The sequence below is a fragment of the Argopecten irradians genome, chromosome 8 (genome assembly GCF_041381155.1).
Source record: "Argopecten irradians isolate NY chromosome 8, Ai_NY, whole genome shotgun sequence".
Taxonomy (NCBI): Eukaryota; Metazoa; Mollusca; class Bivalvia; order Pectinida; family Pectinidae; genus Argopecten; species Argopecten irradians.
In genome coordinates, this window is record NC_091141.1 from 28,164,751 (window position 1) to 28,297,250 (window position 132,500).

General features: G+C 33.7%; 5 protein-coding genes across 8 annotated transcripts in view; all 5 read left to right on the top strand.

Moving 5' to 3' along the window:
• Positions 1-19,931: 19,931 nt before the first annotated feature.
• Positions 19,932-42,429, top strand: LOC138328878 (mucin-3A-like). The gene is made up of 6 exons (XM_069275595.1): positions 19,932-19,978; positions 25,975-26,143; positions 26,868-27,058; positions 39,665-39,892; positions 40,217-40,552; positions 41,050-42,429. The coding sequence occupies exons 1-6, from the start codon at positions 19,954-19,956 to the stop codon at positions 41,388-41,390; spliced, it is 1,290 nt and encodes a 429-aa protein (XP_069131696.1). The 5' UTR covers positions 19,932-19,953; the 3' UTR covers positions 41,391-42,429.
• Positions 42,430-45,455: 3,026 nt separating this feature from the next.
• Positions 45,456-53,810, top strand: LOC138330046 (uncharacterized). 3 transcript variants are annotated; one of them, XM_069277421.1, is made up of 8 exons: positions 45,456-45,606; positions 46,720-46,801; positions 49,764-49,964; positions 50,317-50,424; positions 51,433-51,536; positions 51,902-52,005; positions 52,690-52,738; positions 52,995-53,805. In XM_069277421.1, coding segments are annotated over exons 2-7 (549 nt in total). In that variant the 5' UTR covers positions 45,456-45,606; positions 46,720-46,799; the 3' UTR covers positions 52,720-52,738; positions 52,995-53,805. The 3 variants fall into 3 exon arrangements, with proteins under 3 accessions (XP_069133522.1, XP_069133521.1, XP_069133523.1); XM_069277420.1 differs by lacking the exons at positions 45,456-45,606; positions 46,720-46,801 and adding an exon at positions 48,033-48,360 and having other exon boundaries at positions 52,995-53,810; XM_069277422.1 differs by lacking the exons at positions 45,456-45,606; positions 46,720-46,801 and adding an exon at positions 48,808-49,005 and having other exon boundaries at positions 52,995-53,806.
• Positions 53,811-56,557: 2,747 nt separating this feature from the next.
• Positions 56,558-84,628, top strand: LOC138330050 (uncharacterized). Its single transcript, XM_069277425.1, has 12 exons — positions 56,558-56,660; positions 58,043-58,149; positions 59,177-59,293; positions 60,562-60,638; positions 63,543-63,755; positions 64,519-64,653; positions 64,792-64,908; positions 78,582-78,716; positions 79,312-79,440; positions 80,238-80,400; positions 80,716-80,762; positions 82,078-84,628. Exons 1-12 carry the CDS (start codon positions 56,634-56,636, stop codon positions 82,614-82,616), a joined length of 1,806 nt encoding a protein of 601 aa, XP_069133526.1. The 5' UTR covers positions 56,558-56,633; the 3' UTR covers positions 82,617-84,628.
• Positions 66,139-76,366, top strand: LOC138330049 (uncharacterized). 2 transcript variants are annotated; one of them, XM_069277424.1, is made up of 5 exons: positions 66,139-68,176; positions 68,736-68,800; positions 69,129-75,380; positions 75,940-76,004; positions 76,333-76,366. In XM_069277424.1, exon 3 carries the CDS (start codon positions 69,265-69,267, stop codon positions 75,136-75,138), a length of 5,874 nt encoding a protein of 1,957 aa, XP_069133525.1. In that variant the 5' UTR covers positions 66,139-68,176; positions 68,736-68,800; positions 69,129-69,264; the 3' UTR covers positions 75,139-75,380; positions 75,940-76,004; positions 76,333-76,366. The 2 variants fall into 2 exon arrangements, with proteins under 2 accessions (XP_069133525.1, XP_069133524.1); XM_069277423.1 differs by having other exon boundaries at positions 66,139-68,800.
• Positions 84,629-129,395: 44,767 nt separating the features above from the next.
• LOC138330051 (soluble guanylate cyclase gcy-31-like) overlaps positions 129,396-132,500 on the top strand; it is a 39,846-nt gene continuing 36,741 nt past the window's right edge. The window contains 1 exon segment of the mRNA XM_069277427.1: positions 129,396-129,454. The gene's annotated coding sequence lies outside the window, so the exon portion shown is untranslated.

A 132,500-nucleotide genomic window follows, 5' to 3' on the forward strand; every position in this document is an offset into this window, starting at 1 on the left:
AACCCAAATTTAATTAAATAGCTTTTTCTGAGTCAGTGTGTTTGTTTTATTTAAATCGATTATCGTCGATCATAACGTTTTAAAAAATTGATATCATTTAAACTATTTTCACATATAAGGTTGGAACTTTCTGGGGTCCTCAAAGGTCCAGGTGTAAATACAACTGTAGCAATATCATACCTCTGGGTACAGTAATAGATAGCATCAAATATGCACACACAATGACCAAGCGTGGAAGTTATCTGAACTCTTGTCTGCGCCAATAGGAATATGCAGTGTCTGGAAAAATATCTTTTTTTTTTTGTTGGCCAATATTTCCGCCTCGACGTCTGGCGACACCAATCATATTGGAAGGATTTCAATGATAGATTTTTCATGATAACGCAGCAAATGAATGTCAGTGCGATATACACCTGGGATCGAGGTTCGTCTCGCCGTCACACCGACTGTCGATGTTTCCCTGTACACCTGGGACCGCGGATGGATGGTGTAGGATACCAACAAACGTTTCAATTTACATGTGTATCAATGGACTTTAGGTATTGTTCCAAAAAATCCGTCGTTTCATATAAAAAACATGTAACCATGTCTTTATTTATTTACTGGTATTGTCTTCCTTCAAAATGGCAGGTATGAAGCGTGCCAATATGTAAAAATAACCCAATATGCACACCAAAATTGAAACTTTAAAAAAGCCTTTCAGTGCGTTTTTTGAAAGAATTCAAATCGATTATCATCGATCATAACTGTTTGAAAAAAGGACACACATTAAAACTATTTTCACATATAGGGTTGGAACGTGTGCGATACACATGATGCATATAGCCATCTTGTTCCGAAAAACTTGGTATTTAAACATATGTTATATTTCTGCATTGGTATGACATTGGTGGCGATGTTTCCTTTGTAAAATTCACGGTGACTTTTTTAGTGTCTTTCACTCTAAAATAATGGCCGGAACCGGAGTCCCGACTTAAAGTTTTTTTTTTCGTAAAAAAGTGAGAAAAAAATTGGGGTCTGGGGTAAAAAATTATTGTCGGTCGGGAAAACCTAAACAGACTTTTTTTGCCTTACATGATGTAGTTAATCAATGAAAACGACACCGTATATTGTTATACTTCCAATAGATAAACAATATATTGACGTTTGGTGTCTTTAACAGCATGTTTCAATGAGATTACCACTATAACATGACAATAATTCAACTATAGACACAAAACGAGTATACCGCAGACTCCAAAATATTCATTAAAGATACTCCTCCGTGATGAATGGTATGTTTTCTCTATCAAAAACAGAAGCAGACGAATTAGTATTTTTTTCCAGTTACTTACTTTACACCATTACTATCAGTAAAAAAGTTTGATGCTTCTTAATTTACTTCAAGATAAAAGTATTAAAATTAATCATTTCCGTCCCGACCAAAATCCATGGCACAAAGCGCTATATGGAATGAGATAATAATTGCGCATGTACCAAAAACAAAAGAAATTAGTTTATATGTATTTTTGTGTTAAAAAGAGACATAAATACACGATTAAACATCAGTTATCCCAATGATGATTATCATTTATGCTCTGTAGGCGGTGGAGCATCTTTTTAACAAACCTAGCTAATTATGTATATAAAGCAATGGACCAGGCTCTTAACAAGTCCTTAAGCCACAAAAAAACAACAAACAACTTAACTTCATTGTAGTTTAATTATTAATATTAAGTATTTTGTATACAACATGGTTGTTTTAAGTTGCGAATGATTTAACTTTGTTGAAACTGTAAAAGATATTTTCTAACCAAGAAAATTATTTCTACATAAAAAAAATTTCTTCTTGATATAACTCACCATATAAACTCGCTTTTAGGATAAAAAGGAGTTTCATTTACGAAATCCTAGTAGAGTCACACAAACTAAAACAATTGTCTCGTTAAAACCCGCGATAAATATATGGTTAATACTCGTTAGCAGACACGTATAACGAGATAAAAACGAATTATCTGGTTGTTAGATGTTAGTTGTCTGATTAAAGTATTTCATTTTAACGCATTAGCTATCTCGTTTTTAATTATCTCGTTTTAAAGCGAGGTAAATTCGCGTTTAAAACGAATGAGGATAGTTAAGGCGTTAAAACGAGATTACTAAACGCGTTAAAAACCAACGAGATAGTTAAGGCGTTAAAATGAGATAAACTAACCTGTTAAAACGAAGGAGATAGATCAGGCGTTAATATGAAATAACTAACGCGGTTTAAAAACAAACGAGATAGCTAAGGCGTTTAAAACGAGATAAACTGACGTTAAAACCAAAGAAATAGTTAAAGCGTTAAAACGAGATAACTAACGCGTTAAAACCAACGAAATAATTAAGGCGTTAAAATGATATAACTAACGCGTGGAAACGAGATAACTAACGCGTTTTAAAACGAACGAGATAGTTAAGGCGTTAAAACGAGATAACTAACGCGTTTAAACGAACGAGATCGTTAACGCATTAAAACACGATAACTAACTCGTTTTAAGCGTGAAAAAATATCGCATTAAAATGATACAACTAACTCGTTAAAACGAAGTAACTACGTGTTTAAACGACAAAGATACCTCGTTAAAACGAGATAATTAACGAGATAATTATCACGTTTTATTAAGAAAAATGTTTCATTTTTTTCAATATGACTACACGCAAATAAACCTTTATAGCTAAACATTGTCATTGAACCATGTTAAATGGACAAAGTGTTTGGTTAATTCGCACCATTATAATGTCGTGGAAAAATGTACACAAATCTACGCGCAGTTGCCGGGTACAGCGCACAGTTAAGTATCATGTGATACGAGTATTACACGTCTTCTGCAGTCATAAAAGCAGCCTTCCCAGCAGGTGTTGTAATCAGATGTTGAAATTCGTGATATCGTTTGCTGACTCTGATCTCTACATTGTATGATATCTACGTAAAACGCTGGGACACTTTAATTAGGAGTTAATTATATACCTCGGATTTGTTATTATTAGTTTTAATTTTTACATCTGAAACATTTTGACATCACTTTCAAATTTTTGAAGTTGTCATTGACCACCAGAGGGGATTTATTATTAAACTAACTAATTATTAATTGGATCACGTAAGGTAAGCTTGATACTATTATAATTATATATTTACATATGCCCCTATATAGTCAACGGGAGGGGAGTTGCGTTCAAATTAGCGTAAACGCAATGACGTATGAATACAAACGCAGTGCAGGTTCGGACTACTTCTAGTTCACGCTTCGATAAGATTTTGTGTCATAAGTTGACGGATTTTAAAATAACAATGAAGAGTTTTTATTAGATCAAATTAAATATGTATTTGACATCAAAACAAAAAACATGTGTTCAAGCATTGTAACGGTAATAAACTACAAAATTAATCGCTGGTCGGGGCTACAACCGGGGGGCTTTCCTCAGGAATGTTCGGGGAATCCCATAGTTACGTCAGATGTACATGTGTGTACGGTCACTCATCTCACCTAAATATACAGAACATCTGATTGTCGGTGAACAATTCTGGGAGCGTCTAAGCGAACAATAGCTTAACAGATCATATACAGGTTTCCAGAAAAAAAAACATTACAGGTAGCCTATCCGAAACAGTATCATCAGCTTAAATGGCCCCGTCTTTGCATTCAAAATAGGCCTACACACACGCAAAACACTTGTCTATCCTACGTACAATAAAATAAAAGTCATGACTATGAAGAATTTAGTGTATATCGCGTTCTTAGACCGATACATACATGACAAACATTCAGCAGCTCAACGGTCATACCATCAATAGGCTTTATCACAGTCACTTTCCTCGGTTGAAAATCAAATATGGCGGCTCGCTCCACTTCGGACCGCATCACTACCCTGACAACGATACATACCGGTAGTCGTTCCGCCTTGGTTATCTCAATTTTTATTCGAAATGGACATTATTAATATATATTATCAAATTGAAAAAAAAAAATATGTTGAAAATAATTGAAAAGTGTCATTGTTGTATTTCAAACCAAACTGCAGCTATAACATTCAACAATCGGAACTATATCTTCGGTCATCCTGACTACCGTAGTTACTCAACTTAGCAACCATCACCGTTTTAAATTTTTACGTAAAAGTAGATTTATTTATGTAAATATATAGATTGAACAGTGTTTTGATTGCGTTAAAGGTGGTATGAACGCAATGGGATACAGACATATTCTACATGTAGCGCTAACGCGCTACATTGAATATGTCTGTATCCCATTGCGTTCATACCACCTTTAACGCAATCAAAACACTGTTCAATCTCTATTTGAAATAAAATGCATTTGAATAGTTGACAATTCTAGAAATGAATGTCAATCATGTTTGACCATATCATGTATGCTACATTGTCTGAACTATATGTTGAAACAGATAACTGTAAGATAAGTAAGGGCATGTTCTTTAGAAATGTGTATATTATTTGTATTGTAGAACAAAAGGCCCGGTCGTTGTTGCGCTATTAGCGTACCCTAGCGTAGGTAATAGATAAGGGGTGGAGGTACGCTTTGGTACTCTGTTATACTTTATAAAACCTTATTTATGAGAATAGAACGCACATGTCTGCACAGATTCATATCAGCGTATTTGCAATACTTCTGGCATTTCCTTTGGGACGATAAGGAAACCAACTTTTAATAATGTGATGATCATTAATACTCCCCTGAAACTGAGGATGACATGGATGCTCTTTGAAGGCTCTGACTAAATATAGACATGCCTTCGGGTGACCAAACTCACTAACATATCCAAAGAGATTATTATTTAGTTGTTCAAGATTCTACTACCCCCAGTATATAATCGTGGTATTTTCAATTTTTACGTTATCTGAGATTAAGTCTCAAGTGACCTATTCTAATCGCCTTTTGTCCGTCGTCCGTCGTCCGTCGCATGTCTGTTTGGCCATGTGTACTAAATTCGTCAGGGACCTGTTTTCTGTTTACAATTTTGTTGATATCTCGTAAACTATCGCATGCTTTCATAAAGCCTGAGCAGATCAGTGAAGGGATATTTGTCTTGCTTAAAAGGGAGTGTGTGTTATAAACAAGATTTTTTTTATCAAAACGATTCAGCAATATACCCAAAAACGAAGGTGTTTTCTTAAGTCCATTTTAAATGAAACTTTAAAACTCTACTGTCAACGTTTGGCTCTCCGTATCGCGTTTTGTATATCATGAAGTATTTCATTTTATTTTTCATTATGACCCTAATAGACTTTTATGGCTAATGTTGTCACCGACCAGAAATAGTGTTAAATTCTCCACCATTATACCATGGAAATATATACAGTTTACCCAGTTGCCGACCCGGGTACAGCATCAGCAAGGTCATGTGATCAGTGTTACGTCATCAGCAGTCATAAAAGCAGCCTTTCAACAGGTGCTTTAATCATATGTTGAAATACGAGATATGGTTTGCTGATTCTGATCTCTACGTTGTATGATATCAGCGTGAAAGCTGATACTTTATTTACTGGTACATTCATTGTCTAATTCCTATATTCTTGGTTATTTTGCAAATTATTAGACTTAAATTTACACTTATGAACATTGTGATATGTACTCCATAACGAACTTAACTTTGTAATCGTCAAGTGATTGCCAGAGGGGATTATGATTAACACAACTACTTATTAATTGGATCACGTGATATTTGTAAGGTAAGCATGATATCATCATGATCATTTAACATACAATGCATTTGAATAGTTGACAATTCCAGAAATGAATGTCGTTCATTTTTGACATTTTCATATATGTCTACTTTTTCTGAAATATATGTTGAAGCAGATAATTATAAGCTATGTAAGGGCATGTTCTTTAACTGTATAAATGTATATATGTATGTATTTTAGTACATTAAGGCCCGGTCATTGTTGCGCTATTAGTGTACCCTAGCGTATTGAAAGATGAGGGATTGAGGTACGCATTGGTACACTGTGATACGTTATAATACGTTGCAATACGCTAAATTAGGTGTTATACATTACTAGGTAGATATACGCTAAACTAATGTAGGTTTCGATACGCTGTGCTAAGTTTTGATGCATTTATTCTAGGAGTTAGGTTAGTGGTAGAAGTACCCTGTTTAGACCTAGTAGCTAGCATGGCATAGCGTATCGATGATCTGGTTTGAAACAAGCGATCAGAAAATGAGTTTGTTAGCTTTGTTTGGGATAACTTGCGGTTGCTGTGTTGTATATTCCACTGGCGCTATCGATATCGTGTACATTGGTGGTAGCTAGATCAGTTGTTTATCTCCGGGTACTCCATTTGGTCTGAATATATAAACGTCCTATTAACAGCCAGGTTCATATAAGGAGATGATAGAAGAGAGTTAGCGTATCCCGCGAAAACAAACTGACCAGGCATTCAAACTCGTAATTTAAGGCAGCTCTAAACCCGTGTCATTGTTTTTCCAACAGGTCTTATTTTCTTGCATTTTTCGTAAAAGTAAATAGGTGTTCTCGAGCTACTTCTTGAGATATTTGAACTTGAATTATACCATCCTTGCAAATTTGCTGACCGAAAATAGAAAATTCATAGAATTATCTTTTCTGTAATATTAGGGTGAACGTAGGCTCAATCCTGTTTAATTTGTGTCCTAAATTCCTAACGATAGAACAATATACAAAACTATTGTGATATTACATATGCTAACTAACTTTCGTTATTTCCCTGGACTGTTTCTATGCGTAATTATCACGTTTTGCCATATTTTCGCACTTAAATAATCAATGAATAGGCAAAAAAGGAACGAAAACCATAACATGTCAATTTCACAATATTTTTATATGATATGCCCAAGGTAATATATTTCTCAAATATCATTTTGTAAGATGTTAAGTGTGAGGAATGTGTTTTTGGGAGAGTGCGGTATATTACTATTTTCCTAATGGTAAAATATATTAAACAGTGCCCTTTCTGACGTGTTAGTATTCTAGGTTTTTTTCAGCTGCTATAAGCATTTAATAATTATTAATATGATTGTTATTATTATGTATTGTATTCCTTGTCGGAACGTGTGGTATTGATTGGAAATGTATTAATCATCATAGTGACCCATTGTTGAGGGGTTTCAAATTCGTTGCATCATTTGAGTCATTAATATGTACAAAACAATTCTACCGTTAATGATATCTATCAGATATTTCTATTTCGTTTCCGAAATTTGACATAAGCAGCCTTCGGATTTAACAAGAGTTTAATAATTAACTTTTATTATTTCCGGTATTATATGACATTGACGGTGTTTCCTTTTGTTAAATTTACGCTATTCATATCAGATCCAATCACCAGCAATCCTGACGATTTCCAAAGTTTCTCTTATTCCTCTGACTTTTGTCATGCTGCACCTTCTACATATTTGTTTCATTATTGAATATTCTACGAATAGCATTTCGTGAATGAGTTAATCAATGAAACACAACATTGTTTACTGTAATAATTTCAATAGATGAAAATATATTGACGTTTGGTGTCTTTAACAGTAAGCTTCAATGAGATTAACACTATGAAATGACAATAATTTAACTCTAGACACCAACATGTATACAGCAAAAATATACAACATAGCTAATGTAACGGATACAGGGGATTCCATTGAAATGACCTTAGTTCTTAACAAGTTCTTAAGCCTATAGACACAAAACGTATATAAAGCAGACTCTAAAAATTCACAAATCTAGCTAAAAAACTGAAAGTAGAATGGAAATATATATTATATAAATATATATCCAATCTACTTTCAGCTCCCTGCTTAAATAATGTATTGGAAGAGGCTCCTAACCGAATTAAGCAACCAACAACTTAACATCCTTAATTAATAATATTATGTTTTTAGTTGCAAATGATTTAATTTTGGTTATCCTTAGAAGATATTTTAAATATCCAATAAATGACTTCAACACAGTCTTAATGTAAGATACAAAAATCACGTAAGCCTATACAGGCGTCACTCTGGAAAATCAAATGAATTTTTTTCTCTTTAAAATATACGTTGTTAATCTCGTTAAAACAAGGAAATTATCTCGTTTTAACGCGATAATTTATCTCGTTTTAAACCGTTAGTTACATATATGTTACATATATGTAACTAACGGTATATCGTTTCAATGTGTTAATGACATCTTTTAAATGAGTAAGTAATCTAGTTCAAACAAGATAACCATTGCGTAAAAACGAGATATCTAAATAGTTTAACTCGTTAATATAAGAAAAGCATTGCGTCAAAACGAGATATTCAACACTTTAAAAACCAGATAACTTACGCGTAAAAACAACATATCTAATTTAAATGAGATAACGAACTCGACAAACCGAGAAAGGTATCGTCTTAAAAATAGATCATTAACGCTTTAAAATGAGAATATTAACGCTTCAAAACGAGAAAGATACCACATTTTAACGAGATAATTAATGCATTTAAAGAGAAGTATCTATTTCATTTTTCAAAGAGACGGTTATAGGCTTCCATAGCTAACTGTGTCACCAATAAGTTATAAATTATCATAAAAAAAATTTATTATACCATGGATACATGGACACAATTTACACAGGTGCCGACCCGGGTACAGCATCAGCGAGGTCATGTGATCAGTGTTACGTCATCGGCAGTCATAAAAGCAGCCACCCAGCAGGTGTTGATCTGATCTCTACATTGTATGATATTGTCGATCATGTTTGACCTTATCATATATGCCTACATTGTATGAAATATATATTGCACAGATAATGGTAAGATATTTACAGACATATTCTTTAACTCTAGAAATGTATATATGTATGCAGTTTATAACATTAGGGCCCGGGCATTGTTTCGCTATTAGTGTACCAATGCGTATTTAAAAGATGAGGGAGTGGATGTACGCACTGTTATACGTTATAATACGTTGCAATACGCTAAATTATGTGCAATGATGAGGATATTATTAATTACCCCTAATTTAAGTCACAATTTAATGTAGCATGATTTTAAATTTTGAACACCCTTACAATTGTAGTACGCTGATCAAATTTGAATATATAAATTAGCGATTTCAGGTACTAGAGGATATGTCTATATTTATTTAGACACCACAGATTACCCATGGCATCCCCAGTATCAGGAGCGCTTTTATGTTCATTGTATTCTTGGATAGGATCAAATAGGCTAAAACCTTTAAACGACTCCTTGTCAATAGCTTAGAGTCCTAGATACCTAATATTGGGTGTGTAGTTTGCTTGGTTGAAAAGCCAAGTTTGTTCAAATGAATGGCATTGACTTTCATTCATAGGGGTCAAAAAGGGACAATCGAATTAGGCTAATTCTGGTTTATAACCACGAAACAAAATTTGACATAAATGTATTGTTCTATATTCATAATGAAACATATAACAAGAATTATTGACAAAGTCCACGGCATCGATTAGTATTTTGATTGATACCGTAGGCTCTCCAAATCGTTTATCTATACGATTAAGCAGGTATGACATGGATGTTGTACACAACCACTGAGCAGTTGGTGAAATTATATTTAGATAAGAACATGTACCTAATATCGTTAACACACTACGGTAAGAGCGATTTAAACAGTTCTAGACAGTCGCAAGGCCCAGGGTTCGGCATACTAGACGTCCGACCACAATGCGTAAAGACGGACAATAAGCGAGTTTGAACATTTCACCTACATTTCATTACAGTGGACTGTTCTGACATATCACAGTAAAACCGAATAATCTAATTTCCATTAGAACATGTTTGTTTCCAATATAAATGCAAATTGTAATGTACCCTTATAATGAGTTGTCCCTCTCAGGGTAACGAAAATACTTCATTAGGGTGATAGGGTGGTGAATTGGTTAAGCCACTCGCCTTTCACCTAGTCGGCCGAAGTTTATATAAAAATATAACATATATAATAAATATATAATATAATATAATAATAAAAAGTCTGCGATATCATTCTGTCATCAGCAGCCAATCAGAAGATCACAGTAAAGATTCCTGGTCCAAATTATTATGAAAATATATCATTGTTTACATCGTCATACTTTACAGATTTGTAACGTCCAAGTTAGACAAATTAGATCCGAGAAAAAAACCTAACATAATTATTCACGGTGTTAAGATTACTTTACGTGATCAATTTACCAGCATACCTCATGCTAGTTTTCGGTATCCTTTGTTCCTCTCTAGCTTTTGTCATTGTGTACTTTTGACATGTTTATTTCCATTATTGAATATGTTACGAATAGCATTGCATGGTGTAGTTGATTAATGAAAATTACACTGTTTACTGTTATATTTCCAATAGATAAATCCATATATTGACGTTTGGTGTCTTTAACAGCATGCTTCAATGAGATTATCACTATAACATGACAAATAATTCAACTATAGACACAAAACGAGTATACCGCAGACTACCAAAATATACATCTTTAAGATTATCCACTGCTGACAAATGCTATTTTTGCTCTATCAAAAACAGGAGCAGACGAATTAGTATTTTTCTCCAGTTACAAAAGTTACTTACTTTACACCATTACCATCAGTATCAAGTTTGAGCTTCCCTGTTTTTTTTTCAAGATAAAGGTATTGAAATAATTAATTGCGTCACGAACAAAAAATCCATGGCATTGTGTTTATGGAATGGGGTAATGATTGTGCATGCACCAAAAACAAAACAAATTAATTTGCTGAAACTGGAAAGGATATCTTTTCTAACCGACAAATGACTTCCACAGTAGTATTTTTCTTTTTTATATAACTCAACAAATAAACTCTTTTTAAGATACCAAGGAGTGTCCTTTACGAAAAAAAATTAGAGTCACTTTGAAAAATAAAAGAAGTTCTTTTCTCGTTAAACCGCTATAAATATAAGATATATACGCGTTAGTAGTCAAGTTAGAACGAGATAAAAAACGAATTATCTGGTTGTAACACGTTAGTTGTCTGTTTTTAACGAGAAAATTACGAGTTAACCATCTAGTTTAAAATGAGATAACTTACGTGTTAAAACGAACGAGATGTGTAAAATTCCACCATTATACCGTGGAAACATCCAGTTGCCGACCCGGGTACAGCATCAGTAATATCATGTGATTAGTGTTACGTCATCGGCAGTCATAAAAGCAGCCTCCCAGCGGACGCTTTAATCATATGTTGGAATACGAGATATGGTTTGCTAATTCTGATCTCTACGTTGTATAATATCAGCGTGAAAGCTGGGATACTTTAATTAGTAGTACAATCATTGTCTAATTCCAATACTCTCGGTTTTGTTTTATTAGTCTTAGTTTTTACATTGATGAACATTGTGATATTACGAACTTAACTTTTGAAATCGTCATGTGATTGCCAGAGGGGGATAACTACTAATTAATTGGATCACGTGATATTTGTAAGGTAAGCATGATATCATTATAACTATTTGACATATTTGAACATTCAATCATGTTTCGCCTTTTTGTGTATGCCTACATTGTCTAATATGTATATTGAAACAGACAATTGTAAGTTATGTAATCATAAGGACTAAACATATATATTTTTTGCGCTATTATCGTACTATGACGTATTTAAGAAATGAGGGCGCTTTGGTAACACTGTGATACGTTATAATTAGTTGCAATACGCTAAATTAGGTATAACGATGAGGGTATTACTGGGTAGAGATACGCTAATTCAGATTCTGATAGGCTGTGCTACGCTTTGATGCGCTTATTTGAGGAATTATGCTAGTGGTAGAAGTACACTGAGGTACGAATACGCTTTGGTACACATTTTAAGTGGTGGTGGTAGACGAACACTTAGGTAATATACGCTTTGGTACGCTGGAACACGCTAATATTGGTTCCTTTACGCTGTAACATGCTAGCGTACGCTTTTGTACCTTATGTTTTGAGTTTAGAATGCATATGTCTGCATAGATTATGTAACGCAAGTGTATTTCATATTCAGATAAAGATATACGTAATGCCTGTTGAGTTGAGTTTGTTTGAAACAAAGGTCAATTCAAAACAAAAAGAAAATAAAAAAGATATAATAATAAATTAATAACAAACAAGTTTGTTCTTTTTTGAAGGGTATAGTGGCTCATTAGGAACTTAAGATTGGGTTTTAAATCCTAGGAAGTTTGCTCTTTAAACCTTAAGAACAAGAAGCTTAGGACCATTTTCCAAATTAACTTTGTCGTAGAACAATCTAGCTCTACGCCGAACAATATTCATCAATTTTCTTAACCTATCATATAGCGTGACCTAGTGGAAATTAACGTACCGTAACCTATTTCAGAATAGCAGCAAGCGTGGCATAGCGGCGAGGAAATGGGGCTGGTAGCTTGGACACTATTGGGTTTTTAAAGAAACTTGTTACGGTTGTTATTATATTATGTAATCCATGTGTTTTTGGCTATATAACATTGAAAACATCTAAATAACTATATTTTGTATGAGGTCATCTGATGATCTATAGTCATCATATTTTGTCCGTCGTCGTTAGCCGTCTGTTCGTAAACTTTTCATTCAAACGACGACTCCTTTCCAGTATAAGAAAGGCCTAGTGAGGTTATTCATATTATGATTGCAGCATACAAGGATAAAGAGTAATAAAGTTTGCTTAAATGAATAACCTTGACTGTCATTCAAGGTCACGGGGTTCAAATAGGCTAAACAATTTTAACACGTTCTTGTTAATAACAAATGTCTAAATCTACTGATAATTGACTTTTTATCATTAACAATGAGACCTGATATTGGTTATGCACCTGAATCTTTTGCTTGGGGTCAAATAGGCTAAAATTTAATAACTAAAAGTATCAGAGAACTAATATTGTGTCTGTAGCTTTCTTGGATAAAAAGCCGAATTTGTTCAAATGAATGGCCTTGACTGTCATTCAAGGTCTTAGGGATCAAAAACTTTTGTACTAAACGTTTATCTAATATCACCATTATCTGGGTTTTCCATATATCCAAATTTAACTACACCATTGGCAATATTGATATGTTTAAACTATTGATTTGTGATTACAATTTTCATAAATTTGCTGATGATGGCAAAAAGTATCGCAATCAATGAAATGTGTGGACTTTTAATTAATCAATTTGATTTACATTGTTGTGGTGGTATGGACATATTGTTTGTCTACGTTGAGAGCTTGCGTCAATGATTGGAAAAAAAGGGTGGCTTTTTAAATTTATTGCTAATAATCCACCATGTAGATTAAAAAATAAAATAATGATTTTAATACAAAGTAGTTGCAACCTTACAATATTAGCAACTATAAATCACTATCAAATAAAATTAAGCCTAAGTGGGGTAGGCATGGAAATCGTCACTGCGAACAAAAACAATTAAGTGTCACTGTGTAAGGGTGTTTTGTAAAAGGGTGGACTTGAATAAACTTCTCAGATATTATACGTAAAAAGGAAATTTAAAGATGGCTGCTGATCGAGAATAGGGATGCATGCTCTCATTCCAACCAACGCCAAAAGCCTGCGATATCATTCCGTCATCAGCAGCCAATCAGAATAAGATATTGATTCTCATTAAAAGATTCCCTGGTCAGTATATCATTATGAAAATATATTATTGTTTTTTTTGTACATTTTCTATTTTTTTCAAATTTTGTAACACATTTGACATGACCATAACGAGGGCAGCTTTCGATTATCACATACAGCACACATACACCTCAGACTATCAAATATACACACAGGAAGAGACGAGACAAACAAAAAAACAACAGAACTCAGAAAAACAAGAGAATAAAGGAAAGAAAGAGAGAGAGATAGAGAAAAAAAAGATAGATAAATGGGAGGGGTAGACAGAGGAGATGGTATTTTTGATGTGGCACGTACATGTAAGTGAAGATCGAAGAAATAAGAATGTTATACTCGGCAAAAAACAAAAATGGGATAAGCAATGAAAAAATAAATAAATTAAAAAAAAAAAATATCTAAATAGTATAAAAAAAATTTTAAAAATTTTATAATCGCTATGTTATGTATGTCATATTTGCGGAAATATTTCAGGGTGAGGTGTACGAATAAAAGATTAAAAGTTGTAGCTATTTTTTCCCATTTTTTTCCAGTCTTTCTCATAATTTAATTTTTGCTCTTTTCTCCTTGGCGTGTAGAAGCTATATGTATTTCTGAGTTATTATAATAATGTTCTTAAATATTGAGCAAGTCCATTAGTACTTGAGAGACTTGTTGGAGACATCTCATTGTATAAATATAATGGTTATATAACTGAGTATGGAATTTCATTGTCTCAGCTTTGAAGAGGAAATCCGGAAGTTGTGAGGAATGTAGAACCAAAAATAAGAAGTTTTGTATAATTGAAACACAAACAGGAGATGAATAAAACTCATGCAAGAAGAGCAGTGAAGCAATCTAAATCAATATTTTTGTACCTTCTCTTACAACTCCCACCTAAACCAATAAAAATAAAAAACAAATATGAAGGTTTAATGTGTTTCATGTTCAGAGATTACATAAATTACAGATAGGAGAAACAGAAAGATGTGCCTTAAATAAGAATAAGTGTTTGTGTGTTAATGATGTGCTTGTTTATTCTTTAACTGAAGCCACTAGGTTACTTTGTCGTATCTTTAGGAATATGGAATTGGGAACTTTTGTAAATTTGAGGACCAGAAGTTGCATCATCAAGATTCAAAGTCTTTGTTCTTCTTAATTGTTACTAGTCAGGCAAACCTGCAGCTTCGTTTTGTATTTAAAAATATTATATAAGAATCTTTAGTTACCTTTTCTTTCCTTTAGAAAAATATTCATACGCTAAATTGGTTTAACAAATGGATACTGAAGTTTTGATTGAGGAATGGATTACAGTCCGGAATGATAAGGAACTTTTTAACAGCCGATATGATTACTATGATAATGAAGGAAAGTTGGTATTTTACATTGTACCTGTGATGAGAAAACTCATTGAAAGTGTAAAAACTCTCTATGTAGTATCCTAGAGTCTTTTAATAGAGTATATTGATTGCTAATAACATTTTTTTGTCAAGTTGAAAGATTTTTTTTTCATAAATGAACTTCTTATCAACAGTGTTATTATTTTCAAGTATAAAACCAAAATAGGGGTTTTCAGAATAGATTACCTCTGTAGTAGTGTTCTTAGTCATTCATCTACGAATCAGTGTATCTACCATGCGCTTTTAAAAAAACATCAATCAAAAATTTTTACTTGGAGCATTTTTTTTCTGGCAAATTATGTAAATATTTCTATTTCCGCCATTAACTAAAAATATCTACATTTACCAAACTCTTAAAAATCAATTTGCCATTTGAGCTGTAGTTTGAAAAAAATCTTCGAATCAACCAAGTTTTTAAAGAACATCAAGTATGCTTTCAAATTAATTATTCTTTCAGGCCACACATTTTAAAAAAATCTTTAATAATTACATCCCTTCTTACTTTATCAACCTTGCTGTTCCATAACAATTCCAAAGATACGTGGTATATTAAAGTTTTGAGATAAATGATTCATCAGGATTTGGCAATGCCATAAACAAATGATTAAATTGTGAATCAGTAAGCGATGCTGAATATCTGAATTCGTCCTATTGGAGTAAGTGATCTTCTTTTCCAACTTTGTATCAAAAAATATATTATGTGAAATTTCACAAATTTGTAACTTCCAAATTAGGTCAAATTTGATCATTGAAAAACCCATAATAAAATTACAATGCATAACGATTAAGCTTGATATAAGTTACAAGCACAAAATAATCTAGTATTTATGCCCGTTCACAAATATCACGACAAATATCACGAAAAACTAAACGGAATTAAAATGACCATCCAAGAAAGGGTGACCTGTTAATTTCAGCCCATAAAGGAAAAATGGTATCGCCGTTTGTAACGTCGCATCTGATTGGCTGAGATATTAGCGCAATGGTTTCATAGAAAACAAATCCTTAAGTTAATTAGGAAGATATTAACTTATTATAAGTAAATTGAATTATAAGGAATACATTAAATTTATTTATTTCATGTTAAAGATATCTCCATATCATCAACAAATCTATTGAAGTTATTCCTTAAATAAAGGTTAAGAATTGTACTTTACATCAATATTCAAATTATACCGAGACTAGATCTTAACAAACAGAACTCTCTAAGTACGAGGGTAATGATAGACTTAAGAGATAAGTAGCCACCGTCTTAAACTTCTCACTTTAACATCATATCTGTATAACTAGCTACATATGTAATCGTTAATACAAAGCATAAAATTAACTTGGTTATGTTTCACTTTTGCAAGTTAGTCAAATTTCTACGTTGATTTGGTTTATTCTATTGTACAAAGTTCAATATAAACCTACAAGGTGAGTATCAGATTTAATATTCGGCCATTATAACTTGACTTGATCATTATACTTCTCATTCATGGTGTGGTTTATACTAGAATGAAATCTCTTCATACATCGCCAGTTGTATTAAATGAATGTCTTTTTTTCTTTTTTTTTCTAGATTTTCAGGATGTTCCTCTTTCATGCCTTGATTAACCATTTCGTTGGCCGCCACGTTTTTCAATTTATGGATCGCAGCTTGTAAGTTTACATAATCAATTTGCTTGTATTCATTATATAGTTTTGAAAAGCGATTACCGGGTACAGTGGTCTTGTTGTCTGAATTTCTAATTTAGATCATTATTTTCAGAATCATCACATTGCGTTCGCCGTTGTATTTTACAATAAACATGGCCTTTTAGTCATTTTATTTTATGCAAGTCGTCTTATAAAAGATAAGTATCTATCATATATGGTAATAGAGTACAGTATATATTTTTAAGCTATCTCATTAATATGTAAGATACCTTATAATTTTATATATGTATAACGTAATGTTCAGAATATATTGTAAAATATATGACACATTTCATAAGATATTTTATATAACAAATGCTGTATTTTAAACTAATAAGTTAAAAGAATTATCCCATCTGTTGCTAACGTTTCTTTTGGTGAGAAAGAACGGACATGGTATCCTCTGTAGAACGCCCCCAAACATTATGAGAAGCATACAATACAACAAAATTAAACATTAGGGGACCTTTTTGTAAGTTCTGTGACCTTTTATGACCCCAACCATTTGTGACTGTTAATAAAACTGATCATTTGAAGTGACTATATCAAATTTGATATTATGTCCGTCATCGTTTATAGTGTAGATATCTAAACATGAAAATTATTCATATATCTATCCGAAAAAGCGATGATTACCAATATTTCGTTATATATAATTCCGCTTAGCTTTTGGAAAATTGAAGAACTAAACCTGAACACGCAATAGTCGAAACGAAGTAAGACGTATTTTTTCATTTTCTTTCTGCTTAATTTCTACATTTGGTGATCTGTATCAACCAAAAGATATATTATGTATATGGTGATCTACAAATGAGCATGTCAACTGAAATAAAATAAAACATGAACTGGATAATATGAAGGAGGTCACACTTACAAGTATTCACAAAACTATAATAGTTCCCCACCAACAAGTAAATATAACGTCTCATTAGGAGTCACGCTAAACTTCTAAGCTGGTTAATTTTTGAGGTTCAAAATGTTCGTGATTTTATCGAAAAATAAGATCTAATTTGCGGTTTTAAATTTTCGCCATCTGGCTTTAAGTGTATTATATGATTTAACTACTCTTGATATTTCATGAATAGAATTTTCGCAATCATAGCAATGTCAAGCTAAATCGCGAATATAACCAACAGTATTTCGACACTGCCTGATAGTAGAGCGGCATAGGGAAAAAACAAGCAATATTTATACAAGCATGAAACTTCATGAAATGTGGCATACGAGTAGCCTAGACTACCAAAACAATATTACATCAAGTAGTCTTTGCAAAATGTACCTACTTCCTGTTTTTTCAAGATGGCCGCCATTTTCGTGGATAAAACTTCACAAAGTAATGAAATAACATGCTGCACATCTCAATAAAAAATGAAAAACAATGAAACATGTTAGTACCCAAGATTACACAAATAATATTAAAAGCGGGAGCCAGTAAAAAAGTACTACTTCCAGTAATTCCAAGATGGCTTCCTATTGAATAGGTGGAACTATGAGAAGTAATGAAAACATAGGCTAAACGTTTTAATAAACGCATTAAACTTGGCATGTTAATAGACAAGACTACCAACATAAAATTAAAATCGGGAACCATTGCAAAATATCCCTACTGCCGGCCGCCATTTTTGTAGACGAAAGAGAAATAACGAAATAACAGACTGCACCTTTTGATAAAAACATAAAAAATGGCATGTGAGCAGCCAAGACATTCAAAACAAGATTTAAATCGTGAGGACACTGAAAAAAATACCCTACAAATATGGCGGCCATCTTAAAAAATACCGGAAGTAGATACCCTTTTCAATAGCTTCCTGTTTAATTCCTATTTTGGTTGTCTTAGCTACTCACATGCCAACGTTAATGCTTTTATCAAAAGTTGCAGTTTGTTATTTCATTAGTTTTCTTAGTTTTACCACGAAAATGGCAGCTATCTTGAAAAATACCGGAAGTAGGCACTTTTTTGCGATGTTTCCCGCCCTTATTCTCTTTTAAATAGTCATAAAGTTTTGTGCTTGTATCATAAAAATGCAAGATTTTCCCATTTGTTGACCATATGTAGCTCTACTATGAATTTTGTGTTCCTTAAACCCTAGCCCAATAACTGCCAGTGATTCTGTATTATAGACCATGTACAAAGTCTTACATGTATGAGGTATGTTTGCTAGTTGGTTGTTTAAAGTCAAGATTTAAGTTATAACGTCTACTCGAAACTTGTTAGTAACCATGCAAGTACTATCCCTTCCTCCTATCTCAACACACGCTTGCGTCAGGCAACATCGGAGATATGTCGCTACATCTGTCCCTTTTATACTCCGGGTGAAACCCTTATGGCACAATCGCCAGTATCCCACTCCGAGGCACCTTACAACTGCCACGATGCCAACCTCTGACGCGGCCGCTAGTTCCGAGTCTTACTGACAATATCCTGCTCCAAGGTCATCTGATGAATACAAACAATAGTACTGAAATGTTGCAGATCTCGATGTGCCAGACTAAAGCTTTTCAGGCAACCCCTTATGCGGAGCTGCTGACGTACCCAGTGCCATTCACACATCAGCACTTACACCGTACTGATAACAATAGTAGCCTTTGCAGACAGCCCCTTCTTCAAACACCAGTACTTTGTACAGTGATCGATCTCAATATTTAAGTTGGTGTCCACCAACGTCTACTGTGAGCTCCACACTTGATTGATTGATGGGGGTGTAACGTTCTTGTTATAACCGAGAAGCTAAACGCGTCTATGTGTGATTATTTAAATTTAAAGTGCCATGTTCCCTAACAATGGTATAGCTCATTTCCCTGTAACAACTTGCAATTTTCAATATTCTACACCAAATAACCTAGATGGGCATACTAAATTACTTTCTATGTCACCGCAATATTGTAAAACACATTTTAACAAATTCGTGTATGTAGTCATTTCGACCATATATCAGAACATATCTACGATGTAGGCAGGTGGAGAATATTCATCTGAACTGAAGTACAGGTAATATATGTCATGTGAATATGACCCCAACTTTAATTGTAATGTTGTCAGGTTCTATATTAAACAAAGTGATTGAAATATCAAAAGCTGAAATATACATAACAAGTATCAATATCCGGTTTTTTGAATGTAGTTCCTTTTCGCGTGAAAAGATTTCATTTTGTATTCAATATATTTGTTTAACTTGACATATACGTGATATATATAATACATATGAATATTTTGTCCCACTTACATTAAAAAAAATATCTTTCACCTCACTAATTATTATGTTTGAATGCATTGTAGCATATCCTGGACTGCGGTGAATATAGCCAACCTTATGTACAAGAATGGGCAATGTGTCGGTAAGAAGTCATTTTACTAAGAATAATCTTTCTCGTACTGTTTACATACAGAATGATCAGATGGATGTGTTAAGAAAACACTTTATAAACAAAGATTACTAATTGGATTTGTATGGAGCGAATGACATTATTATTTATTATTTTTCTGGATTTTTTATCACTTCTCATTGGTCAAAAAACACGCAACGTGATCACCGTTAAAAAAATATATTGCACGATTTTTCCGGAAGTAGTTTATAGAAAAAAGTATATTTGCACGGTTATTTTTAGATAACGTTATCAATCTACGTTACCCAAAAACGCTTCGTGTTCCTGGCGCTTTGAAACAAACGCTTTGATGACCCGAGTTTGAAGCGTAACCACAAAATGTGACAGACGACGTTGATTGATGACTTCCAGCTGATGACTACAGTTTAAACTTTTAAATTTTTCAACATAAACACGGTAGGAGGAGTAGGAATAATCGAATAACATTCATTAAGCATCTGCAGCCATTGAATAGTGAATACGTTTGATATTTATATGAAAATTTCCACCTAGACTAGTAACAACATTAGGCCTAAGCTAATCCTACAGTATGTATTACGATTTTTATTTTACGGAATGGAGTACTAAGCATAATAGAATGTATCTTCATGTCAATCTGAATCATTTTAATATATGTTTGGCATCGAAGTGGATTATTTCAACGAGAACAAACTACAAATTTTATTTGACTGTGTCCGACATGGAGCTACAGGTATAATCGAGTACATGTTACTGTATGCAATTTACAAGAACGCATGCACCGGGTGCATGTAATAAAAGCGTGAAGTGCATCAATTGATACTGTTTTCGTAAGTTGTTCTTAAATTAAACATGTTTACAAAATCATAAGATTGTAACTGTCATAGCAAAGCAGAATTTACAATGCGATACTATTATTTAGATTTGCACTCATTTCAAAATGTAAAAAATCCAGAAAAATAATAAAACAAAATATAGCATTTTGATTTCGGTCAATACATGGTTATATCGACCACAGAAAAAATATCGACCTCGGACTACGTCCTCGGTCATAATTTTTTCTTTGGTCGATATAACCATGTATCGACCTCATCAAAATGCTATATTTGTTATAATATATATACACATTCATGTCGCATTTAAAGTTTTTATATCTATGTTTTCTATTTTTTTCTATGATCTATGAACACCTTCATGCGTCCAATACATATGCTATTGAATGAGTGTTCATGTCAAATGAGAAAAAATCTGTTATGCTTGCTGCACATAAGACTCAAATACAATATGAATTGAAATGACCATCTAATAAAGATGACAATTTATTATAAAGAACCATATTATTATATTCTTCAAAATTTATCTTGTGGAAATACAACTTTTGCACAATATATTACAACAGTATACACCCTGTGGTGAGGACTCCACAGAATTACGCCACACTGTGAGCTAGATGAAAACAGGTTCGCTGCCCCACCAAAAGGAGAGCATATATCAAATGAAGGAAAAATAAGACATTTTTATTTCATAACTACTCAAAATATATTTCAAACAATTGCAACGCCAGAGTCTTCTCCAAAATTTCATCGAAGGCAGCCATTGTTTCCCGCATTTCGCGAATGCTAACGTCAGGTATCATTGATTCTGTCATGACGTCAACAATGGATTTCCTGTCTGGAACAGTCAATGAAAATAGCTCTAGGTTATATTATTACACTAGTGACATAAAGGTAAAATTACTAAACCAGACTTCTTAATTGATCGATTATCTTTATTCATTTCGTAATATTTCAATTTTCACTGAAGTTGGACTCAATGAAACTACTTAAAAAATCCGGTTTCATTTGCTCATGAACTTGGGTATGAACTTTGGTATCTTAACATCGGTTTTCGCGCAAGAAAATATTTTATCTAGACCTACGTTTGCCTAAGAACCTTCCTACTAGATTAGGCCTAGATCTAAACAGCGGTGGTTTAAAAAATGCAAATATTACGGACAGATTTCTACAATTTTAAAACCATTTTTATGAACTCTCGTTTTACTGACTCCGTAACTCTTGTGTATCGTTCGAGTCAGCAACATTGCCTACCGAAGCAAAATAAAATGTGCCATGTCCCTGTGTGTCGAAACTAGCCTAACGTTACATGTACGTTAAAACGTCACAGTTACAAACAAATTATGAAGCCTCAACGGCGATAAGAAATACTATATAAAAGTCAAAGAGTGTTGATTTACCTTTAATCAGTTGTTTAACTGTAGCAAGGTTAAATGCTACATAATCCACTAGAACCTTTCCGTTCCCATCACGTTACGGTGACTTTTGAATCGAAGCGGGAGACAACCGTATCACACAGTCTAGACATTATCCTTCCGCATTTTCGGCGGACGATTTTTGCAATCACTTCTAAATCTATTGTAAATGTTTTATGTTTCATCTGAATTACTTTGATAATAAAATTGAGTCTAAGTAAATGTATGACAAATTGTAATATTTGCGCTATTTATTCTTAATTGGTCGTATTCTAATGACGCACTATTTTCTTACGTCCCTCGTTGTAGACTTGCACAAGCCCAGAAACTCGCAATTGTTTAAAACAAAAAACAACAAAAATCTAATACGATTGAATTGAAATAGAAGGATTGAATCTTGCTTTGGTCGATTTCATGGGGTGCTTCGCAATTCATTCGATTTGTTTCAAGAACAACTCAATTCATCACCCCATGAAATCGCCCAAAGCAAGATTTAATCCTTAAATGAAACAGAAATCCAAGAATATGGCCGAAAATCCGGGCGTTCAGTTGACGTTACGTTTACGTTGCTGATTGATGTGTAAAAGTAATCCTTTGAATAATCCTACATTAAAAAACATATTCGATTTTGGCACCTAAAAAAATTGTTGATCATTGATCATTGATGTCACTATTTTTGTTTTATTTCAATGAGTTTGGGAAAACATTGTTTGCATAAATTTTATGAGAAAATCTATTACTCAGCGAGAGCATTATACTGAATATCCTTGGCTAGCGAAGTTGCCCATTACCCGCGATACCCGATAGTGTTTGTCCGGGGCTTAGTGTATTGGAAAGGCGTTTATGTCAGAAACGAGAGTTTACAAACAATCAGTAGGCCTTCCAACAGATGGTAAAATTAGCCATCCTTGGTGGTACATGTTATTATTATATGATGCTGACGAAAAGGCAACACTAAATTCAAATATGTTATATTTTTGTTTTAAATTGTACAAAATAAAAGACGTCAAATAACGGCTTCAGCACTGGAAATATATTAAAAGAGAACTGGAGTTACGTCCATCGAACAATGACATTACGTCCATCAATAAGGGAAGTAACACTATATCTACCGTATCCACCTTTCCTTTTATAATACTCATAGGAACATATTCGTGTTGAATGATCAATATTTCTCTGTTATGTTCTGAGTATCTAGAATTTCATAAACGAATCAGAAGTGTTTAAAAAATGATTTTATGACGAGTGAAATACATGGTCAACGATGGATAATGTATACCCATTAAATAATAGACACATGAAATAATTGCGAAGATTGATAACGAGCACTTTCAAAAATTGATTCGAAGATTGTATTCATTACAGTGCTTTACAATATTAAAATATGTTATCACAATGATATGCAAAATATTTACTAATAAAACATTTTTCATTTTTAGCATAATTTTATGCTTTTGTATCTTGCATTTCATTTTTATAGCACGCCCTCTAACTATTCTATATATGTAGCATTACAGGGTATATATTACAAACATGACAAGTTCTAAGTATAAAATATGAATGTCTAGATCGACTTACATTTCATGTGCATATTTAAATATGCAATGCCACGTTAATAATTTTAAATGTAAGTACAGCATGAAATACAGTAGAGATCGTCCAATACTGAAATAATCATTTTCTGAACTGTATGATTTTTATTTACACTTCATTGTCCGGTAGTGTAATTCATTTTTGTCACATATAGTTTTAAGAAAAAACTGTGAAGTTATAGTTGTCTTTCTTCCAACGCTTTGCTTGGTTTGTTTTTGTACAGGATTTTAAAACCGACCATCTTTTACATTAACATTTAATGAAAGTACGGAGTTTCTCAAATGGAAACATAGAAATTGAAAACTATGGTCGTTATAATGGTCCAAGTAATGTATATATCACGGGTATACATGTCTTTTGTTTTGAATGTGATTCTCTTTGATCTGGAAACATGATATGGTGTATATGATATACATTGAAATTCGAGAAACAAAATGCTAGATTTCTTACATCAGAAGATGCATAATTAAGGGTTTTGTCGAAATACGAATCCTATTATAGTTATATACGCTGTTAAATGTTTCAAATTAAAAATTTAGATAATTCTTAGAATGTCATGATACATTATGTATGATCTTAATTGGGTGCGGTTCCATTTAACAATAAATAGAATATGCAACATACATTTAATTACCACCATTCAAACAACCTACATTAAGAAGAATTTCCTCGACAAAGTGGGTTGCACAAAGAACTATCTGAGACCAATATTTTATCACGCTTTCGAATCTTGACGCTACTTCGTTGATCAGTGACATCAAACTATTTCTTCTGTAAATGATAACAATTTAACAAGAGTTTTACTGACTTAAACATCAGTCCGTAAAATCAGCCTTTTGATTGGTTTATACGGCAACTTAAAAATTGAAGAGAAAATAGTCCATCAATAAAAGTGAAATTACAGGGAAAAAGTTTAGATTATATGGATTAATTTGAATTTATTTTATGTAATGTGGATGTAACACAAAAATATGAGTGTTTTCTCACCATAAACTGATTTTGCGGTTTATTAAGAGTACACTCATGATTATCTTTGTGTGTTATATCTCCATATTTATATAAGATATATTTGCAATTTGCTAGGTTTTGAATATTTGACAGTATCTTTGTCAAGCCCAATTGTATTTAATATTACCAATTTAGTTTGTAAAAATTTGAGTTATGACGCATATCGGCCTGTTTCGACCTAAAGGTGACCGTTTTCAAAATCCAAAAATAGATATCAAAATATGAAGGTCTGAATGCATACAATTCACATTTGATATATATATTGCAGTAGATAATTCATTAAATGCTCATAATGTTGCATCATCGTGTGATTTTTGGTGGTGATTTTCCTGTATTATAATCCACTTTTTTACATTTACATAGAGCGCATCAGAGGACCAACTTTTGTTATCGCTCATTTTATTCAGCGTAGAAAAATACGACTTTAATCCAAATCCCAAAAAGTGGTCCTCCAATGCGCTCGTGCCTAAAAATGAGAAAACATGATAGATAAAATATTTTAATTCAACATCCAGATTGCGATAAATTGATGTCAGAACAGATCAAAGTATAAAGTTTGTGTAGCTCAGATTGTAGAGACATAGCTCCGTGTGCTGAAGGTTCAGTGTTCAAATCACCACCAGGTTTGATCGTTATTTTTGTTATTTTGACGGGCAAACAGAAATCCTTTGTTTTTTCGTATCCAACACATAATTTGAATTATATGTGATATCAAATAAATAAAACCACAAATAAAGATGATAAATATAATTTTAAAAAATGGCCTTGTAGTTAATGATACACTTTGTATATATCTCGCGTAATTTGTATACATTATGTTATGTCAACTTTGGTATATGTCGGGATGGAGTCAGTATAGATAAGTAATTATTGTAATTAATACAATTTGATTTTCGCTAAGATAGCATATACTATTAAGGAATATTTGCCGTTTAGTATGCGCTAAATGAAATAGACTACTTGTACAATACGTCACGTGACAATTGTTTTAGTGTATTTTTAGTTCAAGCAAGACCTGTGCGTGGCTTAGGCCATGGCAGGTGGAAAGTGACCATACCTCTTCATAACTAGTTAACGTCTTTATTTGTGTTCTAGGTTATCGATGTATATATAAACATGTGACTCATTGATTTTGTTTTAGATTACCGATGGTGTTTGTACAAATTTTATAATCAGGCAGAGTCCTGGTTTGACGCACAGGCAATTTGCGAGGCAGGAAACATGACCCTAGCTCACATAACAGAGTCTGCAGATAACAACTACATCAAGAGTATGATGGAGACCATGACGTCAATTGGCATTCCGCACAGGTAGAGACATATCTTTTGAACTTTAGAACATTTTTTTTCATAACTTTAGATTTAGGTACAGTATATGTAGACGTTTAGCTTTGTCATTGCATTTGTGCTTAAAATGCAATAACGATATAATTATTGACGATAATTGCGAGTTGTTTTTTATCTTTTACATGAGAAAATGTTTTCCCTTTTACTTACCGAAGTTTTAATTTAACATATATACATTAGTAACCTAGACACAAATAATTTTGTGAAAATTAGGCAGAAAATAATTAATATTCTTATATGTATTTCGATATTATTTGTATTTAATAAATGTCTTTCTACCACAGTAGGCGGTGTTATTCAAATCTCAGGACATTGAATAAACACTGCAGCTGTTTATTAACAATTTGTTTATACCACGCGTAAGTTATGTTTTAAAAGTTACAAAAGACACTCGCTAAAGCTCGTGTCATTTGTAACTTTTAAAGAATAACTCACTCGTGTGGAATAAATTCAATATTCAACAACCACTTATTGTTTAACCTCTATTTATGCTATTGTTTCCTATAATCTATTTATGTTTCCTTCGTCTTTGTAAGAAGTCATGAATCGACGAGACATTTCAATTGATCGCGTAATTGTTTCTATCATCTGTGGTTTTGTAAGAGGCTTAACCCTTACTAATTGTTCCCTTTATAATTGGTATGGTTCATCAATTTCAAAATATAATTAAGGTTTTTGTTTGTTTCAGTGAAGTGTGGATGGGTGGATATCGCCATAGTGGGAATACCAAATGGCTGGGTATCTGTGAGAGCGTCGATAACGCTTACTATAGCCATGATGACCACATGGAGGAGGACGCATGTTTGTTCCTAGACAGTACTCTTAAAGCAAACTCTTGCACATCATCCAAGGCGTTTTTATGTCAGGTATCGACATTAGGTAAGTAATATCCATTAATGTACTTTAAAATGGCGATGTTAACTTTCCCTGGACATTGTTATTATCGCTAAATGTATCCAGGAAATGAGATAAAACAAACCCATATCGAATCGATAATGATATATTCAAATATGGGTTCCTGTGTTTATACGTGTTTTTCACCCACGAAACCGAAAAATGTATTACCATGTGTATTTCTTGTATGAACGAAAATTAGTTTCATAATATAGTCCAAACACACACTAGCGTTAGGGGCGGGACCAAAAGTTGTAAACATTAAAAATTCAACATCTTCTTCTCAACTCATAGATATGTTAAAATCAAATACTCGTAAGTTAAAGTGAAAATTGTGATCAAATTTAATGGTCATTAAGGTCTCAGGATTTTCTTTGGGAAGGAGTAAAATACATGATAAGGACGCAACGAAGTGCGAAGCGCTTCAAATTTAAAATACCTGAATATATAAGAAAAAACACAAATCTCCAACATTAAATCATACACATTGACACTTCAGTTTGGGGCGGGCATTTTTGTTTATCCCTAGCTATGTTATCTGATTGAATGCGATGTTTGAATTAAGCTCATTATATAATCGAGCGGTTCAAAGGTTTTTATGATCCGACGAACGCAATCTTTATCCGGCAGAAGCTCAGTTCTATCGCACTTTATTTGCAAGCGTTCAAGTGATATAAACCAGCGTCCAATATAATCAGTTGACATAAAACGGAATATCTTATGAAAATAAAATTGCTCCCACCCCCCGTTCCCCAGGACGGGAGGGCAAACATGTCTTTTTGCTTTTTGCCCCCCCCCCATTTTCGCCGAGTGAAATGTTCTAAAAATGCACATTTGAAAGAAAAACGGGTCCTCATGCACATTTTTGTACTTAATTTTAGAAAAATTTCCGCTGCGCGGCGCGTTTCCTAAAACATTCAAGCTCATAATGTTCAAGCCTTTGATAATGAAAATTCAATACACTCGAACTAGACTGAAAATGTCCATCAATTATACTATTTAAAATAATGCTTCTTAAAGATTAAATATGTCTTCAATTCATTATAACTTTGAGTTACACAACAATGTGCCGATGGTGTGAATCCGGTATGTTCAAATCGAGCAGGGTTGCATAATGATATGACGAACTCACAATTATCATGTCTAAATGCAGGTTACTTTAAATCGGAAAATTACCGTGTTAAGAACGCTTTATAAATCAGCAAAATACATTGTAAAACTCATCTCAGCCATTCCAAATCGTAATATTTTTTTCTCCGGGGAGACCCCTGGACCCCCCAAACAACAAAATCTCGTGCCTTCGGAGCTCGCAGATTCATCAAAATACATCGTAAAACTCATTTCAGCTATTCTAAGTCTTAATTTTTCCCCCGGGGGAGAACCCAGGACCCCCAAAACACCAAAATCCCGCGCCTTCGGCCCTCGCAAATTCAACAAAATGCGTCGTAAAACTCATCTCTGCCTTTCTAAATTTATTGTAAAAAAATTTTCCCAGGGCAGACCCCCGGACCCCTCGAACACTAAAATCCCGCGCCTTCGGCGCTCGCAAATTCAACAAAATGCGCCGTAAAACTCATCTCTGCCATTCTAAATCGTAATTTTTTTCCAGGGCAGACCCCCGGACTCCCCGAACACCAATATCCCGCGCCTTCGGCGCTCGTAAATTCAACAAAGTGCGCCGTAAAACTCATCTCTGCCATTCTAAATCATAATTTTTTCCCCGGGGGAGACCCCCAAAACACCAAAATCTCGCGCCTTTGGCGCTCGCAAAATCCTCAAATTCCATCGTAAAACTCATCTCAGTCGTTCTTTATCATAATATTTGTAAATAGTACAAGGATGATATTTAATAATATATGAAAAAAGTATATCAATTACCTCCTGTGGGTGCGGGGCGCCCGGGGGGGGGGGGGGGGTTGTTACGAAATATTGAGGACCTTTGCCCCCCCCCCCCCCCCCCCCATTACGTTTCATCTTCCTACGCCACTGTGGGGTTTGGGACAAGTATAGAGTATGAATAAAATAAACAGAAAATGAGGCTCCGTTATTTACATAAATTGCTCTTTTTAACAGTGCATAATTAACGGTAACTGAGACATCTGCCTTACCTTCAGTGATATTAGCTTATAAGGGCGCAGCTCTTCGTGACCGAAGTGCGAAGCATTTCTAAGGTAACATACCTAAACATGTTACCTTCAACATTCAATCCTACAGACTGTCAACTTCAGTTTGCGGCGGCTATTTTTACCCTATGTATCCCCTTGGATGCGATGCTTTGAATAAGCTCGTTATATAATCGAGCGGTTCAAATGCTCTTATGATCCGACGAACATACTTTTATGTAGTTTTTTTGTGGTTTGTTGTTCGGTTGTAGTTGGTCTCTATAGCTGTAGTTTGTTCTGAAATAATAGTCAAGCCATCCGATTAGTTTCAGAGGTTTATTGGTATTGATGTTTCATAATTCAAAACATACAATCGATTTTTTTTTCACTCAGAGCAGGAGAGAATCACTTAACCACCAGCTAACAGCAAATTTTCTTTTTTTAAACTGAATTTTATCTATTCTACTTCAACACATATACCTACACAATATACATTATACATTTTTAACAAATGCATATAGTACACACTTATCAATTATACGTTTACATGCAAGCAAACATGCAATGAACACTGTTTATACATACATACATACAGACATACATAATTCATACATACATACATACATTCAAACATACATACGTACATACACCCTCACAAACACACACCTTCACCCTCATATACATACATACATACATACATACACACATACATACACACATGCCGCACACACACACACACACACACACACACACACAAACACACACATATATATATACATACATACATTCATACATGCATACATACATACATACATACATACATACATACATACATACATACATACATACATACATACATACATACATACATACATACATACATACATACATACATACATACATACATACATACATACATACATACATACATACATACATACATACATACATACATACATACATACATACATACATACATACATACATACATACATACATACATACATACATACATACATACATACATACATACATACATACATACATACATACATACACCCTCACATACACTCACCCTAACATACATACATACATACAAACGCATATTACATATTGATATAAATTGCATAGCTGATACTTTGTTTTATTCTCATTTTCTCATCACGGTGATTACTTTTCTTTTGATTTTTAATACTATATATCACATATCAATGACAATGTTGTATTACATATTTTATAAACTTACCCTGCCTGAAGCATGCCTGTTATATATAGTTACAGACCAAACATCTGACATAACATCATCTAATATGATATGATATTTAATTTAAGGTGTTTACGAGTTACGTCAAACTGAAATGTGTTAATTTATTTCACAATTTCCTTTAGCATGCATGCCTGCTAAAAACAAGAGTCCACTGCACATAGTGCATATAGCAGGCTACACATGACATAATTATACAAAGTTTATTACAAAATTTTCCTTAAGATGCAAGCCTGCTAACAAAAGTCCACTGCACATAGTGCATGTAGCAGGCTACACATGTGACATACTTATTCAAATATTCATTACTAGGGTATACTATCACATATTTGGGAAACAATATCAATAGTTACTACTGTTTTCTGTTTAGAATTGCAAAAAAGCCAGCGCTAATTTTTAAGTTGATTCCTCAATTGTATTTTTGTAATTTCTGTGTTTGGAAGTCTGTTGTTGTGTTAAATGTCATTTCTGCATTTCCATATTGTCCACTTTATGATACAAATAAAAGTGATTATTAATAAAGCAAGTATACTTTTACCAGGATAACCAAGAATAACAATTTCTTCTTTATCTAGTGTTCCTGAAATATATTCAGGTACAACGCTTTTATATATAATCCATGTATCCATATAATCCAAAATGAGTTTTGTATAAGCACAAATGAAGAATAAGTGTTGTATATATTCGTTTTCGACTTTGCAGAAATGACAAAATACAATAGAAATTTATAAATCATAATTTACATTGTTAGTAGTAGTTCGAATACAAGTTATTTTCGAAATAATAAACTGATTACAATATTGAATAAACAATTCTTTTGTTCTGGGGAAAAACTCATAAAATGAGGGAAAATAATTATTTTACGGTAGAGTACATAATATACGCTTTGCGTGAAAGGAGCCGACGGGAAGATTAACAAAAGTAAAATCTTAATTATAAGTAATTCAATAAATTGACCAACTACAGATTAAAGCAAAATAAGATAATTTCTTAATATGAAATAATCAAAGCAATAGCAATGAGCTTGTAATGACATTACTTCCGAAGATGACAACATCACCGATGCTCTTAATTATAATAAAATACAGAAAGATTTATGAGTAATTTATGCTAATTCTTAAGACAATAACCTAGTTATGGCTAACAATTCCATGACTACAACATGTAATAATTTCATATTTACTAGAAGTATTAAAGGCAAATAGTTAACGGCTGTTGTCTCAAAATAATCATGTCTGTTCAATAAGATTTATTATTTAAATCCTAATGATCTATATTCCTACAATAATCAACAGATGCCGATATTATTATAATTAAAATGATCATATTTACAAAGATAACCCATTATAATTAACCTGTAAAGTTAATGTTACACAGCGCAACGTAAGAGGCGCAATTCAATAGGTTTAAATACAATATGGCGGTCTCCGCTTTGCGGGACCTTATCAAAGATGGTTAATTACAATTATATTATCGACTTCCATAATTAAGATAGATTTCTAACATATAAGTAACTTAGGACGATAATAAAATTAATTAACATCAATTCCAATTATTTACTAATTGTATTTATAAACTACACATCGAGTTTGAAATACATTGTACAATCATATTACCTGATAAATCACATTGTGTTATTAAGTACAAAACAAAATTTAAATCACTGAACAATTAACAAGTTATACAGTTAATAAGTAATCATAAAAGTAAAAATAGGTTACAAACAAATATACACAATAACACAGAATTTCTTACCTGAAATAATAGTCAAGCCATCCGATTAGTTTCATAGGTTTATGGGTATTGACCATTTAAGCCTCTACTCTTATATAGACACTGGATGGCTACAGGTGATACTCATAGGCAAACCGGCTTTTTCAGCTTTATTTTTGACAGCCGACACGAATACAATGATTAGACACGTCGTGTCCGCCGTACGGTGCCAAAGGGTAAAAACTATATTCTAGGACAATAAGATAGCTTCCGCTATCACTTAAGTAATCTATCTATTACGTGTGATTTCCTTTGATTAACAATTTCAAGATGACCGAAACATCCGGAAGTTAATCTCCCTTTTGAATTCATACGCGTCGGTCAGAACGATTTATTGACTTCAAATATATTGATTGATAATTGATAAGCCGACATATTTTTCTCATATCAGATATCTAAATGAAAAGTGTTACAAACACAGGTAAAAATATATATACAATATACCTTAGCTATAAAATTATACTTTTGAAAGTTCAATGTGTTTACAAATAATCGTTAGTTTCATAAGGGTAAAATATTCCGTATGATAGTACAATAATCTTCATCAGGCAGAATGTGCAAGCGCTCAAGTAATTTGGACCAGCTACCAATGTAATCATCTGACAAAAAACGGAAATATCTGTTACGGAAATAAAATTTCTTTCTTCTCAAATGGGGTTTGGGACAAGGATATAGTGTGAATGTATGTACTGAAAGTACTGTAACGTAAAGCCTATATAGAACTTCGTGCATAAAATAAGAAAGATAAGTTCTAGCAATTCTTGCTTCAGGTTACTACTCTATATTTACATTCTGAGTGTTTCGTCACTGTATGAATCAACCAACTGACGAAAACAAACATTTGCCTATGAAAACACTATGGATACGATATGAATGCAACGATTGTCGTGCATCGATCAACTGATTTCTACCAATACGCCAGTTTCATATAACAATAACAAATAGCCCCCACAATATTTTAATGCATAATCTCTAAGTGTTGTTTCTTGGTATAGAATCAACTAATGTTTACTGAAATAAGTCAATCAAATCTTATTTTAACTATTTTTCTTGTTTATCGTTTGTCATTTACAAAAAAAAAGTCGACCGGAAAGGCGGAAGCTTGAAAACGCGACGTTGTGGAACGACTTTGTCATCCAGCTGTTCCATTAATCTCGTTTTTCGTCGTATATGGGTGTCATGATTTTAAATATAACAAAATAACCTTTCAATAATTTTCATAAATTAATCTAATGTAAATATATGGATTGAATATATTTTTCGAATTTTCATAGCGGCTATGAAAAGAAAAAGCTATCTACATATTTTCCGAGGAATGCTAACGCTAAGGATATAATGTACATATTCACTGTACTGCCGCTTTAAATTAATTTGTGTTTTAAAAAATTATGTTTGTATTTACAAAACACGGAAGGAACAAAAAGATAGCATCTTACTTCAGGGAGCTATATAATCAAGTGTTTAAAATTAAGCAGACATGTGTCTATTTTGTCACAATAATTGGGTATAATCTAAATTATGAAATAGAAAGCTATGTGAGAAAGAATAATCTCTCATACCAGGTTCACCATTTTGGGTTTGTTCATGGTATAACACTGAAGTTATCTGCACGTCAATATCAAAGTAGCATTGCCAAAATAAATATGAAAGTAACATATCCATCCACTTGTACAGATAACTAATATTAAGCAAAACACTTTTATGTTGACAAACAAGATATTTGAAGTACATTTCTCCGTTTGCTACAATGCCCAGTTGCCATCAATATCGATAATTTAGTGTTGTTAACAGATATTCTTCAGAAAATACTCCAGGTCACAGATCAGTATTTTCCTATATGGTTGCACACCAGTTTAAGATCTGAAGGTACATGTAATGATTTCCTAAAATGCATGAACTATAAGTTAACCAACATGTGCTGCCTTAATCTGAGAGCAAAGCACAACTACCCTGTAGCATTATCTTTAGTGATCTAAGGTAGAGTATCTATTCCCATTAGGACATCATCGTCTTAATTATAATACTTATACTGTAAAGAATGTCGTGTCAATTATATTTACAGTTCTTCAGGTGTCGATATTTATATCGAAGTTAAATGTGCCATGAACATTACTAGGTAATCAAGATGAATCCAGCTTCAAAACAAGTATACAGTCAACACGCCATTTATATAGATGCATGTATAAATGTAGTGGTGAGTTTTCATACACCAAACAGACAGCATTTTCTGCAATAAATTGTACATTATTTCATTCGTTATTATCAATACAGCTATTGTTTTTAAGTTGTTGTTTTACACGTTCATGCACACGGAAATACAATTATCATAGATTTAGCATTCAATTTGCAAATACATTGATAATGTAATATTTTGGTTTTTACTATAAAAGGCTTCCCAGATAAGTTCATAATCATTTTATACCCTTCTAATAATTACACATTTTCGTTGTGGAAATTATGGGTTACTACATTAGGTAGTAAGTCGTCAAACTAGGTTAACACGAGAAGGCTTTGTGACACTATAATGATAATGGCACAGACTAACATCTAGGGGTATCAGGGATACTATTGTACCAAAGGTTAACATCTTAGATCACACTCAGTCCATTGTTGATAATATTTAATGATATTTAATGATATTTAATGACATATTTCAGGTACAGGATAATACATCCTCTACACCAGACTCAAATTATGTACATACTTTATGAATAAAGTTAATGATTGTAATATCACCTCAGGTTGTCAATTAGCCTTGAAATCATAAAATAGATCGATATTTTTCCAATGTCTATCCAGTTCATTTTTAAAACCATTTAAGTTCTTAGCACAAACAACATTCTGGTAAGTTGTTCCACACCGCTGCAATACGTAGTGAATTTTTTTTTCTCTTTACAGTGTTACATAGTTGGGGGTATACTTTTAAAGAATTTCCTCTATTTCCGGACCGCGACGAAACATCTTTCCACATCTTAAAAAAATCCCGTAACTTCACGATCGTTCATTCCGTTGGTTATTTTGTAAATTTATATCATATCTCCTCGCTGTCTCCTGAACGCTAATGTTGGTAACTGTAGATATTAAAGTCTGTCTATGTATGAAAGGTTTTTAATTTCAGCGACCAGCTTTGTTGCCCTTATTTGTACTCCTTTTCGATGTATTTCGCTTTGTACGGAAACCAAATAGCACATGCGAAATCAAGATGAGTTCTCACTATTGATTTATATAATAATAGAAAGGTTTCTTTGTCCAGATTTATAAATGCTCTTCTTATTATTGCCATCATCATATCTTATTTTCGAATTCGAGACTGCTATCGATCATTACTCCTAAGTCTTTTTCCACTTGTGATTTCTTTAGAGTTGTATCAGCAAGGTGGTACGTGCAATAGTTAACACCTGTCCTTCCTAAGTGCACGTGTACACATTTCCCAGGATGCAATTTCAAGAGCCATGTATCACACCATGCTACCATATTATGGAGATCTTCGTGTAGAATGGTTTGATTATTTTCTTCAGTGATAACTCTGAATATTTCCGTGTCATCTGCGAACAGGTATGTCTCTGAGTGCAGAGTATCCGGGAGGTCATTTATATATACAACAAACAATATCGGACCTATTACAGACCCTTGTGGAACGCCAGATGTGACGGGTCTCCAAACCGAATTATTTCCATTAATTACAACTCTATCCATTAAACGACAGTGTGATGTATTCCATATGATTTTAGTTTTTTCCATCAATCTAGTGCTCTGGTCCATTGGTCAAGAACTGTAAGGAGTTGAAGAGTTGTTGATCTTCCCGATATAAAACCATATTGCTTGTTACTGAACAGTGAGTTGGCTTTCATATGATTTACCAAGTGTTGCCGAACACTATCATTTTGCACAAAACTGACGTAATACTGACTAGCCTGTATTTCCCGCGAGTTATTTGTTCTTTTTTTGTAGATTTCACATACATGCGCCTCTTTCCATCCTGTTGGTACCATTCCCGTTTCTATAGACTAATTATATAGTATCGTTAATGGCGATGCAATTGTATTTGCATTTTCCTTGAGAAGTCGTGGGTGGACTCCGTCTGGTCCCGGGGATTTATTATCATTGAGATTAAATAATGCTTTCTGTATTTCTTCATTTGTAAAAATCAAGTTTCCCATCTCTGTTCTGATAATTTTTTGTGGAATTTCCGGAATATCACCATTGGGCGCTCTGACACAAATACACTACAGAAAAACTGTGAAAGAATTTCAGCTTTTTCACAATCTTTGTCTGTTTTCGCCAATGTTTCGTTGCTTTAATCCGTGTGGAGACCACCTATAGCTGATTTAGATTTTGACTTTCTATTTATATATTGCCAGATTAATTTCTAGTTTTCTTTCGACCTCTTGGCTAATTCACACTCCAATTTCTTACGTAAAAATCGTGTTCGTTTTCTTACGGACTTTGAAGCTCGTCTGTAATCTCTTTAAGTATCGGGATCTTTAGTTTTAATCGCTTTTCGCGCCAAAGAGTTCTTGTGTTTTATTTTCTCTTTAGTTTCGGTATCCAACGGAATGTATTGTTGCTTCGTTTTTGTTGATTTAAACGTTTTAGTTGGTACATATTTTTATCTTCAATGTCCTTTAAAATATTTCGTATTAAAGACCATTTTGTATTTACATCTGTATTAGACAGATATGCGGTCTAATCAATATGTGACAGTTACTCATTGGCTCTTATAAAATTTACCTTATCGTAACATTTCCTCTTTTTAGTTTCTTGTGTAGGTTTAGTATGGCATATAAATTCAAACCGTAACACAAAGTTTTTCCAAGCGGGCTTCTGTATCTCAAATCAGTTACCATATTTTCTTCATTTGTTAATAACAGATCCAAAATGTGTGGATTATCACCACCTCTCTATCTTGTTGGTTCCGTAACGTGTTGATAAAGAAATAAATCCTGTACACAGTCTAAAAGCATATGTTCTTGCAATGACAAGTTTTCCTCTTTGGCGTTTTGCAATTTCAAGTCTATATCCGGAAAGTTGAAGTCCCATATTATCAATAGATGTGAATATTTTTGACCGGCAGCCTCCTTAATTAGGTTGCGCAAGTTGGCTTTTTATCCGTTGGGGATATGTATATGATACCAACTAATATTGTTTCACGCATGTTTATTGTAATTTCCACAAAGATAAATTCTTGAAAATTTGTTTTCATGTATACTTCCTTTACAGACAAACTGTTGTGTGTATATAGTAGCATACCTCTACCAGTTTCGTTTTCTATGTTCTTGGAAAATAATTCTGTGGTAGGTTTTTAGTAAGGTTTTGTTTTCTACCTTTTGACTTATCTTCTGTAATTCCTATAATATCCGCTGTAGATAATTGAAGCCTCCCCGTTAGTTCTGATAATTTGTTGTGGAGCTAGTCTGCATTAGTATAGAAACAAGACAGGTTTTGTTTGGATTGTGACTTCGGTATACGTACGAATTTTCTCGCCCACGGTTTGCACCGTACTTTGTATATGTATTCCCTCGACGACTGTTCTTGTTTGGATTTTGCCCCTTTGAATAGTTCTTTTTCTTTTTCTCTCTCGGCATTTGTGAGGTCGTTTCCTATTCTTAAGTGCCGGTAGGTATCATTCAGGTGTAAGCAAGCGATGTTCTTAAACAGATTCGTCTTGGTTTCCATAGTTTTGAAGGTAACTAGAAGTGGTCTTCAAGATAGTTCCTTTCCCGTTGTTTCCGTTTATTCCTTTTGGTTCTCCTTGCTAAATCGTTCAATCCTTGTGGCCGTTACGACAGTGTCTGAGTTCGCCAGAACTTTACACTTCTTAAGTATTTCTCTTACTAACTTCACTTCTTCTTCTTTCCTTTCTTTATCTGTATCGTATCTTTGTTCCTTTGCTCGGAAGATCAAAATATTATTTTCCCTAGCTTTCCTCAAATCGATTTCCGATATAACACTGGAAAATGTCTTTTCTCCTTGTTCCTTACTGCTCTTTTTCACTACTTCCGCCCAAGTGGTATTATAGCTTGTATCAGCACCTTTCCCATATGTTGTTCTATCATTTTCCTAACTTTTTGCCTCATCACATTTGCTTTCTACTTCCTTCTTAAGTTGCGTTATCCTTTCATTAAATTCTTTGATGATGTCTTTACATCTCTCCTCTATCTCCTGTGTTGTCGCTATATCCTTTTCCTTATTTACTACACAATGTGGACAGAACCACATAATGTCCGACTTCACTTTCCGTATAACATTATATTCCTCCTCGCTTTTCTTCCGACATGGCAAGCAATATATCTTCTTGCATTTACGAAAGTCTGCAATATATCTTCTTGCATTTACGAAAGTCTAAATACTTTTTCACTTGTTCCTCAACTGATTTAATACATGCCTGACAATGTTTCCGATTCCCGCCTTCATCGTCACTACTTTCCGGAGACACTAATGGAGGTGTTATCACCGACAGATCTGTCACGCTAGCTTTATTTGTTCTTGAACGTGTGGTGGCCATGACCGATCCCGTACTGGTCGAACTAGGGTGTTTGATATTTCTGAAATTATGTCCAATACTCCTGAAAAATACTTCTGGGAATGACAAACTACAACCTCTCCCAACACTGGGGTATTGAAGGGGGTGTTGTGAAACGGCCTAATACTCGAATATCTGTGATTGTCTGCAATGTTATACCGCAGCGTCGTGGTTGCCATCCATCTCCATATTGACAGCTGACAGTAGTGCTGCATAAAGCTAAAAAGTGGAATAGACATATTCGTGACATATACTGTATCAAAACTTAGATGATCGTTATGACCCCTGGTTCACTTGTTTTCATTTATTAAGAAATTGTGGTATTCCCAATATGTCGATTTAGATAAATTGCAAGTCAATGTTTTTAGTTAGGCTATTCATTCAACAAAAACATCCTATTCCTCGTAGAAGGCCACACATGTTCAGAGGAACGTCTAAACACTGATGGATGATCAAATACTTTATTCCGATACAGAATACGAAATTTTCAGAAATTAAAAAAAAGAAAAAAATGCAATCAATTACATTTAATGATTTGTTTTTACTGTAGCATCAACTGGTAAATGCGCCATTTTAAAATTGATATGGATTAGATCTCGAATAATTTACGCAGTTTGTGTCAAATATAATTGATGAACGGATAATGACCCTTAACAACACGTACTACCCAATCTTGAAGATATCCTCGATTAGTATTAAGAATATTTGTTCTTTAGAATAATACCATGTATACAGTCCAAATATTTCCTGTTTTTATACAGATAGGCACTTATTTGAGACCTTGGATTCCTAGAATTGCATGTATTGCATAAATGCATGTAGTATAATTTTGTATTTATAGTTATTAATAAACGTAGACTTGCTATGAAATAGGCTGTTATCTCAGTGTTGTGCTGTAAATTGCAAATTCATTAAAAAAATTTTTTTAGAATTTCAGACGTGCTTTAAGAGTACTTCAACACTACATTCAGCAGGCCGACATAGCATTCAGTTCCATGTTTCTGATACCTCCGAATGCTTTTATCAATGCACCGGAGACTGCTTAGGAATAAAGATTACAACTCAAACACAGACGTCAACATATGTTTGTGACCAATTCACCTACACTTCTACAAAGCCATATTCAAAGCGTACGGAGCTGCCCAAATACGTGAAAGGTAGGTAATGGGATCCTGGGATATGCAGGAAAAGTGCAGGTAGGGCGTTAGAACTGTATCTGTTGTACCATAGCATAACTGTAAAAGTTGCAATAACGACGATATCTTATAGTTTCTTCTTCTAAACTATCTTTTTAATGTACACACGTGCTTATAAAAACTCTTTCTTGTATTATAATAATGCACAGCGATACCCCGATAACATTTGTCAATATATTCGCTGTTTAAATCTATTCAAAAGATTTCAAACGTTTGTGATATTTTCCGGCAAATCTTTCTTTTAAATACCAACCCAGTAAATATTAAACTGACATGTGTTTTCAGATATTATTAGAACTACTAACTCTAATGACATAACAGCCAGTAGAAGCAACTTACAGAACATTTGCCCTACCTCTGTACGTTCAGTCAAGGTACAGACAACACAAGATATAACACCTTCGACGCCATCAAGTATTGCTCCCTCAACCACGGCAGGAGTTACACTGACCATGACAGCCAGTACAGTTACACCGTTTCATTCTAGCACCATAGAACCGAGTTTTACTGAACCTAGCAACACAGAATTCGTGACAGGTCCGGGCACGGCGTCCCAGTCAACACCCCCTCTGTCAATTGACGTCACTTCCGTCGATCTGACTAAAACGTCACTTCCGACAGGTCTGAATGTTATTATTGAAACAAATATGAAACCATTAAAATATTCGATGAACACATTGGCCTTGTCATTCAAATATGGAAGTATTAAACATGTAGCAACAACCTGGCTGTAATTGAATAAGCAATTAATTTTGAACAGATATTACTAACTGCAGTATATCTTTAAAATGTTTTAAAGAAAAATAGGTCTAAGTTATATGTACGATTGAATAGGTAAAGCACAATATATATGTATATATAACAAGATTTGATTATTTAAATATTTTATATAGGTATGACTTTAGTATACATGACAGGAATATTTGCATCACTTAGAACACATATATATTATGTATTTTAATATTTCAATATTTTATATAGGTATACTATAATTATACATGGAAGGAATATTTAGAGAAGAATTTATTTTCCTTTTGGAATACATATCCGTACTGTAACATAAATCAGACTGTTACTCACACACTACAAGGGAATAAAATTAATCACTGTATTTCTAGTTTCAGAAACATTGTCATTGTCTTGCTCCTCATGCCCCTGCATTAAAAGCACCTCGGTTAACGAAGCGGAGATGGAAAACAGCATCAGTAAGTTGAAAGAGCAGTTGAAGGTGGATCCAAAGAAGCTTTCTTCGTTCAAGCGGAAACTAACCAGTGCCCCTGACGACCGGCAGTCCGCAGCCAACATCGGTTATGGTGGGGTGCTGATCCTGTGTGTAATCCCTACGGTGATCATACTCATGGATGTCGGCAGACTCACAAGGGAGTTCAAACAGTTCATCTCCCGCATCAGAAATTCTCAGCGTGCCACAGCGACTGTAATTCCACTGAGGGAAACCTGATCACTTCGGACAACTGGAACTTCGATCCACATATCTTATAACTCCATGTAGATATTACTTCTGTCAAGCATATGACCTGAGATAATTATTAATTCATCCAGGTTTACCGGAACAATTCTTACAAACACATTAGTACCATATATTATTTCCCATTCAAAGATACTCAAACATACTTTCGTAAAAATGTTTCCCCACAAAAAAACTTGACAATCTTTGTTATAAGCAAACACAAATCAGAATTATTACCAAACAAACAAACATAAATCTGACAATTGTTACAAAACAAACAAACGTAAAGCAGACATTTGTCATATATTTAAACATAACCATACTTGCCTGAAAAAAAACCCAAAAACCTTTAAACATCTTTGACCGAACATTTTGAACATCAAACATTATCATTTTTCAAAATCACAATTGAAGGTTAACGATTTTCACTTTACCTTTTAAAAGTTTACAATCACTAAATACTGTCACATTACTTTAAAAGGTGGATGGAATTATTTGCGGCGTGGATATTTTCGCTTGCTGAAAACATATCTATTTTAGCGGTTATCGATTTTCGCGACAGAAATACTGCGGCACTAAATATGATGGCGTTAATTGATTTTTATCTGTATAATATTTTAGCCATTAAGGTGAATGCGTGGATTCAACATTGCACCAACATATTCCTAAAATAAGAACGAATTTACAGAATATGGTATTGTATTAAATCTCCACTAATATATGCAAACATATACAAACCTGAACGTGACAGGTAAATAACTACACTATAGATGTGTATCGCGGTATTACCATACCGCGGCTTTGTTTTAAAGCGAAAACGAACACATGTCTATCACTGCCTCTCCTCATTATATCTTTACTTTCCCACTCGCCGTGAGAACATATTTTTGGTTGATCATAAACAACAATGCCATTATAACATTTGTACTAAGCCATCACTTAGAGGACAAATCGTCATTATAATATTTGTACTAAGCCATCACTTAGAGGACCAATTGTCATTATAATATTTGTACTAAGCCATCACTAAGATGACAAATCGTCATTATAATATTTGTACTAAGCCATCACTTAGAGCACAAATCGTCATTATAACATTTGTACTAAGCCATCACTTAGAGCACAAATCGTCATTATAATATTTGTACTAAGCCATCACTTAGAGGACAAATCGTCATTATAATATTTGTACTAAGCCATCACTTAGAGGACAAATCGTCATTATAATATTTGTACTAAGCCATCACTTAGAGCACAAATCGTCATTATAATATTTGTACTAAGCCATCACTTAGAGGACAAATCGTCATTATAATATTTGTACTAAGCCATCACTTAGAGGACAAATCGTCATTATAATATTTGTACTAAGCCATCACTTAGAGGACAAATCGTCATTATAATATTTGTACTAAGCCATCACTTAGAGGACAAATCGTCATTATAATATTTGTACTAAGCCATCACTTAGAGGACAAATTGTCATTATAATATTTGTACTAAGCCCATCTCTTAGAGGACAAATCGTCATTATAATATTTGTACTAAGCCATCACTTAGAGGACAAGTCGTCATTATAATATTTGTACTAAGCCATCACTTAGAGAACAAATTGTTATTATAATATTTGTACTAAGCCATCACTTAGAGGACAAATCGTCTGTATGATCCTATAAGTCATGTATTTTATATCTAACATAACAATATGGTAAACTAGATAAACTCCAATGTTAATTTCAAAAGCTATGAGGAATACATCATAGTTTGTTGTTATTGTACCATTTTATTTGTATTTCATTTATATTTTTGTTGTTAGCTGATCAGGAGTGATGTCAAACTGAAAATTTTAGAAATAGGCAAAATTGTGTCATACAGGCATATAGATAGATTGATATGTACGATTAACCTCCCTTTGATAGCACATTATCACATTTCGCGTTCATTCTGTTCTGTAAAGGAACATTTAAAGGGTTGTTAGATTGCAATTATTGGAGATTTAAATGCAATCTGGTGGCAGATAAATAGAATATGGCCCGATAATTGCAATCTTACAATCCTTTAAATGTTATATTTACATTATGTTTTCTAGTTCACAGTAAAACATATTTTAGATGCTAGTGAACATTTGAAAATCCCGCTTCGACCATTTAACCTGTACAGTCAAGGTCAATGTGATAAAAAAGTCCCTATAAATACTTTCAAAAGACAACGAACTTTTCAGTTACCCATAAATAATCCGGACGTTTAATAGTTTTCTTTTATAATTCCATAACTAAACTGGTTACATTATTAATTAATTAATTATTAACTGGTTTAATTATTAAACGCGGACTAAATTCGTGTCAGTAAACAGAACCCCCATCAATGTATATATGTATTACTACACCAAGTCTAGACTGCATTTATTCACAAATAATGCTGATTATGATTACCATTAGAATAATGGGAGTCTCTGTGGCAAAATGTAGATATTTTGAAATATGTTTTGGTCTACATCCAATTCTCGCTACTTATGTAAAGTTACTTCAAAAACTGAAAAATCTTGAATAATCATAATTTATCATTCACTTCGAGTTAAAAAGGATATTTTCTATTCCTTAACTACATTTAGCAACATTGAATGTGTTTCTCACTAGTAATTTTGTTGTACATATAACATTTACATATTTAAATTGTTTTGAACCATATTTTTGCATTGGAAAGAAATGTGTTTGCGAACCACTTGATCATTTTTGTCTTTTTATATAACGTGAGATTTCAAATATTTTTGAAAGTTATATGTGCCATAACTGGATGGAATTAAAATTTTGACGTATTTTGTTCTTAAGTAAACTATTGAAAACCATAAGATTTGATAATTAAGCTCTTAAAATCATTTAAATGGACACATAAACCTTTATGATGCCATTAGTTACAACATAGTATTTATACACTGTAAGATTCTTACTATGTATGCCTTATGCATGTTTACAAGGACACATACCTGCATATTCCACTTTACATTATAAGTATTGTAATTCTCAAAATGTTGATAACGCTTGGTTGTAAATAACATATTTAAAGGCCTTCTTGAATCATGAGTATGACTAGAACGAATAATCATACCCTGCCTCCACTCCGTTCCCGGCAGGATATGAATTCCACCCCGTTGCCGCTAGTGTTGCAAGCCCAATGTGATCCACATGCGCACTTTGAGACTGATAAAAAATCTTCGATTAATATCCTTATGTAACTGTATTGTTATGACAACTATGATCAATATTCAATTCACAAACCTTTCGATTATAATGTTTCATCAACTATTAGTGGTAAAATCCGAGGCAAACACAACACATGTATAATTCTGTTCAAATACGCCGCCATGTTTGATTTACCGGGAAACCGTGACGAAATGAAACACTCAACAGGTAAAATATGTTTAAAAGTTTTAAAAAAACCAACAAACTAAGAATAAGCATGGGGAAACTGAACAAATGTAAGTATTACATAGAATTTAGCGAAAAAAGAATTTTTAAAGTTCACGTTCAAAACTTTGTGACATATTTCATTCGTAGTGAAAAATTGTAGGTCATTCCATATATCGTACTTGTTGCCATATTTGGAGCGCGAGACTTTCTAACGAGAAGCATCATGGCGGCCAAGTGAGCCGTGTCGGAGTTGTGAGCCATTCAAAAGTGCTTCAAAACATAATTTAGACATGGAGCTGGGTAAATAAATAATCATTTTATGTTAAAAATGTTCCATATTGTTGGATTTAAATAAACAAATTTACATGACACACATGAAATGTAACATTTTCACCGCTGAATGTTTTGCAACACTACGGTCAGTGGGACGGAATCGTAGTTCGTAGCTTATAATCTTTTGCGGAGTCACTGAAAGATAATATTTTATGTGGATTGTTATATGGAGGAAAGATCAAAGATCATTTGAACAAAAGATGCTCATGATGTCATTTTTTTCATTTAACTGATTATGTATTGAATAAATATTGTTATTAATGGAGTTTTGTACATAACCTTTAATATATTTTTAATGAATGTTGATTTTGTATTATGTATATGAATTTATACATAATTTGAATTGAGTATATTTATAAATGTATGCTGATGAATATAGAAGCTTTGTTTAGGTTGCTGAGCTATTTACAATAGGAAACAGGATTTTCTCTGGATGAAGCAATAAAACCCTTAGGCGGACATATATGGTAAGTTTTACAGATCATAGAGATAAGGTAGACGATAAATACCTGAGTAATTACCTTCTTTTTCCCGTGTTTTAACCATCACCAATTTTAATTGAATAATGATAACTACATCTTCCATGTGCAATTTAGTTTTGCAAATTTTGCAATCAACGTTAGTAATCGAAGGTTTATGTCCGTAACTAAATATTTACCGTATTTCAAATCAACAATGTTTTATTATTTACATCCGTGAACTTTGTTTTGAAACAAACAAAAACGCGAAATTTATTACATCTAGTTGCGAAAATATGTTTACAGTATATTTTTTACAAATACAGTCGAAACTCGTAATCTAAAAATTCAACGGACCAACGAAAATAATTCGACTTATCCGGAATTCGACTCAAACGTAATGTCATTAGGTTTGATTAGAACGTGATTTTTAACGGTCCTTATCTTATGACTATTACAGCCGGGTACATGCCTTTTTCAGTGATCAGCATATTATCGTGATTTTCCAACTTATAAGGTTTGTATTAAATAATTTTGGTTATAAATTTTCAGATCTTTTTGGATTTTTTTAAAAACATGAAAAAACTTCAATTACGATAATATGATCGTCACGATAAAAGGCATGCACTCTAATTTCCCGTAGGTGGTATACTGACTTAAGTGGTTCATACAACAAACTTATATGTCATAGGTCTGTACCGATATGTACAGGTAAACCAATCATGCGTTACGACAAACCACAGGTGAATTTCAATTGTTTGTATATGCACGTAATTGAAATTTTAAATTTTAAATTTTTGGCTGAAATTAAATTCGAGATAGCGACTACTTTTTTCGCTGAATATCCGTTCTAGGGACCAGGAATTGACTTTGACTCAACCGGAGTTTCGAGTCATCGAAATTCGAGTCATCCGATCTTAAAATACATACATAAAGAAGGGAATAAATTAGATCATGGGGAATCTGCTGTTATGAAATACATCATGATTTTGTTTCATTTAGGAGAACACACCTTACTTTCCTATTCTCCATACAACTCAGCAAAAATTGTATTATGTTGGCAGCCGCTTTTGATCTTGATTTGATAATTTGTCCTTATGAAGATGTTATTTGTTTTCAAAGGTTGATGTCTTGTGGATGATGATATATCAACATAAAACTACTCAGCATTGGCGGTTTCACTCTTCTCATTGGTACATCTGATGTAAGTAGATTAGCACAAGTAGCTTGTCAAACATTAAAATCGTTCGTAATATAAACAAATCTTTATGGATATACTGAAAGATAATTGTCAGAAAAATTAGCAAATTAGTCAAAGATTTACTGCACAATAAACAACGTATAATGCGTGTAATAACACTCGTCATTATAATACATCATACGGCACGTGATATATTTGATTATTATCCGCAATGTAATAGTTAACGAAAGCAAAGAGAAATGTTTAATTCTTGTTAAATAAATGTAATAGGTAAAGATAAGAGACAAGTAAAATAAAAAAAGTAAAACAAAAGTCAGCAAATTAGTGAAATACATACTGTAGTGAGTGGAGTATCAGTGACTATGTTAGCTAGTAACTAAGTTAAAAAATCACACAATATATATGTTGTTTTAGTGTAGAGTACACAAATTTTAAACGCAAACGAAACAAGTACTGTGACAAAAAATCTTACAAATGATTGGGGAAAATTGTCAAAATTTTGCTTAAATGATTAGAAGGGATTTGTATATAATGTATGGCTCTGAAACTCAATGGCTTTTCCGGTTGAGTCTGCATTTACCGGCTAGAGTGAACCCGAAGGTTATATGCTATGAGACAAACGGATAGCAACATAGAAACTCATGGTTTTTATAAAATCTAAAATTAGAAATGGTATCAGTAAATTGTCATGTTTCCGTTGTAGATATTATTTCAATACAATGATATCTCCCTTTATCTACCATATGTACATATGCTAAGTTTGAATTAAACAAGTTCGTCTGGTTTGAAACATTTTTTCACTGTGGTTTATCTATTTTTTTCACCATTTTGTTATTTCCGCGAAATAAGCTAATACTAGTGTACTACTGAACAAAGTCAGATAAACATCAGATGATTAAAAGGCCATCGAGATTTGTCGTATATCTTTAACGTGTCTAAATATCGCAACATTACCTAGTGTACTTTGAAACTGTTATGATGTCCTTAAATATTCTAAATTAAAAGCAAACACAATTATATTGTATTTTGGCATCCGTTTTATGGTAAAGTAAATCACAATGTTAATGAGAATGTACAGTATAGTCTATATTGTTGTATATATAATGATATGACGATGTTAATTACACTATGAAATATATTTTGATGAAAAGAATGATATGACACAGAAATCTGAATCATTAACATCATTAAATTCTGAATCAGTCTAATAATGCTGTTCAGTTAGCAAATATTACACACAGTCATAGCTTTAAACAGTGTCAAATGAGATGACAGATTCATTCAAAATCCTTATAAGAGCTGCCTATAATTGTTGGTGTCCTTTTATGGAATACATTATGGTGTACAATTTAAGTGTATGGTCCGATGTATGACGATATGCAGTGAAAAATCACATCTTGACTCTTGAGAGTGTGTCATTTGTGTAAAACGGAACTGGAAACTGTCACACTTATAGATGAAGAGGTTTCAAATACTTGACAGTATAAATAGGTGGATAGTATGGTATTTACTGATTTATGTAAGCATCAACATTTAATTATGGCGGGAGATATCGGCAACAGGTAAAAACGTCTTTATGATCTTTATTAATTTTAGGAATTTTCCCCCTCAAAACAAACGTCCAAGAAACACCGGAGTTGATTTTCTTATGTATTAACTTAATCGTTTATTTATTTATACATTTATTTATTTATCTATTTTTTAATAAATCTTTTAATGTCGTTTGTACATGTATATAAAACTATGATTTAAGTAATGAAAGATAACCGACATATTTGTGTATGTTTTGTATTTTAAAATAAACCATAATCTAATTGATTGGTTATTGAACTTAAACATCTTTATTAGTTATTGGTATTTGACAGAGATTATAGTCAGTTTGTTATCGCACAACAATTTATATCATAGTTCTAATTATTGATTTATTAAGTTAATAATAATTTAATAATTTAATGTATAAATTCTTAATATAGAATATCCATGAAAATAATCTTTTGTAAATACTTTAGACAATGTTCTTAAATATTATTTCTTCAATAGAAATATATTTTCTAAGCTTCTGATAATTATACACGTTATATTCATATGCTTAAAATGTAACCCACAAATCCATTTCTTTAAAATATAACTCGTTTGCGGAGGAATCGGTCATTAGGGATTTCGATAAGAAACTATGCTGATGATTTTTACTACTTCAACACTTAAAGGTTCAAGTATTATCAAATGGTTTTAACTTCATAGGACTTATCAGTGATAATATCTATTCTAAAAATACCAATACGTCTATTGATGTGGTAATTTCCAATTCATTACTTTCATAAAGAATTTATTCATTATCTACAAGAGTTAATTTCAAATCAATGTAAAATAATTACAAACACATTTTAATTTGCTCTTTCGTCGATGTCACAATACTACAGAAATCGATTGATATTCCCTGATGTAATTGTTATTGTCATTTCACCAGAAATATATGTACTCGTTATCACTACTGAGGACAATAGCAGTAGCTATAGCAGCCAGTTACAGGCACTTCATTTGAATTTGTTTTTCTTAAGTAATTGAGAAACTTAAGTTATAAATTCTTTATAGGGAAATTCCATTCAAAATGATCTTTATTTTTAATTTGTTATTTAGAAACTTAAAATTGCAGATTCTTAACATAGAATATCTATTGAAAATAATCTTTATTTTTGTTGATGATATAGAAACTTAAGTTATGGATTCTTAATATACAATATCCATTGGAACAGATCTTTATTTTTTTCATTAAAATCTTAAATCTTCCTACTCAAAACATTCTTCTTACTCACCTATGTTGGCAGATACTTAACATTAATTATTTTATCTTACGCGGTGTAAATGAACGACCCCGTTGAAATTGGCATATGAATTATAACATTTTATTATAGTCAGTCTTTATATATGTATATCGATTTGGCCACTGATTTTTCAAATTTTGCAGGAGTTTAGATGCTTTAGTAGTTTACCTGATATTGTGTCTCGAGGTCCTTGTCTGTGTTACGTCACGTGTAGACGAAACACCAAGTCGACGAATGGACCCAGATGGACCAACACGTACCCCAATTGTCCCCATTATTGGTAATGATCTGCAACCGTTAGCAGCAACGCTCCAAGGTCCAAATATTTGTAACATTACATTTGAGTAAGTTATACTAAACGTCAGAAAATAAGCTACTTATTAACTAAAAAAATATTTTAATTAAGAAGAGATACTCCAGAGAGATCATAAACAATTTATTAAATGGAACAATAAATCAGATTATTAAAATGATTTACATTTCATTTATTCATATATTTATGTATAGATATGTTGTTGCCATACACGATTAAATATTTTTAAATGGTTTTCATTTGTGTCTGTTAAATTAAGATTAATTATTTTATTGTGATCAAAGCATTTTCTAATATATGTTTCAGTTAATTGGTTGTTGTATAGTATCTTGTATTATGTATGCTATCAAAATAATGATCCTGGTAATTGATGTACATTTCAGATATGATGGTATTGTAGAGGAAACATTTACTTTTATTGGGACAGTGAAAAAACCTTGTGGTTTGGACATGGTTGATACCCCTGCTTGTGTTGACGGGTATAGCACTACGTAAGTACATGCCTAGCAATACAACATCTATTGCGTCTATAGTGCAACATAACACAGAAACACGGGGGTTTCGAGATCCCAAAAAGATGTAGGTAAAGTACAATTTACCGTTAATTAGTCCCACCTTCCAGTGATTAAGCCGTCACTAAACTCAAGTCAAATGATGACGTATAATCACCGGATGGTGGGACTTATCGACGGTAAATTGTACCTTACCTTCGTCGTTTTGGAATCTTGAAACCGACGTATTTAGATTTGAATATTTCCAAAAATAGTTCTTGCATACGAATTCGAGCCTTTGTCATTATTGTTTTTTCTTATTTTTGTTTTCTAGTAAACATACTTGATCTTTGTTCTATTATCATAAAGATGGCTTTATTTGTTAATTTTGTTGTCACAATCGACAAATGATGTGATAATTACTCGAAGAAAACTTCTAAATAAGTGTGATGTCACCAGTTTAATGTGCACATACATTATAACCTATAAAAATACGATAGGTCATTACATAGTTTATGTTTGATATCTAACTTCTCAGTGCGCTCATAATTCAACTTTTAATATCAAAATTGACACATTAGTGGTAGTTAATAGTCGAACCAGAAATAAAACATATCATCATTGTTACTCCAGGGATTACTATCACTGTCGTAATATCTACCTCTGGACTGTATCATAGTTAAACTGAGGACAGTTCAGTAAAAAGACCTTCAGAAATTTCCTTTGAAGATTACAGGGAGCGCGACACTCAACTGCATAGCAAAACAGTCAATCACTGTATATCGTTTTTCATTTTTTATGTTCATCAAAGGACAAAACTACCTGCTTATTTGGTGTCAAACACAGCGCCGTCAGGTTTGCTATGGCGAACATAGTCCAGGGTGAATATAACGATAGTGATAGCTATCCCTGGATAAACGAGAATGCAAATAGCTATGTTTCATTCTACCTGGAATGATTTGTAAGGGATTATCTAAACTATATCTTCACTTGATCTGAATATTCTAGGACAGAGACTGGCGTTGGAGTAAGAAATGTAACCAGGAAAATGGTTAAAACAATACCAGAGTGTTGTGTCCTACACAAGAAAGAAAACAACAGATGTGTAAAAGGTATGTTTACATATTGTTTTTTTGTTCTAATTTGTCTATGATTTATATCAACGTGCAAACTCACTCAATCGAGTAATAGCGACAGTATCAACATAAAATGACAGACTAATAAGTAGTATGTGTATTTACGTAGCACTTCCTTCATGTCAGCAACTGCATTGTCTTAGACTGGCAGCAAAAACATAAATCAAGGAAGACAGAAAAGAAAAACAAACATTAAAAACAATAAAAAAACAAACACAAAAAAAAAAAAAAAAAAACAAACACAAAAAAAACAAACAATCTGTGGTCTTAAAGTGGTCTTGTTTTATAAATAGGTTCTGATGGTTTATAATTATATATTTGATGTTTTCATATACTTTCAGATATAATCGCCATTACCAGCCTCGCTATCATTCTATCCGTTTTTGCGGGCGTTGGAGTGTGTATCTGTCTTTGTTGCTACTGCTGCTGCTGTCGTGGATATCAGGTGACAATCTTTACATAAATATACAAAACATAATATCTAAACATAAAGTTATTAGATATGTACTTAAGTATTATGTGCAATCCATATCCAACAGTATTCCACTTTATATCAATTAAATTAAATCAATACGGGGGTTTCGAGATCCCAAAACTACGTAGGTAAAGTACAATTTACCATCGGTTAGTCCCAACATCCTATGTTTATGACGTCAAATCACGCCAAATGATAACGTCATAATCACCGGATGGTGGGGAAAATCGACGGTAAATTGGACTGTACCCACGTCGTTTTGGGATCTCAAAACCGCCGTTATAAATGACTATTGGTAGCCTCAGCCGAGCAAACTTGAAACTTAGAAATGAGTTTGAAAAAACACACCTGTGTGCTATGAACTTTTGAAATTAATTTATAAAGAAATCAAATTTAGTCTTTCTATACTAATAAAGAAATCAAATTTAGTATTTCCATAGATGTGATAATAATGGAATTATGTCGGAAGAATTCTCTGAAGATTATTTTTACCGAAAATAGATTAACAATGTATTTGATTAAAAAATATGCAAAACTTGTAGTCCAAATGCGTTTGTCATATATATATAATATTTTAATTGGTGGATAAATTATGCATTTAAATGTGAATATGCATGATGTAACACGTGTTAATACAAAGTTACTGCTTTACAGAGACGACGAGAGAACTACGGCAAAGTTTGAACCTTGTCTGATCCTACATGTAAGTTATACTTAGCCATTTTGCCATTGCCATATATCACATGCAGACTAGCATTATAATAAAATATGTAAAGTTATACCGAAATATGTTCAAGTATGCTACCTGATGAAAACTTCATATTATTTACAAAAAAATATTACAACCTCATATTTGAACGTAAAGGAGAATTATTTTGGTATTAATGTCAAACGTACTGAACAGGAATTCTATAAACATTAATGCAGTTGTTTAAGTTTTCATTATTTTTTTATCCCAGGGGATCAGAGCTCTGAAGGACTGGACTTCTAAACTAGATGAAGGTCAAGGGTCAATCATGGGATGGAGTAGTACAGAATAGTATTGTAACCACATTGATGACGTCATGATTGTTCATAAACAGTGCATCAGCCTCCATTTGTGATGATGTTTCAACCAGTTCACATTAGACGGCATGGCATTTATAACATTTATATCGTAAATGTAATTAAAAGATGTCATGATATGCCGCATAGAGACGTCAATTAATTAGTTTTAATTGCGCGAAGAGCTGGACTCCTTGACTATGTTGACGTGTGAATATTGTAACAAATTGATTTTTATTTTGATTTATATTTTAATGATTACTGTGAAATATTTATAGCAAACAAAATACTGAATTATTACACTGTAGCTTGATATCAAGGTTAATATTTTCGTTTGGGAAAATAAAATCAAATTATGAAAAAAAATATTTTGCAAATATTTTCTTAAGGTTAAAGTCAGAAGATTATAGATATGATTACCGCAACATATTATGAAATAAATTATTTACATTTCTTTTGGAATTTGTGCTCTTTTATAAAGGATTTGATTTTATCAGAAAGTAGTATCACATTTTAAATAACAAGAGACGTACAACCAAAGGCCATTTAAGTATCTATTATGTTTTATTACTTAAAGTTATTATTTTCCTATATATCATCTGTTTATTCAAAAGCAAATGTATTCTGGCAACGCAAATCGTGCATCTTCTTACTTCTTGCGGATATGAGTACAAGTCAAAGAAAATGCTTGTAAAAAGAGTAAATATATATTAAGGTTTTACTTTTCATATTTAAATTATTTTAATTCAAATGAAGTTGATTATAATGACCGCATATACATTTTACGTTCATACCATAATGACTTAAAGAAATATGACAGTTAAGTAATTGTACATTTAATACAATACTTTAGCTTATATTGTCAAATAGAACAAAGACAATGCTTATATTAATAACAACGGTTTTTATTCTTTTCGCCATTTATTAATGGGTGCAAATAACGGCCACACAACAAGAACGGGGTGCCAATAACGCCAGTATAATAATATGAAACATATTACTGGATACAGGTATAATGTCAACAATTGTATAATAACAAGCAGGGGAGCCCACAGAATGTCCATACAACAACCAGGGGAACCCACAGAATGTCCATACAACAAGCAGGGGAGCCCACAGAATGGCCATACAACAAGCAGGGGAGCCCACAGAATGTCCATACAACAAGCAGGGGAGCCCACAGAATGTCCATACAACAAGCAGGGGAGCCCACAGAATGTCCATACAACAAGCAGGGGAGCCCACAGAATGTCCATACAACAACCAGGGGAGCCCACAGAATGTCCATACAACAAGCAGGGGAGCCCACAGAATGTCCATACAACAAGCAGGGGAGCCCACAGAATGTCAATACAACAAGCGGGGGAGCCCACAGAATTTCCATACAACAAGCGGGGAGCCCTCAGAATGTCCATACAACAAGCAGGGGAGCCCTCAGAATGTCCATACAACAAGCGGGGACCACAGAAGCCATACAACAAGCAACCCAGAATGTCCATACAACAAGCAGAATGTCCATACAACAAGCAAGGGAGCCCACAGAATGTCCATACAACAAGCAGGGGCAGAGCCCACAGAATGTCCATACAACAAGCAGGGGAGCCCACAGAATGGCCATACAAACAAGCAGGGGAGCCCACAGAATGTCCATAATAACAAGCAGGGGAGCCCACAGAATGTCCATACAACAACCAGGGGAGCCCACAGAATGTCCATACAACAAGCAGGGGAGCCCACAGAATGGCCATACAACAAGCAGGGGAGCCCACAGAATGTCCATACAACAAGCAGGAGCGTAAATGGCGGTCACACAGCAAGCCAAATAACGGACCACACATCAATTAAAGGGCGTTATTATCTGTCCAAATGGAATCGACACCAGCACAATAAAGCAAAATAGTAATTGTACTGAGTATTCAACGATTATACCAAATTGTATACAAACATTATTTTTAAAACAATATTTTGATTATTCACCAGACAGATGTTAGCCACATATGGAACAATAGGGAATTAATAGATATAGGATCTTACATTATTTAGTTCATGTTTTGTTCATGTCATGATCCACTGATTAGACATCAATTTTAATATGAGCTTAGAGATTTTATGAAACGAGTTTTAGAAGTTTTTATTTCTGCGAGCCTTGGCGAGCAAAAATTTAAATTTCGAGACGAGTTTCATAAAATCTCATATGAAATGAACACAAATTTAAAATATATTTCATCACATAACTTCAAATACCTCCATAACAAAGAATTTCACGTCAAAATGTATTCCAAAAGTCTAGCAGAGGCCTTCAATTGTCCCGCCGGCCTCGTAATCCTGACATCACGTCATTTTTCCGACGTCATTTTATTGCTTCTGTCTGACAACACAATGAATTTTCAGCCAATAAGAATCGCTCGAGGTCCTATAACACTAGTGACATACGCAAAAATATTACATAGGAGAAAATCACTGGATATCACGCGGATTATGTGATAAAGGTAAAACACACGCATGGAGGTATACGAACCAAACTAACAAAGTTCGAGCATTTACTATATAATAGCCATCCTCATGTTACTGCAATGGGTCTGAGTCTAAAGCAAAGTATCAAAGACCACAAGAACATTTCGAAAGATGCGGAAAGAGACATAAAACAATAAGAAAATAGTTTGCGACCTTATGGGATATGAAGGGAGGGTTATCGTTAACAACGCGACAAAAAGATTTTTTTTCTTAAATTAATTATTCTGTAGTAATATTTTGTATAATATCCTGGATTTATAGTGTTTAATACGTTTGTTCTACCGTGAGAACGATCAAATATACAAAGATGTTAGCAAGTTTCTTTGATATTTGATTTTTTATGCACGGCCAATATTTAACTCTGCTTCATTAAATTCAACAAATGTGTTATGATATATGAAGAAAAAAGTTCATATTTATATGTGAATGATGCCAATATCGATGATGAAGGAAATACTAGCAAACTCTTTACTTATTATAAAGATTTAATTGATATATATATATTCTAGTGAGTAAGGAAAATCTCTTAATTATAAACAGGAATCAACTTTTATATATGTGGTATACGTCTAAATAGATTGCATGAGGGATGGAAACCATTCATACTTGACAACAAATATAGTAGGTGTTGTGTACTCAAAGCATAACAAAACATACTAAACAAATCATTTAGAAAAAAAAACATCCGAGGTCAAAAGGGTTTCAAGTATTTGAAAGTGGATTAAATGGCAATCGCATCCATACTTGTCTAGACTGTTCAGAAGGGCTTATTGGAATACTTCTTTGACCTGACATTAAGACAGTTTCAACCTCTATATTAAGATTGATGTATAATCAGTGGATCATGACATGAACAAAACATGAACAACATATATTGATAACAGGATATATGGTGTCCCTAATGATAAACACAGCAACTGCACACCAAGTATCTATATAGTTACCTCCGTGACTCTAAGCCCTTCCCTGTAAGTGGATTAGGAAATCCCTTTCCGATACGACGGCCTTGTTATACTTATAGTCTAAGTTAAAGTCGAGATATGAAGGCAGGTACAAGTTTCACTGCTGTAAGTATAAATGTGTTGCTTTGAAAATGACATATCCCGATTTTTGTATTTATTATATGATAATACGTAATCAATTTGGTTATGAAAACTCTTCAGAATAGCATATAATGAATGTTCTTTCGTTCGGTCAATATGTTACTTCGCTGATTCAGTTTATTTGTGTACGTTCGATGAGGGCAATATATATTATTTCTAAATTCTACCAAACTGTTAATAAATTACTATAACGATCGAATAAGATATGTTATCATTATGTTAGCTAGTTATATGAAAGAAATAAACTTTCATGTATTGTGATGAATGTTTCTTTCGGACTAGAAATGTATACATGCAAGTAGCCGTGCTCAAACAATGACATTTGTAAAATCTTGCTCCGCTTGCTCCTTCTATTTCATTAATATTCCACACTTATCTTACCATTGTCATGAATCGTCTTCGTATCAATGAAATAGTGCCAAACACTACCTACAGGATCGAACGCTATATGATTATCATATACATGTATTATAACCTGGCTGAGAGGGCACTATTACCTCATAGTATTGTCGGGGATGGAATGGTGTCCAAGCTTAAGGCCAACGCACTATCTTCACACGAGAGGCAATAGTGCTCTCTCAACCAGGTCATATTGAACGTAGCACATCACCCTAACACCCACACAACGCCATTTCTTTCGTCAAAAAGACACTTCAATGGACACCTAGCAACACTATCTTTATGTTTTTCCCAATGGTGTTACATATTATTATAACCACAACATAAAAATTGTCGTTGGAATATATTTCTTGAAATGATATTCAGTTTCGTGAAGATAGTGAACCATCCTATGCAGAAAAGCAACATGTTTCCTTTCCCGTACAACACAGCCTGTTCGCCATCTTGACGTCTTGATCGAAGCGCAGCATTGCAATGACGCCATATAAAAGTATTGATGCAAAAAATTCATGTCAAATCTCGAGTCTCTTCATAAGTCTCCAGGGAACAATTGCAAATAGTACCCATGTATATTATATTCAAAATTTTCGATGACAGTTTAATCGGTATTCACTGAGGTTGTTCCATGTCATACATGTATCTACTTATAACTTCTTATACTATCTATTGTTGCATGAACCTCATAATGGACTATCATATTTTCAATATGTTTAACCAATAACCTGTAATAACATGATAACACCATAACCATACTTCAAATAACTAAAGACATTAAACATAAGAACTAAACAACACAGAACTAGATATGAAGACTGACGGGACCATTACATATGAGTCATATTATGATAAGTTAAATTCTGCATATGTTAGTATGACATGCTATATAGACTATTTGTGATTGAGTATCGTCTGGACCAGCTATATATGTAAATATTTTGATGCTATAGGTTGTCAGGACACTGTTGTACATATGGACAAACATCATCCTAATACTAGCAACCGGAACTTGTGGTGACGAACAACAGAGCAAGACCGGAAGTTCATTATCACACATGTAAGCTATTAAATGCAGACACACATGTATATAAGATGATGTTCAGTTACACACGTACTGTACGTTACCACTTATGTGATATCAATTGTGAATTGGAGTATTACTCACTGTCTATTGGTTGGTATTCTCCACTTAAAAGGACCATATCACTACGTCTTCCCTAGATTATTATGTGCTAATTTGTTTTTACAAGTTGATACGGAGTTATCTCATCTCCTCTTTTTCATTTTGTATTAACCACATAACATCTTTGTGTTTGCGCTGGTACTTATGAAGTTGATACATAACCCCTATGTGTTTTTCACAGTGGTTTAGTAGTGAATATACCATTCATCTCATTATGCATTATGCTTCACAACGGCTGTTATTACACGTTAGCAAATCAAAATCAGTCTAGGAAAAGAAAAAGATAATATTCCCAATTTAGTCGCCTTTTATGTAAATGGGACAGGTACAATTCTAACGTGTACCTACATGTACCTACAGGACAGACTTTAATTCTAATTCTGATAATGAATTCCTTAGACCTTATACTTATACTTTCCTAAACAATTTCAAATATATGAATAAAATATTAATTTCCTAAGGCGGATCGTTGTATGTTTCCCGCCGTCGTACTAATTGCAGTAGTGGACAATCATTTCATGAGGCGTCAAAATCATCGCTTACATAAATTTACACACCTAATCTTATATTTTTTTGCCTTGTAAATTCATCTTAGGTCGTGTATATATATGTTTTGATGTTATAAACATTATTTATATAATTTCTATATATCTTTAAAATTGTTTTGAAAAAACTACTGTCCATTTAAGTCACGGCAAAGGATTTACGTGATAAATACAAATATATGATTATGATTTGATCGTCTAACAATCGCCATGGATACTTACAAAATAAATTTAAAATACACACAAAAAATAAAAATAAATAAAAACACAAAGAAACAAAAAGCAACAACAAATAAGCCGCAACTTGCACCTTATATGAGCGAAGTTTTTAATTCATATGCATTGTGTATTTGTAGATTATGGAGAAATCAGAACGCAGTAGTGAGAGAGCTGGAAGACTGTTCTATTGATGAGAGGTTTTTCTACTCTGTAGTATCAACAAGTGGCGTGTGTAACGATGGCAAGAAATGGATGTGAGTATCAAATGGCTTAAAAATCATAATTGTTGGTCCGTCGTATCAATTATCAGGCGAGTATTTAAACATAACAATGCTTTATTGAAGTTGACATACAATCTCCATGGCTAATCCCAAGGATAAATGTATAGGGTAGAAAGACAAATAATATATCCATTGCTGAATACCGATAGTAAAACATGTATATCAAGACAAACCAAAGAAAAAAATAGAAAAATGATCTTTATACACAAATTATCTTAATACATGGGGTAAAATATGTTAAAATTTGTCATTTGGGATTCCGAGAGATTTGTCTGATGGGACAGGTGCTGGTCTTTATACAGAGGTGGCCGCTTAGGCAGGTTTTACTAATATTTCATTGTATTTAACATATAAGTAAGTTATGCATGTTAATAATGATTTTTTTCTTTACTGCAAATTTAAAAGTTTTGGTGGTTCATAGGAAAAACAAAGCAACAACAATCTATATGTTTTATTTGAGCTTGCATGCCATTATGAAATGCTATTTAAAGATTTTTTTTCTATCAAAACAGCAGCAAACGAATTTGTCTTTGTCTCCAGTTAGAAAATTAATTTACTTTACACCACTCCAGCCGTTGAAAGATTTGAGCTTCTTTTTTTACTTCAAGATAGAAATATTAAAAATAATCGATTACATGCCGAAAGAAACTATGTCACCATGTCCTATATGGAATGAAGTAGTGATATATCATTTTTGTGATAGTAAGAAATAAATATATATACACCATTAAACACCAATTATTGTTAATAATTATCGTTTATGTCTGCGATGGAGAATCTCAATTGAAAATCTGCTGCCCATTCTATATTAGCATATCAGTTATCTACCATAGCGGGTAGGCATTGATCATTACATTATGTGTTTGTGAGCGTAATGTTATGCTTTTCTGAATTAACAGAAAGAAAAATAACGTGAATTGCACTCATAAAACAATGACGTCCCAATGGATACCTATACGAAAATGAGATAACGTAATATCATACTTTTCTGAAATAACAGAAAGAAGAAAAAAAACCGTGAATTTCATTCATAAATCGATGGCGTCACAATTGATACCTATACGATAGTGAGATAACGTAATGTCATACTTTTCTGAAAAAATAGAAAGAAAAATAACGTGAATTTCACTCATAAAACAATGACGTCACAATGGATACCTACACGAAAGGGAAATAATTTTCTGGTATGTAAAGACAAAATATTCGAATATGATCTAAAATGACGTATTTACATGTTGCAGACACAAGGAACAGAACATCACGGCGATTGGGAACTGTACCCGGGAATACATTTTGATTGGTGGCGCGTGTCATAAGGGTATTCAGATTAATTACTTTTGTTACGAGCTATTTATAAAGAGGACAATTAATGTGATTATTTTTTTTTTTTTTTTTTTTTTTTTTTTTGTGCTCAGATATTGGCTCATTACACCTGTATCTAATCTCATTCATATAGTCTCGGGCGTATATAAAATAAGTATTATATTTTGCCGTTTTGACTCTTGGATTTTACACATTCATTTTCAATATAAGTCTTATACATACATCCCAGCAAGGCCTCTCTCGTCTCAGCCGCAATATAACTTCACCATCTCGTCTCAACCGCTATCTCACTTCTATCGCCATATCACTTCTACCACCATCTCTTCTCTACCGCTATCTCACTTCTACCGCCATCTTACTTCTACCACCACCTCATCTCAACAGCCACCTCACTTCTACCCTCATCTCGTCTCAACCGCTATCTTACTTTTACCACCATCTCGTCTCATCTACCGTTTCACCTCAACAACCTTCTCTCCGTTACAACTATCTCTTATCAACAACTACGATCTTACCTCGACCACCATCTTTTACATTTAAAATCTATACATTAAACTGTTATAACTACATTTTAAGCGCGAAGCGCTCAGAGCCCCGAGGTTTATCATCATTGCACAATATTTTTTATTCATTTATTCTTTTAATCATCTTTTTAATTATTTTGTTCTTCATTTAAGTACATTGACATATTCTTTGATAATTTCATATCTCTGTATCGTTGTAACAGTAAATTTCTATCGAGATATAGTTTGAATAGGGAAACAATAGAACAAATGTCAACCCTTCTGTTAGAAATATGATAATGTTTGTATATTGTATAGCCAATTGAGGACAAAAGAACGTTAAATTCGCTGTAATTCTGATCAGCAATCTTATAACCTATAACAATGAACATCATTTTCCTTAATTGTACATTGTAGTGATATTTTTTTCTAAAAATATATGGATTAAATTCCACAAAGATTCCACACATTGATATTCAATAAAATAGTGTTTATAATAATCCTTAATTTTACATATCAAGCATGTATCATCCTCAATAATATTCCACCTTTTAAGCAAAATTCCATTTGGAAGGATATGATGAAATATTTTCTATTTGTATTTTTTTTTTCATCATTCTCTATGATGTTATTATTGATAAATTCAAATAATCCATGATAAATCGAACCAGTATTTTCTAGTTGAAAAATACCTTCCCACATACCTCTACAGTACGAAAGAGATTTCTTTTTTCTAATAAAAGTAGAATAAAGAAATTTATTATTCACATTTTGCAATTTAACACCAACACCTTTATCAAACACCAGAAGATCAGAACATGTTTGCACAGTAGTACGTGCGTTATCTCCCTTCAGCTTGTCTTTCCTTTCTTTTGGAATAGCTCTCTTTACCTGAATTGCCTTACCTGATTATGTTGTTCTCTACTGATTATGTTGTTAAAATTGGCACTATTTATATCCATTTTGTTCTCTACTGAAAATTAGATATTCGGTAGCCTTGTTTATGAACACTTTTCATCGTTTCAACAATTATCATTATCCTTATTAATTTCTTTTTTTTTGTAAGATGTTAATGTAAAAAACACATCGAATATAAATACTAATTATGTCCTATATCACAAATAGAAAACATATATATACATATAACTAGTTACGAAATGCATTGAAACATATGATTTAAAGTGAACAGTCGGGCAAGGATAGCTAAAGTCGGTAAAAATGGTGTGAATGTATCCAGTATAATTTCTTATGTAATGGAAAAATAAAATCTCTCGTCAAAATCTGTCTGCGTACGAAGAAATTGGTTTAAAGTATGGACATTCTAAAACGTCCTCCCGGCTCACTATGTCCGTGGTTACATTTCCACGCAGCCTCGCTTTCAATGCTTTCAACTTTTCTTTACTTTAATGGTCAGAACTGGGAAACTAAGCAGAACTTGACCGTCGTATTAATATGTGAGAATTTTTGGAAGGCCAATGAACACATTTAGACTGGTTTTCTTTGCCCGACTATTCACTTTAAATGAGTTTGTTTTAATTTTTAATAGATATGATTGTTTTGTCAAGTTTTAAACTAAACATAAATTGCGATGACAAATGAGTATTTTTTTAGTTAATAAAACTAATCGCTTGCACCGGTTCATTTCAGCTGGTACAAACGTCTTCAATTACATATACAGCGGAATCTGTACAGTCTATAAAATCGTAGAGTCTAGAAAAGCAAACTTTTTTGCGATTAACTTTATTTTTTTCACTGATATGATATGCTTTTCCGTTCAGTTCCATGCATATTAGCCTAATGGTTTATCCTCTGTTCAGACTCTTTATTCAACGGACACACTTAAATCGGAGATACACTTTGTACATTTGCTGTTTTATCAGGCAACTTAAAAAAGAACATTATAAAGCAACGTCAATTCATTATTAGATTTGTAACATACATGCAAAAATAATGACTAAAATGATAAAGAAAACTATCAAAAGAAAATCAGGGAAATGAAACCGTACAAGTAATGTCAATCTTGACTCCCTGATTTTCAGGGATGAATCAATTACTTGGATCAAGGTTGGTTGATGTATTGACAGCTAAGATCAACTTCCCGTGTATGCAAAAATGTTACGTGTGTGAAATACGTGTCTACTTCGGGCTGCAGTATAGCCGTGTCATGTCCCTTTTTAATTGTTGGCCCTTTTATAGTGTTGTCTTATTGCATCGTGCCGTGAATGACAATGAACATCACATTACATTCGGTCACTTCATACTTGAAAACGAGTGAGATTTTGGAAGATAACTACATATAGATAAAAATGATATAAAATAATCATATTTTTGGTATCGAAATTAATTTTCAAATTCTTAAGTCATAATTAACAATGTATAAGGTACGTTATTTTCAGAGTGTTTTCTCGTAACCAAGAGAAACTCAAAACAGGGTGATAACAACGGGCTTACTACGGATCCATCTGATGAAAGTAGTACACATACATCCTTAACAGATGTCACAACATCCCAGGAAATCAGTACCGATGGAATGACCGACGTAGCTTCGACAACAAGAAGTAGTACTACTGTAACTGGAATCGAAAGAAATTACGGAAAGGAAAATAAAGGTAATATCATGAAAAAGTATCTTAATGAATCTGTCTTTCATCAAGGGCAATAAACAATCTTTTTTGTTTTTGAGATGTTATGTAAGGGTTTAATTGAAAGTGTAATGTAGCATCGGAGATCTGTGGAATACATAAGTCTCTCTAATATAGGTAAAATCTTCCTCAGGGCTCCTCCGAATAGTAAAGGACTACTACATTTCCGGAACAAAATTAAAAGTTTCTAAATGATAACATTAGAAATATATATGTCGATAATCTAAAATTACATTACCATATCAAGCAAATGCAAGATTTCCTGTATAATACCAAATGACCCAGTGATAGTCAACTAACGTAATTAAGCCGAAAATTGACATATGCTTTGTTTAAGACAAATCACCCCCAGACCAATTGTCTGAAAAAAAAGGAAAAAAACCCAAACCAATCGTGCTATTGTTAGTATCGTGAACATAAATACAAACTGTCATCTGATAGCTATCAAACCTATTGCAATGTCAAACTATACTTAAAATTGAAGGTGGTTGTTATGGAATTATAAACGAAAAATGAAATAAATATTTTACAGAAATGGGCATTCACGTTTTATCTACTTTTGATTATAATTTTTGCCGGCAAGGATGGAAAAGTGCTATGAGTCTTAATGACTGGACACCGGAGTATCCAGTGGAAAAAGTTGGTAATGTGGAAGTCAAAGTCATGGTAATTACAATATACTACAACTCGTAAATATACGTCTAACAAAAAATTCTTATTTTTTTTTTAGTTCTAGATTGCAATGCTGGCTGCTATGGGGATGCTTGTCAGTTGAACTGTTTGTGTGAAAATAACTCCACGTGTGACAAACAGTATGGAAACTGCACGTGTATGGACGGTTGGACAGTCACGTATTGTGAGAAGGGTATGTATAATATAAAAATAGGTCAATTTTAGACTTTAAAGGGTAGAGTATGTAAACATTTAATCATTGGTAAATCGCCCATAGAATATACGGTCCATGTAAGATTGGATTGCTTATATCGTTTGTTTTATTTGTTAGAATGTCCTAAAGGAACCTTCGGTGCAAACTGTAGTCAGACATGTTCCTGTGACGTCACTTCCTGTCATCCTGTCGACGGATGTATTTGCCGAACACAGAAACGACACTGCAATAGAGGTAACTTCAACGACCATTTCTTTGTATAACTGTGAACGTGAGCTATTTCTATTTGCTTATGACATCAATTTCATTAGAATTGGTCGAAATGAAGATGTTCGCAAAATGGTACATTGCGTATATGGAGTGCTTAACAAACTAAAATATATTTATTGTACAATGCCGTTCATTAAAGATGCTACACCGCTGACAAATAGTATTATTTCTCTTATTTAACAAAAACAGGAACAGGCGAATTAGTCTTTTTCTTCAATTACAAAAGTTATTTACTTTATATCATTGCTACCTACTTCAAGGTATACACATTAAAACAATTATTTGCACTCCGAAAAATATTCACGTCACCATGTCCTATATGGAATAAAATACTGATGAACCAAAAGCAAAATATCTTTTTACATGTTTTTTATATTTGCTATTGTTACGTCGCAATAATGTAACTCCATATTTAGTTCCTTCTGCAATATGTTAAGATGATCGATAATTACTTACATCGCTATAAATCGAAAAACTTCAGATGACTGCTGATTCCAACGCGCAATCAAATAAATTTACCTATGTAAGCTATAATTATCTACTTAATCAATAACTTCCGGATAAGTTAAAGTTGTCTCTGCCAGTCACTGGCAAATTAACCTCGGTCTTAATTATTAAATAGTCTATCCTCTCTGCACCGAATATATTACAAGACGAATTGTTGATTACGATTTAGAAACACTATTGGACGAAGTTGTAGATATATATCAGAACCTCAAAACGATCTAGCTTTATGAAAGGCTAAATTTATCTAATGTCTTATGGTCAACATTTTCTTGTGGTGATTATTTGCTTACGTCTGAAAAAGAACGTTACGTAGTTTATGTGCGAGGAAAAGACATTTAATTAAATATTGATCGGGAGGTCATAAGTCATAAGAATTAATTTGTGAACTGATATTCACAACACTAATGGTTTGCATTCAAATAACGATTTCTTATAAAATTGAATACATCCATTCTTTAACTTTTGACCTTTAAAATTACCATGAGACAAGAAAAAGATAATAATTTATTAATAGCACTGATGATACAATATGCAGCTGACCCGAAGGTATCTGTACTGCTTATTACTGAGTGGCCGTAAAAAAGCCCAAAGTTATACTTCTTCCCTTTTCAAATCATACATATTTATCGATTTCAACTGTAAGTGAATAATGTAAATCCTTTAACTGGCCACCCACCTATAAATGATGTAGTTTAGCTTCTATCACTACTAATCAAGGTTAATGATAGCAATGCGCTTTAATGGTTTTTCACGCCGCCGTAAATGATAATAATGACTTAATTACGGCAGCGTTCAACGTCATGAAATCTTAAATCAAGGAGACATTAACATGGTTACTTTTAGGTGAAGTAATCACTGTATTCGTCGATTTATATTAATCGAGAAATATTTCTATAAATTTTACATAGTTTGTGAACTCCCGAATGTATCATCATGATGGCAGATTTGGATTGTTAAGTGTGTGATTTATCTGTGAGTTCAGTTCATTAATCAGAAAACTAACATATTTCTAGATCAATTAATCCTATTCACTAATTCTCTAACGGCAACATCCTCTGCGAGAAGAAAATAAATAGTTGTTTGTAAAGATTATTGAATGTTTTTGTTTCGAGCTTATGAAAGCTATCCAACGTGAAAATTGGGAATGATATTATGCTATAAAGTTATCATAATAATATAATCATTTTATTCGCCATCAGGTAAATAACTTCTAGTGCAAAATAGGGAATGTTTCAGATTTCGGGTAGACCGATGCAGATTTTATGTCACTTTTTAAAAAAACCATAATATGATAAAGCAAAAATTTTGACACGCTTAAATAATCGCCTATACGATACCTTTGTAGATTTTATATTTATCAATGTAAGTTAACAAATAATTAGTAATTGCCTATGTATTTCTCTATGTCGGGGATTTTGGCGGTTTATGGCCAACGCCTACTTTTTATCCATTTGGACTTATAAATCACGACCTGGAGGATGTGAGCCGGTGGTGGAATGTTCGCCAACTAAACCAATTACGTAATGTGTCCTTTAAGGATTGAGGGCCAGTCGTTTGATGTCAAACACTTTAACAGCATGGTCATTGCTCAGTTGAATCATATAACCTAATTTAGTTTTCTAAAAGCGTATTACTACATAAGAGTTGAATGGTCGATAAACTGACTGATTGATTTCCTCATTTTTTTCAATAATTAATTCATTCATTTAATAATTGCTCATTCATTTACTCATTTATTATCTCGTCTATTCTTCCTCTAGTTGTCATTTCACCACCAATTGTTTTTTTTCATTCAACCTTCGGTTTCATTACATATTCGTTTTGTAGAGCAATTATGCATTACACTTAATTATTTCAAAACATTTCTCTTTCATGCCAGTCGGTTAGTACTTCAAATCAAACAGTTGGGTAAATTGGGTGTGCTTCAGACGATTTTTGTCCTATAATTTAAAGTCCACGTTATAGAAGTTTCCAAATTTGCATTTATCATTAATCATAAAGAGATCTGCTCTAATATCCTGATATAATGTAATTGATAGGCGAGGGATTATTATACACTATCGTTTCGAGATGTATGAAGACGTACTATTGAATGTAATAAAGATAAATGATAATCCATTTCTGCTCGAATAGTTGAAATGCATCATTTAATCATAAGTTAAGGCTAGGTACTTCTATTGAGCAAATATAAAAGTACATCGGCGTTTAATACCTTTTTTTCATATGTATCCATTATCTTGCATGACCGAAGACTTGGGAAGGGCATAATTGATTATGAAAGTGTTTTTTGCGGTATTTTCTATTACATAAATAAACTATTACATGAGACATACATCTTACAAATTTCTTAAAAAAGGTTAACATACAATCTGAATGTGTGCAAAGCCAAAAACAGATTTATAAATTTTTCGATAAAGGAACACTTCATTAGTAGTATTTGCTGATTCCATTCCTTTCGAAATCTGAAGTTAAACCGAAACGTCTCCTATCTTGATATACAATATGCGTGGCATTATTCTTACACATATTGAGCATTATCGAACTAGCACACGTCTCACGCAGGTCATGTGCTGGAACGCCGTTCGTCGCGAAGTTAATTTTGGTGTACTGACACCCTATATTTCAAGCACCCGAGTGACTAAGAGTATTCTCCCCTGACATGGTGAACAGCATGGGCGATGCATTGAAAAGCAACAACAGAAACGTGAGCGCATTGACGCACAGTGTAAGTTTTGTGATACAAACTACAAACAATACAAAGGCAAAAATACTCAAGCGCCCGCTGCATGAACCAGAAACCCTTGTCAATACCATACTCTGCTTATTTCGGTGTTAAACATGTAGCGAATTTGTATAAGACATTTCGTCCCCTATGTTTTCATTTACGGAAAACCTATTATTATTTGTTTGTATTCAATGACACTTAAAGTTACTTATTTCATGTACCAATTTGAAGTGTTCACTCTAATTCTAGTCACCTAGTTACATAAAATGCGGTTATATGAGCATTACAGATTGTATGTGTTGTACCGTATTTGTTCAGTTGGTGGCCCTAGTCTCCGTTACAGTATACACAATAAGTTTGGATATTTTGTATTGTGTATCTATTCCAAGCTAGTTTCGCTAAGTCTGTGTACATTGGCACTTCAGATATAAGGTGGTAAAACTTATATAATTCGAGTATTGATCATATCATTTTGATATGCACGGAGGGTTCACTGCTGAACAGATACGGTAATGATTTGTAAACATTTCCTTAGATGTCTCGTTTGTATTGATTATAGTCAATCTACGTACAAATGTATACCTGGTAACGGAGAAGCAGTTCCGTACTAAAGGCCTAACCAGTGTAAGTTGTATTGAACAGTGTTTATTTTCTTTTTTATTGTAAAGAAGAAACTCGTGTATTTGCTATACATGTACTCATAAAGTAGAAACCTGTAATTCATGTTATATTCATAATAATGAGTTAGTGAGATGGTAAACAGTCATATATAAGAAGTTCACCAATTGTCGTAAATCAGTTATACGTGTAACTTGAATGAAAAATAATTATCTGTACGCAAACAAGGAAACTTTGTATAACTTCCATAGCCTTTTATTCAGACATTTTAGAGTATAGACAAACTTTGAATGTAGTCACATTGTAACATTGTCTTGTATTTGTGTAATTGTAGTTTTACGGGATCCAATAAAAGATTGATGCAGTTATCTTGAGGAACTCTGTTATCTGTCTGTCTCAAACTTCACGGGGGCAGAACAGTAAAAACTGGGTTGACGAGCCAGGTATAGCAGATAGACACAACGGTCAGGATGTCTGAACAAGAGGTAGGTGATAATGTTAAACCTAAAACACAGGAACAACCACCACAGACAAGGGAGAGAGATACAGGCTCTGAGATACCTACGCCTGAACGCCAACCGAGAGTAAGGACACTGACAGAAAAGGCATTTGAATTATACCAGAAAACAGTCCAAAATCATCAAGCTTTACTTAGAGACAGTTGGCAAGAGGTGTGTGAGGTAATCAATGAGGTAACAATTGTGAAGGATAATCGCAAGGATATCGGCGATGCCAAGACGAAACTCTGTCTAGTATATAGTCGATACAGGCTGAGGGCTAGGGATTATGTCGACTACATGCATGCAAACTACACAGAGGATAGTATTAGATATCTGGACTCATTTACTCGAGAGGATGCCCAGTCAGATGATATGGTTAAAAGCGTGTTACACCAACTGGACGAGAAGGGAGATTCACTCTGTGACAGATCATCAAGACATTCAAGCTCAAGCCGTCGATCAGACGCCAGTTCAGAGGCAAGGAGGAAGAAGGCCCTTGCATCAAAGGCCAAAGCATCCAAGGAGTTCTTACAGAAGCAGGCCCAGATCCGTAGGAAGCAAGCGGAGTTAGAGGAGCAGGAGGCCATGACCCAAGCTAGAACTCAACGGCTTAAACAAGAGCTTAACGTGGACCTAGATCTAGTAAAGAATGAACAACTGTGTGCTGAGGCAGAAGCTGAAGCAGAGGCGTATGAAGAAATGGCTTTGGAGGAAAATGGTCAAATATTGCCGGATGAGGTGGAAAGTTCATATGAAAGAACCAAAGTGTTTGTTAACGACCATTCAGGCATTCCACAGGAGGATGTAGCTCTACGGCCCACAGCCAGAGCATTCATACCTCAAACACAGAGTGCTGCCAACACAAGACCATCAGATGAAAGTCCTCCACTCCGTGATCATAAGGATGAGGTGATGCCAACGATAGTGAATTTCCTTATGAGAAAGGAATTAGCCTCCTCTCGACTTTTCGTTTTCAATGATAAGCCTAATAATTATATCTCGTGGAGAACGACCTTTAAGGCAGTAGTTCAAGAGGCTTCTCTCGGTGCAGCAGAGGAGTTAGACCTCTTGGTGAAGTGGCTGGGTCCTACATCCTCAACATATGCATTAAGTATTAGAAGCAGTAACGGAAGTAATCCTGAACTTGGCAAAAGGCTGCTTTGGGAGAGATTGGATGAACGCTTTGGCAGTCCGGAAGCTGTTGAAGCTTGTCTCAGATCCAAGCTTGACAATTTTCCAAAGACCATCGACAATGTGAGGATGTATGAGTTAGCCGATGTTTTAACAGAAATATTAGTATTAAAGGAAGATCCAAGATACCAACAGATTTTGGCGCATTACGACTCGCCATTGGGAATTAGGCAAGTTTTGAACAAATTACCAACTCGTCTCCAGTTTAAGTGGAATGATAGAGCCTTTTCATACAAGAACACTAGAAATGTATCGTTTCCCCCCTTTTCATACTTCGTGACCTTTATTAAGGACATGGCTCGACTACTAAATGACCCAAGTTTCTCTATAGAAGGACAAAAGTCGACAAGTGGGGAAGTTAGAAACCCTAAAAAGACGGACAACAGATCAATCACAGTAAAGAAAACAGAAGTCACTTCAAAGGAGAAGGAACTCGATACCAAGATGTGTCCCCTTCACAACTCGCGGACGCATTTCCTAAACGAATGCAGAGATTTCGGGAGAAGGCCCATCGAGGAAAGGAAAAATCTGCTGAAAGAACACAAGATATGTTTCAAGTGCTGTACAACAGACAAACATATCGCTAAGGACTGTAAGGTACAGCTGAGCTGTTCTGTTTGTGGTAGAAAAAGGCATCTAACAGTACTTCATGAGCGGAGGGACAGCGATCATACACGGAACAAAGAAAATTTGACTAATCCGAGAAATCAGGTTGAGAAGCACAATCAGGTGGAAACACACCAAAGCAGTGAGAATCAGAAAGTCAACACACACTGCACACTAGTTTGTGGGGATGGATTCCACGGCAGGTCCTGCTCTAACATAGTCTTGGTAGAGGTATTTTCAGAGGACGAACCCAGTAAACGAGTTTCAACTTACGCTTTGCTAGACGACCAAAGTAATCGATCTCTAGCTTCTACTGAACTTTTGGATTCTCTTGGAATGGCGGGGAGGGAAATAGAATATACTCTTACCTCCTGTTCTGGAAGATCTAAATTGACTGGTCGGAAGGCCATTGGCCTTGTTATTCGGTCAAGTGAAGGATCCACGATGTATTCCCTTCCTCCATTGATTGAATGCAATAATATACCTACTGATGAATCCGAAATACCAACGCCTGAAGTCGTTCGGCACTTTAGCCATCTAAAGCAGCTTGGCTCAAGGATTCCGGAATACAAACCTGATTGCTCTGTCGGTTTGCTGGTAGGCAGAGATCTACCAGAGGCACATCACATAAACCAACAAATTACCGGACCACGAGGCTCACCCTTTGCGCAACGCACTGGCTTAGGCTGGGTGATCGTTGGTGAGGTCTGCTTGAACAAAGCCCACCCTCCAGATAGAGATATCCGTGTCAGTACGTTCAAGACCAACATTGTAAACGGACATGCTTCCATATTAGCTCCCTGTAAAAACTACCTTTGGGTAAAGGAGGAGATACGTTATGACCCATTATTTGAGAGAGGAAAGGATGACGAGAAGCCAGCTTGGTCTGTAGAGGACAGGGAGTTCATGGAAATTATGAGTAACCAGTGTGTGCAAGATGAAGACGGATTTTGGGTTGCACCCTTGCCATTCCGAACCGGAAGAACGAAATTGCCAAACAACAAGTCGGTGGCCATAAAAAGGGCAATGATTCTGGACAGAAGTTTGAAGACCGATAAAGACAAAAGAGACCACTTCGTTGCCTTCATGAAAAAGGTTCTGGATTCTGGGGCGGCTGAGGTAGCACCTCCACCCCAAGGCGAGGTGTGGTACCTTCCATTTTTCGGGGTTTACAACTCAAAGAAACCAGGGAGGATAAGAGGAGTTTTTGACTCATCCGCTGAGTTTAAAGGAACGTCACTAAACCAGAATCTGCTATCGGGTCCCAACCTGACAAACAGCTTACTATCCATACTTTTGCGCTTCCGCAAGGACAAATATGCAGTGTCCGCTGATATAGAGCAAATGTTTTATCGGTTTTTGGTTAAGGAGGAACATCGGAACTTCCTTCGTTTTTTCTGGTACAGAAACAACGATCCAAATCTCGACTTAATAGAGTACCGGATGCTAGCCCATGTTTTTGGCAACAGCCCATCGCCAGCAGTTGCGACCTTTGCTCTTCATAAAGCCGTGGAGAAGGCAGACGGTGACATACGAAACTTCGTCATGAATGACTTTTATGTCGACGATGCACTAACATCCGGCCCTGATGCTAGCAGGGTAACTGCTCTTTTGAAGAGGACACAGTCGGTTTTGCAAAATAATGGTAACATTCGTCTTCACAAAGTCGTATCCAACAGCATGGAGATAGTTAAGGCATTCCCACAGGAGGATTTGAGTGAAGGACTCGCATCCATAGACATTAAGGCAGATAAGATGCCAACTCAAAGCAGCCTTGGCGTATCATGGAACTTAGACTCTGACACCTTCCATTTCGACGTACAGCTTCCTGTGCAATCAGAAACGCGTCGAGAAATGCTATCAACATTGAACAGCATTTTTGATCCCATGGGAATTCTGTCACCGTTCTCCATTCAGGGACGCATATTGTTAAGGGAGTTAACTACGGGAGTCAGTTGGGACACACCTCTACCTATCAGTTATCAAAATAAGTGGAATGCATGGAAAGCATCCTTGACAAGTCTAAAGGACATACAGATTCCGCGGATGTTCACACCGATTTCGACAAGCATAGCAGACGATGTCCAGCTGCATGTGTATTGTGATGCCTCGGAGCTCGCCACTATCCCTAGATTAGAGCTGTGTGCAGCCGTCTTAGCCGTTGAAGTTGGCGAAGTCGCATGTGAAACTTTAGGAGTTGAGAACGTTCGGTATCACAGTGATAGTAGAGTGGTTCTTGGATACATTAACAACAGAACTAGGAGGTTTTACACCTATGTAGCTAATCGCGTGGAGAGGATACTCCGGAGTTCAAGGCCCTCACAGTGGATTTACGTTTCTACTTGTGATAATCCAGCTGATCAAGCAACACGTTCGTCAGCAACGCTTAAGGGTTTCGAGAAGAGTTTGTGGTTACAGGGTCCTAAACAACTTCCGAAGAACCATGATTCGACGTATGACCTTGTCGAGCCGGATAATGATAAAGAACTCAGACCCACGGTTACAAGTCTTAAAACAGTGTGTCAGAAAACTCCGTGTACAAGGTTTGAACACTTTTCCAGTTGGAGACGTCTTGCGAATGCTGTACTCTTGATCAAACGTGCAGTTCAACGTTTCAGGAATCGATGGAGAGGTAATACAGAAGATGATCAACCTTTCCTGCCCAACAGGGGCGATGCAGAAGTTGCGGCGATCAGATTAGTTCAGCAGTCTACCTTCAGCGAAGAAATTGGATGTCTAGAAAAGGACAAGCCTGTCCCAGAGCGCAGTCCTATTAAAACACTTGACCCCTACCTGGATAATAAAGGCATATTACGTGTCGGAGGACGCCTCAGAAATAGCTGTCTTCCTTTCGAAGAGACAAATCCAATAATCCTACCTAAGAAACACCATGTGTCAAAACTCATTGTGCGATTCTACCATGAGTTCGTACATCACCAAGGACGGCTTATAACAGAAGGCTCACTCAGGAATAACGGATATTGGATAATCGGAGCCAAGCGGTTAATTTCCAGTATCATAAGAGATTGTGTCACGTGTAGGAAGCTCAGAGGGAAACTCGAACATCAGAAAATGGCAGCTCTTCCTGCCGATCGTCTTGTACCAGGACCGCCTTTTACGTCGGTCGGTGTTGATGTCTTTGGTCCCTGGTCGATTGTTACAAGGAAAACACGAGGTGGATCAGCCAATTCCAAACGTTGGGCCGTATTATTTACATGTCTGACAACTCGCGCCATACACATCGAGGTAGTAGAGGAAATGACAAGCTCGTCCTTCATAAATGCACTACGCTGTTTTGTAGCATTTCGTGGCAACGTGAAGGAATTCAGATCAGATTGTGGAACAAACTTCATCGGTGCTGTGAATGAACTTGGAATAACAGGAATTCATGTTGGAGATGCACCTGTTGCCAAATATCTGAGCGATTCTGATATTGTGTGGAAATTCAACGCGCCCCACTCCTCCCATATGGGAGGAGTCTGGGAACGAATGATTGGCCTTGTGCGGAGAATTCTAGAAGGCATGATGCTTGATGGTTCTCTGAAAAGGCTCACCCATGAAGTTCTGACCACGTTTATGGCAGAAGTATGTGCTATAGTCAATTCACGTCCTATTGCTTCCATCTCAACTGATCCAAAGTGCCCTGAGATTCTGAGCCCAGCTACCTTACTCAACCAAAAGATCGGGTACGCCGATCATGTATCAACATTGACCTTCTCTGAGAAAGACATGTATAAATCTCACTGGAGACAAGTCCAAGCACTTTCAGACATTTTCTGGAGGAAATGGCGAGAAGGTTATATACAAAATCTCCAATCACGCAAAAAATGGAAGAGTGATCGGCCAGAGGTGAAAGAAGGTGATATCATTCTCCTACGCGAGAAAACGGTTCCTCGGTCCGACTGGAGGATGGGTATTGTGACCAGGGCATTCCGAAGTGATTTGGACAACAAGGTACGAAAGGCCGAAGTGAGGATTGGGAAGGATGGTAGTACGACTCTTCTAACTCGACCAATTAACGAATTGGTCCTTCTTCTGGAAAATTAAAATAGGCTAGAAAGCTAAGGAGAATGTTGATTGTTTAATTGTATGACATAAAATGGTGATATCTTCAATATCAGGACGGGGAGTGTGCTGGAACGCCGTTCGTCGCGAAGTTAATTTTGGTGTACTGACACCCTATATTTCAAGCACCCGAGTGACTAAGAGTATTCTCCCCTGACATGGTGAACAGCATGGGCGATGCATTGAAAAGCAACAACAGAAACGTGAGCGCATTGACGCACAGTGTAAGTTTTGTGATACAAACTACAAACAATACAAAGGCAAAAATACTCAAGCGCCCGCTGCATGAACCAGAAACCCTTGTCAATACCATACTCTGCTTATTTCGGTGTTAAACATGTAGCGAATTTGTATAAGACATTTCGTCCCCTATGTTTTCATTTACGGAAAACCTATTATTATTTGTTTGTATTCAATGACACTTAAAGTTACTTATTTCATGTACCAATTTGAAGTGTTCACTCTAATTCTAGTCACCTAGTTACATAAAATGCGGTTATATGAGCATTACAGATTGTATGTGTTGTACCGTATTTGTTCAGTTGGTGGCCCTAGTCTCCGTTACAGTATACACAATAAGTTTGGATATTTGGTATTGTGTATCTATTCCAAGCTAGTTTCGCTAAGTCTGTGTACATTGGCACTTCAGATATAAGGTGGTAAAACTTATATAATTCGAGTATTGATCATATCGTTTTGATATGCACGGAGGGTTCACTGCTGAACAGATACGGTAATGATTTGTAAACATTTCCTTAGATGTCTCGTTTGTATTGATTATAGTCAATCTACGTACAAATGTATACCTGGTAACGGAGAAGCAGTTCCGTACTAAAGGCCTAACCAGTGTAAGTTGTATTGAACAGTGTTTATTTTCTTTTTTATTGTAAAGAAGAAACTCGTGTATTTGCTATACATGTACTCATAAAGTAGAAACCTGTAATTCATGTTATATTCATAATAATGAGTTAGTGAGATGGTAAACAGTCATATATAAGAAGTTCACCAATTGTCGTAAATCAGTTATACGTGTAACTTGAATGAAAAATAATTATCTGTACGCAAACAAGGAAACTTTGTATAACTTCCATAGCCTTTTATTCAGACATTTTAGAGTATAGACAAACTTTGAATGTAGTCACATTGTAACATTGTCTTGTATTTGTGTAATTGTAGTTTTACGGGATCCAATAAAAGATTGATGCAGTTATCTTGAGGAACTCTGTTATCTGTCTGTCTCAAACTTCACGGGGCAGAACAGGTCATGATAGCATATTAAAATGCAACTATTAAGCGAATTTGTTCAAGGAACGGAAAAGGGGACCATAATGACCAACTTGATTTTTAACTGCAAATCATATGTATAGAGAATGTCCAAGATACAACATTAAACTTGAAATAATAATTTGCCGGATTCAGAAAATACCTTTAAAGTGTTCAAAAAAGAATTTTAAAAAAAAGCAAAAAAAAAACATAGTGAATTGTTAAGTCGAATCCGGTCAAACCAGCGCTCCTAGTACATTTATTAATTTATTTCCAATTCAATAGACCAGAAGGTCCACTTACAGAGTGGATCAAAAATTAATACATTCAACATAAATATAGAATATCACAGTTAAGTACAAGGTATAAGAGAAACAGAAGCAAACATTCTGTTACAAACTAATGTAAAATTGTCTTTAAACGGGGTTTAAATGGTGCAATGGATAAACAAAACTACTACATAGGCAATAAAACTGGTACGACTTGAACGTCCTATTTTCCAAGCTAAAAAAATAAAATGTTTACAAATGTCAGTATAAGACAAAGCGTTGCAATCAAAGTGAACCTAAAAACATAAAAACTTCACAAAAAATCGTTTGACATCTTCTTAAGCATTGGTTGTCATATTTTTGACATGCATTGATGTGTAGCATACATTGGGTGTTTTAGCATATCCAGTGGTGCGCGTTAGCGCACCATGATAAATATGCTTATATTTACATTTAAAGTAATCATTATCATTTTAAAAAGAAAATAGGTAAAAAACAAAGCAGGAAAATAAAAACGTATACGTCTTATAGAGAAAAATATCGGTCAATGAAACAGATTTGGCCGGAAATACTGGGTGGTACTGGCTTCCGGTCTGTTGTCCTGAACAACCGGCTAAACAATAACAGTAGATGAAATAGTCCTAAAAATATACAAAGATGAATATAACACTTCAATCTATTTCAAATATTATAATTAGAATATATTTGCATATTGATCAATTTTAAGAATATTTTAGCATTATTTTCAGTGAATTTTCACTCTGACCAAAACCCCGTGTTTTCATGACTTCTTGAACTCTGATTGTGGTATAAGTACGCCAGAGCCTTACTGCCAATGTTAATATTCGAAAATAACATACATTGGAGTTAGTAGCAACATAGAGGTACTGTGCAGTGGCAATGAAAATATAACACCATGAATTAAATATGTTTGGTAAGGGGACCCAACAGTATTCTAACCTATTCCTTTCAAGACTAATATACAGAAACCTTAATACTGAAAATTGAGTAGAACTTTTACAGTACGTTTTATAAAACGAAGCATACGAAAAGCTATAGAAACGGTACGACTGATATGGGCACTAACACTCAACGAAGCCGTCAGCCATACACGCATCCTTGATATTCCAGGAGTACCGATCACTTACGATCACTTCACCCCTGGACTATCTCATAGTAAATTTGGAGGCAGCTCAGCGGAAAACATTGGACCAATCACAGGCCAGCAAATATTTCCTTTGAAGACTACAGAGAGAGCGACGCATCACATCAAAACAACACAGTAAATCATAATGTACCGTTATACGGCTCTTTTGATGTACATCAAAGGACTGAATTACCTGTACTGTTGCCTCCAGTTTTACTATGAAATAGTCTAGGGGTGTAGATATTGTAAGTGATCGGAACCCCTGGAGTATCGAGGATGCCATACACCCAAGTCTTTCACATTCATAAGATCCACACCATTCATTCACTAGTTAAAATCGACACGCTTTTTCTTATTAGTCAAAATGACCTGGCAAAACTTTTTCAAGTTCACTCTCGTTTTCCACTCCGAACACCACTTATAAATATCGCCTTATTAAACTGAAATGAACAATTGTTTTTCATATTTTCCCAAACTTTATAAACAACACAACAATCTTCGAACTAACAGTAATACCTACACATGCTATATTTCTTCCCGTGAATTTCGTGTTTAAGGTTATGTCTCATGCGTAGCTGATGCAATTTAGTTATGGTGAAATACGGTTAACATATGATATATAGTAAAAAAAAAATCTTAAAGTAGTTTAAACAGTGCCTAAAACCTTAACTGATCCTTGGTGTTAAAAGGACATTTCAAAATAAGCATAGTCCCACGAATGTTATTATTTTATTTCCTAATTTCAGTTTGTCCTCGAATGACGTTCGGCGCTGGTTGTACCGGGCAGTGTCTATGTCTAGAGATCGGGACTAGGGAATGCGGGGTTTTGGACGGTTCATGCAGCTGTAAACCGGGATGGACAGGCAAATTTTGCCAACAATGTGAGTACACATGCACGCACTCCGAAAATCTGCATGTCATGTCATATAAGATCTTTACTTTGATATGTTTTATTTGTTTTAAAATTAAAATGTTAGTTTGTCATTATTTCTTAAATAATTACTATAATTATGAAGATATAAAAATGGTTAATCATGTCTTATTAGAATCGCTTAGTTTAAGTATGGATCATAAAATCATGAAAGATAAGACATATAAATACCAGCTTTGGGAATAACAGTGTAATGGCACAGGGTAATAAAAACTTATGTCATCTTAGTAAGGCTTATGTAGCAGATATTAATTGTACATAGTGATACTGTCGCTTTCTTGCTTCGAGCTAGGGGGAATTTCCCTTTAGCTCAGTCGGTAGAGCGATGGACCAGTAAGTCCTTGGTCGTGGGTTCGAAGCCCACTGGCGGTACAATACTCTCGTCCCGTTACACTTACAACGTAAGTACAATGTACTTAGGTCGCTTACCACAGACTGGCTTCAGTTTGACATAAGATGCGATAAGCTTGCAACACGTTACGGCTTTAATTGATCAGTTCTGAAAGTTTCCATTCACTCAAGTCTTTTATGTTTTGTTTTCAAAGTGTGTCCTAAAGGCACGTTCGGTGATGGCTGTCATCAAACATGTGAATGTAACCAAAATGAGTTTTGCATTCCAATCAACGGTGCTTGCCTGTGTTGGGATTACACAACCGGATTGAACTGTACAACAGGTAATTCAAGTCACTCTGTCGCAGCAGTGAACATTATATTAAATCATAGATTCTTCGTTATAAGCAGAATTTCACATGGCAAGGGTTGTTTGCATAAATATAACAGCAATACCACCGTTTCTGAAGAAAAAACAATCATTTATAATTTAACATGTAATTTGATTTTCAAACTGAAATTCAAATATTGTTATTCCAATAATTGTTTTTATAGATATCGTAACTATTCCCCTAAAGTTTATTTAATATTTAGATCTGTTATTTTTTTCTATTTTATCTGGATTATTTTGAGCTAAATATTGAACTTCTACTGTTCGTGCCTTCATTAATATCTTAGGTATGATAATGATTTATTTATCTATATAATATACTTTTCCAATGCTACTGAACAAAGAAGTTATGTTCCCATAAACAAATCATATTATACAGTATTTGTCATTATTTCCATTTTGTAGTCGCTATTTATTTGACCCCCTCCCCCGTTTCTATACGAAATTACTAAGGTAAAAAAAATAAAAAAACAGAATATACTTAATGTTCCGACCATATGGTATCATTAATTATTCGGTATTGCAGGGAAAAAAGTTTCCGTCGTCCTTTAGTCTTTTCTAATAACACACCGGTAATATCTCAATTTTCCATTGATTTAAAAATATGTTATCATCCCTTAAGGTTTACAAAGACATCGCCGTTTATAACGTCGTATTTGATTGGTTGATACGGAAACGTACTCATTTCTATGAGAAAATAGTCCACCAATAAAAATGGAATTACAAATAAATAATACATATGCCTTTCAGATACAAATTCGGATACTACTGCATCCCCCAATGAAGGTGAACACGATTCATTTCTTCAGATGACCACACTTCACATTGCGATTTTGGTAGGAAGTGGACTTCTCATCGTAATGGCGTTGATTTGTACTTGTGTGGCCTGGAGACGGAGTAGATCCGAGTACGAGTAAGGCCATTTAATACTTTTAATCATATACTTGGTGCATGTATCCCGTCTATTACGACGTTGTATTAAAAGTTGAAACTTCTCTGTGCTGATTTAAAACCAGAGCAAAAAGATATAATATAATATACACGGGCTAATTTCTTATACTAGTACTGTAAGTATCTTGGACGATATTTACTTTTACCACACTTTGTAAATGATGGTTTGAACTAAGATATAAATAAGTTCCATCGTCTAAACTAGCGCTTACTTAAATAACCATGTATGCATCCTTGTCAATAAACATTGGTAAAATTAATATTGTTTTGTTTCCAGGCTCAGTCAGTATAGATTTAACAGTAAAGATTCAACACTAAAGATTGGTAAGTGGATAATGACTCTTTTGCCATTGTTTTGCGAATACAAATTTGGATTTGTAATAATAATAATTCAAAATTGAATCACATTACAATTCACATTTTGCTGGCATATATTTCAAAACAAATTATTTTTAAGATAACAGAAACACTATTTTTGAAAATAAGTAAAACAACCAACTATATCGCTTTTGGCCTTAAAAATGCCTTAAAAATCAACGAATATGATAAAATGTTTGGTACCAGTATTACAAAATCTTTAGAAGTTATATCCTTTCAAATTGCGTAGTTCTCAACTGAAAGTATAGACTTTATATAACACATACATGCATATCAAAATGAAGATCACAACAAAAACACAAAGCACATCATAAGTCAATAGTACGAGTACATGTTGAAACCTTTCACTAGATCTAATATAATATGCATTTTGTTCCAACCATCATAATTCGATTCCAAAGACATATCCAAACAATAGCAATTGAAGAAATTCACATATTAATGTAGTAACATGGGCCTTTACAAGCTGTTGAATGTGTTTGACAGACTATAACGAAGTCGTGTAATGAAAACACACCAAGATTGAAGTAGATTCTTTACTTTTCTGGTTTGTTTTTACACTTCACAAGCAATTAATTGTTTTAAAGATGACATGCACCAAATTTATATACGCTGATGAGAAGCAGATATTTGTGTATATATTTTCCCAGTTATCTCCCTTTTCCCTTCTAACGCAAAAACAAACTTTGAATTTCAAAATTGATTGCCCGGAAAGCGACAAATATTAATATAACTTAATTTAACCAGAGTCATTCTTGTCAGCCCAAGTTTTTACCTCAGGCACTAAAACTACAAGGCCAACTTTGACTTGTAAAAGACAATTGTTTTGTGAGAAAATCAATATTGGGATTACCTGACGAATCGTTCTTATGATGATGTAAGCAAATAGTCATCTTTCTTTTTAAGTAAAAGGCAATGCTAATTTCATTTCAATATCAATCGTTGTATATTGTTCGAGAGAGCATAGTCCTCTTACGGCTAACTAACTGATTTTCGTGATGAATTGATTCTGCGTTCCCATGCCGGACGTCTCTTACGGAGATTTCATTTCGCAATCCAAACATTTACATGTATTTGAGACGTCTTTGCGACTACTTTTTTCGTTATTTCTAATGCTTGCCTACAGTATAGGGTCTACGCACTCACATTTCTCACATTAAATTAATTATTGTTTTCTTATCTTATAGTTTACTCTTTAAAGGTAGGTGCAATTCAGGATGTCGTTTTATCCTTGCGTTAACCACTGTTTTAAATATTTCAGTGCACCAGGACCTACCTCCGAGAGAAGACCTATCGAGATATCGAGAAGAGATGGATTCAAACAGGAGAACATTTTCCTCCAAAAACAAGAGAAAATCACATCAAGATGGTGCCAGTAGGCAGCTAGAAGTCTTGAATCTACCAACAAGAATAAAATCGAAACCCCCTACTACCGTTCTTGGTTTCCAAGATTATAGGCCGACGGACGAAGGGGATCTCGACTTTGATGAGTTAACTCGACACTCCTATGTCAACTTGAATGATGAAGACATCTCCAAACATGTAGAGGATGATAGGCGGGACTATGAACGTCTTAATAAAGACGAAATCAAGCCGCCGTATCAAGACTACGAGGTTTGTGTCCAGACCGATCGATCATATGAAAATGTCCCGGCGAAGAAAAGGAGTCTATTAGGATCAATTAGGAAGCTTGTCAGAAAGGAAAGTCGACCAGATAGCGACAAAGCCCATCTCGCAGCAAATGATATGGGGGCGGGGATAAACAGATCAAGTTTTATAACATTTAATAAGAAATACTAAGGATATACAATTTTCCTCTAGTGGATAATGGGTTTAATATTCACAATTATTTGCTTCCTGGTAGTATCATTTTAATATTTTTTTCTACATTTTTATACAGACTATTACATAAAATTTGATGTATTTATGACAAAATAATATGCAATGTTGGTTAAATGCTGAATAGTCATATCAAATGAATACGGTTAATGCAACATATTGGTGTTTAAACTTAAGTCGCTAAGTCGAACAGCTGGGATACGTGTCAGTAATTCGAGTAATACATAGTATGTCGACTCATAAAGTGTTTATTATCGACAGTCAATAATATATACCAGTCAAAATACTATTATTGTATTTTATTCAAGTAGATTTCGTTTTACAGTTTTACTATCAATAGGCACATGTATTTAGATATTTGCAGCGAGTGTTGTTTGCTTTATCCTGAATAATTCATGTTTGCCCGCCTTTTTATCGGTAAGTTTCCAGTACCGTGTCTGTTATGGACCAAACCTGTTCGACAGGTAGACATATACCCTATAAGTCAGACTGGACAGATATACACTGTGTATGTATGTAATACCTACTAATGTACGCCTTTGTATATATAAATTGTAAATTATTATTTATAAGGGCATGTTGTCTATTTCTAAACAAACAACATCCTAACTATTAAAAATGTAATACGATATCTCATCATGCTGTCTAAATTATCATCTTTACGGGTATAGCGGTGGTTTTCAAACAAGTGTATGTTTTGCTCAAAATAGAACGTTGGAAAATAAAGGTTTACATTTCGTTAGATATATGAACATATCGAAATTATCAGTATCTTTCCCTACCGTAGTGGAACTTTTCTCTACATACAGAGACAGAATGACCTATTATCAGTTTCAGAAGAAGCATTTTAATTACGACATGCTCATTTGTCAATCGACCGTAGGTCAAAATTGATGACGCTATCGACAATGGTCGTCATGGTTACGCCGCATGAATTGAGGACGTCACATAATTGCTTTGCAAGTACATTTGTTTTAAAAGATTTAGCATGTGCGATCTGTCATATTCTAGGGGAAGGCAATTCTGCATATCTAATCGGTAACATATCAGTGATTGGTGGAATAAGTTATTTACACTCATAATTAATACTTTTTATCATGGAACATTAATGGAGAAGAAGTCATTGTTTACGAATAACTTATTGTAGTAATAGTCATTCCCAAAAATCATCATTAAGGTTTGAAAAATTACCCCAAGGAAGAAGCAGCTTCTTGTAAAGGTTTACAGGGGGTTATTTTTATACAATCTTATTTTTTAAAGTGACATCGATTTATCATATTTTATGTTTTAAACAAATCGACACACAACGTCAAGTTTTTTACTTTGACGTCAATGTAACGTCACATTTCCCAATTGACTAACTATTTATCTTTTATACCCTGGTTTAGAGGGCACTATAGCCTCATAGTATTGTCGAGGGATGGAATAATGCCCGAGCCACTATTCCATCACGAGACAATACTATGAGGCAATGGTGCCCTCTCAACCTGGCCATAATGGTTTAGTACATCACCCTGACATGAGACCCGTTTTCATGTCATCGTAACAGAAGCACGTCAGGCGACACCTCGCAACGCTATCTCCATTTCCACACCACGTTGTTACTTTAAAGAACGTGAATTGTCGCACAAATCTGTGATTCTAAAAAATGGGATTCAGCTTCACGAAGATTTAAAAGTAGATCAATACAGTTAACTGTCTTCTGTAGAAAAGCAACATTTTCTTCGATATGTAATGGTGACGTCACAATACAGTCACGTTCAATTTCGTGCCACTTCTCAATAGTGCCAGCTTGCCCGGGCACTATTGCAAATAGTAGCCATGTGTAGTATTCTGTCACGTGGTGTACTAATGTCGGATATTTCTTTATACAAGTTTGAAAAGACATATAACCAATCATAATGCAGAATTCTTTTTACAATCAAATTAAAGATATTTCTAGTAGTTTGAAGTATATGTATATTTACATACTTTTTTTTTTCCAAAAAAAATTACTTTATTCCCCAGACATGATAAACGTAGATGACTGCCAGGGTTGGGACCCTGGATTCAGCATTCGTACATAATTGTCCTCTTGCAAGAGGGCTTTCATTCAACATTCATTTCCCTATATTCTCTCTAACCTTCCAATCATTCACTTACTCTTTCTCTTTCTTTATATTATTCATTGATACATTCGTTCTGTGAATCTTTCATACTCATTTATTACTTTTCTTTCATTCTTAATTCATCCTCGCATTCTATAGCTAATTCTTAAATTTATCTAAAATATTCTGAACATACTTTATCGATACAATTTTCTTTTTCTTTGATTTTATAAACATTTCTAAATTACTTAGAAATAGGTATTGGACTTTCCTAAATATCTGATCAACAGCAATTTCTATTTTGTTATACTTAATTTCATTTCTACATTTCCAAATGGACCATTTGAAGGACAATAATGCGGTATTGAGAAGAACTGACATATTATCTTTAGCTTGAAATCCCAAAATCACAACATCTGATGTCAGCATATCTTCATTAAATCCCGGAATGGTTTTAAATACATGTACAGAACAAATGTTTAGAATATTTCTGACAATACCACATTCAAAAAATAAATGTACAATATCTTCAGTTTGCGTTTTGCAAAAATGACACTTGCCATTCGAATTACCAAATTTACTTATTTTTGATTCTGTATATATAATGTTGTGTATACACTTCCATTGAAATTCTTTTACTTGATTTGTTGTAACGGTATTTTGTACATTTTTCCATATTACTTCCCAATTGAACTGTTTTTGAAATTCGATTTCCCATTTTAATTTGCAGATAGGATCTGCATCAGGATTTCTTTTACACGTTATCATTTTTGGTTTCAGACTTTTGTATCCTATCGGTTTGTTATCTTTCCCTATAATGTTAAAATTGGCGTCTATATTAGGATAAACAAAATCTGTCGCCCCAGCATCAATTCCTATTAGAACATTCAACCGTTGTGTCGGAAAAGCGATCTTAAACTTTGCTAGTTCAGCGATACAATTTCTTTTGTCAGTTAACATGTTATATATTTCGTAATCCTCTTTAAAATTATTTCTGCGTTCATCCCATAAATCTTGTATTGTAAAAATATTGCTTTTGAGAAAAGAATGAAAATATATGGCTGTTTTATTATACTGGATGAAATAATTTCCAAAAATTGTCTGTTCTAGTATTTTGTTTTTGTTGAGAGTTGAGTGGCTAGATTTTTGGAAATTTGCCCATGCTTCAAGAAGATTTCTGTAGAAAAGTGGAATTTTTGATGTGTCAATAGTGCGTATGTCTGATAATTTACATAGAAAATAGGTTACTCTAAATTTTTCATCCATATAGCCTAACCAGTATTTACCTATTGCGTTCCATGTCTCAATATCACTTTGCATAATTTTATACATTGTTTTTATTTGCCTTCTGAAAATGAATTCTCTGATATTAACAATTTCTATTCCCCCGTCTTTGAACCTTTTTGATGACATATTCCTGTTGACTAAATCCCTTTTCCCATTCCATACAAATTCCCATATCAATGAATCGATTTCTTTTATATAACGTTCTGAGATACCACGTGCTTCAATTTCATAACCTATAAGTGATATTACTAAAGACTTAATAACTAAACTCTTACCATATAGTGTTAAATTTCTACTTTTCCAAACCTGCAAGCATGATTTAATTTTTTGAATTTTTTCTTTCCATATGGAATTGTCATCGATGACGTATCCATGATGGACTCCTAATGTTTTCACACAAGTTTTTGACGAGGATATATTTGTATATATTGGATCTTTATGCTTCCATCTGCCTAAATATATACCTTTACATACTTAATAGAATGCATTATTTTACTTTATCATGTAATTTGTTTTCATTGGAAGACAATAATGATAACCAGGGCCATATTAGAAAGTCGGCCATAAACTAACGAATCGGAGGTAAACATTGGAAGTAAATTGTTTTATGGAGTTACTTGTCTTATTTACCGATGATCATTTTATTGCGTCCATGAAATGTTTCTCTCACCACCTGCTTGCTGTATTTTGGTATTTATCAACACTGCAAATGCCAATTATCATTCGCCGTCCTTCATAGGATACCAATTAATATTGTAGAAACAGCTTATTTTCACGGCGACTTAGTTTCGTATTTTCATTGCGACCGCCTTTTCGCAATTTTTGGTCTTAGCACAAACATACTGGGCCCGGCACCATAAAACTATTCTTGCACATATTTTTTACTCAAGTATATGATTTAACATAGACTAAAATATCTGCCTGAGAAAGTTTTATGGTACGGGGCCAAGATTTTATCATCAACAGTGAATGCTGTCCGTCCGACATCTGTCCTCTTGGGTACGTTTTGATGATATTGTAGCTATCACTAGTCAAATAAGCTGATACCGATCGTATAAAGGTTATCAATAGCCATTAAACTACGGTAGGTTTCTTATTACATCTATCTCCAGCCCTAATTGGTGCCACAGTAAATCGACTCCATATGAGACATAAAGTAGACCCAATCACTTTGAGGATTCATCTTGATTTTGATGGTTTTGTCTCGTATACATAGGTTTTAATAGTAACCAAATCAATATAGCATCGCTCAATAAATATGCTTACATATTTACTTAACTTATTCATTTGCGTAATTTGCGTTAAAAAAATACGCACAACCTTGTTTATCGAAGTGTGGGAATCATGCGAGCAAACGGATACCATACAATGCATAATTTCCTCAAATCTCAAAATATGATATTTTAACATAGTTAAGTTTTGTTGGCCTATATTGATGTTGTGAATACACTCAATGAGTAACACGAATGTCAAAACAAACGATACACAAAATGACATCCTTGATTCAAGATATCAAAGTAAACCAAAACACCTAAGAAGACTTTGTTTCCCGTGAATATGCAGGATGTTATTTTGGGTACTGAGCACCAAACTGCAAAACGTTTCATTTAGTAAAACCATAATTTTACCGGATTTTCGTACCTAAAGCGGTCCTGGAATTAACATGTTGTGTACATGTGTATACAGAATGTAGTATGGTCATTTTCTCCCTATCACAGCCTAGGCAGATACGCTATAACTAAATGTTACGTATGGATCCCCGAGGTCCATTATAGAATGAAATATTAACAACAAAATTATATAGGTTTTCATGACATAATCCGCTTGAAATCCAGTGAATGTGTCCATGTTCTATTTTTGCATATGTCACTTGTGTGATATGCCATTAACATGGACCAATATAGAGTGAATATGAATATGTGTTATTAATCGTTTTCGTCCTCTTTACCACTTTCCAATGATATTTCGATAGCAAATTATTTTAGAATTTTGTAACTTTGTAAAACTAACTAGCTTCAGTACAAGCTTTGATATATACAAGTCTCACTTGTAATATAATCACAATATCTACAATTTTAGAACCTTTCTTCATCTATTCCCATCTTTTTTACATTTGTCCTCATAATACATGTATAATGCGATCACAATTATAATGATAGGATTAAAATAACTAAACATTTGACAAAAAAGAAGAACTGATTTCAATGAAATGTTGTATATCAGAAATATGTCTTGCCTGAAATCATCATCTTTGCACATCGGACTTTAAAGGTACAATTAAGTGAGGCTTAGTCTGTTACATAACCAGGAAGCAAAATAGGACATGAATGTATTGTTCCATATATCGTATGGCACACATAAACATAAAATATTGAGAAATCCACGACATTGTGAAGTATTTTAATTGCAAAAGGTGAAATTCAAAATCATATAATAATAGCATTCAGCAGCTACCATATATACGCTATACTCACATCCGAGTCAATGTCGCTTAAGTTATGCAATATATACATCTGTAACAACCGAGGAGTTGATGAAATTGATTATTAGATAGGAACACGTACTGTACATAATACGATAAATACACTACTGTAAACGCGATTTGAGTAGTTCTAGACAAAAGTTACTTTATTCCACTAGCAAGGGTCAGTGTTCAGTATACAAGACGTCCGCCCACAATGTGTAATGGCGGACAGCGAGCGAACATTTTCGTACACATTTCACAACAGTGGGCTTTTCTGGCTCATCACAGTAAAACCAACTAATCTGACTTCCATTTCAATTGGTTTGTTTCCGATATATGTGTAAATTTTAATGTACTCTTGACTGAATTGTCCTTTTAAATCTAATATTTAGTTCATCATTTGGATACTGGATTTCCTGTTTTATTTCCCTACGCACAACACAATCAGGTTACAATTTAATAGACCTCCTCAAATAGCTTCTAAACCGACTGATTACTCTTTTCAATATAGAAAATGAAACATATTCCCAGTCGTTCCGTACCCTGTCAAAAACTTTATTTTGAGAAGACGTTTCAGAGTAATCGGTGAACTAAAACTTTATTTGTAGTTAATTTCACACAACCTAATCTTGAGTTAACTGTACATGATATATACTGATCGATATTTCTTCATTGGCCATAGTACAATGTGTTCGTAAAGTCTTCATTTTCGTAGTCATTCATTCTATGAAACCGCATATTTAAAAAAAACCTCTGTTATAACATTAGAATGGATTCCTAGCTAATGAAAATATATCATGATAATTCTTAATGCTAAATTATTCGACTTGAATCGAAATTGACATTAATTACATATAATTCATAATAATTGACACCGACAAAGTACCTATCTGTATGCGGATGATACGAAAGCTTTTAGACCAATAAAAATGAAGAGGATTGTAAAATATTACAACAGGATATATATTCATTAAGCCAATGGTAAAATATTTGGAAACTTTGCACCCAGACAAATGTAAAATGATGCGATTGGGATATTAAAATACAACTAAAAGGAAGTCGCAGATTTGTTTTCAATCAACCAAAGATCAAGTACCCTTGGACATGACTTGAAAGTGTACAAAGAATATTCAAGAGTGCATGAGAAAACACTCGTTCACTCAGAGAGTAGTGAATACTTGGAGTCAAATGTTATTCATTCCAGGACAATTAAACAATTCGAATATGAACTCTATTCACTTTGGAAAAATCAGCCACAAAAGTATTTATACACTGAAAAAATAAATCTGTAAATTTCTAAGAGCTGACTATTATAGGATTATAAGAACTCCTTACACGTTTACATATATGTTGTCAGAATAAATATATGTATCTATGGATCTATGCAACTATTTGCTTCTTGATTCACTATATGATCATCAGCATCAGTATATCGTTTTTGTTTTTGTTTACCGACTTACCAAGCAAACATTCAAAATTCAATAAGAGTTTCTTAGACTCAAATTTCAAATACAATAAATATTAGAGAAGCCAGAAGTAAAGTTAGACAGTTATTCGTCATTCAAATAAAGAATAACTGCCAAACTTTACTTTGCAAATCTAATTTTACATCATCGTTTTGTGTTATTACGTCATTGTTTTTTGTTGTCACGTCATTGTTGTCACTGTTTGCTGTCGTAACGTGATTGTTTTATATCGTCAGGTCATTGTCGTTTTGTCATCGTTTTCTTCGTTACGTCATTGGTTTCTATTTCCATATCATAGTGAATATCACGAAAACTCAAAGAAATCATGTCCAGTATAAGCTAGTAACAATTGTTACGTAAGATTGGTGTGAACTTCTTCGGAGTTGGAAAAAAAATGTTTGCAAACTGTGTGAATCCGCGTAGCGGATTGGCAAAAAGTTCGCAAACAAAGTTTATTTCATAACCATATGGAGTTAGAAAATAGTCATCTAAATGCTTACAATTTATTTTGCAGACTACATATACTTGATAATATAAAATACGTTTAAAAGTACGATTCTATTGCTTTTTCAGTGGGTCATTTTTTTCTAAAGCAATACGCAACGCCGACGTCTCTGTTGTGAAGTAATTATAACGTCGGGTTATCGAGCCTTTCTCGGATTATTTCTCCATAGTATATGAAGAAAACGTATCTGCCAATCATATATTCGGATTTAGTATGAGAACAAATAAAATAAAAATAATAAAAATGTCAAAAACTAGATATGACATCATCACTGTGATGCTTGAAATAACACTTAGCTACCAGAATAGGCACCCTAGATTCATCATCCGTACATAATTGTCCTCTTGCAAAAAGATTCTAATTCAACATTCACATTCCTATATACTGTCTTACCTTCAGGTCATTCACTTATTTATTCTTCATCTCATTCATTAGACATCTGTGATACATTCGTTCTCTGAGTCATTCATACTGTACTTATTAATTATGTTTTCATTAATTCTGAATTCATCCTTGCAGTCTGTATCCCTTTCATTAATTCTTATATAATTATAAATTTATCTAAAATATTTGGAACAAAATAAATTGTTCGATTTTCTTTTTCGTAGATTTTATTAACATTTCCAAATTATACTCGATTTCCTTGTATACATTATCAACAGTATATATTTCTAATTTGTTATAATCAACAAAACCAACAAAAATATAGGCTGTCATATTTTAACTTGTGTCTTTCCATAACATGCTTTGAACCTGCCCTATAAAATTTATTGTACCTAATACTTTTTCTAACTGCATACAGACCTCTAATGAATTGTGTAGCGGGAAGTTTGTTTTATAAAAAAAACCTGTATTAAAGTTATCCTACTTCAATGACCTTAAACTTCGGCAAACTTGACCTTCATTAATTGACACGAATGTGTTGTCATGGTTCATTTTATGTAAATTATCAGTGTTTTGATTGTGTTATCAGAATTGACTCAAACAACAATTGAGCGGAAGCCGATCTTTAACCGGATGACTCCATATCTTGCTTACAACATTTATGACAGTATGCTGATGTTTTGAAGGGAAGAGAAAAATAATTCTGTCAACGCCGCAGTATTATTGTTATATGACCCTGAAATAACCTGTAAAGAGACAATTTCGGCGTAGTGTTGTTCTATTAAAAACATGTTCCCCCATGCATGACTTTATGAAAGCCGTTTATTATGTAGTTAGCGTATTTGGTTATGTGTAATTTTGTCAGGGTATACTACCTACAGTGTATATCTTATACCAGTCACATATCACAGCGCAGACGATTGTCCTGTGTACTGTCTTACATAGATATATGATACAAATTCTAGTCACTCGTATACTATTATGTTGTTTGTGTATTGCTATGGATAATCATTCACACATATAAACAGCCGCATATCACCGACACAGCGAACAAGTGTTTATTTACATCTTACTCATTTAAAAAATGAGGCAAAGAATATAACAGGAATGTTTATAAGAAAAGGCAAATCATCTCATCTAGCGTAACATCTGCTACGGGATTGCTAAAATAGTTCATTCATTTTATCAACGGAGCCTGGATATATATATATACGTCGTTGGATCCACTAGCACGCAAATATAGGTGGCATAGTATGGATTAGAGACGCACGTGGCTAGCGGCATAGCCAGAAGACCTACGGACGTTAATTACAGAAATGGAATTCCTTGTCAATTTCATTGTCGTATATCGTTCGGTTTAATGTGAAGTTATAGCGTAACACATACCATATACTATGATGTTTAATTTCACTATGTGTGATCACCAGGATTAAAAGATTTGAAGAAAATGTAAAGTTTATCTTACTTGGACAACTGCAAAATGATTGATGTTAGTGTCAAGTTTACTATTTATCAGCGTAACAACTGAATGGAATAAATCCTTGGAGAGATAACTACGGTAACAAAGGATGGGGACAAGTATAAGGTAGGTGGAATATAGATTAATTAACAATAACACATGATACTACTATCTTACACTGCGATATAGGAAATGCTTAGTATGATTATGATGTGTGTTAAACGATAGGGCATCCGAATAGAAAACATTTTAAATTCATCATATTATAAAAACATTTAAGTTATATAAACATCCTGCTCACATAATGAATTTTATGTTTACATCTAGAGACATAAACAAACTCCATGATTCGTATTGCATGTTGTCAGTGTTACATAAGTAATACCGTAGCTATAGGCAATACTGAATCTTTTGCTATGTACAACTGTATACGTATGTGTCATGAAAGAGGAAAATCAAGTGTCACAAGTGCAGATGCATTAGAAACCTTTGATCTCCTTGGTGTATATTGGGGTATATGAGTACTGTGCGGAGAGCAGCTTTGCATGCCTAGTGCAGCGACCAAGCATGTTAACATGCCATGCCTTGTATACAGATCTGATCTTGGTCGCCATTGCATTATCTGTAGCTATAACACTTTACGAAATTATCTCATTTCCCGTGAGAATGGGTCGGTGAGGATAATTGTGTATCGTGTTTTCTTTCTTCGGTATTTCATCATGCATCCATGTCAGTTGATAATATAACAATCAATGATATCTGCATGTTTTTATTCTATTAAGACACATATGTGTGAAATTTCCTAAAACATTATGACGTTGAAATCTCCCAAAATGAATTAAATCTGTCTACGATATGTCAATTTAATCCCTACATGACCTTAACGCTTGCTGTACCACAATAAATAGGTACATCTATCGTAAAAGTGCTAAGTCCGCAGGGTATTTGTGATTTATTCCGTGATAAACGCGATAGTTCAATGTATATCATGAAACCGAGCAAATATGACGATAGTTCATATATAGGAAAAAACGACAAGATTGCATTCATTTTTCAGTACGAGTAATGTATGCATCATTTTACCCGAACTTGGTAATTCCCCAATTGAATTAGACTTTTTATTCTAAGGTAAGGACAGTCTGGACTAAAGCAAACCATCGTCACTGTCAATTTAAATGTTACTTCAAGCTGATCATACTTCACAGACATTTCAGCCAATTACATATCACTAGAAATATACATGGCCTAAGTACCAGGCAGACAATTTCAGCCAATTACATATCACTAGAAATATACATGGCCTAAGTACCAGGCAGACAATCCACTATGATATACATATCTACGTACGGTCCCACGTGACCAGTGAATTAGACAGATGTCCCCCATATTGCCAGCTGTCACGCATAGTTTTTGTATATATACTAGAATACCTTACATTGAACAGACGCTAATTTAGTCACATGATAATTTGTTGCATATTTATACACAGTGTGCTTGAATAAACGTCGATACGAAATACACAAACATCAAAAATCAACCTGTGTTTTTCGTAATAGTATATTATTGATCTTATATCAAAAGAGTGTAAACAATAGTATTGTTATATACAATTTTATTTCACAGAACCTTCCTCGGTAATTATATAACTCAATTTCCCACTGAAACGACACAGTCACTTCTCGTTGTCGCTAACAGTTAGGAAGCTAACTATCAAATTGTATACATTTTTAACTATCTATCTACTGTTGGTTGTATATCTACTATTATATAACCTGTATAGTTATATAGTTATGAATTTCTAGTCATATAAGTGCGTTTTCACTCTAAAAATTGTCCTGTATGATGTCTACTTTATGTGATCATAAATGTTTTGTATGTAAATGCCCCTTGCGGGACCTTGATTGGTTTAATAAACATTGTCTATTGTCTATACCATAGATTAACAATCAGATACGATATGATCAAAATGAAACATCACAACTCTTCTTTTTAAAGCACTATGTGTCCCAGCAATGATGATAAAAGTATTGTGGTGATGTTGATAGGAACTTTCAAAAATTAATATAATGAAAAGTAAAAAAAAAAAAAAACTGGAAAGAAAAAAAATCAAATGATTCGTTAAAGTGAAGAGCAAATAAGCTTCTCTAATTTTGATGGGTTTCGCCGAGTATTTAATTTTCTACATTTACCCAGATAAAAGTCTAAATTGCGAAATGTGTTTTTATTTTAATTAAATAGATAAATTAAAATGCTTCCTTAGTTAACTCACCGTAACAAAATTTACACAAATTATGCGCGATAAATCTGCATCGATACACATCGCTCTTCCATTCGATACACTTCGCTTTTCCATTTGATACACCTCGCTCTTCCTTAGACTTCACATTCGACAATCGATATCAATATATAACATGATTACAAATTAGAATGTTCTAGTAGTCATCAAAAACATGATACACTGTCTATTTTTGATGTCCTCATACGACCCCGGCCGATGGAAGGAATTTTACCCTCTAACATTACGACTTGGGTGTGTGTCCTTGACGTTCTATTATCATTAAAGCTTTGCGTCAGTTTAAAGGAGATTTGATAAATCTTTACGCCCAAACACAAATTATATTGATATTAAGGATAGAATCTGTAACTCAGTCAGATAAAAATACCATTAAAGGAATATTAAATTACCAGAAACCAAATATCTGGTTGAATACACTTGCGGCGACGGTGTAAATCTTTATATATAGATTATTACATTACAAAGAGGGTAAACACCATCGATGTAATCACACATAATGAATCTTAGTTTTTTTCTGTTTTTCATCCCCCATATCTCATACAAAGGTGTGTTGATGCTTTTGATGTAAAAATCGTATGACGCCTGTCCTCGTTATATCTAAACAGCTAAAATTAACGCTGCTTTATTCCATATAATTCATATGGTACACTTTTTACCGCCTATATTTATTAACTCAATTCTTTGAAACATTTTATCATTTACATATCAGTTCCACATTTTCCACCAAATTTGAGCGTTTTTAACTTTGCTATGTAGACAAATTTAAATGTTTGAAGATTGCTTTGTAGTAGGACACAAAGTAGTTTTATTCATGTTCGCTCCAACGATACGAATTGTATAATTTATAAAAAGTGCTTACCGTATTGTCCTCAAAATCTGCACTCTGATCTATTATCTAATATCAATTTCTAATTATGAAAATGTTAGAAGTAAATGTGTCACCATTCAGTGTTACGTTAAGTTTATTGTGCATTTATTGGAACTTCATGAAAGAAGTAATATCGTCAGAAATACTCAGAGGAAACTTTCTTTAATTTCAATTCATGCAGATAATTACATGACAAATGGAATCAGTATTACATGTCACGCCCACTTATACAAATCTATAACCATAATGATAGCAGCCATTGATTACGTTGTTACATCATGGCATTTTTTAAATATTAACATTCACTTGCATTTACAATTAAGCCTTAAACTGCCTGTATATTAAAGTTGATAGATTTAGATATAGTTATATCCTGTGAGGTTACATGTCGTAAGAGTCATAGATGTTAAATTCATCAGGTTATATAGTTGTACCGCTAAATATCGTTTTGTGTTATTAGCTACAGAAAATCGCTCGTCTTCTAAAAGAAGTAATTTTAAAGTGAAATCTGTAAGGAGATGGGGTAATACGCGTTGCAATCTAATGTACATGTAATTTGAAAAGCTAAATTCCACCCATAGCCATGTATGGTATATTCAACCCTCATGAGTACCAAAAGTAAATATTTTTGGTAGCATTGTTACAGCTTGTCTTTCCAGTTCTAGATAATGGCTGTCGTACTTACAGTTGTATTTTTCAATGCTGGTCATTAAACATCAACCTATTAACTGACTTAACAAAAACCAAAATTTCGTGCTATATGTATTAGAACGTTTACTTTTCTAATAAGAGTTCATATTTCTTGAAGTGTCATTAATAATGGTAAACCATTAATACGACTTTTAAATTTTCACTTTCATTTCAGTTATGCCTAGAAATCATGAAAAATTCCGACATTTTGTGTCCAAAATGTGCCACATCTAATAGGGTTCAATCAAACAAGGACGATGCTTATATATGTTGGTAATGCTTTGCACTTTACTCTTTATTTTCAAGTTTAATGATTAATTGCTGATTGGTAGTATACATAGTCTAGGTTATGTAACAAGGCTCTGCTTGGATAGTTATTATTACGTGTTCAAGGTGAAAATCAATAAAAACTTGTGTAAAACGTGGGCAGATTTAGGTTACATTTCATTTCATCAGTAAATAGAAACAAATAGCAGCATGTCACGTTAAAAATGGGAATAATTATGAGAAGTTTTATACCTAAGCGAACATGTTCATTGTTCAAAGCCTGCCAAGATACGTGTATAATAACACTATCCAATTTCTGTTATCAATTTTTTGTCTCTTGGACTTGACAGAAAAGATTCTTACTAGTGATGTTTAAACAACTATATAACTAACAGAGGCCATGTTTTTATCATTGAGGTTTCTTATACAGCTATGAGTAGTCTAACCTGATATATTTCACTAAGATATTTCATGAGTTTGACTTTTCCATCTGCCACGATTTTGAGACGCAATAATATCGCTATACTATGGTATTATTTTGTTATACACGTATACAAAAATTGTATATCAACATAACTACTATTACATTAAAGTCCATCTAACCCGAACTAGCATTCCTCACCTATCCCCATTATCGGACTCCTGATTGACCCTGACGACACGCTGACATCAATCATGTCTATACAAATCTCCATGGACAAATGTTAGGAGAATGGTTGACTAAGCTGTGTTTAACGATTATGTATATTCTGAAGTGTGGAATTTAATAAATAAATAATAATTCCTTTGTTTAGTTATTTACTTGACGATTACTTTAACAGTAAACTTGTTCACTTAAGGAGATTTACGATGCTTAATATTATTATTTTTATTTAGTCCAGAATCTTAAAAGGCTCTCCTTTCTGTATATGAAGAAAACAACGATCAACCCCAAAGCGACACATAACATAAATACATTTTTGCTCTCCTGGTTGTATCTCGCGAAACTGAGAAACTATACACTCCGCAAATATAACCGGCTATAGGCTTAGGGTATATAAGCATAAAAAATCATGATGGTTCAATTTTTTAAGTATAACAATAAATGATTGATTGCAAGGCATGTAACTCCTTTGTATAGTGTAATAATGCTCAGTGACATTTCTCTACACGGGTTAATGTCAATGGAGTGACGTGCGCTATGATACCCGGGTAATTGGATGATGATGGTAATGTAATACCCGGTGTCAATGGTAATTTACAAACCCCAAAATACCAGTCAGGTTAATTTGACGAACATTAAATAACCGACATTAAAGGAACACACTCCACAATAAGATAATGCAGTAAAATAAAGAATGGAAAAAGGGCTAGGCTAAGATTGGTATTGGTTTAGGATGAACATTTCACACTTATGAATATACTCAACATGACAAAGATGCGAACAAAAGTAAAAATGAAGTGATTTACAGTAAGGGAAGGAGTGCAAGTGTGATGAACGATAAACACATGGAATAAGAACAAAGGGCTTGATGAATCTTGAAAGAAAATGGGTGAGTTTGCTTAAATCAAAATGTATGACATGTCTAAACAGCTTTGTTTTAAAATTGACATTATCTTGGTCGAACAAAAAGTGTATTATTGGCATTTCAAACCGAGAAAGACTGTACAGAGAAGGAGCATTAAAGGAACTGAAACGAAAATTGAAAATTGTTTTACAAGTTCATATGATAGATTTAAGTATTTCAGTTCATGATATAGTAAATAAATATTATATAGGATTAATAATGCGATACTGCTTAAATTGCGGGATCAATCTAGACGTCATAAATAGTATTCCTTTAATGCTTGACTATAAATTACGAAAAGTATACCTATCAACATTCGGGTAGTGACAACACAGGCTGTGATAGTGTTACCTATATTGACAAGGGTTATATTTCTAACTTTAAATATACGAAACATAATTAGGTATTGAATATTCCTCAGCGATTAATGCCAATCATCTTGACATACAGATATCAGGGTGGTCTACTATTTGCATTTACTAATTAGCAAGTGCCAATCTTAAAAAAATACCTGATGTACCTTATATTTGTTATACATAAACATTAATGTCTCTCTCAACTTGTGTCTTTGAGATATAGCCTTAACAACTTGAACCAGGCAACGTGTCTGTTTGCTAGAAAATAATTTCGGTGGAGCAAAAACAAAGTTCAATATTTGTTCAGTTACAGTTTAATTGAGATTTAATTTGAAATTGATTTTAACTGAAATATGTGACTCTATCACTTTTTACGTATCACCAGAATAATAAGTTATTGTTTAATGATATGTCTAGCGACAATTTTGCGAATACCGGCCGACATAACCATGTATAACCAACATACAAAGGCCAAGGTCCACACGTGACATTCACTTTCACGACGGATATTCTCCACGCCCCGGAGATTTCCGGGTCCGGCGGACAGTGTCCATGTACAACAAGAAGAAAAACTTGAAAATAGTGAATTACTGTTGCCAAAGATCTGATTTGAAATCCAAAATGTGTCTGGTTATTTCGACAGGAGAAAAGACTCTGATGATAACAGAACACTGTTTTATTTTCGTGCTTTCGGTTAGAGATTATCCAAGTGTTATCCAAGTGTTGACAACGCGAAAGTGGTCCGGGACAATTGGACATCTAATCATTGTCAGCATGGTGACTTTCGGATAAAATCTCACGTTACTAGATACGACTTATCTGTTTATTATGTGCGTTTATTGATTCCATATCCATGGAGATGATCCATAATACCAATACCACATGTCCGCTACTGACAGTAGAAATAGACTAATAGGGCATTAAGGTGTTGATAGAGTTAATGAGACAGTTTAAGCTGACATCACCATAATAAGGATTTCTTTGTTGCATTCTGTTGAGTGCTTCATGGCCACAGCAATGACATGGACATTTTATTTGCTTTCATATAATTTGGTCTAGTTTTGTATATTGTTTGTATATTAGAGTTCGCTGTGATCCTGATTTCTATAAAGAATTTCGCTGTGACCTAGATTTGTATGTCGGGTGTCAACAATACGCAGAAGGATTGTAGAAACGTTTTTGCGTTTAGATATATCAACCGAACAAAAGATATCATTCTTTTATTTATAAGTGTTCTTTTATATATTTTTTTCATTATATTGATATTCTTTTTTGTCTCACACTATATATCTTTCTAACGTATTTGTTAATATATATGAATGGGATGATTTGCATTTTTTGTTTCTTTTAATCTTTTCATAAGGACCATTTTGATATATTAGTATAGTCCGGCCGGATAAGCCTTTGACCTAAATTTAATGGTAGTTCCTAAAAGATAGTCATGCTATTACAAATCATCACATCACGGCAGTTTATTTCATGTTCACAATAAATACACAATAAAAATCAGTAGACCTGAAAACGATACCCAAATTAGCATGACACGCTCTTGGTCAGTTCGGAAATGAGGATATAATTTTTATAACGTAACGGATATGACGTTTTGTGTCCTCTTTGATCTACCATGCACTAGCATACTTTTTATTGTGATTACATTTTTAATATGGCGGATGTGTCAATGTATACACGCATGACCGAGAATGTTAACTTTATTTCTGACATATTTTGTTGAAACTTAAATAAAGAACTTAGTTCATATGATTCATAATAGATGTAATACCAAGCACTGAAATAATTTATATTGCGGATGGTTTCTGTTCTGACAAAAAAAGTCAAAATTATGAAACTGGTCATGCTTCGAAATGTGTTTTTTCTAACCAATGTACTCCAGAGTAAGAAAGTATGCTTAATTTATTTTCCTAGTTGATTAATCATTTTATTTATTTATTTATTTAATTATTTATTTTCAAACAATGTATAAAAAATTATATAAAAAATTGCGTCTTACATCAAAATTACATCTACCACACCGGGCACGTTCCTTAGCAGTATAATCACATTTGTTTAGACTGGAACCAACTTGTCGTCTGATGGGACCACCTTTGTATATCTACTCACTATGACGGAGACTTGTCGCCTGCCTCTATATCAGTTCCTATTGTTTATACGGCGCGATTGATCAACAGTAACAGTCATTAAGTTATCAGCGTTTCCAACAAATGACAACAGAAAACAAAGACAGGGAAAATCAATTGTTGTTTCATGGCAGATTCAGGGAAAATCGGCGTCCGTAATGGTCACGAAAGGAATTCAACTCTCCCTCCAAACCATGCTTATGACAACAGTCTTTTTCTGGTTCAATAAATCGGTGTTGAGATTGAAAAAGAAACAATATTTTTCCTGGATCCACGCAAGGAATTCGCCTCTAAAATTACCCCATGATTATGGTATCAACCTTCTCTGGATTTAATAAATTGAAATAAAAAAAGAAAACATTTTGTGAAAGCCAATAAACTATCAAACATAATGCATTAATTTTACTTACATACCAATTAAAGCGGTTGCATTAAGATACCGCGAATTTTTCGTCAAATTCGTTTGTATACCAACTTCGTCTGCAGAAAATATATTTTTCACCTTAAATGCATTATCTCTACCATTCCAGAGTTTATCATGCTTAAAAAAACCGCAGATGACGAATCACAGTAAATTGTTCTACCTCTAGTCAAATCTAGATTAATGACCATCTTCTGTCCTTTATTACCTCCCTACAATAATCATTAAACCCAAGAAACAATATATGGGTCTATATTATTTTTTATGTCTTTCTTAGTTTTCCTCTTGTTTGACTTTGATAAAACCAGGATTAGCATATTATTAATGGGTGGGGATATTACTGTATCAGTAGGTAACGGAGTGTGTACTCTTGTTACCTTACGTAGATAGTGCACATGGAATGAATGGTAATCAAATCAGCATAACACTGAAATATAGTACTTTATTTTGAATCTTTCTTGCTCTCCCAAAATTCCGAACGTTACTAGAAGTTTTCCCTTTCATGGATCCCGTTACGGATTGGTCAGTAACCTCCCCTGTTGATATATCTTGTCACGAATTGTGCATGGTTCCCCTAGTAACACAAATCTTAAAGAAGAACGACGATCCACAAAACACAAACAGTTCAACGACGACATTGTACTACTCGGGAAGCTATGGACATCGACCGTGGTTTTTTTAACTATTTGATACCGTCGTTAAGGCCAATAAGGCATCCATATCAGAGATTGTGCCATTTTCCCCTCATTTAAGCCCCATTATATGAAATGGCCCTGTCTAACGTTAGGATATTCTGTCCATCTATGGCTACAGTGATGACAGCCCAGGAAAACCCGTGATGCCGTTTTCCGGGCGTTCGTAAACATTTTCTGTAACATCTATTTGGATTTCCATTACGAACACCGATCATAACAGCGACATCATTCTCAGGTAATTAAGGTAATGAAGTCGTTTTGGCACAGGTCGCTGAACTTATGTTCGTCGATTACAAGTACAGGTATAAAAGAAATGATTTAAGCGATACATCGGTTAAGATGGTTATTACGCAACACAATATTTACGACTTTTCACTTTATGCAGAGTTTGAAATCTAACATTCCTATTAGGAAAAAAAATTATTAGGGCCACAAAAGTACAGATTAAAAAGTTTTCCTGTTAAAGAAAACATATTTAAGCCAATCTTTGTAATTATAGTAACTTCTTCTTATCATGGCGTGTAGGTTTTGATGAGTTAATGGAATCGGCAGAAATGGTTTTTTTTGTCAATTGAAGACATCAACATTACAAATCTAGGTCATTCGAAGATATCCACAATACAAATCTAGGTCAGGCGACGATATTCACGATTCAAATCTAGGTCAGTCGACAACATTCACGATTCAAATCTAGGTCAGTCGACGACATTCACGATTCAAATCTAGGTCATCTGACGGCATATGCAGCACAAATATAGGCTACAGTGTCGACTGAAATCAAACCTAATCACCGCCGTGCGTCATTAATACCAAGGTGAATTATACGGCATCCGACATAGAGTTGTAGGCCTAATGTCGTTAATTACGGTTTGTAATAAATGAATGGTGTCGAAAACATCTCTCGCCATATCAAAAGTTGCCATTAAAGGTCACAGATCTTATGTTGAACGTCAGAAGTATATGAGCTGTAAATTTCATGATCGTGTTGTTGAAATTGCTAGAGACACTTAAATGAACAAAACTATTAAAACTCATATTTAGCATATGGGAGCTTTCCAAACTACTTCTGTTGCTTAATATGGTCCTTTTGTAAGGCCAATAATGAGCTGCACCAACCATTTAGGATATCAAAGCGTATATTTTTTTTTGCATAATTGAATTTGACTTTTTTCCCATTTTGACGTCATTTTTCATATTCTTTAGATCACAGAAAGTATCTTTTCAGACCACTTCTAAACAATATTTAACCTTGACACAATGCATCCACATATATGATAATCCCGTATTGACGGGTATCATAGGCTTCACGACACAACAGTACATGATCATTTATTTATTCCACAACTTAAAACAAAACGATAATTGTTGGTAGGGCATGAGAGGGCTTTCGTAAGTAAATAGTATTTTTGTGCAACTAAACATCCTCGATAATTCAAGGGTATTATCTCTGTCGATATATACACCGTCTACTATGGCATAGTAAAACTGAAGGCTCTGTATGCGGCAAAAGAAGAGTTAAAATTATTTGGTCCTCTGATGTACACCAAAAGAATCGAATAACAATACACTGCGGTTGACTGTGTGGATTTGAAGTAGGTCATTATTTTCAAAAAAAAATGTGAAGGTATGTGATTGCTCAGTGTTGTTCTCATAAAATTACATCGTGCACGGGTTTATTTTACGTCAGTGTTTGTAACCCCTGGATTGTCGATGATGTCACCTCGTAAAAGGCAATTACTTACAGCTTAGGGTTTTTTCTACACTTGAAAATCGTTTTCCCCTTTATTTCCTTTTTAGTTTCTGTTTATAGTTCCAGTGTAGTTTCCAGGAATTTAATTTCTATTTTAGATGAATCTTATTCATTATATCTTCAGTATATTAAAAAAGTAAATTTCTATTTGTGACGAAAGTTAAGTAAATTACGTGGGTGATAATAAAATACCGGACGCTGGTATGTCGTCGGCTGAGGACGACAGTACGAAAAATCGAGGGTCATGGCGGACATAGTCCCTCTCCAAGGGATCGCGATCAGACGATAGGAAATGTTCAATAATGTATAAAACACTTAGTAGGTAAGATCGCGCATGTGATGCACTCGCAAACACTCATACATAATAAAATGGAGGGTGTGGCATATTTCACAATCTGTATCCCTAAAACGCTTGTCCTTTATAAGACGATTTTTACTGTTTATTACATTAATGCTAAGATGACCGATAACGAGATATATCTTCTAAGGCCAAGGATATCTTATGATGAATGTCAACATTGTCTTTCAGGATAACACTTTGATCGTCATTTCCTGAATCAACGGAAGAAAGTGTTTAATATTTTATAAACGTATATAATATTTGTCAATTTTGACATACGAATGTAACAAATATGCAATAAAACGACCATCCTGTAATTGACATTATTGCATGAACTCCAGTGTATAAAAATGTCTCCGAATCTTTGCGTGTGTGCATTCATTTTGTTAATTGGTTCATTTCCTTCTTCAGCTAGCATCACATGTATTGGAATGCTCACTTTGATTAAGATAGGTTGGCATTTGTGTGGAGAAAAGCTAAATAGAAAGTGATCAAGGAAAACCGCCCAGATCCCTAAGGATCGTTATGTCAAATTGACATTGCATGCTTACATATGAAATTATCTTGTTTCTGAAACCCATATACGTCATTTGCATCTGGGGAACAATGAGATTTCTCAAGCAAATTGCTCTCTTTTGCTTAATGTCTGCATCTTGTTGTCCTAACAGCGACATTCGCCCATGGTGTATCGTTAAGGGACTTAGTTGACTGTGAGGAGATGTAAGATTTTGCAATCTCATTCTAAACTTTTGCGCACGCTAATTCGTATCATATAAGATAAGTACAAATAGAAGCTCTTGTAGCATGTTAAATTATCTGACCCTTTTTTATTCGTCGTTTTTAATAAAACAAAAATAAATTAAAAGATGACGTATATGTTATTGTAAATTACGTTTTATATTTTGATATGGGTCTTTGCTCTTAATTTTTAAAACAGATCTTTTAGAATCTTTGTATTAGCTGTGGTAGTTGTATTAGATTACAATGGTTGGGCTACCTGACGTCAAGTCGTCAGTATTCAAGTTGCAATCGCGAAACTTAATTTTTAACAAAATTGCATCGATAATGACCGAGGGGTTCGAATGGTATAACCAGAAATATCGTACTTTGTTCTCCTAATCCACACGTAAGACTGTGGAGTCTAGTCGGAAATGCGCTTGTAATTTAGACTTAGCAGAATTTCAGGAAGTAACAGGATCTGACCTATAAACTATATGACGAAAATCTTACCGTAAATGTGTTGTTATATGAATTAAATAGCTGTATACTCAAACAATAGTGCACAGTGGGCTCATAAAAATAATCCATCGCCGAGAGAGTATAAATAATACTCATCATTTGAACAATAATCGGAATTCAATTATGTATATATATATATGCGCTAATTATTAACAAAATAATATAAGATAAATTGTTTGACTTTTGATGCTTGCACAAAAAGTACTTCATTCCATATAGGACATAGTGCCGTGGATTTTATTTTTAATGTTTCTTGAGGTAAAATAAGAAAATTAAACTTTTCAATGGTTGTAATGGTGTAAATAAAGTACCTTTTGTAACTGAAGAAAAATATTGATTAGTTTGTTCCTGTTTTTGATAGAGAAAAATACCATTTGTCAGCGGTGGAGCATTTTCAATGGTATTTGAGATGACATCATTGATAATATTTTGTAATTGAATATTTCTGTGTTATCTCATCTTGCATGCAGTTAAATTAATTATTATGTCATATGTTGTTGAGGTAAACGTCATATCTATTTTTAGAAGCTAATATTTTTAGAAGCTATATAAGTTAATCATTATAACACTATTTCGGACGGTCAACTAACCTATATCTTTTTTTAATTTGTAACTCTATTAATGAATGTAGTATACAATGAAGAATCAAGCTATGGTTTCCATATCAGCTCCGATGTGATGGTTCATTGTCTGTTCTCATTTCTTTAGAATGTGTTTCTGTCACCTCCATCTTGACTGCGAAGATTAAACCATTGTCCCTGATCATGTTGTGTTAAAACAAGACATGTCCGTCCACTTGTGTCTAGATAAAAGTCGGCCTAGTTTTACTACCGGACGCGTCCAGCCATTAACTAAACAGCATTGACTATGGGATGCGCTTGACCAAAACCTGACACGGGAGGAACGAGATAAGAAATAAATCGACATGTATCAATGACACAGCGTCTGTCTTACGCTCGCGGTTCGTGACAACGAGTTGAGATGGATATACAATCTCCTTGAATCGCTGTCTAATCGGCGTCTATATTTCTAGAATTACTACATGCATCTATGTAAAAGCGCTTAGAGATGGAGATTCACATGACTTCAAGAATAATTTCGAAATCATTTCTCAATAAATGTGTGTTAAAAAAACAACGTGGTCGATTTCAAGATTTTTTTATTTACAAAGACAAAACATTACATTGATATCGATTTTATAAGCAAAACTCAATGACTTTAAGAGAAAGTAATTTTTAACTCATTTCGCAATTTCTTTTTGAAATAAAACAAATTCAAAGCAATGTGGTAGATTATTTAATAACATACGAAAACCTAACCATTACGTTAATATAAATGTTTATCAGAATAATTACTTATCTATTTTTCTTATTCTTTCTGAAATGATCCTAATTGTTGAACATTATTGCCAAACGTTGTATATCATGAGAGGTATTTAAGTATCATTATGACCACATAATGTATGTTGAAGTGTATTGATTCAATGGTGTACAGGTGTCCTTCTATGTCACGTAATTTGTTTTGTTGCCTGACGTTATCTTAGTCTATCTTCTTAAAATACATTGTATTGTATCTTTTCATCATCCTAAATCAACACTGTCTTAAAATGTCTTCATCTTAAATGGAGATTGCCTTGTAATGTGTTCATCCTTAATCAAAATTGTCCTGTAATGGCTACATCCTTAACAACAACGTATCATAAAGTGGGCAACTTGCTTTCTTAGCTCCAACTTATTAACCTATTGTCGCAGTTTGAGTCGATAGTCTTTTAGCCAGGAACTCCGTTATTTAACAAATAGCAGTAATAACTGTAATATAGAAATACAGTTGATAATAAATTGGGATACATTCATTGACATTACACATTATCGATAATTACTGTTTCCAGGTTCATAATCACAATGCTATTTTTACATATATTTCACAAATATTGATTTTGTACAACAAAAAATGTGAAAAAGACAGAAATTCAGATAATATGTCCTGTAATCAAAATCTGAATGTTAATGATAAATAACCTGCCGTAATTAGTTTTGTCACGGGTCTGAGCAATAAACGCAAACCATTGATCAGTTTTGCAAAATGCATTACACAAACTTAAGATAAACGGTAATCAAGAACGTAAGTAACGCCGAAAATAGACTTAATGATGTAGTGTCTAGAATCTGTCTTTTCGATCTAAACTACATGTAATATATTAGGACACGTTATCTGAAACAAACATGATTTAAGCGTGTTTTTGAAAATATTTACTTTTTGTTGAAAATCACATTTTTTAAATATTATTTAAGACTAACTTGAATAGATTGTTTATCTTGTAGAGATAAAGCACAAAATTGTATTCTAAATAAATCCCGGAGCGGTTTATAATGAGAGTAAACGTCTGTGTTATATATCAATAACATGGTTATCGACAGTTTTGACGTAATGATGCAGTGCTTGTGCTCTTAAAATCATGGCAAAGCGAGTAGTTCACATATATTTAATTGATTGATTCCGTAAAAAAGTCTAATCAATCCCTATCGTCTAACAACCACTGAAACGGTTGCACTTACAACATGTCAATATGTCGAGGTTGTAGTGATAACATTACCTTGGGTATTGTTTTTTTCAGTACGGTCACTCACACAAAAAGAATATAGTTAATCCCTTTCATCTTAAAGATGCCGCATACATGTACGATTGATGATGTGATAATGATGATGATATGAGTGAGATGTTTGAGAATGAGCTTGATAGTGATATTGAATGTTAATAAGATTGCAAGTATCTAGTTATTATGTGGTATATTGCACATGAAAAAATAAATTATGAAAAAAGAAGTCGTTGGTTAGCTACTCCGTAAAAGGACAAGTTCATACTTAAAATATAAAGTCACACCTTTAAAAAGCAATTATTTTACATAAGTTTCATGAAATGATACAATTAAAACTAGTTCCTAGTCTGTCTTGGAAAATAGTGATTAAGCCTGATTTCAAGAGTCGAGATGAAAGTGATAGTTGACGTCCACTGCACATGATCAGTCGAACCCACAAAGACTTGAAACACGATGTGTCATATGAAATTGTATATCATGCGAAATAAAATTGCAAAATAAAGCCCTGCAGTTAAACATTATATACGCATTAAGATTTTTTTAATTAAAAGGGAAATGATGTTATGATTGAACAGGACCATGCAATTGCGTTAGAAAATCTTTTGCTTCATTGGAATTTTATACTTTTGACCGAGAATTCACAGTTCGATATTAAACGAAGGAAGTCCTTTGATCATTTCAAAAGAAGATTTTTATTTCATCATAGTGGTACTTACATAAAAAACAATCACATTAAAACAGTTACTTAAGCATGATAAGCTAGATGTCTTTAGATAAAAAGATAGGTGCTAACACATAGCATTACATGGATACCCAGGTGGCCTTTTATAAAACCTTTGCAGGACGTAATCACCTGTTTCATTGTTGTACTCGTTTGACCGAGGATATAAGGTCGATCTGAAAGTTAGGAAAGGATTTGATTAATTTAAAACACTCAATCCTCTAGTAATGATATTCGGGTGGTCAAGTACTATAGTATTTTACCCACTCGCCTATCACTTAGCCAGTCTGGGTTCGATTCCGGACGTGAAAAGGTCCGGGGTCACCTGCAGCACTTCGGTTTCATCCCACTTTCAGACTGCTTGTGCGCTAATATCTAAGTCATTCTTAATAATTGCAAAAGTTATAAAACTTGTTTTGCAATTAAGTTATGATAAGCTATTTTTTTCAGGTAAAAAATATATGTTTGTATTCAAGTGTCCATTGTTTTGAATATGCAAATACAGGGGTTTCGAGACCACAAAACGGCGTGGATAAAGTGAGATTTACCATCGATTATACCAACCTCCCGGTGTTTATGATATCACAAATAACACACCAAAAGATGAAGTTGTAGTACTAATCGTACTGTACCCGCGTCGCTTTGGGATCTCAAAACCGCCGTAACAAACAATTCTTAGTCAGCCTAGTTTAGACTGGACTTTTTCATTAATTGCTGTGGTATACCTCCGTCATTGTGTAGATGCATATCACCTATATCATTTATGCAGGACTCAAACAATAACCACGATAAAAATGGCAATGTAACTTATGTTATTGTTGATCGTAGAACCTAGTCTCATTGATAAATTTATTAGATATGAGACAGCGTAGAAATGTATGGTTTTTACTAAATTGGTTGTAGTTTGGCTGGCCCTAGTGATCCTTATGTCGATATGTTTGCCCTTATTTCAGTGATAATCAATTTATCAACTAATCCAGATTTGTCAGTATCGCAAAAAGAAGTGCTCTAAAATCTATTAGACCTAGCAAACTTTTTTTTTCTTCGACTTAAAGATAAAGGAATAATATAAGGGTTAACAAAATTTGATGAAAACAAATAGCATAGATAGGGTTTTGTCCTTTGTCCTTTAAAGAAAAGAATGCCTTTATGTAAATCGATCTTAATATTGTTTCCACATTAAATCAGTCAATTCATATTCCCGCGACAGCGATCATCGGATTAATAGAATGACCATTACTCGTAGTTTTCAAAACGGGGTTTCTAAAAATGTATCAATTAGTGTTTTATTGTTTAAATGTGTCATGTAAAATTAGAACTGAATTGACGGACAGAAAGCCACGATCATCAACGGTACCTTTTCTAACGTTGTTTTATCTGTGGAACTCTTAGCGTGATAACACGGCATGGTTTAAGTAGTCGTTCTGTTTGATCTGGTCTCTATATTGTGTAGAACTTATGAAATTACTTTTTCGCATTAATCAGCATTAACATTAGCTCAAACAAAACGATTATTGATCACAGCTGGCAGCTATTTTATAGTTGTGAGTGCGTAAAGTTAGCAGGTTCACGGAAAGGAAAATAAAAAAACAAGTCATCAAGTATACAACTATTATTAAACAAATAGTTGAAGGTAATGTTTTATGGAATCCAGGGACAGCAAATCCATTTCAGTAATGGTGATGACTTTGAGCCTATAAGTTTCTGGTCTTGTCCTGTTTCGATCCAGAACTGTTACAGTCTTACGTCTACAATCCATTTTAATTCAATTCTTCATTCGGAAGAAAACATGCATGTGCATCGTAGGTACGGTTTTCCCTTTGTTAAACACACAACCAAGGTTTAAAACAGAGAGGATATGAACGGCCAACCGGGATTCAAACTCGGGACCGTACGAACACTAACCGGAGAGTTGTTCCTATTGCTTTCGGTCAAATTCTCTTGTCAACTCTATGATGGCTGTTTAAAGGCTCTATAGTCCATCTCTAGTTTACGTTGAGTGGCCTTAGTCAATTGGTTCAGCAAATACATTAATATTGGTAATTTTATCATAACTGAACATATTCATTGTTTTTTTTCCTTAGGGATATATAAAAGCAATTTTCCTTTCCTTAAAAACTTCAATATAATTTTCCTCTAGGATACCTAATTTTTGTCGTAAATGATTTTTAAATTAAAGTTATTTTGAGTCCAGCAATAGTTCAACGATTTCATAACGTCATTTCTAATTTCCAACGATAAAAAAGCGTATTCCAGTGTATATTACACAAGTGATATATGCAAAATAATACATGGACAAAGTTACTAGATATCAGGCGGATTGAATGATTAAAAGATAAATTAAGGCAAAACAGAGACAAAAATGTATTTACATTAATGTTATTTTGGATACAATATGAAAAACATACATGCAACTTATGTCATAAAGACATTCTAAACATTTCTTAATTGAAGTACCATAACGACGTTAAAGGATATGTAGTCTTAACCGCAATAAGACTATTGGAGACTCGTTCATATTTGGTCAATATTGAATCAGGCCGAAGATGAAAATATCAATGAATACGAGACCTTTAAATTAACAAAGCTTTATACAGACAATTGTGCGTTCTCAACATTAGTTTGTTCTGTAGGCTTGCTGTACCGGGCCGTGAAGTTTACTGTTCATCACGATAAATTGACTTATGGCGCTTGGATTTGACATCTTGTCATGGTCGTATTACATTCACGTTCAATTCCATTGTTTGCTGCCACAATTAATTCCTTTATTAATCGCGATCCCCATTACAGCCACGATATTCATTCTCCAATAATCTGCATAAGTCCATTGCAAACATAAACATTCATTAAACAGTTCCTCTTAACCATGTGATAAAAACATAAAGAGCTTCTCATATAGGATATTGTTTCCTAAGTTTTCCGTCACCAAATAAGCTTTGGGAATCGATTTTACTTTGCAATCATATTTTCATTTATCGTGATTAGTCTTTATTGACATGCAGTCGATACTAAATTTCTACAACTTCATTGTGTGTACGCTATACAACGTTAACAATGAAAATTTACGTTAAACGTTGTATGAACGTTATTCTGAGACCCGCATGTATTACATTCACTGTGAATAAGGTGGAATCAAATACATTATGTACACACCGTTTATACTACTTCCAGATTGTATAAATTAGATCATACAAATGTAATGAAGAATGAAGATATATTATCTGAACATATAAATGTTTGTAATATATCATGGGCGTCGGATAAAAAACGACGTGATTGTAGAACCGGAAGTTATAACACAGTCTCCCACAAAATCTAGACCGGCTGTTACATTTTTCAATTCATTATTGTGTTAATAAAAACCTATCGAAATATTAATATAAGAAATACTTGTGGCTTGTTGTTGTTCACTGGTGTATAATCGGCATATTTAAAAGCTACTTCAATATGTCAAGATATCATTTCTGAATCCAAATTCACATGTCTTTGGAATAAATTGAAAATAAAAAAATAACAAAATCAACCATACTAAACCAACGTTTAGAATTCAAATTCTAATAAGTCTCTATGACCTTTCATTGTGTATATAAATTGATCACCAGACTAATTTGGTTATGTTAGGACGAAAAATTGTTCCATCGTAAGTTCAAAATTTATCAAGTTGTATACTAGATACAGCGATAATGTGTTTTAATAACATCTGACACTAATTATAACTATGATCGTGATAGTGTAAATATTGATTAAATAAAACTGTAAACAAGTGTGGGCAATGTAAAACGATCTATTCGTGTGCTAACAGACAGATTCTAATCAGGTATAACTCGAAATGATTCACAATGGGTGTAGATTCAACAACAGAAATATGTTTTTTCGAAAGAGTAATCAAATCTTACACGATATGACATTCGAAGGGGTGTTATCTTATACAATAATTAATTGATTAAAAAAACAATTGATAAATTCTAAAATTCAAAAGAAATAGCAAATCTATCCATGACTACTCTATCGGCCAACTGCAACTGGAAAATATCGTTAATACGAAAGACGATAGCCTAGTTAGTTTTATCGACCGTGAGCACAGGTAACAGGGGACAATTCTAGTCTTAAATTATTCAAATACAAAGGTTATTTAGCCGGTTTTGGTGGTGTATTAAAATAAATCTTATGAAATCGGAATAGATAAACTTCTAACTAGGAGTCGATTTACCGTATACATGAACATTTAAGCGGAAGACAAAGAAAATGATTTTCAAAACATTTACAATTGCCCATTTCGTAATCTGACGAATTGTGGAATTAAAAAAGTCCCGACCTAAACGCCTTAGCATCCGATGATTTGTGATTCAAATTTGGTAGCGAACTGATGTTTGTTTCAAGATAGTTTGGGGTAACCTTCACCTTTACCTCATTCGCTATCACAAATCTTGGCGCATTCGTGTCTGTGCAAATTAATTCAAATGAAAGGTTTCTAAAGAGATATGTTCAGATTCCTCAAGCCGTTCATCAATTATCATATCAGTAAGAAGTATTTACATCTGCGGTTCACGTTTAAAAACATTACCATTTGTTTTTAAATTGTGTATTTGGTCGAAGCGAAATGAACTTGGAAACAATCTATTCAAACAATGATTTGTGTTGAAACACTACGATTTCCAAAAAGTTCTTAATAGGCCAATTACATACAATCTAACTGAAAATCTCAAATATAAATTCAATCTTACAATATTACAAACGAACGCAAAGTACATATATAAAATGTGCGATACGTAAATACCAACATTCGATGAAGAATAAATATTAACTTAAACGTCACAAGTAGCTACCGTTCCATTAGAACTTGTTGTGCGTTATTGTGTAAAAGTCACGACCCCAAATATGATAGCTGCCACTTACCACAAGAGAGAAATCATTAGGGCCAGTTGTCACGTTTACAGGGAAAAAGCGGAAGTCTGCTGACGATGTTACTTCCGGTGACAGTGTATCAATCATTGATGGATCTACTTCCGTTTGCCCAGCTGGTATCGATTCAGACCAAACAATGTTGACGTCATGTTAAAACACAAAACATGTAAATGATCATTCAGTTGGAAATAAATGTTGAATTTAGCCGTTCTATTAGAATAAAATCAATGTTTAAAGAACTTGAATTTCATGACCTACGGGGAATTTTTAATTCTTTCAATAAAGTCAATGTGAAGTTTAAGCGAAGACCCATGAAATTAATTAGTTTTCATTGCTACGGTACACTCTACTCAACTTTGATACCGCTCTTTTAAATAACATGCTAATAGAAATTAGTTTACACAGGCATTTATTCTTATTTCACATTTATTTTGTTTAATACAAACTTCGCGCGTGAATTTAATCGGAGATAATTTTAATTGGTTGTGTATTGCATATTACAACTAAAATAAGAAAATTACGAACATCTGTATGCATTAATTTTTCATTTTGTATTGTCCCTATGATTATGATAACCAGATGAGTGAATTACAACGTGACTGAATACGATTGTTTGTCTTTGTAAACGGGTCCTGATGCTCTGTGATGATTTATATGATAATTGTGTGAAGGTCCTTAAAATTTCAAATTGAATTGTGCTACTATCCTTGGGTGACTGATTTTTTTGTTTGACTGATCACGCATTTAAATCAGGGATCTTCCGACCTGTTGTGATATATCGATCAGCACTGCGCATTCTGTAGTAATATCTGCTTCTTCCCATCCACCATTTTGATATTTTGTTTCATTTGATTCGGTTTTCCTCACCCTCCATGTTTGTTGATATAATAGTCATGATTTTATCATTACAAACCAATGTTATAGTATTTTGTGTTTTATAAATGCTACGTATAATTTTGACATTTGTAGGGTTTCCTTTACGATTTTAAAAATAGATAAATAAATTAGATCTGACAAAATGCAAAAGATCATTTTGTGCGTTTACAATGCTTGTTCCGTGTCAAAAAAATATCAACGACGGCTTTTGTTGACAGGAATTCTCAATTTTAGCTGTGACAACTTTTAAAGATAGGTATAAAACACAGTAAGAAATACTACATTGATACACTCATTTTAGCTGACACGGTCAAAATTTTTAAAACTACCAAAATTATTGTATTTATTTATTTTTTGTTTAGACAACAACATTTTTTAAATGGGTATCATATGATACCATAAAATATCAAATTTGAATATTGACATGATACGGAGGTTAAACAATAATTTTTATAATGAAATATTTTTTTTCATTAAGAAAAATGTAACAGTGTATTCATTTTTAACAAGGTATAACAATAAAATATTTGAATAGCGATCTTCCATGTTTAATGCCACAATGATAATGAAAACAATTAAAGCAACGACTGGCAGTTCATGCACCAAACAATGCCAACTAAGGTTACATAGTGGAGTTGAAGTGAGAAAGACAACAATACACCAACACAATAAACCTTTACCGTAACACCGTCACTAACCAAATCACAATTTATCTCCCATTTATCTTTTCGTAAATTTCTGAAAAAAATAATAGTTTTTATACCTGAGATTTTTTGGATTTTTTTAAAGTCAATATTTTTTTTTGCACAACATTCACCGAGATAAGTATATACAAAAATAGAAGTATTGCATACTGAATGCATTCGAAGCGTTTTCTGGTTCAATAACCCCAGCCATTATTTTAATGGAACACTGAATACTGCTGAAGGTTAGAAGTGCGGGGAAAGAAATCAATACCATTCCTTTCACTCCTAAAATAGCCTGATTTAAATCTTCAGTTTTATTTACAGCTATGGTTTTCTTATCAGATGGTGCCAACAATACTAAATCTGGGTTGAAAATTGGCGTCCGTTTATGTAGTGTGAGCAAACCTATGGAACGACGTAGGAAGACCAGAATATGTTGCGAAATTCATATCTTAAATCAGGATAAATACAAGAGGATGTTTTGCGTTCAATATTTTATCTCATCTGAAATATCTTGATCATAATGTTACCTTTGGTAAAGGCCCAGAACTGACATATATATGCATACAAATGATACTTGAGAGGTTTTCAAGTTTCGTTATTTTTCGAGTCTGAGGTCGAGATTCAGGTTACAAAATGCAAACCTAAAAATCATAACTTAAGTATAACACATAACTTTCGCCTATATGAAAGGTAACTCATTTCTCATCCGGATATAAAAAGAAAGACTTATGCACGACTTCATGTAGGTTCTTTGTTAAAATATTCGTAGGCCTCTAATCATGTATATAAGACATATTTTCATTTTTATAATGAAAAATAAATTTTTCATGCTAGCTGAAATACCTACTTGGTTAGTATTGGAAGATATTGATTTTTAAATATAGAAATGAAATTCCTTCTTATAACAACATAATACAGCGCAGTTCAGTCCTACATGCATCCACAATGAACTAAGACTCCATATGTAACCACTAGAATTACCCAATAATATATATATAAAGTAGGTGAAACTAACGTAATTTGGTCATGTGTGGGAGTGACCTGCAATACATTGAACCAACTCACAAGACAGCTCCATACCCATACATGCCTCGACCGATACTAGTTTATTGTACACTCAATATTTTCCGTATTAGGTCACTGACCAACTGTGTAACTGATATTACATCTAATTCAAATACCTAACATCTAGATGACATTATTCGTTAACGTAATTACTTTCCGCCTAATACTATGTTAACATTATTCGGACGGTAAATATCGGGGACTAACAGATCCATCAGCAGTGTATATTACCTCAAAGGATTGTTGAGATAAAGGGTTTTCCAATACGTGTTGAAATCAGGGGTTTTCTTATAATGTGTTGAAATCAGGGGTTTTCTTATAACGTGTTGAGATAAGGGGTTATCCAATACGTGTTGAGATAAGGGATTTCCAATACGTGTTGAGATAAGAGGGTTTCTAATACGTGTTGAGATAAAGGTTTTCCAATACATGTTGAGATAAGGATTTTCCAATACGTGTTGAGATAAGGAGTTGTCAATACGTTTTGAGATAAGGGGTTATCCAATACGTGTTGAGATAAAGGATTTTCCAATACGTGCTGAGATAAGGAGTTTTCCAATACGTGTTGAAATAAGATTTTATTCAATGCGTGATGCGTGATGAGATAAAGGGTTTTTCCCAGTACGTGTTGAAATCAGGGGTTTTCTTATAACGTGTTGAGATAAGGGGTTATCCAATACGTTTTATGATAAGGGGGTTTTCAAATACGTGGTGAGATCAGGGGTTTTCCAAAACGTGTTGAGATAAGGACTTTTCCCGTACATGTTGAGATAAAGGGTTTTCCAATACGGGTTGAGATAAGGGGTTTTCCAATACATGTTGAGATAAAGGGTCTTTCAATGCGTGTTGAAATAAGGGGTTTTCCAATACGTGTAGCCCATGTTATAATACGTATATGAAATTGCCACATTATGAACTCCCAAATGGTCAATTTCAAAATAACTTGGCCTGTATATAAAGGCCATTTGGATATATATGCCATTTTTATCTCTTGGTGGTCTTTATAGGTAGGTTTGAATGTATAATAAAACATAGGCGTTGTCATATGGATATTGTAGTTTATGAATAAGGTCGAAATCGCGTTGTCTGCTATTGATATTTCAAGATGGATGATGAGAAGCTCTCATCAACAAGAACATAAACCTGGCGAGCTAATTAAATACGTAGATATTAATAGCAGATCTAAATGTGACACTGCAGTGCTTTCTAACAATAACAGAGAACACTCAATTTTCAATCCATATGATTTCATTTACTCAACATTTATTCAAAATTTTCAGGAACCAATCAGACCAATATGATTTCATGGCTTATTTCAAAATATTATAATTCTCTTCCACATCACAAACCATTAAACTTATAAATATATGGTTTCATCCTTCAGTTATATATTAAAGGGACAATTCAGTCTAAGGGTACATTAAAACTTGCACATATTTCGCAAACAAACCAGTTCTAATTGAAATTAGATTAGTTGGTTTTACTGTGATTTGTCAGAAAAGCCCACTGTAGTCAAATATATGTGAAAGGTTCAATCGCCATTACACATAGCCTCGTATGCCGAACCCTACCCCTTGCCTGTGTAGTAAAGAAATTTTTGTCTAGAACTACTCAAATCGCTCTTACAGTTGTGTTACCATAATTAGATGCATGTTCGTGTCTAAAAATAATTTCATCAACTCCTCCGTGGTTTTGTATTGCATTTATTCAACGTACGTGACTTTGACTTGGGTAAAGGCACAGTGTACATGTTGTACCTGCTTGATCGTATTGATCACAATACTTAACAATGTTGTGGAATTTGTCACTATTTCTTGTCATATCTTTCATAACGATTGTAGAACAATACATTAATGTCATATTTTGCTTCATGGTTATGTAACAAAGTAGCCTCACTGAATTGTCCCTTTAAGAGTATTTGAGATGACATGAATTGATAATATTGTAATTGAATATTTCAGAGTTATCTTATCTTGTCGGCAGTTTTTGATAGTTACGTCATATATTTATGAGGTAAACGTCATTTTTATTTTTTAAAGGAAAAAACATATTTTTGTGTGCAGGCTTACGACGTCTCAATCGATACTTACCCCAAGCGCATATTCATATAACCCAGTTATATGCAAAGGCGGAATACCCTGTCACAATATATAATAATTACATGAGAAGTCGTTTAGAGGTATTACATAAAGTAGCACTGAAGAACACTTCATTAAGGCTACATCATATCTGTAACGTTAATCATTAAGTCATTGCGTTTATTCTTGCATGAATATAGTGCATCATTTGTACAACATAACTATAGAAAAAACTCCACATCAAAAGGGAGGTAAAAAATCTTTGTTGGTGAAATTGAGTTTAATTGACACCTGTAAGTACATTTAGACATACGTTTGTTATGACGTCATTTAACGATTATATGAAGATATCGATTACAGATTGAAACTACTAAACCTTAAACTTTTCTTTTATGACCATGTTAATGAATCTTAAAATCTAAAATTAATTTAACTTTTTGATTCAAATTACTATTCTGAGTGTCTAAGGTTTTGGATGGTGACTTTGCCAGTGTATTCGGAAACAGTCTTCCATATCATTACATGCCGGTAATACATTCATAATTGTTTATAATTGTTTAAATGAGTGGATTATATATTTTAATAGGTATGCCCACCGTTCTATTCAATTTGTTATATCTGTTTGTTGTCCGGTATCAGAAATGTATGGGTCAAATCATGCAAAGGCATTGTGCCAAAATAATAATCAGGTTTTGATTAACGCTATTGGTATGAACTGTACTCATCGTTTTAACGCTTGTTTTGTGTGCCCATGTTGTGATTGTCAAAGCACATAAATCAAGTGAAGAGATAAATCGATTAAATATTTGATCAGGCCGTGAGTTAACATAACCGACGGAAAACCAAAGACAGAGCTGCTTTTTCTTTTAGTTTAAATTATTGAATTGTATGGTCGACATACCAAGACGCCTTTTGCACGTTGAGTTAGATCGTCTCTTCTGGGTTCAGGATCATGAAAGGATCTTAAACTTAAGTTTGGACGTAGCCAATCATAAATGACATAATTTTTTCTTACGTCACATGTAATTGACTAAGTGTAAATTTAAGGCAGTTTTGGATTTAAGATTTTTTCCATGATCGTGAGGCATGGTCATGATCTCTCTAAACAAACTTAAGTAAAAAAAGTACATTTTCATATAAGTTACATATCCAGGATAGAAACTTCATATTGACTTAAATCTGCGCTTTTGTTTCGAGAAATCGGAGCCTCGTATTATCTATGTATTGGACGTTTATTTTGATATATAATTGTTACTGGGGTGATCTATAAATATATAAGTATCAGTCACTGGATGTTCTATGGAATAGATGTTGGACAAAGCCATTCCCTTTTGGGTTACCAGCAATGGGTTGACATATGTTGTGTTAATGAACCAGTACTGCACGGTAAAAGACAACCGAAGCCTACAAACGATCATCTGTTGATTATGACTACCTAGCTATCCTGTTGTAATATATGGATAGTAAGATGTAAATATCACGCACTGCTCGACTCCAGAGTAAATCACTGAATATATTGTCACGTCATTGCAACTGTACCTAAACTGGCTGGATCAAGTTTAAGCAGAAGTTTCAGATGTGCAGATAACGCAATTAACGCAACCATTTCAGCGCAGAGTTTCAGAGGCATCATTCGCTAAAAATAATTTCCGCTAAATATGTGCGATTGCAGTATGTAACATTGTGTAAATCAAAAAGCAATAAAATTAATCCAAGGCTAACAAGTTGACATCAGACGCATATTTAATTTGACAACTTTTTGATGTTATTGAGATATAATTTGACAACTTTTTGATGTTATTGAGATATAAATTAAATACATATATCAATGTATACATAATCCATGCACTATTTACAATATATGCTATTGATAGAAGTTGTGTATTTACCAACTGAACGTTTCCAAGGTAAAACCCCATCCGAACGGTATTGCTACTAAAATGATGTCCCAACAGAACTAACGGACAAAGAACGTTTGCTTTCTACTCATCACAAAGAAAACATAACAACATAATGTCTCTTCTTTGTGATAAAATATTGAAATATATCTGGGCGAATCGAAGAGAAACGATAGAGAAACAGAATCTGTATTTATACATCGATGTAATTACTTAAAGTACATGTGTACTGGTGATATGTCATAACAATTGATAGTCGGCAATACTGGTTCTTCTATTGCGGATGCATAAAGATACAAGGTGTAAATTTATCATTATTATATTCAGCCACGAATCACCCCTGTAGAGATCGTTAGTGTCACCAAGACCACTGTTACTATGAATATGTTAGCCTAACGACCTGGCGGGTCGTAATTAGCATATTGTATATGAATGATATCATTAAGCTATTGTATTGTATACCCAGATCATATCGATTGGTCGTATGGTGACAATAAATCGATTCTTTTCATCTCGTAATCTTTGCGGATTTTCGTTTGTATTCATCTCAGATTTTTGCGTAAGTAAATAGCATGATGTAACCATTGATGCTATATATTCATTATTACGCAGCATTTCAAATCGACAATGATGCGGAAGTGTTTCTTCATTTTATCATTTGAAAAAGATACGCCAAAACCTTCAAGATTGATAGTAAAACATATCCAAGTTATGTGTCTAGGTACAAATAAAAAACCACAAAGCTCTAACGGTTTATTTAAAAATTACAAAATTAAAACTAATTTATTTTAGCATTTCTCTATATCGGTGTGTTTCTGATATAAAAATTTAATTCTTATCCAAATACTATATTGTATACTCTGATTATATCTGACATTAGATTGAAGATTTTCGGAAGGGATTTTGAAAGTTTCAAACTGATTTATCAATTTTGTTGTAATCATTACTGGACGTGACCAGAGCTCATGTGTGTACGGTAACGGTTCCACGACTTTGATTCTGGACAGGCGTGAATTAATCAGTTAATTATCCTTCTCCTCCACTAAGCCTGTTAATTATCACATTTCGTTTGGAAGAATGTTTCTGTATTACTAAATCGTTAATAGATATCAATGTTTTATTCACTTTGACCTTAAACCATAATTTGGTTACCATAGATGGTAGGTCATACTTCCATTTAATAGCGACATGGTTTACAATGAATGGGGACACTCTGTCCTAGTTGCTAATGTAACCAGCATCCAACCTTAGTCCATAGATATGAGTAGAGATTACGAAGGCCAAGGACATTCGGATCCATCGCACTTACTTCTCTTAGTTAAACTGCGTCAGTACTGACGGAGTAAAATAAAGGAAAGTAACTGTGATCAATCAGAATGATTACTATTACTAAATACTGACAAAAACGGACATGTTTACTAGCAGTTATGTTTAATAAACCTTAACACATCCTACATAGTTGTAATACGACGTTAAAGGTACATGAATGAAATATTTGTTTGAACTTGATTTGAGACCAAAATCAACTTTCCATACCCTTACGCTAAATTTTATTTGACCTTTTAGTAGTCGTCATCAGACAGACCTTGCAGATAAAACATCTGTAGGAGACAATTTAATTCGTTTCGTTTGCTCTGTATATCCGACCTTCAATTTGTAATAGAACCAGTTAATGCACGTTTACCTTAGTAAGGGAAAACAAAAAAAATAATATGATGGCTTTAGAAAAGGTTACTAGAAACGACTCCGGAGTTATATCATACAAAAATTAGACCATATATCGAGGTTTAAGTAAAGGACTTTGGTGAGAGAATATAACACTACTCATCAAATTCGAAAAAGACGTGGTAGAATAGATTAACAACACATGTTTTGGACCCACATTGAACGCCTAAGTGGACTTGTATTCTCAATGGAGCGTTGTTTTGCTTAGGATAAATTACCCATCCAATAATGTTATACCGTTCATCCATCATTTAACTCGTGGCTTCAGAAGGCGTTATATTTGCGATAATGAAAACTCCAAAGATAATTTTTCTTCGTGAAAGATAGCGATTAGGGATCTTTTAAATGTCGGAACCAATCATATCCGTGTTTTCATTAACATAACACCCGTTTTAACTTCGTTTAAACTAGATTGAACTCTTCATATAAAAAGTTATATAATCAATCTTCTTCGAAGGAAATGGTTGTTATTTCCAAAACAGTTATAGAAATTGATACCCATTCTTAATCTTTTGTCTAATACATATCTGCTTTTTTTCATTTTTCGCGGAAAACATTTCAAAGCGGCCAGAGTACTGAAATGAAAAATAAAATAGCTAAAGTTTATGATTCCCCAAGTAACTTGATAATGCTTAATATCGTGTGTTAATCTTTAGATTTTAAGTTAGAGATTAAAAGAGCAAAAAAGTAATAAATGGTCTCTCTTATTTATCAAAATTGCCGCCATATCATTTTTCACTCTAAGCCAATGTAGGATCAAATGTATAAGCAAAATAATTTTTCTAACACAAAATTGTTTTTAAAATTACAGATATTAACAATTATTTCAACATTCCTTTTTGACACATGTTGCCTTAAACCTGACCAGTACGAATAACCTTTAAGTTATAATGTTACTAAAATAGTTACCAAAATGGTGATTGAAGCTACAAGTAATTGTTGCAATCAATTTAACTTAGTTTAATTAAAAGCATATTGCTTAATGTTTCGAAAAGGAAATTCCGTCTGTTGTTCAATTGAATGGAATAAATGTTAATATCTCTGTAATTAAACATATCAATAATGTTTAATTACATTTTGAAAGAAAATTATTTTCGTCCGATGTATACGACTTATCCTGAGTTCAATATCATATAACTATATATATATCTATATATAACTATAATATCATATATGACTACAACAATTATGATTAGTTTGGTTGTGTTTACGTTGTATTTACAGCTCATATCAGACTAGTTAATGACTGTTTTCTTACTTCTCTTTTGTATTGGGAGGTGGGCTGTGTTGTATTCTTGGTATGTGGCCTGGTGAGAGCGATTGATGACTTCATTTATAGTGCTACCCCACTGTAACATTCTGCCGAACACTCCAGAAGGATACACACAACTATGATTGAATGTAATATTCATCCAACAAAGACGAATGAAAATCTAAGCAAAAATACACATTTTAACGATTGCTGAATTAAAGTACTAATTAAAAAAAAACATTCTTCAAAAATATTGATGTTATGCAGTACCATATCAATATAGGAATAATACACATATGAATCCGCTTATTTGAAAGAAATAATAAATGTAATAATACTTATTGAAGAAAATATAAAAAAAAACACAGTATTTCAAAAGGCGGAGATGGAATTTTATATGTATACAATATCTACGTTACTATGTCTAAAATTGAATTGACCCTTTTTTCATATTTGATAAAAAATGTTTTAATATCTCAAAAGCAAAAATCCGAACTCAACGTTATTCAACCGGTGCTAAAACCAGAAATCAGAGTAGCAGACAGAGTGATGCTGGACTAAATCCACATTCCCCAGAAGTTCTCCATGATGTGTTTACCAAAGACTTTATTAACGAAGCAAAGATACAGGGCTTGAAATGTGACATCAAGCAGGAGAATAAGGATATGAATCGAGAAAGACTTGAGGGACGTACGCTATGAGTCTTGAGAAATGAGAAAAGACGATCTGAAGGAACGAGTACGTTTTTTCTTGAGGACAAGTTTGGATACATTAGGTAGTCTTTAGTTGTGTTAAATTTCGTTGGAAGGGAAAACTGGAGATTTTTCTTATTATCGTCAAGATATATGCTGTGGTACATGTCCAGAGACGAATTAAATATTAAACCGATTACTGTTTTGGCTAATCTTTATTTATTTTAATGTAAATAATTCGACCACGAATAAAGAGGAATTAAATTCCCTGAGAATAAACACAATTACACAGTACTAGTACATACAAATGTAAGTGCTGCAGCTATTACAAGTTTTTTTATGCTTACACAACATACCATTGGAGAGTACCAGCGCGAAATCATTATTTCGTCCCACATGCACCCCCCAAACCTCCGAACCAAAATTTTTCTGAACCCTTAGGACCACTGATCACAAAATCAAAATGTTAACATTGCATAAGTTGGGATGAACTTCCGTTATGACGTCATCAAGAATCATTATTATATGTAGTGATTTGAATCGCAGTGAAATGAAAAAAAATATTTTAAGCTCAAAAATGGTAATTTTTCTTGGTTTCCCAACAACAAATTATTTTTAGGTTATTTGACCTCGTATCAATCGGTTTAAAACAACAACAACAAAAAAATATAGAAATGCATAAAGAGAATTGTTATACCATCATTTTGGTTTACAAAACATCACCGGATGCGGCATATGATTGTTATTTTTTTTCCAAACCGCTAACACTACAGTTTCCTGGTGTCTTGGAATTTCCTGAATATAACATTGGCTATTGACGATTTACATCTTAACAAATTTGAATTTAAAGTTGGCTGAATATCTAAGTGGGACTTAATCCAATTCATTTTCATGTTCGAAATTTTTTGTAGACTAGTAGCCTCTCAACCTGAATTATTATTACAGCAAAACGCTAACTAATAGCTATAGGGTATCAAATTAAAGTTCCGTTAATACCATGACACTTTTCGAAACATGTGTCTTTTAGAATGAGCACATCCATTGTTTATTTCCTGTGTATAACGCAAGGAAATATAAGATGGTTACTACAGTGTCACATATTTTCTTTCACTAGTTCTTAATGCTAATCATTTTCGTTATGCGTGCTTTCTCGCCAGAGTGTCGTCTATTCGACCTCGTGACCTGATGTAACATTACATTACCGGGTTACCCATCGTGGTTCTAACTTGCCAACTGTCCATGGTCAGAGTTATGATCAGAAACATTGGCTTCAGGGGGATGTGGGAGCTCTTCCTGTTTCCAACCTAGTTTCACCTAGATTCACATATCGTATATGATGTTCCAGACTTTCCCCGGCATGATGGAAAAGACACCAGATCAACATTCTAATATACGTACGATATGTTAGAATCTGAAAGAGATCCCCACATCCCTGAACCTGTTGTTCACTGATATGAACTCTGGCCATGGATGGGGTCATAAAAGGCAGAGAACAACACTGGTAATGCAGTGTCACTTGAGCTCATCGACATCGAAGACGTCGATCTGGCTTTCGACGAATTGGATACTGATATCTCGAGTACTCTGATTCGGACTGCATGTACCAGCTACCAGATATGCCGAGTCTCTTCAGTGGATATGCCAGTGAGGCGAGAAAGCACGCACAATGATAATGGTTATCATTGAGAACCAGTGAAAGACATATTAGTTACATTGTAGTAACCATCTGGCATTTTGCTTATGCTATGCATAGGAAATAAACAATGAATGTGCTCATTTTCAAAGACACAAACGCTTTGGGAACTGTTAATGATATTAACGGAAACACAGGCTTAGCTTAGGTTACATTTGTTACGCTATCAGTAGGTGTTTGTGTTATTTTTGAGACGCTGCTAAGCTACAAAATTGAGGGTATAACAATAATTCTTTTTTTTTTTTTGCATTTCTATATATTTTTGTTGTTTTTGTTTTTACTGTGATTGATAGGAGTTTAAATATTTGATTACGAGTAATAATTTGTTGTTGGGAAACATTTCTGCTGCGTCAAGCCATGTACAAAAATATTTGCTGAAAAATCACCATTTTTGAGCTTTAAAAGCTTATTTTTTTTATTTCTTCCGAACAAATCACTACACATATTGGATTTATTTGGTCCTGATATGTATTTGTCGTTCTATTGTGGTCATTTTGATACCACATTTGTCTACTTTAGTTGAAAAGTATCAGTGTTATGACTATTCTTCATTTTTTAGTAAAATTCGAGAAGGTGGCCATCTTGATGACGTCATAACCGGAACTTATACGATGTTAACATTGGTTTTTGTTGTTGTTGTTGTTTTAAACTGATTGATAAGTGGTCAAAAAACTTATTAGAAATAATAGATTGCTGTTGGGAAACATTTTTGCTGCGTCAAACAAAATATGAAAAAAATTGCTGAAAAATCACCATTTTTGAGCTTTAAATCAGATTTTTTCATTTCCTGCGTAGAAATCACTACATATATTGGATTTTTTGGTCCTGATATATATTTGTTGTTCTATTGTGGTCATTTTGATACCTCATTTGTCTACTTCGATTGAAAAATGTTAATGTTATGACTATTTTTCAATTTTTAGTGAAATTCGAGATGGCGGCCATCTTGATGACGTCATAACCGGAAGTTCATCCCAACTTATGCAATGTTAACATTTTGATTTGTGATCAGTGGGTCATAAGGGTTCAGAAAAATATTGGTTCGGAGGTTTTGGGGGGTTTGAATGTGGGACCCCTCCTAGCCCATGGCCTGTTAAGTGTTCCGGGTAATCTTAACTGACTGGTGACATTTCCTAGAACCCAACTTTTATAGCTACAGGGACCTATCTCAGAGTGTTCAATGAACTTTTATTTCTTTTCTAACGCGCTTTCCGTACATATATCATCGTTAAAAATCTAGATCATTATAGGTCGGTGTTCTGAACGTCCTCACCTTTAGAAGCTCCACTGTTTACAACCAATAGGCCAATGGGGCAGTGTGAGATTTGCTGCATGATTTCTATCAATGGTTCCTCAATCCTTCTTTAACATGGTCAGTTTATCACCTCCTGGATCTGCTAATACTGCAAAAAAAATATAAATGTTTTCTTATATTCCAATATATCAGTGACTCAATTTGTCGTTTACAACGATAAGAAATGATGCAAAGACGACAGGGGATGAAGTGATGAGAAAGTTATGAATAAGAAACAAGAAATATTGCGCATCTGAGCAATGCGAAAATGAAATATATTACATAATTTTGTGCATCACTGCTTTTTTTTAGATGCCTTCATTTATCTCTTTAATGCAATTTGACAACCAATTGTGTTTTTACCTTATGATTGGTGAATATCCAATAAATAAATATATGTGATTTCGTCGACGTTTCGTTCCTGTCAAGTCTAAAAGATGATGACTCAGTTTGCATTAGTTATTAGGGTTCCTGACATCACATATGATTATTAGTTAGTTAGTTAGCAGCTTAATAACGGTTGTAAAGCGTTCGTATATGTTGACAGAGTTAAGAATGCGCTTGTATTTGTGACATGTGACCAATATCAATTTAATAACTGATACAAGCGTCAGAAAAACTCTGTCGAAAAATATCGACTTAGTGGCCGTAGGAAATAGAAAAACAAACTCGTTCGACGTTGATCGATGATGTGTCATTTAAGATGATATGTATGACCGGTAAGAATATAGATTAAATAACAAATTAATACAGCGATGCGTTCATGTCATATCTAGTGTAATATACGACTTGGGAATCTAGTAATGACTGAAGTTATATCAGTATACTAAGATGCTCCGTGTAATCCTGACATCTCGGAGTTATATATAGACCTTCCACATCCTACAGGGACCTTGTCCGGCACAACCCGATGATGACGGTTGACCATCTATCATTTATAACATTCTGGTCAGTTGCCAGTAAGAGGAAACCTATCCATATATACGATAACTAATTGCTCAATAGACATTCTCGGGACACATACAAGAATATATTTTAGTGATCGTCAGCTGTTTTAGGAACCACTCACTTTTACTTCTAAATGTCAAGGTTAGATTGACGTCCAGACGAGACGTTCATTAGTGTATTGACGTATATATTCTATACTGTAAATGTCGTTATTTTCGTGTGTGAATCGTTTTTGCATATTCAGCTTTCAAACTGTTTGGGTTACATCAATTATTGCACTGTGTATATTAAATAAAACCTGTGCACATTAAGTATTCTAATTTAATGTCACATTGTTGAGTTGCTATTTTTTGTTTTACAACCAGACACAATTAAGCATTTCTGACGTGGTTGATGCCCTGGCGGAGGGATACAAAAGGTGAAATAATGGAACATATCCACACCGCCTGTTACATTGAATTCTGACACAGCACAGCATTGCTAATTTAACCTACAAACCGATGAGTAACACGCATTTGTAAATGAGATATAACTCAATATTCGACGTACACAATTGAAGTAGTAAAGTAGTGGTCTCTGTATAATAGATTTATGTTGAAACTCCTTGCATCATCTTCTACCTAAAACTTTGTTATCATTTTAGGGATACAGTTTTCATGTTTCTGTTTGTATCTATGCATATTAAAGAGTTAACAAAATTTAGTATTTGGTGTGCAAAATTAGGTAGTTTTCTCCATAAAAAACTACGACATTACATTCGTAAATACAACGTCACTCAGATAGACGCAATTGATTAATTAGAAGTCCTGAGAGAGCATGTGTGTTTAAATTGTTAAGATGTTTGACATTCAATGGCTAGCAATAACCTCTGGTTGATACCTACACGTGAGGGGTTGCTCTCGGTTGCACTTTTGATCTGTTGATCCATGTCACTTAAACAAGTCGTCACGTCATTAAATTACCACAGTAATCAAAAGGTCGCTCAACGACCATAATAAGTTGCAAGTGATTGAATAGTTTAAACACCCACTTGCATAGGTCGCACTCTAAAAGGGCATGATTTAATATTGTTTGTAAGAAGTATCTTCAGTGGCTTACAATTAAAGGAAACAATGACTTTGCCATTTGTAACGCCGCTTCTGATTGGAAGAAACAACAGTTTAATGATTCCATAGAAAAAGAGTCCTGCAGTGGATTTGGAATTTTATAGAGTAGATTTATAACAGATCTATAGTATAAGTTTACGATGAGAGCATACGCAAATTGCTGTGTATTATATCAATAATTTATAAACTATATTCAAATTAATCAAAAGTATTGAGCACCAATTAAGTATAATACCACGCTGATAATATATTGCAGGCTGGTGTACTAAGGCTGGAAATGTACACATATATTGATTTTAGAATTGTCAAAATGTTTCCAGACATCAATTTCATCTTGATTAATTGAAATAAAATAATTAGGTTTTTTTTTCTAACGGAACTTTTTTAATCAAAAATTGGACTGATGTGGCATTCGCTTATCAACCATCGCTGTTGTGTTAATTAATGATAAACGACTTATAATCTAAGGTTTGAAATTGAAAATCAAAGTCAATATATGCATAAACTTTCCACAGATTACTTCACCGCTGTATTAGATCCAACGATAATAGTAAATATTATTGGCTTTAAATGCACCCACATATTTACATAACTAAAAATCAATGATATTAGACAAATTGCACGTTGTGGGATATGCGTGAAAATTTGGTGCGAGATGGCAAAGCGATAAGTGTGTTTGACATTTTCCCGTTTATTTCTAACACGCTAGGCCATAAATTCGAAACTAACGTTGGACATTTTTCTGCTTCTAAGTATATAGGTTGATAGTGTTTTACCGGGAAATCTGGCGTTTTCGCAATCAAACCATCAAACCCGAGAGGAAAGGAACGGCAGTCCATCGTACAAAATGAATGTCATAATATAATTTCATTAGATATTGATTTCATAATTTAATTTAATTAAAATGTTATATACAGGAAATGAATATTAAAACTTTTTTTTTAAAGATTGTGTCAGCAAAATATTATCCATGCAGCTAGGAAGTTTTAAAGTTATCGGCAGACCGTAAGTATGCTACATTATGTACATCATTTTATCAGTAGGTTTGTAATATAAAATTTTCGCTTGTAAAAATCTGCACAACATAAATACATGTACTACATAATGCACTTGATACAGCGATTCGAGAATGGAATGGCATAAAGCGTCTTTGAACAAAATATTCACCCCGAGTGATAATCAATCGATCAGATCTGTCTCGGTCGGAGTTGTTTAAGGACGAGAAAAACAAAGGTCACATCTGAGCAGCTGGTAATTTCGGGCGTGTCTGTAGTAGTTGATTTCTTCACAGGAGTCAGGTTGTGCATTATCTTAACCATCAATTGAAATGTTTATCGTTAAACAGAGGATACAGTTCGTGTCGAGTGGTTATATCTACATGAATGCTGTAAACGTGGATATTTTCCTCAGCTGTAATTCAGCTCGCGGTGTGATCATTTCGCGCTGTGTATACAGAGTAAAATCATTCACATACCAGAATTTTCACTTGTTTATATTTCTTTTTCCTATATCGAAATTTGCACTTGTTGGTATTTCTTTTTAGCATATCAGAATTTGCAATTGTTGACATTTCTTTTTTACATATCAGAATTTCCAATTGTTGATTTTTTCTTTTCTTTTTCACATATTAAAATTTCCAATTGTTGACATTTCTTTTTCAAATATCAGAATTTGCAATTGTCAATTTTTCTTTTTTAAAATACAGGATTTGCACTTATTGAAATATCTTTTCCACATATTAGAATTTGCAATTGTTGATATTTCTTTTTCACAAATCGAAATTTGCACTTGTTGAAATTTCTTTTCAACATATCAGAATTTTCAATTGTTGATTTTTTTTTTCTTTTTCACATATTAGAATGTGAAATTGTTTATATTTCTTTTTCACATATCGAATAAGTATATTATCACAGTAAATGTAAAACTGTTCTTTTTGTTTTTACAATATATCTTCTTGTTATGCATACTGAAAAGACATTCAGCAAAATTTACAGCAAGAATAGGACAGAAATTCGGGTCGCAAATTTACTTTTACAAGATCATTCACTTTGGAAAAAAACGTGTTAATTACTTAAATCGGGTCTGTAAATCGGTGTAAAGCTCAATTATATTCTTGAAGCTACATTGTCGTATAACAAGTATTAACCATATGACTTCCAGTTTCCGTGTTATAAACAAATGAGTGTATGTATGTATATACACACACTTTCCCAATGTAATTATTAGATAGATATGAATAGTATATCTACTTTGCAATGCCAATATATACATTACTAAGTCGTTATTATGTGACAACAGAATCCAAACAAAGGCGAAATAATATAATGGTGAATAGCCTGTGACGTCGTTTTTATTGTCTTTCTATCATGGTGTCATAGAATGACATGAGAAAACGTTTCGAAGTTTCATGAAAATGAAGAAATATTGTGTAAAATCTATTTTAAATGTCTTTTCTATGAAAGACACGGCAATATAAGTGTATTTAAACGCAAATAGTTTATGCTGCATAAACGACAGTAAACAAAAGCGTATCAAATTAATTATCAACTACGTAATATGTAATCCGTAAAGTCACTAAGAACTGCAGCTTCATCATTTCAATCTTAACAAATCTATCTCTCTCTTACTCTCGTGGTGATATGTAAAGGGACGTCTGTTTGATTTTAACGAAAACTGTTTTGATAGCAATAGAAGTTTGTTTTGAGTTGCTTTGCGAGTCGAAGCAGTACGTCTAGGGCGTATGCTGACCGCTTTACACCTCATAAATATCAAACATGTTTCGCAACGAGTACAGCTACCCCCAAAAAACTGCAGATCTTGTCGGATTGTGTATTCCTTGTTGTCACTTTGTAAACAGAAATTGTAAGAAATAGAAATAACGTATTTTAGCTGTAATGTTTCATTTTTGTTTATTTTGAATTATTTTCGGAATTAAAACGGCAAATGACAAATTCAGGCTGAATGTAATTGAAGAACCGGTAATCTTTTTTATGCTTATCATGTTGACGTAGCTTAAATTTATTTATACCGTTCTGTCTTTTTCCATTCTTCTTATTTTAGATTTTTTTTCAAGGAAACTTTTATAAATACCAAGAAGTCTGACAACTGTTGTCAAGGTTTAAACTCATCATTTTACAATAAAAAACCAGTCATGCAATATAGCTAAATATTGCAATGTGAGACATATTTGATATTCTACCTCAAATGTCGTCATATTTAGTAATTACAAACCGTGACTGACGTCACCATTTTCCACTTCGTGGTTTCATCTGTACCATGAAACATTAATCAAAACTTGGGATCGCTAGAACTATGAAAACCGATAATCGAGATATTGACATTTTGAAGACTTCTAAACAGGTGCAAAGATGAAAAAATGTTTTGCATACAAACGTTCCGTATCTTAATGAGATTGATTTGCAATTTGACTGATTGATGTCTATCAAATTCGTATACAGAATACTAGCACAATCAAGTATTTATTATTGAAAGAGGAAAAATCAACAGTTATTATTTATGTTTGCAAGAATTTATCAGTACGTAACAGGTCTACTGAATTGATATGGCACCAGCTAATGGCACGGGTTTGAATTTATCCAATATGACGGCAACCATATGAAATATTAGACTGGTTTCCGCCTTATATCAGTAACCTCCCCTGCGGAAGACCCGAGAGCGACCATCCATCTTGCTACTCCAAAGTGCGCATCATTACTGCGCAAAATATGTCATCTTGGAGACGACAACTTCCGTTGAAGAAAATAACCCCCTTAACGTCATTATTAATGCACATTGATCAAACTGGTATGCTTAAAACATTTGTACCGGTTCATTTTGGCTTGCATGGTGCGTTCCATTACAGGCAATGCAAATTCACACCGGTATAACTGGTGCGAATCCGCAAATGGAACACATGTATATTTTTCGCCAGCGAATACTTATAATATCAGTTTGCACATGATTAATTAGGACCATAGATTGGCCATTTCACTGAGATAATTACAAGAGAACAAAAACTAATATTGAAGATGCTGATTCTGCCGTATTTCGT

Bases quoted from the DNA above. Each gene is read 5' to 3' on its own strand.
- LOC138330049 (XM_069277423.1), top strand. From the start codon at position 69,265: ATGTCTGAACAAGAGGTAGGTGATAATGTTAAACCTAAAACACAGGAA.
- LOC138330046 (XM_069277420.1), top strand. From the start codon at position 48,299: ATGGTATTTACTGATTTATGTAAGCATCAACATTTAATTATGGCGGGA. The intron at 49,965-50,316 runs GTAAGTTATACT...TGTACATTTCAG, and splicing joins ATTTGTAACATTACATTTGA to ATATGATGGTATTGTAGAGG. The intron at 50,425-51,432 runs GTAAGTACATGC...TGAATATTCTAG, and splicing joins GTTGACGGGTATAGCACTAC to GACAGAGACTGGCGTTGGAG.
- LOC138328878 (XM_069275595.1), top strand. From the start codon at position 19,954: ATGTACAAGAATGGGCAATGTGTCG. The intron at 19,979-25,974 runs GTAAGAAGTCAT...ATTTTGTTTTAG, and splicing joins CAAGAATGGGCAATGTGTCG to ATTACCGATGGTGTTTGTAC. The intron at 26,144-26,867 runs GTAGAGACATAT...TGTTTGTTTCAG, and splicing joins TCAATTGGCATTCCGCACAG to TGAAGTGTGGATGGGTGGAT.
- LOC138330050 (XM_069277425.1), top strand. From the start codon at position 56,634: ATGAAGGCAGGTACAAGTTTCACTGCT. The intron at 56,661-58,042 runs GTAAGTATAAAT...TTGATGCTATAG, and splicing joins CAGGTACAAGTTTCACTGCT to GTTGTCAGGACACTGTTGTA. The intron at 63,756-64,518 runs GTAATATCATGA...TTTTTTTTTTAG, and splicing joins TTACGGAAAGGAAAATAAAG to TTCTAGATTGCAATGCTGGC.